At 56.3% G+C, this 120032-nt stretch overlaps 10 protein-coding genes and 1 non-coding gene across 19 annotated transcripts in view; 6 read left to right on the top strand and 5 right to left on the bottom strand.

Moving 5' to 3' along the window:
• The first annotated feature begins 10705 nt into the window (after positions 1-10705).
• On the top strand, positions 10706-33465 carry TYK2 (tyrosine kinase 2). Of its 5 annotated transcripts, XM_039251046.1 has the most exons (26): positions 10706-10782; positions 11630-11806; positions 12067-12279; positions 17136-17259; positions 17400-17547; positions 17898-18061; positions 19696-20062; positions 20504-20704; positions 20787-20944; positions 22777-22885; positions 22978-23167; positions 23263-23366; positions 23465-23647; positions 23729-23816; positions 24746-24873; positions 25713-25848; positions 25932-26086; positions 26825-26975; positions 27381-27478; positions 27756-27948; positions 28292-28410; positions 28774-28946; positions 29166-29283; positions 30485-30595; positions 30681-32459; positions 32821-33465. In XM_039251046.1, the coding sequence occupies exons 3-25, from the start codon at positions 12087-12089 to the stop codon at positions 30813-30815; spliced, it is 3546 nt and encodes a 1181-aa protein (XP_039106977.1). In that variant the 5' UTR covers positions 10706-10782; positions 11630-11806; positions 12067-12086; the 3' UTR covers positions 30816-32459; positions 32821-33465. The 5 variants fall into 5 exon arrangements, with proteins under 5 accessions (XP_039106977.1, XP_039106976.1, XP_039106975.1 ...); XM_039251045.1 differs by lacking the exons at positions 10706-10782; positions 11630-11806 and having other exon boundaries at positions 12048-12279; positions 30681-31553; positions 32362-32459; XM_039251044.1 differs by lacking the exons at positions 10706-10782; positions 11630-11806 and having other exon boundaries at positions 12048-12279; positions 30681-31751; positions 32362-32459.
• LOC120244489 lies at positions 15519-15625 on the bottom strand. The gene has a single exon (XR_005531553.1). It is a non-coding gene; the product is annotated as a U6 spliceosomal RNA (small nuclear RNA).
• ICAM3 (intercellular adhesion molecule 3) lies at positions 32702-43857 on the top strand. 2 transcript variants are annotated; one of them, XM_039251047.1, is made up of 8 exons: positions 32702-32974; positions 36643-36734; positions 37315-37581; positions 41577-41882; positions 42209-42496; positions 42831-43085; positions 43200-43448; positions 43533-43857. In XM_039251047.1, exons 1-8 carry the CDS (start codon positions 32964-32966, stop codon positions 43769-43771), a joined length of 1707 nt encoding a protein of 568 aa, XP_039106978.1. In that variant the 5' UTR covers positions 32702-32963; the 3' UTR covers positions 43772-43857. The 2 variants fall into 2 exon arrangements, with proteins under 2 accessions (XP_039106978.1, XP_039106979.1); XM_039251048.1 differs by lacking the exon at positions 32702-32974 and adding an exon at positions 36369-36410.
• A 237-nt stretch (positions 43858-44094) lies between these two features.
• Positions 44095-58460, top strand: RAVER1 (ribonucleoprotein, PTB binding 1). 2 transcript variants are annotated; one of them, XM_039250971.1, is made up of 14 exons: positions 44103-44344; positions 45694-45760; positions 47904-48373; positions 52257-52448; positions 52572-52701; positions 53061-53155; positions 54052-54139; positions 54438-54649; positions 54745-54838; positions 54914-55050; positions 55804-55878; positions 56369-56509; positions 56906-56989; positions 57087-58460. In XM_039250971.1, exons 1-14 carry the CDS (start codon positions 44126-44128, stop codon positions 57231-57233), a joined length of 2151 nt encoding a protein of 716 aa, XP_039106902.1. In that variant the 5' UTR covers positions 44103-44125; the 3' UTR covers positions 57234-58460. The 2 variants fall into 2 exon arrangements, with proteins under 2 accessions (XP_039106901.1, XP_039106902.1); XM_039250970.1 differs by having other exon boundaries at positions 44095-44344; positions 54745-55050.
• Positions 58461-58595: 135 nt separating this feature from the next.
• Positions 58596-63512, top strand: FDX2 (ferredoxin 2). The gene is made up of 5 exons (XM_039250972.1): positions 58596-58847; positions 58933-58987; positions 59111-59277; positions 62767-62854; positions 63088-63512. Exons 1-5 carry the CDS (start codon positions 58703-58705, stop codon positions 63242-63244), a joined length of 612 nt encoding a protein of 203 aa, XP_039106903.1. The 5' UTR covers positions 58596-58702; the 3' UTR covers positions 63245-63512.
• A 540-nt stretch (positions 63513-64052) lies between these two features.
• ZGLP1 (zinc finger GATA like protein 1) lies at positions 64053-67698 on the top strand. The gene is made up of 7 exons (XM_039250958.1): positions 64053-64189; positions 64382-64795; positions 65649-65734; positions 66105-66198; positions 66335-66460; positions 66606-66684; positions 67603-67698. Exons 1-7 carry the CDS (start codon positions 64053-64055, stop codon positions 67696-67698), a joined length of 1032 nt encoding a protein of 343 aa, XP_039106889.1.
• A 2054-nt stretch (positions 67699-69752) lies between these two features.
• Positions 69753-76770, bottom strand: ICAM5 (intercellular adhesion molecule 5). The gene is made up of 11 exons (XM_039250926.1): positions 76496-76770; positions 75289-75558; positions 74775-75095; positions 73998-74285; positions 73350-73604; positions 72971-73219; positions 72256-72498; positions 71889-72167; positions 71567-71806; positions 70903-71169; positions 69753-70185 (listed from the first exon to the last, which is right to left on the bottom strand). Exons 1-11 carry the CDS (start codon positions 76575-76577, stop codon positions 69908-69910), a joined length of 2772 nt encoding a protein of 923 aa, XP_039106857.1. The 5' UTR covers positions 76578-76770; the 3' UTR covers positions 69753-69907.
• A 1256-nt stretch (positions 76771-78026) lies between these two features.
• On the bottom strand, positions 78027-79236 carry ICAM4 (intercellular adhesion molecule 4 (Landsteiner-Wiener blood group)). The gene is made up of 3 exons (XM_039251021.1): positions 78806-79236; positions 78382-78687; positions 78027-78239 (listed from the first exon to the last, which is right to left on the bottom strand). Exons 1-3 carry the CDS (start codon positions 79197-79199, stop codon positions 78103-78105), a joined length of 837 nt encoding a protein of 278 aa, XP_039106952.1. The 5' UTR covers positions 79200-79236; the 3' UTR covers positions 78027-78102.
• A 352-nt stretch (positions 79237-79588) lies between these two features.
• ICAM1 (intercellular adhesion molecule 1) lies at positions 79589-88928 on the bottom strand. The gene is made up of 7 exons (XM_039251035.1): positions 88807-88928; positions 86910-87167; positions 82327-82632; positions 81687-81974; positions 81352-81606; positions 80927-81175; positions 79589-80841 (listed from the first exon to the last, which is right to left on the bottom strand). Exons 1-7 carry the CDS (start codon positions 88871-88873, stop codon positions 80669-80671), a joined length of 1596 nt encoding a protein of 531 aa, XP_039106966.1. The 5' UTR covers positions 88874-88928; the 3' UTR covers positions 79589-80668.
• A 9621-nt stretch (positions 88929-98549) lies between these two features.
• Positions 98550-106062, bottom strand: MRPL4 (mitochondrial ribosomal protein L4). 3 transcript variants are annotated; one of them, XM_039251039.1, is made up of 10 exons: positions 105747-106062; positions 105595-105661; positions 105358-105508; positions 102716-102767; positions 101633-101750; positions 100667-100773; positions 100474-100583; positions 100319-100395; positions 99550-99624; positions 98550-99296 (listed from the first exon to the last, which is right to left on the bottom strand). In XM_039251039.1, the coding sequence occupies exons 1-10, from the start codon at positions 105801-105803 to the stop codon at positions 99202-99204; spliced, it is 909 nt and encodes a 302-aa protein (XP_039106970.1). In that variant the 5' UTR covers positions 105804-106062; the 3' UTR covers positions 98550-99201. The 3 variants fall into 3 exon arrangements, with proteins under 3 accessions (XP_039106970.1, XP_039106969.1, XP_039106971.1); XM_039251038.1 differs by having other exon boundaries at positions 98550-99292; positions 99552-99624; positions 105747-105892; XM_039251040.1 differs by lacking the exon at positions 99550-99624 and having other exon boundaries at positions 98550-99292; positions 105747-106058.
• A 13072-nt stretch (positions 106063-119134) lies between these two features.
• S1PR2 (sphingosine-1-phosphate receptor 2) overlaps positions 119135-120032 on the top strand; it is a 7310-nt gene continuing 6412 nt past the window's right edge. The window contains exon 1 of the mRNA XM_039251028.1: positions 119135-119254. The gene's annotated coding sequence lies outside the window, so the exon portion shown is untranslated. The remainder of the gene's footprint in view (positions 119255-120032) is intronic.

The raw sequence follows: 120032 nt of genomic DNA, 5'->3' as shown, positions 1-120032 counted from the left end.
AAGCAGAAGCCAAAAGCAGCTGACAGGCCTGTGGCTCTTGAGCATTTTTAGTTTCTCCATCAGTGTTACCTTGGACAACTCCCTTAGCCTCAGTGCACCCTCTGCACAGCGAGTGACGCTAGTGCCTTTCTCCTGGGGCAGTGCTAAAATGACATCGTGCGCAAGCACGGAGCCTGGCACTAAGAGACTCAAAATGCGGGCCTTGGGCTGTGTGCCTGCCCCTTTACCCAAACACCCTTCCCTGCGGCCCTTGCGGGGACTCCTTCATAAAGTAAGGAAACAGTTGGGCCACAGAAAAGGGCCTAAAGAATAGTATGATGAACAAAGACATCAGTTGATAAAACCAACCAGTGAACCCCTCTGCCTGCCCCTTTCCACGACACCCCCACCCCTAGCAACTGCTTGTCACTCAGACCAGAGCTCAGAGTCTCCCCCCGGGAGCCCTCCATGACCCACCTGAGTTGCCCCTCCTGTCCAGCCAGGCGGCTCGCCTCACCTGCCTTGTGCCAAGCTTTGCCAATCTTGTGTCGTCCTCTCCCTTGCGCTGTGAGCACCACCAGGGCACAAAACAGTCTCACATGGTCCCCTGGTGCTCACAGTGCCCTGGAAGGTCATGGGACATGGTGGGCCATCAGTAAACCTCTACCAAAGCAAAGAGCTTCTAGATGCTGTTGTGTGCGCGCTGGTTGCCACCAGGGGGCAATAGTGAGCTGCAAACCCCAGTGGCATCGCCTTAAGCTTTTCACCGGTGGGAAGGGCAGGCGGGCATCTAGAGGGCTTGGGCTGGAGGAAGGCATTCTAAGGGCCTTGGGAAATCTCGCCTCTCCAGGGTCCACCCAGGATTGGCAACTTCATTACTTTCTGTGAAAACTTTGCAAGGTAGAATCCATATTACTGGTTTTTCCTTTAGCCTCAGGCTCCGATACAACTCAGCACTGTTACTGATTCTTTGCTTAAGATTTCAATATTTTGTTCGTGGGTGTTTTATTTTTCACATTCATTGTGCTTTTTAAAAATATTGCATTAAAGTATTTATCTTGGTTACTGAGCTTTTTGGCGCTCTCTTTTGCTTCATGCCTCACCTGCCTACCCCTAGGGTTGGCTCTCATAGTCATAGGACACAGGGTTTAAAACATCAAGTGAGGGGTGCCTGGGTGGTTCAGTAGGTTGTGTCTGACTTCCATGCAGGTCATGATCTCACAGTTTGTGGGTTCGAGCCCCGCGTCGGGCTCTGTGCCGACAACTCAGAGCCTGGAGCCTGCTTCACATTCTGTGTCTCCCTCTCTCTCTGCCCCTCCCCATTCATGCTCTGTCTCTCTCTCAAAAATAAATAAACATTAAAATATTAAAAATAAAACATCAAGTCATACTAAAAAATATCCATCCAGGTGGTTCCCTTCCCCCAGTCACTGGAACCCATAGGGACCCACCCATCCATGGTTTCTTGTGCCTACTTACAGTTTCTTTTCAGAAACATTATCATCCCCTCTCCTCTTTTGTACCCAAAACATAGCATATTCAACAGTCTGAAATGCATCTTGTGTTTTTTTTTCACTGAACAAGAAGACCTGTAAACTTCCCCTTATCAGCAGCACTTCCTCATTCCTTCTATCCCGTGTAGAAAGCTCCAATATACGCCTATCACAGCGTTGATTTCACTTGCCTTTCTGATTAACATCTGGGGTTTTCCCAATTTCTATTTCTGCAATCAAGAAATACCCTTGCGCACCACTTCCCATGACTATGGATCTCCTACCAGTAGGAAAAATTCCCTGAAGCAGGATTGCGAGGCCTTGGGGGGAAATGGAATTCAACTCAAAAGGGTTGTTTTTTTAAAATTCTTTTAAAAAAATTCTGAGAGAGAGAGAGACGCAGCGTGAGCAGGGGAGGGTCAGAGAGAGAAGACACAGAATGTGAAGCAGGCTCCAGGCCCTTGAGCTAGATGTCAGCACAAAGCCTGATGTGGGGCTCAAACCTACGAACCATGAGATCATGACTCGAGCCGAAGTCAGACACTTAGCCGACTGAGCCACCCAGGCAACCCTCAACTCAAAAGGGTTTAACTGAGCAACTGCAATCAAGGGGTTGATGTCAGGGATGTGAGCAGGGCAGGGTGACTGGAGGAGTGGCAGATGGATATCGAATGTATTTTCTTTTTTTTCTTTTCTTTTTTTCTTTTTTTAATTTTTATTTATTTCTAGGAGAGAGAGAGACAGCGTGAGCAGGGGAGGGTCAGAGAGAGAGGGAGATACAGACTCTGAAATATGCTCCAGGCTCTGAGCTGGCTGTCAGCACAGAGCCCGACGCGGGGCTCGAACCCACGAACCGCGAGATCATCACCTAAGCGAAAGTCGGACGCTTAACCGACTAAGGCACCCAGGTGCCCCTTTCTTTTTTTTTTCTAAATTTCTTTTTAATGTTTATTTATTTTGGAGACAGGGAGAGACAGAGTGCGAGTGGTGGAGGGGCAGAGAGAGAAGGAGACATGGAATCTGAATTAGGCTCCAGGCTCTGAACTGTCACCGCAGAGCCTGACATGGGACTCGAACTCACGAACTGTGAGAGCATGACCTGAGCTGAAGTCGGATGCTCAACCAACTGAGTCACCCAGGCGCCCCTGGAATGTATTTTCTACAGCTGCTATAAAAACCACAAACTTAGCGCTTTCAACACAAATTTATGATCTTGGAGTTCTGCAGCCCAGAAGCCTGGCACGAGTCTCACTGGGTTAAAATGAAGGCCCTGGCAGAGCTGCAATCCTTCTGGAGGCCCGGGGTAGGATCCGTTTCCTTCCTTGCCTTGTCCGGCTTCTAGAGGCTGCCCACAGTCCTTAGCTTGTGGCCCTTCTGCCATCTTCAAAGATGGCGAAAATAAGTCAGACCCTCACATCACGTCACTCCGACTTCTTTTTCTTTTTTTAAACTTATTTATTTGGGGGGTGGGGTGGAGGGGCAGAGAGAGGGAAAGAGAGAGAGAATCCCAAGCAGGTTCCACACGGTCAGCGTGGAGCCCAACGCGGGGTTCAAACTCACGAACTGTGAGATCATGACCAAGAGTCAGGTGCTTAACTGACTGAGCCACCCAGGCACCCCTCCCCTTTCCACTTTTAAGGATCCTTGTGATGACCTTGAGCCCAACAGGATAACCTCCTTACCTTAAGGTCAACTGATTAGCATCCTCAATTTCCACCTGCAGACCCTTGTCCCTTCTCCCTAACGAAGCATGTTCACAGATTCTAAGGATTAGTTCACACACTACACGGGCGTCTTTGGAGGTCTCTCATTCTGCCCGCCACAGGGGGGCACTGCATCCTAGGGTCAAGGGTATGTGCAGGAAATAGAATTAGCAGAACTCACTGAGACCTGAGCCATGAAGAAGGCGGTCACAGAGACACAGCCACTGCTCAAACTGTGACCAGGCAGGGAAGGACTAAGGGAACAGATATCCCTCCTTGGTCTCCTACTTCTGGTCTCCAGCCAGGCTCCCCCACTGGCAGAACCCACCAGAAGCCAGGGACGTGGAAGCTGGGTGAAACAGTTCTCTTGTGGTACAGAGCCCAACGTGGGGCTTGAACCCATGAACCACGAGATCATGACCCCAGACAAAGTTGGACGCTGAACCAACTGAGCCAGCCAGGCGCCTCTCATTCCTTTTTAAAGTTAAATAATATTCCGGGGCGCCTGGGTGGCTTAGTCGGTTCAGCGTCCGACTTTCGCTTAGGTCATGATCTCGTGGTTCGTGGGTTTGAGCCCCGCGTCGGGCTCTGTGCTGACTGCCAGCTCAGAGCCTGGAGCCTGTTTCAGTCTGTGACTCCCTGTCTCTCTGACCCTCTCCTGCTCACGCTGTCTCTCTCTCTCTCCTAGAAATAAATAAAACATTAAAAAAAAATTAAAAAAAATAAAGTTGAATAATATTCCATTGTAGGATACACCATGTTTGTTTACCATTCATCCATCAATGGACACTTGAATTGCTTCCACCTCTTGGTTACTGTGAATATTGTTGCTGTGAACATGGGTGGGCAGATCTCTGTCCAAAACCTGCTTTCTACTGCATGTATACCCGGATGTGGATTTGCCGGACTATACGGCAATTCTACACTTAACTTGTCGAGGAACCATTAAACCATAAACATGTTTTGAATTCAGTAATTCAATGTCAGGGCCCCAGAAGCAGAGTGGGAACTTGTCCTCAAAATCCCTTTGTGCCTTTTCAATTTGGAACCACGTGAATGAATTACTTAGAATAAGTAACCCTTTAGAGGTGCCTGGGTGGCTCAGTCGGTTAAACGTCCAACTTACGCTCCAGTCATGATCTTGTGGTTCATGAGTTCGAGCTCCGTATGGGGCTCTGTGCTGACAGCTCAGAGCCTGGAGCCTGCTTTAGATTCTGTGTCTCCCTCTGTCTCTGCGCCTCCTCACATTCTCTCTCTCTCTCTCTCTCAAAAATAAACATTTAAAAAAATCCTAAAAATCTGAAAAGACAAATTCACCCATATTTTATTATAGGACTTACACTGTTTTATATCATGTTTATGGAGAATTTCTAATAGCATGAGAGAACGCTAATGTAAGCCTTAACTACATAAGAAACAAAACTGTACATACTGTCAGTGTGATGTCAAATTTATAAAAATTAAATTTTATATATTAAAAATATGTATATGGATGGAGCAAGCAAGTTACAGAGCCCAGCAGATGGATAGGATTTTCATAAAGTTCAAGAACAGGCTTTCTCCCTAGGCCTTCCTGCCTGGGCTGTTCCCCCTGCCTGGCACACCCTTCCCCCTGGCAGCTGCTCATGGCTTCACCCAGAGCCCTCAGGTCAGAAAGGTGGCCTCAAACCCCCATCCCCACCCAATCTCAAATGGCATTTCATCTCCCTGCTTTGCTTTGTCCCATATATGTCGCCATCGGCCACACTGTATATTTACTAATTCATCCTTTTCATCTGCTAATCCCCTGTAGGGCAGGGCATTCTATCTGTTCTCTCTCTGCGGTGTTCCCAGAGATCTAGAGCAAGGCTGAGTCCGCCACAGAGGCTTGAGAGATATGTCCTGACTTAGGGCGCCTGGGTGGCCCAGTCAGTTAAGCATCCGACTCTTTTTTTTTTTTTTTAAATGTTTTATTTATTTCTAGGACAGAGAGAGAGAGAGAGACAGCATGAGCAGGGGAGGGTCAGAGAGACAGGGAGTCACAGACTGAAACAGGCTCCAGGCTCTGAGCTGGCTGTCAGCACAGAGCCCGACGCGGGGCTCGAACCCACGAACCGCGAGATCATGACCTAAGCGAAAGTCGGACGCTTAACCGACTAAGCCACCCAGGCGCCCCCATAAGCATCCGATTCTTGATATCGACTCAGGTCATGATCTCACGGCTCATGAGTTCGAGCCCCACGTCGGGCTCCATGCTGACAGTGCGGACCCTGCTTAGAATTCTCTCTCTGCCCTCTCTCTCTCTGCCCCTCCCCTGCTCACACCCTCTCTCTCTGTCAAAATAAATTACTAAACTTCAGAGTAAAATAAAACAAAACTGTTTAAATGGCAAACAGCCTTCTTCATTGCTGCTGTTCCCTCCCAGGCTAAAAGTGGGAAATGAGAAGCAGAGATTCTCCACGTATTGATACTGTTTCTTTTTTCCTGAGTGGGCATTTTCCTTTATTAATTATTATGATAAAATATACGTAGTGTCAAATTTTCCATTTTAACCACGTTTAAGTGCACGGTTCAAGGGCATTAAGTACATCCACGCTGCTGTGTGTCCGTCACCACCACCCGTGTCCAGAATTCCTTTTTCTTCCCAGCGTGAAACCCTGTGCCCTTCCCGCTGCACTTACCCCTTGGTTCCTACCATCTACTTTCTTTCTCTATGAATCTGATTCCTCTAGGGATCTCTTATAAATTGGAATCAGTTGTCTTTTGTGTTTGGCTTCCTGCACTTAAAATGTTTTCACACTGACGTTGTAGGATGAAGTGTGCGTCAACGCTTCATTCCTCGTTATGACAATAACATCCCATTGTATAGCTAGACTACATTTTGTGTATCCCTTCATCTGTTGATGGATATCTGGCTTGTTTCTACCTTTTGCCTAGCTGATGTTTTTAATTTCTACCCCTGTACAAGTGCCTAAAATAGTTCCTAATAAACAGTTTTGGGGGCAGCTGGTTGGCCCCATCGGTTAAGCACCTGACTCCTGATTTCGGCGCAGGTCATGGTCTCACAACTTTTCAGTTTGAGCCCCAAGTCGGGCTCTGGGCTGACAGCGGGGAACCTGCTTGGGATTCCCTCTTTCCCTCTCTCTCTGCCCCTACTCTGCTTGCGCTCTCTCTGTTTCTCTCTTTCAAAAATAAATAAACATTTTTAAAAGTTTCTGCAAAATAGATCTACATTCAGTGGAAAGGAAAGGTCACCAAGAAATACCATTCGTTAAATGAAAAAGATGATAGCATTCACTCCGCACCTGGTTCTAAGCTCTTACGTGTAGTAACTCATTTGATATTCCTGACATATCTCTGAGTTTGAGACTCCAATCAGTCCCATTTGGCAGAGGAGGAAACAGAGGCATGGAGAAGTTGTGTCTGCCCAGGATCACACAGTGACCGAGCTGGGATTTGAACTCAGACCTCCTGGTTCCAGCCTTCATGTGAGTAACTGCTCTGTTTCTTCCCAAGACAAGAATAGAATGTTTTTAAGGCTGCTGGTGGGAGGGGCGCCTGGGTGGCTCAGTCGGTTGGGCGTCCGACTTCGGCTCAGGTCGTGGTCTTGCCGTTCATGGGTTCGAGCCCTCTGTCGGGCTCTGTGCTGACAGCTCAGGGCCTGGAGCCTGTTTCAGATTCTGTGTCTCCTTCTCTCTGACTCTGCCCTGCTCATGCCGTCTCTCAGTCAGAAATAAATAAAACTTAAAAAAAAAAAGGCTGCTGGTGGGAATTTTCTAGACTCCCGTACTCACACGGGTGCCTAACAAGATACGACAATTCCCTGGAAGGATTCCCAGAAAACAGACCAACCTAATGGCTGTTTTGGGGAAAGGACTGACCGTTCCACAAACCCTCCAATTCAAAAGAACACAAAGAGATTTTGATTTCATTCAGCTCTTGGCTTTTCCCTGGTCTGCTGGGAGCTAAGGGAGGCCCCTCCCTGCAGACTCAGGGGAAACCCCCGATGCTAACTTCCTGCCGAAAATACGCTGGAGACCGGTGGCCAATTGTCTCGGGTTGTTTAGGAGTGTCCCAGTTTTCACCTCGAAAGTCCCCAGTCTGGGAATCTCCCTCAGTCCTGGGTAAACCCTGGTGTTTGGTGGGGTGGCCTGGCACCACCCAGCTGGTCCTGTACACTGCCTGTGATGGAGGAGTTTGAGAACGAGGCCTGGGGAGCAGTAAATGTGCCTCCCCAGCAGCTTCTGTGGCCTCTTTTTTATTTTTTTAAATGTTTTTTATTTCTTTCTTTTTTTAAATATTTTTATTTATTGCTAGGAGAGAGAGACAGTGTGAGCAGGGGAGGGTCAGAGAGAGAGGGAGATACAGACTCTGAAATAGGCTCCAGGCTCTGAGCTGGCAGTCAGCACAGAGCCCGACGCGGGGCTCGAACCCACGAACCGCGAGATCATGACCTAAGCGAAAGTTGGACGCTTAACCGACTAAGCCACCCCGGCGCCCCTTATTTATTTCTGAGAGAGAGAGAGACAGCATAAGCAGGGGGGTGTCAGAGAGAGGGAGGCACAGGATCTGAAACAGGCTCCAGGCTCTGAGCTTGCTGTCAGCACAGAGCCCGATGCGGGGCTCGAACCCACGAACCATGAGATCATGACCTGAGCCGAAGTCAGATGCTTAACCAACTGAGCCACCCAGGCGCCCCTATTTTTTTTTTTAACGTTAATTCATTTACTTTGAGAGAGAGGCGGAGGAGGGGCCCGAGGTGGGGGTGGGGAAAGAATCTCAAGCAGGCTCTGCAACTATCAGCACAGAGCCCAACGCGGGGCTTGATCCCGAGAACCGTGAGATCATGACCTGAGCCAAAATTAACAGTCTGACACTTAACCAACCGAGCCACCCAGGGGCCCTTAAAAATAAAATCTTTAAAAAGTAAAATAAAATAAGTAAAAGGAGCTGAGAGGGCTCCGTAAACTCTAAGCTCTCAGCCCTGGGCCTGGCATCCAGCTTGGGACAATGTGAGCTGGTATTATAATTTTTCTCATTCCTGGGGTTATTACCATCATTGTGATCATGAGTCACAGCAGTCAGTTGCCACTTCTTGTCCCTCGGGGACGCCGGACACCCAGTCCCAGCTTGCTCTGTGCTCTGCGGTCCAGCCTCCATGCCCAGTGAAGGCTGTCCCACCTCACTCAGCTGGCTGTTAAAGCTTCTGGCACCTTTGGCTTCCTGTCGCTGCAGTCCCCGTGGCAAAGAGGAAGCTGAGGCCGGAAGGCCATGGTCAGGTCTTCCACAGCAAGCAGGATGGCAGGTCAGGCCCCAAATGGCTCCGTAGGCCAGTCACCCCACCAGTTTCTTAGGCATCTACTGGGGGCCAGGCGTAATTCCAGGTGCTGAGGATACAGCAGAGAACCACATGGATCCCCTCCCCTGCAGAGGTGACATTCTAGAGCGGAAGACAGGCGTGAAGATCAGTGCTCAAAGAAACTTCCAGTGAAATGTCCGGTTATCATGAAGACTGCAAAGAGGGGCGCCTGGGTGGGTCACGTGGCTAAGCGTCCAAAACTTCAGCGCAGGTCATGATCTCACAGTTTGTGAATTCAAGCTCCACATCAGGCTCTGAGCGTTGACAGTGTGGAGCCTGCTTGGGATTCTCTTTCTCTGCCCCTCCCCGGCTCTCACATACTCTCTTTCTCCTTCAAAATAAATAAATAAACATTTAAAAGTAAATAAAATAGTGCCCTGTTAAAAAAAAAAATAGGACTGCAAAGAGGGGCGCCTGGGTGGCTCAGTAGGGTAAGGATCTGACTTGACCTCAGCTCAGGTCAGGATCTCACAGATCGTGGGTTCAAGCCTCACGTAAGGGCTCTGGGCAGACAGTGTGGAGCCAGCTTAAGATTTTCTGTCTCCCCCTCTCTCTGCTCCTCCCCTGCTTGCACATGCGCATGCATGTACTCTGTCTCAAAAATAAATAAAATCTTGGAAGAAAAAAGACTGCAAAGAAAAGTACAGCGAGCAAAGGGACAGAAAGATGGGTTTGCTGATTAGAATGAGGAGCTTCTCCGGAGGTGTGAGTGTTTATTTCTTGGCCTAGGTAGTTCGTTTATTACTGTCGTTCTTTCAAACTGGACGTACAGGTGAAGTCCACGGAAGTTTTCTTTGATGCATGCTAAAGGAAAACTTTCTCTACTTATAACTCTTCTGATACCCAAAATGTGGATTTTCCACACCAAACAATTCTCCAATTTTCTGTGGACACCAACTGGGAGGAGCTTGATCAGATATCAAAGATGGGGGATTCTTGGCTCAGACTGGACTGAGCAGGCCAAAGATAGGCTCTGATTAGTTTGGTCAGGGAGAGGATCTTTGTCACCTCTTTGTGCCTCAGTTTCTTTCTTTGAGAAATGGGGATAAGAGGAGCCCCCCAGTGGACTGCTACCAGGATCAGATGAGATAATGCACGAAAACAGTGCACAGCTTCTGAGTTAAGGACAGCGACTTGCTGTGTGTGGATTAGAACTCAGATTAGGTGGGGGTCGGGGGAGGGCCCTGGGTGGCTCAGTGGGTTAAGACTCTTGATTTTGGCTCAGGTCATGATCCCAGGGTCATGGGATCCGCTCTAGGCTCCATGCTGAGTGTGGAGCCTGCTTAAGATTCCCTCTCTCTCCCTTGGTGTTCCTGGGTGGCTCAGTAGGTTAAGTGTAAGACTCTTGATTTGGGCTCAGGTCATGATCTCACAGTTCATGGGTTCTAACCTCAGTCCCGCTCCACGCTGGTAGTATGGAGTCTGCTTGGGATTTTCTCCTGGCCCCCACCTCTGCCACTCCCCTGCTCATGCTCTCTCTCTCAAAATAAGTAATTTAAAAAATATATATTTTCTCTCCCTCTCTCCCTCTGCTCCTCTCCCTGTCTTATGCACAAGCTCTCTCAAAATAAATAAATAAAATAAATAAAACAACCCAAAAAACCCCTCTGATCAGGTGGGACGTCCAGGCTGGTAGTTTGACAGCCTCAGAGGTGCAGGTGATCAGGAAAAGGATTTGAGCAGGTGGGCCAAAAACGCCTCCGAGGGGGGGCAGGAGGCGGGGGGGGGCGGGGTCCTCATCAGCCAGGTGGAGCTGGCCTGGGAGGGACAAGGGAAGAGAGGCAGCATGGAATGGAGTCACATAACAGGGCGATGGAAGAATGAATGGCGATGGCTGGGCTGCAGCCTCGATCGCCAACATGAGGACGTGGGGTTTACACCGGGTCCCAAAGCCTACCTTTGGCCTACTGCCCACGTGCAAAATTGATTTGGCGTCGCTGGCAGGGAACGCTCTCCAGCCACCCCAGCGAGCAGCCGCTTCCGCATCTCCGCCCACTTCCCCCAACAGCCAGTCGCTGACGCTGAGGCGCATCCAGGGGACGCCCCAGCCAATCGCGGTTGACGAGAGAAAAAGTGAAGCTGGGGACCAATAGGAACGCCGCTATTGCAACGAAAGGACCAATGGTTACCTGCGACGGGTCACAGCGGCGACCAATGAGTATGCCCATTTCAGGTGGCCAATAGGAGGCGGCGTCTCGGCGGCGATTTGGCGGTGGCTGCTCTTGGCTGCGGGGCGGGGTCCCGGGTTCGAGCCTGAGTCGGGGGAAGGGTGAGCCTGGCGTCTCCGGGAGGTCTTCTAGAGGGAAGCGGCAGGCGGGAGGCGAGGCTGGAGGCTGAGGGGGGGGCATGGGGGGGGAGTGGCTGCGCTTGGCGGAGGGGTGGGGTGGGGGGAGTGGATAGCAACACCCGCTGCCTTGTGACTGGTCAATGCCTGGTGGGTGCACGTCGCGGTTCCTGCCGCTGCCAGCAAAGTTTCGAGATTTGGGTGTTTGGGGTGGGGGTGGGGGGTGAGGGGTGCGGACGTCCTGAGTGCAGACCTCACTCCTACCCCATCTGCAGAGCTGGCTCTGAGCCCGGTGGGAATGAGGAAGGAGGAAATGGACCTCTAAACTCTTTCCCCCGCAATACTTTCTCAAATGCTAACACATAATAATCGCGAACATTTATTAAGTACCTACCGCCTGCCAGGCCCTGTGCCGAGCGCTCTCCCTGCCGCGTCTCACTGAATCCTTCCAACAGTCCTTTGAAGGAGAGGCTGTTACATGCCCATTTTCCAGATGAGGAGACAGGCTCAGAGAGGGGCTGATTCCCGAGGAATGTGACCTTGTGCTCTGACGACATTCTCTTCTCCCGATTCCTGTTTATCTTAAAACTGGAGGACTTGGGGGCCTGGGCCGGGCTCTAGAAAAGTCCACAGCTGAATTGAGGGCAGAAAACGAAACACAAGCCCTCCTAGGCTCAGGGGAGCCAGCAGGACCTTGGGTCACTCAGCGGGGGAGATGTGGGGGGCAGGAATCCTGGCCTGCAAGAGAAAGATGGTCCGCACGATGGAACCAATAGTAATGACTTAATTCTCATTTTTGTCATATTTGTTATTTTTTCATGTCGGCATTAAGGGCTGTGCTGTGATGTTACAACCGTCTTTTCATGGCAATGCTCCCAGCATCTCCATTTTCCGCTGGGGAAACTGAGGCGCAGTGTGGCTAAGTGACTTGTCTGAGTTGACACCGAGGGATCCAAGATTTGCCCCTGGCCTGTTTGACCACACTTGCCTGCCTGGTGCTTTGGGGAAGGTGGGTTCAAAACAGGTTTTTATATTGGTGAACGGGCCGATAAAGGGGTTCACTGTTGTTCACGACAGATCTCATAGGTGGGGGCGTATTCCCTAACTCCGCCAAACATATGTAGAAATAGGCTCAGGGAGGGGAATTGGGTGCTTAAGTTCATTGAGAGGGGGTTCCAGAATCTTCCCCTCAGGCCTCAGCCTGGATGGGTGGAAGGTTGGGGGGACGTCAGGCCAAGGTCTGGGGGCTGATGGCCTGTCTCTTCCCAGCCGAGCCAGCCATCAAGAGCATGCCTCTGTGCCGTTGGGGTGTCACCACCAGGAACGGCAGGCCTGATGGGGATGCTCAGCCCATGGCCACCCGGGAAGGCCTGAAGGTCCTTCTGCACTGGGCTGGCCCTGACGGCGGGGACCCCTGGGTCACCTTCAGCGAGGCCACACTGACCGCAGAGGAGGTCTGCATCCACATCGCACGCAGAGTCGGTGAGTCTGGGGCGCTGGCCGTGTGGCGGGAGTGGAGGTGCTGACAGCCGCGGGTGGGTCTATCCATCCGTCGGCCTGTCCGTCCGTCCGTCCATCCTTCTGCCCATTCACTCAGCAGACATCAACTGAGCACCTGTAGTGTGCCAGCCCCAAATCACTGCTTTTGTAGAGCTGATATTCCAAAAGGAACAGCAGCAAGGAACACAATAAAGAAGAAAACTGCGTAGGACAGCACAGATAGATGATGGAGAAAAGTTAAAAATTCGGGAGAGGGCTCCTGGCCGGCTCAGTTGGTAGAGCGTATGACTCTTGACCTCAGGGTTGTGAGTTCAAGCCCCAGGTTGGGTGTAGAGATAACTTAAAAAAAAAATCAGGAGATAAGGGAGGGAGCCACAGAGCTATCTGGGGGGGGATGGTACACGGCAGAGGATATCATGTGCAAAGGCCCTGAGGTAGGAATTTGCCAGAGACAGCAAGGAGGCCAATGTGGCTGTAGCAGAGTGAGTGGAGGAGGGGGCAGGACTAAGCGAGGGCAGGGTGGGGGGTGAGGGGGCAGGTTGGGCAGGGCTTTGTGGGCCTCAGGGAGGACTTGGGACTTTATTCCAAGTGAGGTGGGAGCTATGGAGGACGGTGAACAAAGGAGGGACATAGCTGGACTCAGGCATCATGGGTGCTCCCTGGCTGCTGTGTGGGGAGTAGCCCGGTGGGGGAGGTTGGGAGGGGGGAGACCAGTGTGGCAGTGACCTCCAGCTAGGGGACATCGGGGAGAGGTCAGCCAGGGCCAGATCTTACAGTGCCTTAAATGCCAAGGAAAGGGTTCAGAGTTTACACTCTTCTCCTGAGAGCAGTAAGCAACTATGGAATGGCTGAGAGCCTACAGTAGAGGGACCAAAAATGTAATTAAAAAACCCTTTTTTTAATGTCTTATTTATTTCTGAGAGAGAGAGACAGAGCATGAGCAGGGGAGGGTCAGAGAGAGAGGGAGACACAGAATCTGAAGCAGGCTCCAGGCTCTGAGCTGTCAGCACAGAGCCCAACGCGGGGCTTGAACCCACGAACCGTGAGATCATGACCTGAGCCGAAGTTGGACACTTAAACGACTGAGCTACCCAGGCACCCCCCAAAAATGTAATTTAAAAAAAGTTTTATTTATTTTGAGAGAGAGAGAGCACGCATGAGCAGGGAAGAGGGCCCAAGAGAGAGAAAGAGAGAGAGAATCCCAAGCAGGCTCCATGCTGAGCATGGAGCCCAGTGTGGGGCTTGATCCCACAACTCTGGGATCATGACCTGAACTGAATTAAGAGTCAGACGCTTAACTGAGTCACCCAGGCGCCCCCAAAAGTGTAATTCTTTCTTCCAGAGGAGAAGGTCTCTCCGATGGGACTTTGCTTACATGGAAAGAATTTCTAGGAAGTTCTCTCAAACCGCCTTACCCACAGTCTGATGGGGACCTAATGGTGGATTCCCACCACACGTTGCACTTTCCTGTTGGTGGCTGATTCTTCAAGAGTTCAGACAGGTGTGCTGGGTGATGTGACACATGCCCAGCGGAAGGAACAGTGTTTGTAAAGGGCCCAACAGCTTGATCTTTTGAGGAAGCAAAAGATCTTATGAGTGACTAGGTTGTGAGTTCCAAGAATTTGGAAAGGGAAGTGGGAGTTGAAAGCGGAGCCTGATTTGTCAGGGTCCGGGTCATGGTTATTCTGTGCCAAGGGGGTTGGGCTTTCTCATGGGGCAATGGGGAACCATGGAAGGTTCAAGCCAGAAAGTGAAACAGATTGGTTCTTTAGGAAGATGTCTCCAGATGGGGCGTCCTCCGTCTGCGGGAGGCCGTCAGGGTCCCTCTGTAGGGGAATGCGTACCTTGCAGTCAGGTTGAATGCCGAAATGTTCCACTGTCGGGGAAAAAGGAATTCAACCAAAGTTACACATGTCATGTGGGAAGTTGATTTATTTTATTTTATTAAAAAAATTTTAATGTTTTATTCTGAGAGAGAGAGAGAGAGACAGCATGAGCAGGGGAGGGTCAGAGAGAGAGGGGGATTCAGAATCTGAAGACAGGCTCCAGGCTCTGAGCTGTCAGCACAGAACCTGACGTGAGGCTCGAACCCATGAACTGTGAGATCATGACCTGAGCTGAAGTCGGATGCTTAACCGACTGAGCCACCCAGGCGCCCCATTTAAAATTTTTTTGATGTTTATTTATGTTTGAGAGAGAAAGAGACAGACAGACAGAATGTGAGCAGGGGAGGGGCAGCAAGAGAAGGAGACACAGAATCCGAAACAGGCTCCAGGCTCTGAGCTGTCAGCACAGAGCTTGATGTGGGGCTTGAACCCATGACCTTGAGATCTGACCTGAGCCAAAGTTGGATGCTTAACCAACTGAGCCACCCAGAGCCCCGTTTTTTAATTTTAACTTTTATGTTTTAATCTCTGCATCCAACTTGGGGCTCAAACTCATGACCCTGAGATCAAGAGTCTCATGCTCTACTGACTGAGCCAGCTGGGTGCCCCTCACGTGTGAGGTTTTAAAACCTTCTGTAACATGAAAAATCAGGGGCACCTGGGGGCTTAGTCGATGAAGCATCTGACTTTGGTTCAGGTCATGATCCCACTGTTCTGAGTTCAAACCTGTGTTGGGTTTGCTGCTGTCAGCATAGAGCCCACTTTGGATCCTCTGTCCCCCTCTCTCTGTGCCCCTCTCCCCTACCCCTCTCTCTCAGAAATAAACATTAAACAAAGAAACGAGGGGCTCCTGGGTTGCTCACTTGGTTAAGCATCCAGAGTTGACTCAGGTCATGATCTCATGGTTCGTGGGTTCAAGCCCCTCATCAGGCTCTGTGCTGACAGCTTGGAGCCTGAAGTCTGCTTCGGATTCTGTGTCTCTGTCTCTCTCTACCCTTCCCCTGCCTGTGCTCTGTCCCTTTCCTTCTGAAAAAGTGAATAAACATTGAAAACTTCTTATTTATTTATTTATTTATTAATGTTTATTTACTTTTGAGAGAGAGAAAGAGACAGAGCGAGAACAGGGGAGGGTCAGAGAGAGAGGGAGACACAGAATCTGAAGCAGGCTCCAGGCTCTGAGCTGTCAGCACAGAGCCCGACGCGGGGCTTGAACTCTTGAACCCTGAGATCATGACCTGAGTTGAAGTTCAGTGCTCAACCAACTGAACCTCCCAGGTGCCCCCCAAAAACTAAAAAAATAAATAAATAAACACAAATTTAAAAACATTTTTTTTTTTTTTTATGGAACGCTTCACGAATTTGCGTGTCATCCTTGCGCAGGGGCCATGCTAATCTTCTCTGTATCGTTCCAATTTTAGTATATGTGCTGCCCAAGCGAGCACTAAAAACATTTTTTAAAAAAAAGGAAAAGAAAATTGTAGGGGCACCTGGTTGGTTCAGTTGGTTAAGCCTCCAACTCTTGGTGTCGGCTCAGGTCAGGATCTCAAAGTTTGTGGGTTCAAGCCCTGCACTGACAGCACAGAGCCTTCATGGGATTCTCTCTCCCCCTCTCTCAGCCCTTCCCTGGCTGCTCGCTTGCTGTCTCTCTCTCTCTCAAAAAATCAATAAACATTAAAAAATTTAAAAGAAAGCAAATTGTAGAAGGACACTGATAGTGTGAAACCAGATTTAGAGCTTATAACACCTGAGAGTAGGTCATAGAGGATATGGAAACGATGAACTCTATTTCAGGAGGATGGTTACCTCTTTATGGGAGGAGAAAGGAAGTGGATGTAGGCAGGGCCTTCAATGGTAGTAGACGAGTTTTAGGTCTTTATCTTTTTTTTTTTAATTAAAAAATTTTTAAATTTTTAATGTTTTATTTTATTTTTGAGAAAGAGAGAGCAAGCGGGGGGGGGGGGCAGAGAGAGAGAGAGAGAGAGAGGGAGACATGGAGTCCTAAGCAGACTCCAGGCTCCGAGCTGTCAGCACAGAGCCCGACACGGGGCTCGAACTCACGAACCCTGAGATCATGACCTGAGCTGAAGTCGGACGCTTAACCAACTGAGCCCCCCAGGCTCCCCTGGATCTTTATCTTGTGTCCGTACTTTGGTGATGATAAATGATTCCGGGTGGACTGTCTTCGGTGAAATTCGTAAGTGGTGTGTAGAACAGGATGCCTTGGGCGGCCGGTGTAGGGAATAATTGCGGGGTTGGAGGCTGCGTAGGGCTGGGTTTTGGATCTGAAGGACCCCGGAGAGGGGGAGGATGCGGAAAGAGCAGGCCTGGTGACCCATCCGATGTGGGTTGCTGGCGGGGCGGGTTGGAGTCAAGGACAAGGACCAAGTCCTAGTTTAAAGAGCTGGGCAGACAAGAGGCAGGTCTGGGGACCTGAGATGAGATCTCTTTGGAACAAGGCTCGTCTAAGAGGGCTCTGGCGTCCAGCAGGCGGGTGGCTGTCCCTCGGGGCTGCAGTTCCGAGCGCGACTAGGCAGAGTGCCAGCAGCTTGGAGAGCTGGGTTGGCCAGTCTAGGATAGGTTCTTGCTCCAGGAATAGGCCTCCCAAATTCTCCTGGGTCAAGGCCAGTGAAGGTTTACCTAACATCTAATGCAGGTCAGATGGTTTGCTTCCATCTTGCGGCTTCTGCTCAAGGGTTTTCGACACCCCGAGGCAGGGAAGAGGGCGGGACAGTTTATTTCCAGGCCTGGGAACCTGCGTATCCCTTCCGGCAACATCCTGTTGTTCAGAAACCAGGAGGGGGGAATATAGTCCGTGAAGCCACAGCACGGTCAACATGTTGCATTGCCCTCGACGTGCAGGGGGAGGCCCGGGGAGGGGAGGGCCCAGGAGGGGGCCCACCGGGCAGAGGGCGGCAGATGCGGGCTCCTGACCTCGTTTCTCCCCTGTCCCAGGCATCACTCCCTCCTGCCTCAATCTCTTCGCCCTCTTTGATGCCCAGGCCCAGGTGTGGCTGCCCCCAAACCACATCTTGGAGGTCTCCAGAGACATGAACCTGACACTGTACTTCCGCATGAGGTGGGTCAAGGCCCCTTGGGAGTCTTGCCCCCTTCGGTTCTGCTCCCTCGTTCCCCCACACCCCATCTTCCCAGAGCCGGTCTGAGCCCGTGCTGAGGCCCCAGCTGCTCCCCAACACCGCCCCCGTTCCCCTCCTGCAGGTTTTATTTCCGGAACTGGCACAGCATGAACCCACAGGAGCCAGCCGTGTACCGCTGCGGGCCCCCCGGGGCCAAGCCTTCCTCCGAACGGGCAGAGCAGGGGGTGCAACTCCTGGACCCAGCCTCCTTTGAGTACCTCTTTGAGCAGGTGTGCGCCAGGCTGTGGGGACATGGGACTGTTTGGGAGGGACTTGGGGGTAGCTGAGGAGCCCCACTTCCCTCCCCAGTTCACTAAAGCTAATCGGTTTCAGCTCATGCCATCTGGAACCCTTCAGCTGCCTGAACCAAAGGGTTCTGAGATGTATTGCGTGGGAAGGAGTGCTGGGATCAATTAGCCATGTCTGTCACGGGCCGAGGGTGGGCAGAGGAGGCATGCGTGCTGCATATTTGGCCTTTCCAGAAAAGGGGGATTCCCTCCCATCCCCCGAGCGGACAGAAGCCAGGCAGTGAGCAGGTTTTCATGCCCCCCTTTCTGTTTGACCTCCCCCCCACCCCCAGGGCAAGCATGAGTTTGTGAATGACGTGGCACCCCTGTGGGAGCTGACCAGCGAGGAAGAGATCCACCATTTTAAGAACGAGAGCCTGGGCATGGCCTTCCTGCACCTTTGCCACCTCGCCCTTTGCCATGGCATCCCCCTGGAGAAGGTGGCCAGGAAGATCAGGTGTCTGCGAATGGGGCGGGGACAGGTATCTGGGAGCCACGGTAGACCTTGCGTACTGCCATTCGGCAGACACTCATCCAATACTTATCCAGTGCTGGGGGCCGAGGCTGCAGCAGTGACCAAGTCGGGCGGAAATCCCTGTCCCCTCGGAGCTCACGCCTGGTCAAGCAGCCAGGCCCTAAACAAAATAACAAAAGCAAAAGGTCCCGTGTTTCAGGTGATGATAAACGCACAGGGGAAACAGTAAGCGGGGAGGGAGGAAGGAGAGTGTCAGAGAATGAGGGGCGTGCGATTTCAGGCTGGGCTCTCCGGGAAGCCCTCACTGAGAACGTAGCATTCACATTCCATGGTTTGAAGAAAGGGAAGGGGGCAGCGGGGTGGGTATCTGGGAGGAGGGACCCTCAACAGAGAGCAGCCAGTGCCAAGACTCTGAGACCTGGAGGTGTTGTAGGATGTGTGGTTGGAGAATTCCTTAGAGTTCAAGGGAAGGAAGGACATGAGAAAGAGCATGGGGAGCTGGGAGCGAGCTGTCTGCACCTCCATTCCTGTGAAGGCCTGGGTAATCCGGGTACACTGCCTGGAGGAGGCGATGGGAGAAATGGATCTTTCACGACCAGCAGTTCTTCTTAAAGCACATATCTTTCTGTCCCTGTCGTGTTACCACTCTGGAAGACCTGGGCTGGGACAGTGAAGTCCAGGGTGCTTGGAAGCCCAGAGGAGGTACCCCCTCTAGCCTGGATGTCAGAGAATGTCCTTCCCGGGGGAGCTGACATTTCTGCTAAGACCTGAACGTTGAGTCAGCTTTATCCAGCTGTGGACTGTGTTGGCCAAGCATTCTAAGCAGAGGGAAAAGCCTATGCAAAGGCCCAGAGGCAGTAGGCAGCAGAGGGTTTTTTCCTGATCTGTACTTGGAATACAGGGGCCCGAGAGCAGGAGCCCACCAGGCTGTAGTCAGGGGACCCTTCTCCCGAGGGCTCCACGGAGCCCTGGGAAGCTTGCAAGTGGGGGCAAGAGGCAGCTACCACCTCAAGCTTTCGGATCCCTCTGGTCTAGGGGTGGCAGAGAGGGCTTGGGACACAGAGACTGGGGCTCAGACATCCGTTACCTGAGTGAGCGAGTGAGCGGTACTGGTGGTCGGATGCCAGGCAGGCGGTGGGGGGAGGGGGGAGGGGTTTGTGAGGAGCAGAGGGGCCTCCCAGGGCTGTGCCTTTCCTCGATGATGCTGATAGCGGTGATAAAAACTGACCGTGACTTTGACCGACACACCTGACGTTCACATACATAGGTCGCATCAGGTGTCAGTCAGCAGCCCTACTTGCCTCAGGCCGGGGAGTGGGCCCTGTTTGACCCCAGCTCATATATGAGAAGGCCGAACCCTTTAGGAGGTTGTCCAAGAGCTGGGGCGTTAGCCCCGGTGTCTGCTCCCGAATTCCGGCCCCTCCGGCCCCTCCGGCCCTCCTGTGCCGGCCCTGTCACCTGTGTTGTCTTTCTACTTGCACGACGGCCTGCCTGGTTTCCAGCCGAGGCAGCTGAGGTTCAGAGAGGTTAGGCTGCTCGCCCGGCGTCCCGCAGCAGGGCCCGCAGCCTGGGCTCCTGACCGGCCCCTCCTGGTTGTCCCCGCCCCACCCCCCCAGCTTCAAGGACTGCATCCCGCGCTCCTTCCGGCTGCAGATCCGGCGGCACAACGCGTTAACACGGCTGCGCCTGCGGAGACTGTTCCGCAGGTTTGTGCGGGCCTTCCAGCCGGGCCACGTCTCCCAGCAGGTCATCATGGTCAAGTACCTGGCCACACTCGAGCAGCTGGCACCCCGCTTCGGCACGGAGCGCGTGCCTGTGTGCCACCTGGAGGAGCAGGCCCAGGCCGCGGGGGGGCCCTGCTATGTCCGGGACAGTGGCCAGTCCCTCCTGGAGCCAGGGCCTGACTTGGCCACCGGACCCCCCACACATGAGGTGCTGGTGACAGGCACTGGCGGCATCCGGTGGCGGCCAGTACAGGCAGAGGTGAGCAGAGTACCTCTTCCATCGGGGCGTGGGGGAGGGGGAGGCAGGGCAGGCTGGGGCTGGACTTCCTGCTTAGCCTTGGCCTCTGAAGGTGGCTGCTGTGAGCCCTCCCCCCATGTGGCTCTGGAGGGTATCTGTCTGTGCCTGGGGGTTGTTTTTTGGGGGGAGCAGCTCTGTCTCTGTCTACCCCCTGGGGACCTACTTTCTGGGCCCTGTACCTTTGAGGGACCCTCGTCTGGTACGTGCGGGTGAGAGGGCTCGGCTCCCCCTCTCTACCTCCCTGAGGTTCTGGCTTCTGGCGGGTGTATCTCTCGGGGGAGGGTCTCCATCCCATCTGTGACATGGGGACTTGGGGCGGGCCGGGGGGGGCGGGAGCGAGGAGCCTCTCCCCGGGAGAAATGTGCGGGGCATTGAGCAGGTGTGGCCCTGCTGCGTTTCCAGGGTCTCCGCAGCGACGACGGTAGCAGCAGGAACCCCCGCACTGGCCCATCAGGGAAGAAAACCAAGGCCCAGGAGGGGGGCAGCCCCCCGGTGGGCAGGCCTCAGGAAGCGCCCTGGGCCTACTTCTGTGACTTCCAGGACATCACCCACGTGGTGCTGAAAGAGCACCTAGTCAGCATCCACTGTCAGGACAAGTGCCTGGTGGGGCCCGGGGCCTGGCGGGGGCGGGGGCGGGGGGCGCCTCCGTTCGGCGATGGCTGCCTGACATCCCCCCGGCCTGTAGGAGCTCACCCTGCCTTCCCGGGCTGCGGCCCGGTCCTTGGTGTCGCTGGTGGACGGCTACTTCCGCCTAACGGCCGACTCAAGCCACTACCTGTGCCATGAGGTGGCGCCTCCGCGGCTGGTGATGAGCATCCGGGATGGCATCCACGGGCCCCTGCTGTGAGTGCGGGGAAGGTGGCTGGGTGGCATGGTGACGTGGTGGCCACCAGCGGGGCCGTGAGCTCCAGGGATGGTGCAGCTGCAGTGAGGTGTGTGCATGTGTTTGTGTGTGTTGAGGTCTTTGCATGCATTTGCGTTTGTGTGTGTGTGTGCTCCCCCCCGTGTGAATATACACGTGCAAGCAAGCCTTCCTGTCCTAGCACGTGCCTACACGTGAGTGCAGCAGTGGGTGTGGGCGTGTGTAACCACACACACGTGCACATGCATCTGTGTTTCTGGTGTACGTGTGTGCACACGTGTTTGTGCACCATGCACGTGTGTGCTTGGGTGGGTGTGTATGGCTTCACCTATGCGGGTGCATGTGTGGAGTGCACACATGTGTGTGTGCCTGAATGCACGCGTGCACGCCTGGGGTCAGGGGGAGAGAGGGCACCTGCAGTGTGGGCATGCGCCATGACAGTACCTGGGTTTGGGACTGTCACCACGCATATGTGACAGCTCTTGGTGTGCGGCTGTGTTTTATGCGTATAAATTGTCATTGCCTGTTTCCGCGCGTGACGGGATGGTGATTTTTGTGGAGCCGTAGGCTGGACGAGCGCCGTTCACGTGTGTGCCTGAGTGTTTACTCCTCGCAGGTACGTGTTGTCCTGGTGATTGTAGGCCACTGTCTGCGGGTCTGTTTGGACGTATGGGGCCACGAACATCAAGTGTCAGTACTTAAGTGGTCCTCAGATGCTCGTGTGGCCCTCCCGCATGCTCGTGGGTCGGGGTGTGTGACTCTTCCTTCCTCTGGTCATTATACCTGTGCCCAGCTGGTCCTGTCCTATCTCCGGCGCTGGGACAGGCCATCGAGGTGTCTAAGAGGTCTGACAGCTTGGAGCCTGGTCTCTGCCCTGGAGGAGGGTGACGTGGCCATTCCACCTCTTGAGGGCTGTGGCTGTGCCATGTCATGGCCGGTGTGTGCAGCCACCTGTCCTGGGCTCTGGGGGCCACGTCAGCGTGTGTCCTGGTCTGTTTGGGCGGCTATGACAGTAGCATTGGCTGGGTGACGTACAGACAACGCACATTTACTTCTCATAGTTCAAGGCGCAGGCAGGTCCAGTGTTGGGTTAAGAGCCCCACCTCCTGGGTTGTAGACACCCTTTTGGCTTGGTCCTCACGTGGGAGAAGGGGCCGGAAGCCTTCTGAGGTCCTTTATAAGGACACTGATCTTGTTGGTGGGCTTTCCACCCTCGTGACCTAATCACCCCGAAGCCCCCACCTCCTCACACCATCACCTTGGGGGTTAGATTTCACCCAGGAATTCTCGGGAGACATGTTCAGTCTATAGTAGCATGTGAGCCCTGCATGCGCGGGTGTCTGGGCCTGTGTGGCTGTATACCATGTAGTGCCTGTCTCTGCTCATGACGGTTGTCACCTCTGGGTCTGGGATGTGGGTGCCCCTATGCCACCACATCATAGCGGGTAACTGGCTGTGCCTGTGATTGTTGTGCTATGAATGTGTGACAGACTGTCTGCTGCGTGTCAAGGTGGCTGGCCGGGCGTGTGCCCATCCAGTATCTGATAGCAGTTTACTGTGTATGTGTGTGTTACCATGTTGGTGACACTGTCCGGCCATTGTCACACACGACTGTATGCCCGTCCTGGTGCCTCTTTCATCCTGTGAGTGTTCGTGTGCATGACCATGTTTAATCGGCATGCGTGTCTGCACATACGTGCCTGAGTCAGACATTTGTCCCAGCTGGGAGCGCTCCCCCGGGAGGGGGGAAATCCGTGTGTCCTTGTTGCCGGGCATGGCCCAGCCATACCTCGGGGTCCCCTGTCCTCTGCAGGGAGCCCTTCGTGTTGGCCAAGCTGCGGGCCGAGGATGGCCTCTACCTCATCCACTGGAGCACCGGGCACCTTGACCGCCTCATCCTCACGGTGGCTCAGCGCGACCAGGTGGGCCTGGGGCGGGGGTCCTGGGCCGGGGCTGGGCGCGCTCCCTGCCTGGACCCCCGCTCACCGCCCCCACCCCTGCCCCCCACCCCCAGGCACCTGGTGCTCAGCACCTGCACCTGCGGAAATTCCCCATTGAGCTGCGGGCCGGGAGCTTCGTGCTGGAGGGCTGGGACCGCGCCTTCCCCAGCGTGCGGGAGCTACGCGCCGCCCTGCAGGGCTGCTCGCTGCGGGCCGGGGACGACTGTTTCTCCCTGCGCCGCTGCTGCCTGCCGCGGCCCGGAGGTATGGCACGGGGCACGTGGGGGGACAACGGGGTGGGGGTGGGGGCGTCTCCCCTCCCCCGTGCCAGCCCGTGGTGATGCCACTTGAACCCCCAGAGCTCTCCAACCTCATCATCACGCGCGGGTCTCGGGCCAGCTCCAGCCCACTCAACCTCAGCCAGCTCAGCTTCCACCGCGTCTGCCGGGATGACATCAGCCAGGTGGGTGTGGCCGGGGCTCCCCGGGGCATGGGGGGGGGCCACGGGGAGGACGGCCTCGGGCTCTTGTCATGGAGGCGCTCTGTGCCCTGTCCCCCCAGCTGTCCCACTTGGGCCAAGGCACAAGGACCAATGTGTATGAGGGCATCTTACGAGTGGGGGGAAGAGGCCCCAAGGAGGGCACGGCCGATGGCGGGGACCCCCCCACACCCACTGGGGACTGTGGGCAGGAGCTGCGAGTGGTACTCAAGGTGCTGGACCCCAGTCACCACGACATCGCCCTGGTGAGTGAGCACCGCCAGGGGCCCGGTGGCAGGATGAGGGGGTCAGGGTCTGTGGCCACCTGACCTGTCCCCTGCCCGCAGGCCTTCTACGAGACAGCCAGCCTCATGAGCCAGGTCTCCCACGTGCACCTGGCCTTTGTGCATGGCGTCTGCGTGCATGGCTCTGAGAGTGAGTGGGCCCAACCGCTGCCCCCCACTTTGCAGTCCCCACTTATACCCACTCCCTGGGTGGTACCCTGACCTTGACCTGTGTCCTCACCCCAGACTCCATGCTGCACCTTGACTCGTATCTTGGTCCCTGACTACACACCCCAGTCTGTGGCTACTCGACCTTCAACCTGTACCTCACCCCCTGACTGTATCCCAGCATTCACTTTGCATCCTTACCCCTGACTATACCTTGACTCTTCCCGCCACCCCGATGCCTGGCTATACCCCTAACCCTCGACCTACACCCTGCCTCCCGGCTGTATCCCTAGCCCCCCTGCCTATCACCTCTACTGCCCAGCATCTCTCTACCCTCTGACCCCACCGGCACGTGACCCCATGCGGACACCAGCACCATTGGGCTCCACGCTCCTCCCAGATCTCAGTTCTTGCTTCTCCCCCACCTCTACCCGCACTCTGCGTGAACCTCAAAACTCCTTGCCCAGGGTGAGCCCAGCCGGTAGCCCCCACATCCTCAACCCCACGCCTCCGTCTCTCTTGCTTTCCCTCCAACTCTGGTCTGCACCCCGTGAGTGCCCCAGCCCGGTGGGACCCTGTCATCAGGATGACCTGATACCTCAACCTTAATCTTCACCCTTCCCCTTGTCCGAGCCCGCCCCAGGTCCCCAGCACTGTCCTCACATTGTCACTTCACATGTCGGCTCTCCCTGGCCCCACCCTGGGCTCAGATGCCAGCATTCACCTCTGCCTCACCCTGCACCCACTCCCCTCCCCTCCCCCCGCACTCTCCTCGCCCCAGCGTCTCTCCCAAGTTGCCCCCCCCACCTCTGCTCCGATGCCTCCCCTACCCACAGCCCCAGCCCCCATGCCCCACCGCCAGTGTCCTGGAGGGTGGAGACGGGTGGGCAGCCCCTTGCCCGGCCTTTGCAGACATCATGGTGACAGAGTACGTGGAGCACGGGCCCGTGGACGTGTGGCTGCGGCGGGAGAGGGGCCACGTGCCTGTGGCCTGGAAGGTGGCCGTGGCCCAGCAGCTGGCCAGCGCCCTCAGCTACCTGGTGTGTGCCTGCGGGTGGGGCCTGGGTCAATGGGGAGCGCCCGGGTGGCCTCAGCATTGGGTGTGGAGGTCGCAACCCGTTACTTAATCCACACCCTGGCCCTGGGGGATCTTTCCATGAACCTCTCCTGTTCACACACTGCTGTGGCTCCCATGTCCCCCAAGAGAAGAATGCCTAACCCCTCTCTGTAGTGTCTGAGGGCCCGTGGGGCTCGGCCTCAGCGGCCTCTGTCACTCTTGCCATTCATCCCCGCTCCTCCTGGCTCGGTCACCCCGGTTTCCAGAGCACTTCTGTGAGCCAGGCTGTGTCCTAGGCCCCGAGGACACAGTGGAGAACAAAACAAGAGTTTCTGTCGTTAGGGAGCTGCGATCTTAGTTGGGAGTGACAAACAAATAATAATGAACTGCATTACGTGGAAGAAGCAAAGGTTTAAATAGACGGGTGGGGGAAGGGCTAACTAAGGTGCCCCGGAGGTGAGGGAGGGGGCCGAGAGGGCATCTGGGCAGGTGAATTCCGGGAAGAAGAACAGCCAGTCTAGAGGCCCTGGGGAAGGAGCTCACCGGGCCTGGTTAGGGCAGTTGGACCTGACCGGGAGTTTGGCCCCCAGTCCCGGGAGAGCTGGAAGGAGGTACCTACTAGATGCCAAGTGCAGCCGGGTCCCGATGACCGTGTATTTGGGTCCCCAGGATGTCCTTGATTGTTTCGTGAGGTTTGTGGTATATTTGACCACAGTTATTTCTTTTACGTGGGCTGTCCCTGTGGAGACCACATGGATGGGACTGGGGGAGGCATCTACAGTCCCCCCCCCCAGTGGCCACGCCCTTTCCACCCCACCACAGGAAGACAAGAGCCTGGTCCATGGTAACGTGTGTGGCCGGAACGTCCTGCTGGCCCGGCTGGGACTGGCGGAGGGCACCAGCCCCTTCATCAAGCTGAGCGACCCCGGTGTGGGCCTGGGTGCCCTTTCCAGGGAGGGTGAGGACCCGGGCAGGGCTGGGTTCAGGGACAGGCTTCCCCCCACTCTTTCTACCCTTGGTGACATCTGACCCTGGCCCCAGAGCGGGTAGAGCGGATCCCCTGGACAGCCCCCGAGTGCCTCTCTGGCGGGGCCAACACCCTAACCACCGCAGCCGACAAATGGGGTTTTGGTGCCACCCTCCTGGAGATCTGCTTCGACGGGGAGGCCCCGCTACAGGGCCGCGGCCCCTCCGAGGTATGTCTAGGGCTTGTCTGGGTCCATCCTGTAAAGGGGGTTGGGACTTCCAAGGAGTCCACAGTCCACAGGGCACATTCAGGGTCCAGAGCTGCCTCCCCTCTGGCTGTGTGGCCTCCTATCTCCGGGGCTCCATCTGGTTATCTATCACTTGGGGTTAACCAGTCCCTATGTCATAAAGTCGTTGTGACATACAGCAAATAAGTGACATGCTTTCGGTTTTAAGCAGAGCAGCCAAGGCCGCGATGGGAGCTGCACAAGCCGTGGGGGTGAGGGAACACCAGAGGGCCCCCTTGAGCCAGTTGAGGGGTCAGGCAAGGCTTCCCAGAGGAGGTTTAGCCTAAGTGCAGAAATATTGCAGTGACCAGGCTCGGAAGTGCAGCCCAGGCAGAGGTCACAGCATGTTCAAAGGCCCTGATGCTCTGGTGCGGTCAGATTGCTGCAGGAGCTTCCTGCAGACTGAGGAGGGGCTAGGTGCAGAGGTGGGTGGAAGCCAGGGCAGGAAGGACCAAGTGTGAGGTGTTCAAGCAAGATCAGGTGGACTTGGGATCAAGTCCTGGCCCTGCAGTGGTGATCAAGCCCACTTCTGTTTGTGGAGCCTCAGATGCCGCATCTGTAAAATAGGCATGACAAGAACAAGGACCTAGCCTGCTCTGAGAGCTTGACTGTCTTGGAGAAGGGGACCAGCGGTGGGGGGAGAGGGGTGGGCGCTGACTCCTGTGGGTCCCTTCCTGGCAGAAAGAGTGCTTCTACCAGAAGCAGCACCAGCTTCCTCAACCCTCATGCCCGGAGCTGGCCACACTCACCAGCCAGTGCCTGACCTATGAACCAGCCCAGCGGCCCTCCTTCCGCACCATCCTGCGTGACCTCACTCAGCTGCAGCCCCAGAGTGAGCCCCACCCTCTTGCTGGGACCCCTGCTTATGCCTACATGGTGTGCTTGAGGTTTCTGCACAGGGACTCCGCATGTGTGCCCATTTCGAATTCACTTAAGTCCGTGCAGATGCCTGTGCTCCCCTTAAGGTTGTATTTAGGGAGAGCCACAACTTCTTTGGACAGATTAGGCCCTTGCAACAACGCCTTTGCTTTTGCTTTGTCTCTTGATCTAAGAACTCCGAGGTGTCAGTTTCGGTGCAGCCAGTTCTGTATTTTGGACAAGAAATGGAATTTTCCAGCTGTTGCCAAAACGTTTCCTTATATTTGAGATCAGATGCTGGGGGAGCAGGGGCCCGCTTTCTGTGCCCCCAAGTGTGGAAGAGGCAGGGGTCCAGTGACACCCACTGTGACTCTTCCAGATCTTGCTGACGTCTTGGCCGTGAACCCCGACTTGCCTGCGTCTGACCCCACCATTTTCCACAAGCGCTATTTGAAAAAGATCCGGGATCTGGGCGAGGTGAGGGGCCTGGGGCAGGGCCCGGACTGTCAGAAGCCCACCGGGTAGAGTAAAAAGAGTTTGGGCCTGAAGTTAATTCGGGAGATCCGGGTAGGGCCTGGCTTCTGAGACCCTCGGCCTCAAGGGAGGCCCTGAGGATTTGAAAAGGAGGCCTAGCCCGCAAGGAGACCCCCTAACACAGAGTAGGTGGGGCCCAGGATTTTCCAAACAGACCCGACTGGAGGTGGGGCCTGGGAAGCCAGAGTAGGGCCGACCCTCCTGCGTGCTCTGGGGCCAGGGTCATTTCGGCAAGGTCAGTCTGTATTGCTACGACCCGACTAACGATGGCACCGGCGAGATGGTGGCTGTGAAGGCGCTCAAGGCGGGCGGGGGCCCCCAGCTCCGCACCGGCTGGAGGCGGGAGATCGACATCCTGCGCACGCTCTACCACAAGCACATCGTCAAATACAAGGGCTGCTGTGAGGACCAAGGTGGGCGGGGCTCGGTGGGCGGGGCCACAGGACCTGGCCCAATTAGAGCCTCTGGCTAGGGGACGCGCTCGGGCGGGTGCGCGTGGGTGGGTGAGACGCGCTGCCTACTTCCCACCTTGGCCAGCTGCTGGGGCCTGGATGGGTGCGAGGAACCTTCCGTTCCCTCACCTGAGGACCCGGGGTTGAGGTTCGGGGTGAGCTGTCCCACCTGAGGACCGGGCCTGGAGTGGCCGAGTCAGGGCCTCACCTGGGGCGGGGCGGGGGCGCTGCGGGGCTCAGCATGGGCGGCCCCCAGCTCCCGGCTCCAGGCTCCATCGCTCGCCCGGGCCCCCTTCTGCATCAGGAGAGAAGTCGGTGCAGCTTGTCATGGAGTACGTGCCTCTGGGCAGCCTCCGGGACTACCTTCCCCGGCACAACGTCGGACTGGCGCAGCTGCTGCTCTTCGCCCAGCAGATCTGTGAGGTGGGCCAGTGGCCCCTGGTCCTTGAGCCTGCCGCCTCCTTTTTGGCCTGGCCTGAGGGTCCCATACGGTCAGCTCACCAGGCCCCAGCCGTGGGCCGGCTCCCCAACGCCCCCAGTTTCCACTCGCCCGGAATCTCTGCGCCCTCTCGGGCACGCCTGGCAACCCAGTCCCTCCCAATTCTCCCACCCCTGCCGCCACCGCTCCTCCCTTTTGCTGGGCTGCACCAGCCATCCTGCCGCTCCCGCACCTGCTCCTCGCCATCCTGACCCGATCGCCCCCTCCCCTTCCGATCCTGGTCGTGACTCCTCAGGCTCTACCCCGCCCCACTGAGCCCCACTGATCCTGGCTCGCCCTTCCCCCAGGGCATGGCCTACCTTCACGCACAGCACTACGTCCACCGAGACCTGGCTGCCCGCAACGTGCTGCTAGACAACGACAGGCTGGTCAAAATCGGAGACTTTGGCCTAGCCAAGGCTGTGCCCGAAGGCCATGAGTACTACCGTGTGCGCGAAGATGGGGACAGCCCCGTATTCTGGTGACCAGACAGGACCAGCTGGAGTGGGGTGGCGGGGTCACCTGGAGCAGACAGGGGGAAGGAGCTGGAAGCTGGGGTCTCAGATGACAGGGCCTGGTCCAGTGAAACTGCCCCCCGCCCCCCCTCAGGGTGGGGCCCTAACTGGGACCAAGAGCTCCCAAGCCCCGGGTAAGGTCTCTAACCTGGTCTGGCCCAAGGCCTGAGTGCCCCTCCCCCCAGGTATGCGCCGGAGTGCCTGAAGGAGTGTAAGTTCTACTATGCATCTGACGTCTGGTCCTTCGGGGTCACCATGTATGAGCTCCTGACCTACTGTGACTCCAGCCAGAGCCCCCCTTCGGTGAGAGCCGGGCCCTCGGCCCCACCCCATTCCAGAGGAGTTAAAAAGGCATACTTTGGATTCCTAGCCCCTCCACTTTAACAAGTGCTTAATCCACCTGGGCCTCACAGTCCCCGTATGTAAAACGAGCCCCTTGCAGTGTAGGGGGCTTGGACTGTGATAGAAAGCCACTCAAATAGAAACAGCATATTCCATTATTTGCAGACTCATGGGAGACAGGGGGCGGAGCTTGACGTAGACCCTCAGATGTCAGCAGGAGTCCCATCTTCCCTGTCTGCGTCCTTCTCTGTGGTCGCATCTCTCGGGCAGGTCCTCACCCTGCTCTGTTGTGGCAAAAGTGGTCCCTTGGCCTCCAGGTACCCATCCTGGCCGCTGATGGGACCAAAGGGCCATCTCTCTCTCCCCGACCCCAACCTCACGTAGTTTAGGACTTTATGATTGGCCCAGCTTGGCTCATATGTCCACCACGGGACCAATCACTGTGTAGCCACGGGCCATCGTTATTGGCCAGGCTGGGTTGGGGGAGGAGCCAAAGCTCCGCTAAAAGTTCATTCCAGAGCAAATCCTAGGGCCATTGTAAGGGGGGTAGGGCATTCTGTTTTTTGGGTTTTTTTCTTTTAATGTTTTATTTCTGAGAAAGAGAGAGGGAGGCACAGACTCTGAGACAGGCTCCAGGCTCTGAGCTGGCTGTCAGCACAGAGCCTGATGTGGGGCTCGAACCCACTAACCGTGATATCATGACCTGAGCTGAAGTTGGACGCTTAACCGACTAAGCCACCCAGGCGCGCCAAGGGTGGGGCATTCTGGACAGGGGCTTTTGCTGGCTCAGTCAAGAAAGGATGCAGCTCTTGATATCCGGACATTGGGTTCGAGCCCCACGTTGGGTTTAGAGATTAAAGTCTTTTTAAAAAAAAGGATTCTGGATAAGTAAAAAGTTTGCAGAGAGGCTTAATAGCAAACAGCTGTTTCAGACTTACTATATGAATGTTAGTTACCTAACTTCTACAGTAACCCCAGTGGTAGACGTTACCGCCACATTTTACAGGTGAGTAAACCAAGGCCCAGGGAGATGAAGTCATAAATGTAAAGTTCTGCTCCAAGAAGCAGCAGAAGCGGGACTAGAAGCCCAGCAGTTGCGAGCCCCTGACCTCTGCCTACGTAGACACGCTTCCTGAATAGACCTTGTCTTGTTTTTGGGTAGAAATTCATCGAGCTCATAGGCCTCACCCAAGGGCAGATGACAGTGCTGAGGCTCACTGAGCTGCTGGAGCGAGGGGAGAGGCTGCCACGGCCAGAGAAATGTCCTTGCGAGGTGAGACCCCCACTCCTCCTGTCCACCTCCCCATCGGCCACTGCAGAAAGAGCGGCCATCGCATTTCCAGTCCTTTCCTCCCCAGATCTATATCCTCATGAAGAACTGCTGGGAAGCAGAGGCCTCATTCCGCCCCACCTTCCAGAACCTCATACCCATTCTCAAGACGGTCCAGGAGAAATACCAGGGCCAGGCCGCCTCGGTGTTCAGTGTGTGCTGAAGCCGGCCGGCAGCCCTCGGGGGGATCGGAGCAGGCACCGGGGAGAGGGCTTCCCGCCCCAAGAGGAGCCCAAGGGGGAGAGATTGGCCTCACCATCTCACCTTCTTCCTGTCTGGAGACCCCACCTCTGTGAATTGACATTCCTTCTGTCTTGGGCCATTTGGGGTGCTGCACCACTGCACTGATGGAGGTGCTCACAGACAGAAACTCATGTCTGACAGCTCTGCAGGCTGCACCATCCAAGGTGAAGACGTCAGCGTAGTCACATTCCGGTGCCTGGCCCACACCTGCTGGCTGTGTCCTCACAGGGTGGGAGAGGGCTCGGGGTCTCTCTGGGGTCCCTTTTACAAAGACACTTATGAAGCCTCGGCTCTCGTAACCTAGCAGCTGCCAAAGGCCCACCTCCTGATACCATCACACCGTGCATTAGGGTCTCAACATAAGCGATCTGCTGGGCGCTGGGCGGCTCAGGTGCTTAAGCATCCGACTCTTGATCTCAGCTCAGGTCTGATCTCAGGGTCGTGAGTTCAAGCCCTGTGTTGGGCTCTGCACCAGGCGTGAAGCCTACTTAAAGAAGTTTGAGGGGACGCACAGCGTCAGACTGTAGCAGCTTCCAGGGTTATGAGCCCAGCACAGGCTCCTGAGGGACCCAGGACAAGCAAGGACCTACGCAGGCCCTCGAATCCGAACTTTTCACCTCCCCCCTCCCTCCTGAGGACCCACCGTTTCCACTAGCAGGTAATAAACCCCCATTTTCTCTGCTGGAGGCTGTGCCCGTTGGGCCCTTCTTCAGCAAGTGTTTGTGCCCCTGGGGACTGCAGCTACGGCAAGATTCTGCAGAAGAGACAGGGCTGAACTCTTTAAGCTTTGTTCACCTCGGAATCACCCACTAGCAGGCCAGTGCCTGGGACACAGAAGGCTCTCAATAACTACTTGGTAAATAGATGAACAAAGAATGGGGGTGGGGGAGGGTGGGGCACGAGGCGGTGGGGGGGACATGCCACAGAGACAAGACTGCCAGACCTACCCTTTCCTCCCTGTGCGACTTCAGGCAAATGGCTTTCCTTCTCTGAGCCTTACTTCTCAGCTATGAGCTGGGGGTGGTCACGCTCACTACCTCAGAGACTAATGTAAATAGCTAATGAGGTCCTTCACGTCAGACTCTCAGCAAAAGCACCTGCAAACAAGTACTTAATAAACATTTGATACGATCGTTAACCTGGCGTCGGCCAAAGCCGCTCTCCTGAACACATGCACTTGAGACGGGACACGTGGCCACCATACCGCGAAAGGCAGCAAAAGACTTTTCTTTCTCATCTGACTTCTCAAGACCTCGTGCGTGGCATCTCCCCTCATCCAGACAACCCCATGCTAATGTACTGATAACCTGCTTTTTATAACAGCTTGCATATTAAATTGGCATCACAATTATAAATTGGGCGGGAGAGTAGGTAGTATTGAAAAGCAGTGCAATGTCCCTATTAGCCACTGCTGTCATCTCCTCGAAGGCAACTAAAGTCATCTGCTTTCCTGTTTTCGCTTCCAGAGACACTTCGTCCAGATACAAGGAAATCTGTACACACACTAGGCCCTCTCATCCTTGGGAAGAATAGGAACATGCAGAGCGCCTGGCTGGCTCAATAGGTAGAGCACGTGACTCTCGATCTTGGGGTTGTGAGTTCAAGCCCCATGATAGGTGTGGAGCCTACTTAATTTTTTTTTTTAATGTTTACTTTTGACAGAGAGACAGAGCATGAGCAGGGGAGGAACAGAGAGAGAGAAGGGAAGAAAGGGGGAGACACAGGATTTGAAGCAGGCTCCAAGCTCTGAGCCCGTTGTGGGGCTCAAACTCACAAGCTGTGGGATCATGACTTGAGCTGGTCAGACACTTAACTGACTGAGCCACCTAGGCACCCCACCCCACTCCCCCACAAAAAAAATTTTTTTAATAGTACTAGGTGCTACTACTATACAGAACCCTTTTTTTCCCCCCCGCCTGCTATAGGTCTTTGAGATGGTTCCATATATGTAGGCTGACAGTGCTTCCTTGTTCTAGTTCATGGCCGTGTGGTGGCCCACCATTGAAACGTTAGCGTCCGTTCTCTTCCGGGGGTCACTGGTCACTTCTAATCCTTTGCCCTGTTCTCGATGCTGTTGCAGTGAGTAACCACATGCTACATCACTTTAGCCTCGTTCAAGGTTATCTGTAGCACAAATTCTCAATGGGAATGGCTGCTCTCAGGATCAAGCCTGGTAACTGGCCACTTGGTAAAAGATGCTGCCCCTAGGATGTATTTTGATATTTGATAGGGCAGTCTCTTTCCAAATTAGCTTGCTTATTCTTGTGTGGCTACTTAAGAAAAAAGTTGTATTGTGGACAGTGTAAAGCACATGCAAAACCCCTAGGGAAGAATAAGGTAACAAACCTGAACTTAAGAGCCGACGTCATCAGTTTCCGGTGCCCACTGCCGAGTGTGTTTGAGCTCCATCCCCATCCTTCCCCGCCACTGGAGAATTTTGAAGCAAACCCCAGACATCATTTTCCCTGTAAACATTCCCATACGTATCTTGAAAAAGATCTAACCACAAACAATAACTGCAATCATTATCACACCTAAAAAGTTTAATAATAAATCTTCAATAGCATTGTGTAGCCTGGGAGTATTTAGATTACAATTGTTTCTTCTTTTTTATTTTTTTAAGTGTTTACTTACTTTTGAGAGACAGAGAGAGAGAGTGAGTGAGTGCCAGATGGGCAGAGAGAGAGAGACGGAGACACAGAATCCGAAGCAGGCTCCAGGCTCTGAGCTGTCAGCACAGAGCCCGACGTGGGGCTCGAACCCATGAACTGTGAGATCATGACCTGAGCCGAAGTCGGATGCTTAACCAACTGAGCCCCCCAGGCGCCCCTTATAATGCTCCATTCAACTTTTAGAGGAACAGCCCAACTATTTTCCACAGTGGCTGCCCCATTTTATATTCCCACCAGCCATGTATGAGGATCCCAGCTCCTTCACATCCTTGTTAACACTTGCCACTTTCTGTGGTTTTAGGATGTAGCCGTCCTAATATGTAAGAAGTGCTATCTGATTCTGGTTTTTGTGTGTGTTTAGGGACCATTTATATCGCCTCTTTGAAGAAATGTCTAGGGGCACCTCGGTGACTCAGTCAGTTGAGCATCTGGCTTTTGATTTCGACTCAGGTCTTGATCCCAGGGTCGTGGGATCGAGCCCTGTGTCAGGCTCCATGCTGGGCTTGCAGCCTCCTTAAGGTTCTCTCTCTCTCCCTCTGCCCCTCTCCCCTACACCTGCTCTCTCTCTCTCTCCAATTTATTATTTTTTTAACGTTTATTTTATTTTTGAGACAGAGAGAGAGAAGGCATAAGCTGGGGAGGGGCAGAGAGAGAGGGAGCCACAGAATCTGAAACAGGCTCCAGGCTCTGAGCTAGCTGTCGGCACAGAGCCCGATGCGGGGCTTGAACCGTCTGAGCCACCCAGGTGCTCCCCAAAATAATTTTTTTTAAGTTTATTTATTTATTTTGAGAGAGAGAGCGTGACGGCACAAGCAGGGGAGGGGCAGATAGAGAAGGAGAGAGAAAGAATCCCAAGCAGGCTCTAGCACTATCAGCGTAGACTCCAGTGTGGGGCTTGAACCCATGAACTTTGAGATCATGACCGGAGCCAAAACCAAGAGTCAGATGCTCAACCAACTGAGCCACCTACGCACCCTCTCTCTAATATAAAAAAAAATTTAAAAATTAAATGTCTACTCAAGTCCTCTGCCCATTTTTTAAATTTTTTAAATGTTTTATTTATTTTTTTTTTTTTGAGAGAGAGACAGACAGCGTGAGCAGGGGAGGGTCAGAGAGAGACACACACACACAATCTGAAGCAGGCACCAGGCTCTGAGCTGGCTGTCAGCACAGAGCCCAACATGGGGCTCGAACCCACGAACTGTGAGATCATGACCTGAACTAAAGTCAGACGCTTAACCGACTTGAGTCACCCAGGCGCCCCTCTGCCCATTTTTAATTGGTTGTTGTTGAGTTATTGACTTGTTATCCCTTATTTGGCCCCCACCCCCCCAGGAATATGACCTCTCACGCTAACCTGCCTTGTAGCCTCCCTATGGCCCGCTTGAAATGTTGCACTGAAATCCCACCTTCTCACCTCAAGGAAAGTGCCTGTCTGGAGATCCCCTGCTAATTTCCTCTATAACTTCCAGGAATTTCTGTAATCTGGATATAATCCTTTATGAGATATACAGGTTTCACACGCCATACAAAAGGAAGGCATTCCCATGAAGCCTTTTGTAAGCCCAAATGGCTTAAAGCGAGGAAGTAATTATCATTAATTTATAGAGAAAAAAATTGTTGGCGTTCCCAGACCCGAAGAAGAACCTCTCTCAGTTTTTTCTGAGACCTTAGGGCACATCCCACTAACCGAGGCACGGGATGGGTCAAGATAAAATACAGATGCGCACAGACACGGGTCAGAGCCCTGGGGGCTGAGGTGCCCCGTGCAATCCCCGCGAGGGAGCGAGGCGGGGTCGCTCTCCCTGCCTCTGTGACGCCCACTGCAAAACCAATGCCGAGTACTGTTTTTGCTTTTCTTCTTTTCTCATAAAAGGGCAAATTCTTTTCAGATTTCTTTGGGTTCAACAAAAACAGGCACTAATGCAGATCTTTCGTAAACGTGAAGTGGCGTAACGGAACTTTAGAAAAGTGGGGGATACCAGGATGATTTACAGCTACTTTTGATTTTCGTTTCAGTCGCTCTCGCGGGACTTTGTGGGAAATGGATGGGGGGGGAGACCCGACTGGAGGGGGATGCTTCAGCTGAGAGGGGAAGGGGCGTGGCCTCAGAGGGGGGAGAGCGGGTGGGTGCTGGGTGCTATCAGGGACCTCGGCCAGTCCGTCTCTGGAGCTCCGATCAGAGGCACAGGGAAGGTCAGAGCTGGAGAGATGCAGCAGATGGACGTACTAGTGACCCCCGGGCCCCCCAGTCCCTTCTCTTGGGGTGGAGAAACCAGCTGCCTGCAGGGGTGGGCAACGGGGGTTGAGGGCAGGGGTAAGGGCCAGTTGCAAGCAGCATCCTTGACAGATGCTGGCTCAGGACTCAGCTGTACCCCAACACCCGGCCTCAGCATGTCACACAGGGAGTGGGGGGTCCGCCGAGATCCTCAAAGGTAAAGGGCCCCACAGTAGCCACTCCGACAGTCAACACAGAGCCATGCACAGGGCCTGATAAACGTAGGCTCTGTTCTTTTTCGTGTCTTCCCTCATCTTAGGGGTCGCTCAGTTATCACCCCCAAATTTCTTATTTGCTCCCTCCCAAGGAATATCGAGATCTCACACTACGCTTTCGGACCCTGCGCAGAGGTCCCCCCCATTGTCACCTTGAAATGCCGCCTTATCACCTCAAGGACATGATCCCCTGTTAGCTTCCTCTCTGGGAACAGGACACCCCCCTTCACCCAAGGGCAGCAGGAAGGAGGTGCCTCATCACCTCCTCCACCGCACCCCAGGCTTCCTTGTGCTGAGAACAAAGCGCGTTAGCACTTCCCGTCAGTGCATCTAGAGGCCAGCGGTGTTAGGTCAGGTCTTGTCCCGTCCAGGACTCCCCAGCATCCTCCACGTCGCCGGGTCCCCCACCCTGGACCCTCTGGGCCACAGAGCATCTCCCCCGCCTTTCCCTTTCCCCGGGTCTGGGCGCAGGGCAGCCCCCGGACTTCTGTAATTTTCACCACTGCGGCTGTGCTTCCGTCGCCTGGGTGCCCCGCCTGCCCCAGCCGGCCTGTCCCTCGTCAAGGCAACTTCCTTCTGCAGGTTGGCCACCATGTCGCCCACAGGGCTGCTGCCTGGGGCCTGCGGGACCACACTCAGCTCCCTGCTCCTGGTCTGCTGTCTGCTGCCCCCAGGTGAGGCGAGTCAGCCTGGGGAGGGCTGGAGTTGGGGGCTCGCTGGAGGTGGGGGGGATGGAAAAAGCGAAGCTCCCCACATCCTGTGGCCCCGGCTGCTACAACACTTCCTTAAACTCCCACCTGGCGGGGGACTCGTCAGCGGCCTCAACAGAAAGTTAGGGCTTCCTTACCTCAGCCTTCAGGGCTGCCCTGCGTGTGATTTGTCCCCTGCCCCAACACACACACACACACACACACACACACACACAGTCCCTTCCTGGAGCCCTGTCTCTCCTTTTCCCTCTGCCAGGATCACTTCCCCTTCATTCAGATGATCATTTCCTACTTTCCCTCCTGAATTGGCCCAATCTGCCCTCTCCTCCAGGGAGCCTTCCCTGATGCCCTTTCTCCTACAGTCTAAATCAGGGTGTCCCCTAGCCTTCCTCGGAGACATCCCCCAGTTCCTGATCAATCATCTGTCTTCCCCACCGGACCAAAGCACCACGACGACGGCGGGGAGGTGGTGGTAAAAGGTGGGGCCTGCGGGTGGGTGGCCCGAGGCACTGGAACTAACAGCAGTGTCCCTCCGTTCCCACAGGCACCCGGGGGCAGGAGTTCTCACTGAGGGTGGAGCCCCACAACCCTGTGCTGCCTGCGGGGGGGTCCTTCTTGGTAAACTGCAGCACAGATTGCCCCCAGCCCAAACTCATCATCCTAGAGACATCCCTAAGCAAGCAGCCAGTGGCCAACGGCCTGGGCTGGGCAGCCTTCCAGGTCAGCAATGTGACTAGTGACAGCCTGGTCCTCTGCTCCGGCTTCTGTGACACGCTCCAGATGATAGGCTCCTCGGTCATCACAGTCTACCGTGAGTGATTGTGCCCGGAGGTGGCGCTGGTCTTGGGCAGTAGTGGGGGTCTATGGCCAGTGGTGTGGGGGAGCAGAGAACCCTGAGTTTGCAGAAAGGAACTAGGGCTCTGACCCAGAGCTTGGACCCGAATGTGTGTGTGTGTGTGAGAGAGAGAGACAGAGACAGAGACAGAGAGATGCATCCCAATCTTATGCCAGGGCAGCAGCCGTGAAACCAATTTACATCCCAACAAGCATTCTTCAATGGTAGCTGGGGTCGTTTATGTATTACTTTTATTTTCATGGGTTAGTAATTCATGCAGGTAGTTCCAAAATTCAAAGTCCAACAGTACACAAAGGTGTGAGTGTTAAACCTCCATTGCCTCGCGCTGGCTGTGAGGGGTCCCTGTTTTGGTTTTTTTTTTTTAATGTTTTATTTATTTCTGAGACAGAGACAGCATGAGCAGGGGAGGGTCAGAGAGAGAAGGAGACACAGAATCTGAAACAGGCTCCAGGCTCTGAACTAGCTGTCAGCACAGAGCCCGACGCGGGGCTCGAACCCACGAACTGTGAGATCATGACCTGAGCCGAAGTCGGATGCTTAACCGACTGAGCCACCCAGGTGCTCTGAGGGGTCCCTGTTTTAAGTATGAACACTAGAGGCTCATTCAGTCTTTAAAAAGCCCCAGGCTGGGGAGGTACAACTTAGGAGCCCCATTTCACAGATGAGGAACTTAAGGCTCAATGGGGTAAGGTCACTTGTCAGGGTCACAGCCGGGGGAAGCTGGTAGTCTTTCCCTCAAGTCCTTGCTCCTGACAGATGAGTCTTGCTTCCCAGACCCCACTGTTACCAGTTTTTCTTTTCTTTTCTTTTTTTTTAATGTTTATTTATTTTGAGATAGAGAGCAAGAACCGGTGGGAAAGGGGCAGAGAAGGGGGGGCAGACACAGATGTGAAGCAGGCTTTGAGCCATCAGCACAGAGCCTGATGCGGGGCTCGAACTCACGAACCGTGAGATCATGCCCCAAGCTGAAGTCGGACGCTTAACTGACTGCACCACCCAGGCGCACTCAGTTCCTTATGGTTCCTGCCCGAATCCCTCTGCATTTAAAAGAACACAACAGACTAGGAAACAGTACGGACGCTCAGGGTACCTACTGTTTTGTGAAGCCTTCCTAGGTAAGTGCAGTGTAGGCATGCGACCATGTGTAGGCTCCTGTGGTGGCCCAGTGTCTGTTTGTGTACCTGTGTGTGTGAGTGTGTGTGTGTGAGTGTATGCACGTGTGTCTATCTCTGTGTGTCTGTTTGAGTGTACCTGCGTGTCTGTGTGTACGAGTGTGAATGTGAATGTACGTGTCTGTGTGTTGGTGTCCACGCCTGCGTATGTGCCTGTGGGAGCGTGTGTTTCTATGTCAGTATGTGTGTCCGTGGGGCTCTCATCGTTTCCCGACCCTGTGTCCCGCTGGGCAGATGAAAAGCAGCCGTTGAGTCTATGTTTACACTGCAGAAATGGGCGTATGTTCCATAGGGGGGCTAGCCCACCCCACCCCAGCCCCGAGTTCCCGAGCACTCCTGGCATTTGCTGGCCTCTCATCATCTCTGACCGGTGGTGCCCGAGGCTCACACCTCTTTGTGCCTCTTTGTGAGGCCTCTTTGTGAAATATCCTAAAACCGTAAATAAAAGTTTCTCCTCCGGTCCAAAAGTAAAGCATTCCTATGAAGCCTTTTGTAAGTCAAAATGATATAAAGTGGGGAAGCAGTTCATTTATATTGAAAAAAATGTGAAGCATTCCCAGACCCCAAAAATAACCTCTCTTAGGCTTTTTTTTTTTTTTAAGTTTATTACTTAGAGAGAGAGAGAGCGTGCATGCTCATGGAGGAGAGGCAGGGAGAGAGACAATCCCAAGCAGGCTCCATGCTGTCAGTGCGGGGCTCGAACTCATGAACCGTGAGATTATGAGATCATGACCTGAGCCCAAATCAAGAGTCCGACGCGTAACTGCCTGAGCCACCCAGGTGCCCCTCCTAGTCTTTCCTGAGACCTTAGGACACATCCTGCTAACGGATGCCCGGCATAAATGGAGGCACAGCACTGATGCTCACAAAGGTCAGAGCCCCAGCGGCTTGCGGCCGAGACGCCAAGCCTGGCGGTGCTGCTCTCCCGGCGCAAGGGGCCTGCTCTCTGTCTAACTGCTCACTGCAGCACCAAGGCCGCGTGCTATTTTCGCTTTTTGCCATTTTTCTTTTTTTCCTTTTAATTTTTTAAATGTTTTTTTATTTATTTCTGAGAGAGAGACAGCGTGAGCAGGGGAGGGTCAGAGAGAAAGAGAGGGAGGGAGACACAGAATCTGAAGACAGGCTCCAGGCTTCGAGCTGGCTGTCAGCACAGAGCCCGACATGGGGCTCAAACTCATGAGCCACGAGATCATGACCTGAGCCGCAGTCGGACGTTTAACCGACTGAGCCACCCAGGCGCCCCTGCCATTTTTCTTAAAAGCGAAAATCCTCTTCAGATTTCCTTCCGTTAGTGAAAACAGGTGCTGCCTAACGCAAGTCTTTCATAAATGTGAAGTCGTGATAAGGAACTTTTGAAAAGCTATACTTCCCTGTAGCAAGACGTGAAATATTTGTCATGGCAGCCAGTGCATGGCCTCTGTGTGAGAGCTGAGATTCGGGCTTGAATCATTGAAGGTATGAGATGTACCAGGGTTTGGTACATGTGCCTCAGTGGGGCACTGTGGTTGTGGCAGGGAGGGGACTCAGCCCGGGGGGGTGTCAAGTCCGTCGTGACTGTGTCAGAGCACCCTGAGAGGCTGCCCGGGTAAGAGCCTGGAGTGCCTCAGACTGATTGAGGTGGGGCCGGGCCAAGCTCTGGGAGAGGCCAAGGCCAGAGTCCAAGCCAGAAGCTGGGAGTGGCAATGGGAGTCCCTAGATGTGACATCAAGGAGGCAAGTGACTAGGCACCTGGGTGGCTCAGTCGGTTAAGCGTCTGACTTCAGCTCGGGTCATGATCTCATGGTTTGGTGCATGAGTTCGAGCCCCGCGTCGGGCTGTCTGCTGTCAGCACAGAGGCTGCTTTGGACCCTCTGTCCCCCCACCCCCACCACTCTCAAAAATAAATAATCTTAAAAAAAAAAAAAAGGAGGCAGGTGAATACATGGGTCTGGAGTTTGGGAGACTCACCTTCTAAACCCAGCTGGGCCCCTTTCTGGCTACGTGTCTTTGGGTTGATCACCTCACCCTCGCCTCTCTGGGCCTCAGGTTCTCCATCTGTAAAGGAGAAGAATAATAGTGAAGAGTTCACTTGGTTGCCCGTGAGTGAATGTGGATGACATTTGGAAAGCCTAAGGGGGGCGCCTGGGGGACTCAGTCAGTTAAGCGTCAGCTCTTGACCTCGGCTCAGGTCTTGATCTCACAGTTTGTGAGTTCCAGACCCACATCGGGCTCTGTGCTGTCAGCACTAAAAGCCTGCCTGGGGATTCTCTCTCTCTCTCTCTCTCTCTCTCTCTCTCTCTCTCTCCCTCTCTCCCTCTCCCTCTCCCTCTCCCCTTCTCTCTCTGTCCCTCCCCCACTCATATGCTCTGTTCTCTATCAAAATAAATAAATAAACTTTAAAAACTTTTTAAATGGGAAAGTCTAAGGAAAACTCTAAATAAACAGGAACTTTTATGAGTACTAAGGTTGTGTGTGGTCATAAGCTAGTCCTCTTCCTTCCTTCCTTTTTTTTTTTTTTTCCTTTCTTTTTCTTAACTGAATTTCTCCAGAACAGAAAATCTTTTATTTCAATGCCTGGCAAGGTGTCCCACGAACAAGAAATAATAATCATGATGCTAAATGACAATAGCAAACACTCTTTCTACAGGCATATACTAAGTAAGCCCTCGGGGTTTATTAACTCAAAATTTTAGTTCTGCACAGGGGTCCCCTCGGCCCCCTCTCTACTCTCTGTGGTGGCGGTTGCAGGGCTGGCTGCTAAGTGCAATTATCCCCCCCCTTCCCTCAAATCTACCCCAGGGTTCCCTGAGCGGGTGGAGCTGGCACCCCTACCCACCTGGCAGCCCGTGGGCGAACACCTCACCCTGCGCTGCCTGGTGGCTGGCGGGGCGCCTCGGGCCAACCTCACGGTGGTGCTGCTCCGCGGGGAGGAGGAGCTGAGCCGGCAGCCGGCCGTCGGGGAGCCCGCGGAGGCCACGGTCACGGTGCTGGCGGGCAGAGACGACCACCTCGCCAATTTCTCGTGCCGCACAGAACTGGACCTGCGGTCCCGAGGGCTGGAACTGTTCCAGAACAGCTCGGCCCCCCGGCAGCTGCGAACCTTTGGTGAGGGAAGGGACTGCAGACGGTGGGTTATGAGCTAAGCCAGAGTAGAGGGGCTCTGGTCGGGAGGGTTCGGAAAATGGAGTGGACTGGACCTCAGCGGCTTCTAGGAAGGCATGCCCTTGCACTGGACCGTGCAGCTCCAGTGGGAAAATTCCCGGCCGCGGTAGCCTAGAAGGCTCTGCGGGTGCGTTCTGGGAAGGGGGTGACCCAGGCCTCAAGGTATTCTGGGACAGGACCATGGTTGGGGGTAGGGAGCTTGTCATGAGAAGAGGGGCGTCCACGGCTCTGGGAGCCGCCCTCCTGCTTACGCCTACCCGTCTCCCCAGCCCTGCCCATGACCTCCCCACACCTCGTTGTCCCCCGGCTCTTGGAAGTGGGAACGACGTTTTCCGCGAGCTGCACCTTGGATGGTCTGTTCCCGGCCTCCGAGGTCCAGGTCCAGCTGGCGCTGGGGAACCAGATGCTGAATCCTGCAGTCGAGAGCGACGGGGATACGATCACGGCCACAGCTACAGCTACAGTGAGCGCGGAGCAGAAGGGCGCCCGGGAGATTGTCTGCAACATGACACTGGGGAGCGACAGCCGGCAGGCCCGGGAGAACTTGACCGTCTACAGTAAGAGGGGGCGGAGCCAAAACGGCTCTACGGGCGAGACAAGGGGGCGCGGCCTCGGTAGCCCGAAAGGCGCTGCATAGATAACCAAGATTAAGCTGGAAAGGTGGGGCCTGCGCGTCCAGAGTGGGAGGGGTTGTAGTGTGGGCGGGGCCTAAGGGACTAAGGCTATAGTCCGAGTGTCCCCAGTTGGATGGAGCGGGGGAGGGTGCTGTGGGGATGGCAGAGTAGCAGAAAGGCATGGCCTGGATACCCCGAAAGGAAACAGGCGTATGGAGGGCGCGGATTGGCCGATGTGGGGTGGTCAGTAAACTCCAGGGCAACGTCCTGCCTTTAGGCTTCTGGGGGCCCATCCTAAACCTGAGTAACTCCAACGCCTCCGAGGGGGCCGAAGTGACTGTGACTTGCGTGGCCGGGGCCCGAGCCCAGGTCACGCTGGACGGAGTTCCCGCTGCGGGCCCTGGCCAGCCGGTCCAGCTCCAGCTAAACGCCACGGAGAGGGATGACCGGCGCAACTTCTTCTGCAATGCCACACTCGAGGTGGATGGGGAGATCTTACACAGGAACAGGAGCGTCCAGCTGCGTGTCCTGTGTGAGTAGGTCACTCAGACCTTTAAGACCTTGCTCCCCTGGTTTGGTGAGCAGATAGCGCTCTTCCTTGCCACGCTGTGCCTCCAGTGTGTCTAATCATTTGATCGTTCCACAGACGGTCCCAAGATTGACCAAGCCAAATGTCCCCAGCACTTGACGTGGGAAGCCAGGACCACCCAAGTCCTGCAGTGCCAGGCCCGGGGCAACCCGGACCCCCAGGTGCACTGTTTTAAGGAAGGCTCCTGGAAGGAAGTGCGCGTCGGGTTCCCATTCACCGTCACGTTAAACTACAGTGGTACCTACTCCTGCCGGGCCGTCAGCTCACGAGGCACACACACTGTAATCGTGGTGATGAACGTTCAGGGTGAGCCAAAACGGGGTTGCGGGTCTAGACAGGCAACCCGGGGCGGGCAGAGTGCGTGTATTTACTCCTTGCTTCTCTGCATAGGTCGGAATCCCCATGCCGCCACCATCGCCATGGTGGTGTTGACGATCCTGGGGCTGGTGACTACCGGCACGGCCTTAGCGTACGTCTTCTGGATTCAGAAGCGGGGTGACAGTTACCATGTTAACAAGGGGAGCACTTGGTTGCCCCTGACGTCTAGGCAGCCCGAGGTGCCTGTGGGGGTGGAGCCCGTGGGGGAGGAGCCTGTGGGGGAGGAGCCTGTGGGGGAGGAGCCATCCTGAACCTCGAACCTGGGGGATGCTGGACCAACGATGGGGGTTTGGCTGTATCCCGGGGTTCCGCACCAATAAAGCCCTCAAAATCCGGAGTCTGCTGCTTGATTCCACTTGCGCTGAGGAGCTCGCACACTGCGCTTCGCGTTCTTTGAGTGACAACTTATTGGCAGAAAGGGGTGGGGCCTGTGGCGCCCAGAAGCGGCTTGAAGTCTAAGAGGCGGGCTGGGCCTTAGCCAATGGGCTGAGGGGGTGGAGAAGGGGGTGGGGCTTCTCCCGGCCAATCGGCGGACGCGCCCTCGTTGCCGCTCTATGCCGCTCCGCCCAGGCTCGCTGGTCCCAGAAGGCGCCGGGTTTCCCAAGATGGCGGCCGACGTGTCCGTTACTCACCGGCCCCCGCTGAGCCCGGAGACTGGGGCCGAGGTTGAAGCTGATGATGCCGCAGAGCGCCGGGCACCCGAAGAAGAACTGCCGCCGCTAGATCCAGAGGAGATCCGGAAACGCCTAGAACATACCGAGCGCCAGTTCCGTAACCGCCGCAAGATACTGATCCGGGGCCTCCCGGGGGACGTGACCAACCAGGTATGGGGGGGGGGAAAGAGCGTGGCGGGAAATACCACCGTGCGCGTGCGCGGGGGGAACCGGACGACACCAACACTGGGCTGCGTTGAGGGGCGTCGGCGGAGAGTCCAAGCGCGGGATCTGTGCGGGATCGGGAGAAACCAAGAGCAGGATTGAGGGGGGGCGGTGATGGAGGGAGAAACCAACTTTGGAGTGAGGGAGGACGTTGCTAGGGGCGACCACGGGCTTGGACGAAACCAAGTTATCTAAGGGGGCAGGGAATGGAAGGGGGCGGGCAACTTTGGGCTTGGGGAATTGTGAATGGGCTGCTATACTAGGGCTGTGGAGGTAGGGATGGCAGGTGGTCCCTCCTCTGGTTGTGTTTTCCCCCACCCCCTCTACCTTGGGGTTGCAGGACCTCGTATCCAGAAGGTTCAGGGTTGGCTAGAGTATGCCTTTCCCTAGCACGCGTTTATCTCCTCTGAGATCCGGAAGTTGTAGTAGCTTGTGGAGTCTTTCTTCCCCCAAAGTCCCTGGATTAATTTGAGAAAAATGGAGTCTCCTGTCCCCAGCACAAAGACCTGTGGGAAAGGGGGGGCACTGTTCTTTGTCCCCCACCCCCCACTAATATGGCCAGAGGTGCCCTTCTTTTGGGGCCTACATGGGGCAGGGCTTCCCAGTGCTCTTTGGACCCAAGGAGATTGCATCTAGTCTGCCCTGCCCTGCCGCGCCACAGTTGGGGGGGGGGTTCTTTCTCCCTGCTGCTGAAAAATCTCTGCTCTCTCACCCACCTGCACATCTGTCACTGACTCTCCGTGCCCATAGGTAGGCACATGGCTGGTGGGGTCCCAGAAGGGAAGGGGTGTGACTTGGCGACAGACCTAGGTCAGGTGCCACTAAGCATGGTCTAGCTTTTTCTAGAGCGGTGCTCCTAGTGCCTGCCATCTCAGCTGAGAGCCCTGTACCTCCTGCAGGGTGCACGGTATGCCTGGCAGTAGCTGGCCCCAGAGCTCGGCCTCGAAGTTGGTTTACAGGAAGGCCAGCCCTGTCGGCAGGAGGGAATTGGGAGGCAGGTGAAGCCATGTAGTGTGGGCTTATTAAGTACACAGGGTCCCCAGTCAGGTACCCGTGGGTGGCATTCCCTCTGCTGCCCCGACCGACTACAGGATTTTGGACACATTCCTTCTCCTCTCTGTGCCTCAGTTCCTTCATCTACCGAATGGGTTAATACCTCATTTGCTGGGGTGTCCTCCTTTGTAAAACGGGTCTGGTAATTGATCTGCCGTCTTAGCTGGTCCACGTGGAGGTGGCACCGGCTTGCGTCCTTCAGCCCCTGGTGACACCATATCCTCTGGCTTCTTTCTCCGCAGGAAGTGCACGACCTGCTCAGCGCCTATGAGCTCAAGTACTGTTTTGTGGACAAATACAAAGGGACAGGTTTGTGGGGCGTGTGGGTTGGGCTAGTGGCAAGAGGCAACAGTCCCTAAAGCTGGGAGGGTCCAGGCCCAGTGTTTCCTCTCCTGAACTTCAGGCCCAACACTGTCCCCTAGGCCAGGGCAGGACAGATTGTTGTCCCGGTCTGTCACTGACAATGCCTTGCAGAGATGTGCTCCAGACTCACCAGCACCTCAGGCACCCATAAGGTTCCAGGCCGTTCCTTCTCTCAATGTTCTTTATATATATATACACACGTATGTACGTATTTTAGTGTTTATTTACTTTTGAGAGAGTGACAGAGAGAGCACGAGCAGGGGAGGGGCAGAAAGAGAGAGAGAAGGAGACACAGAATCCAAAGCAAGCTCCAGGCTCAGAGCTGTCAGCATAGAGCCGAACACAGGGTTCGAACCCATGAATTGATGAGATTATGACCTGAGCCGAAGTCAGACGCCCAACGGACTGAGCCACCCAGGCGCCCCCCCTTCTCCCAGTGTTCTTAGCTGTCCCTTCTGCCATCTTCACAGTGCCCTGAACACCACACCCGTCATAGCGCTGTCACCCTGGACCATTGTCACCTTCTCACTCACCTGCCTCCTGCATCGAGTGGTTGGTTCCCTGAGAACAGGGAAGGGTGTCGTCAGCCTTGGCACCCGCCCCCCCCAGCCCCACCCCTCGCATGGGAAGCTCTCCGTGGATGTCTCTGCCTTAAACCTTCTAGGGCCGTTTTTTGCCATCTGTAAGATGGGTGAGAAGCAGCTGAGGACAGGTCACCCCTTGAGACCCACCTCACAGGCTAGGGTAGTTGTTAAGATCTTGGGCCCTGGAGGCAAATGGACCTGGGTTCAAGTCCCTGAGGCCACAGGCAAGTGATGTGCCCTCCTGAGCCTCAGTTTTCTCCCCAGCAAATTGGGCATGACCTGCTTGAGTTAGCCATGAAGCCACACGCACTAAAATACCTGCGGCACCTAGTAGACGCTTAGTAAAATATTGGCAAGAGCAACGCGTCACTATTTACTGAGTGCCTAGTAAGCATGTGCCAGGCATTGAGGATCCGGAAGTTAAGTGAACACTTTGATTCATAAAGTCTTCCAACAATGTTTGTTGAATGTTCTGTCCTGGGCACTGGGGACATAGCTGTTAACTGAACGGAGACAGTCTAGTATTCGAAGAAGGCTGTCATTCAAACCACTGCCAACATGGAGGCGACATGACCATTGGACCAGAAGCCACAGAGCCCTGTGAGAGCACAGGGCTGGGATCTGAAACAGGAGCAGTCAGGGGAGGCTTTGTGGGGGAAGTGATGTTTGCAGGCCGCTTGAAGGGTGGGGTGGGGTTAACCAGGTGACGAAGCATGGAGGGCAGTGTTCCACGCTCAGGGAAAAGCAGGCGCCGAGGCCCAAGGCGGAGTGTGCCCGGCAGGGTCTAGGAAGTAGTAGCAGGAGATGGGAGAGGAGGTCAGCAGGGCCAGTGGGCCAGGCTGCACAGGAGCCCCCGGCCCCTACAATGAGAGACCCCTAGGCATCACTGTGCCACAGTCTCGTTATCCTTTTGGAAAGTTCCCTGTGGCCGCTGGGTGGAGAGAGCAAACCAGGAATGGCAGCGGGGCGGAGGCTGCGGCGGGTGATGGGGGCCTGGATTTGAGAGGTGTTGGTGGCCTGGAAAGGTGGTGAGGGAGGGGTGCAGGGCAGGGTTCTGGGGTTTGCCTGCCTGGGTTCAAGTCCGGGCTCCTCCACTCGGGCACGAGGCGCTGCTCCGGGCATGTTCTCTTGCTGGTGAGATGGTGGTCGTCAGGAGGACCCCAGGGCTGTTCAGGGGCTCCAGCGACGACATGCTTAACCACTCCCACGTGTCACCTGAGTTAGCAGCCTTTAGGACCCAGCCAGGCGCACAGTAGGCTAGCGCTGCTGTGGGTTGGGAGCAGGGATGAGGGGCAGGAAGCAGGCCCCACAGAGGCAGGAGACACGTGTAGCAGTCATCAAGCCTGGCAGCCATCCCGTTCGGCCGGTGCCTGAGATGTTCTGGTTGCTGGGTATCCTGAGGTCACACGTGGAGGCTTAGAGGGAGGTGGCGGGCAGCCGCCGGGCAAAGGGGCAGGCCCTCGAGGGCCCCCACTGACCCCACGCCCTGCCCCCTCCCGCCGCAGCGTTCGTGACCCTGCTGAACGGGGAGCAGGCCGAGGCTGCCATCAGCGCCTTCCACCAGAGCCACCTGCGGGAGCGCGAGCTGTCGGTGCAGCTGCAGCCCACGGACGCCCTGCTGTGTGTGGCCAACCTGCCCCCCAGCTTCACGCAGCAGCAGTTCGAGGAGCTGGTGCGGCCCTTCGGCAGCCTGGAGCGCTGCTTTCTGGTCTACAGCGAGCGCACCGGCCACTCCAAGGGCTACGGCTTCGCCGAGTACATGAAGAAGGACTCGGCCGCCCGTGCCAAGTCGGACCTGCTGGGCAAGCCGCTGGGCCCGCGCACCCTCTACGTGCACTGGACAGACGCCGGGCAGCTGACACCCGTCCTGCTGCACTCCCGCTGCCTCTGTGTCGACCGCCTGCCCCCCGGCTTCAGCGACGTGGACGCCCTGCGCCGGGCACTGTCGGCGGTCCACACGCCCACCTTCTGCCAGGTGAGCCCTGTGCCCAGTGCGGGGGCCAGAGCCCCTCCCAGGGGCCCTTTGAAGTCACCTGCCTTTCCTAATCTCCCAGGTCCCTTTCAGTAAGGCAGTGGCCGTGCCGCTTTGAATGGGGTTCTTGTTCGAATGGCCACGTGGTATAGTGGGTGACAGCCCAGCTAGGAGCCAGATGGCTGGGGTTCAGATCCCTGCACACCCTTTAGCGACTTGCTTAACCTCGGTGGCCTCGGTCCCCCTGTAACACGCAGGTGAGACCACCTTGGTGAGAGCTCGGGGCGAGGCTCGCTCGCCTCTCGCTCTCGTGATGTTGAGACGTTTGTTGAGTGGCTGCTGGCTCCCAGGCCTGGCATGGAGGAGGCAGCTCCAGAGAAACCCACGGGCCATTTAAGCCTTGAGGTTAGGAAGCCGGGCTTGGTCGGATCCCAGCCCTGCTCTGTGGCCCTGGGCAGGTCACTCACCCTCTCTGAGTCTTGGCTTCCCTCCTCCCTAAGAAAGGATTCGGTGCGCACACATCGGGTTGGCAAAACGGTCCCTGGTTCATTCGAGTCAGGCTTGTCACATGCTTCTGTGTGTGCAGGGCGAGCCCTGGGACAGGCACGGGGTGGGGAGGGCAGGCCTGTAGTTCTCAGCCTGTAGTGTCACCGCAGAACGCCCAGCAGGGACGTTCCTTCACCCACTGAGCAGAGTCCTTGTGATCCCCTCGTCCTCACGCAGCCTGGAGAAGCAGGCGATGTCCCCCAGTGTCAGGGGGTGCAAAGAATTCCAGTGGCATGCCGAGGACGGGACAGCCAGGGCGTGACAGGGCCGGGATTGGAGCGCTGTGGCCTGGCCTGGTGGCGGCTGCTGTATGGCTCTGACCCTGGGTCTGTGGCCCTGGATGGGTCCTGCTTCTCTTGTGTAGAGGGGGTGTTGGGCCCGGGGCCGCCGACATTTCCGGACCCGTCTCCTTGCTCCCTTGGCATTTGGTGGGGCTGCTGCCTTCCGCTGGGGTCTTCCCGTGTGCTGGGCCCCGGGTGGGGCTCAGGACACAGATGACTTAGCTTGACAGCCACATCCTCTGGGAGGAAGGACAGCAGGGCCATGATCACCTACAAGTTCTCCGTCTGAGCCTCGGGCTCCCCCACCCGGAAGTGGGGCTCACAGTGCCTTGTGACTGGGTTGTAGTGACTGGCCGCTTGTTCCTTCTTCCGCTGACGCAGGTGTCCTGGTTGAATGGAGGGCGGGCCCAGGGGCGTGAGCCATGAAGCCTCAGGTGCCCTTTGACCCCTCTGTTCATCTGTAAGATGGGGCATGTTGGGAGAAGGTGCATCTGGGCCTTGGCCAGAGGTGAAGGTGGAGTGCTCAGTGGAGGTGGGCCGACGGCAGGAGCCACCCGGCCTGGGCACTCAGTGAGTGCACACCTGGGGCACCACCCTCCCCTGTCCCTGTGGGGCATCTTCCTGAATCCCCACAACCACCCTTCGAGGTGGCTTCATTTCCTGGCCCCGCCTTACACACGAAGGAAACAAGGCCCAGGGATGGGCCTGTGCACTGATCTGCCTGCCAGTAAGGTGGGCTGGGAGTCAAGGTCAATCAGCTGACCCCAGGGGACCCACACTCTTACAGTGGGCACCCTCACCATCCAAAAGGCTGGACGCTGAGCCCGGAGTCTGCGGTCCGGGGGGGGGGGGGGGGGGGGGGGGGGGGGGGGGGGGCGAGTGTTATTTTCCACATAAGAAAGGAGGGGCGTCGGGGGGGGCTCAGTCGGTTAAGCATCCGACTTTGGCTCAGGTCATGATCTCACTGTTTTTGGTTTTTAGCCCCTTTTTTGGCTCTGTGCTGACAGCTAGCTCAGAGCCTGGAGCCTGTCTTCAGATTCTGTATCTCCCTCTCTCTCTGACCCTCCCCTGCTCACGCTGTCTCTCTCTCTATCTCTGTCTCTCTGTCTCTCGGAAATAAAAAAAAAAATTTTTAAAGTTAAAAAAAAAAGGAAAGAAAAGAAAAGAAAAGGAATCCCGTAGCTCAGGCCAGTGTATGTCATATCTGAATGCCACAGACGCTAATAGAGCAGGTATCTAGGTAAGAAGTCTTTCCTGCTTTATTTATTTTTGTGAACGGGCGGCCCAGTCTTGTTTTGAAATTCAGCACGTCCAGAAAGGTCATGGGTGAAGGCTCCCTCTGGCCCCACAGCGCCTTTGCCTGCAGCCCCTGCTCAAACCAGTTTGTTGTGTCTCCTTCCAGGGCGATTTTATCACGCATTTCAAACAGATGTGCATGTGCCCTTGCATTCCCCTTGTCCCTGACCCAGATACTGCCATGGCTGCTTTGGTTTGTTCTTACGCTCTTTCTTGGGCATATTTTCGTGTTTAGGCACGAGAACTTTCTCATTCCTGTAGTGGCTGCGATAATATTCCATTTTGTGGATTCTGCTGTCTTCTGTGGATGGACACGGTCGAGCCCAATGTGGGGTTTGCACTCACGAACAGTGAGATCATGACCTAAGCCATAACCAGGAGTAGGATGCTTAACCAACTGAGCCACTCAGGCGCCCCAATGTTTACTTATTTTAAAAAGAGAGAGTGCAAGCAGGGAAGAGGCAGGGAGATAGGGAGAGAGAGAATCCCAAGCAGGCCCCATGCCCTCAGCACAGAGCCTGACACAGGACTTGATCCCATGAACCGCGACATCATGATCTGAGTTGAAATCAAAAGTTGGACGCTTAACCGATTGAGCCCCCCAGGCGCCCCGAGCAGCATTGGTTCTTGAGACAGCCGTGGCCACACTGGGGCGGGTAGTCTCCTTGAGGGCATCAGCCTGGCCTCGTCTGATCCCGGTTCCAGCAATGTGGCCTGAGCAAAAGGACTGCCCTTCTCCGAGCCTCAGTTTCCTCACCTGCTACGTGGGCGTGCTGACGAGGCCTGCCTCCGCGGTGTGGGGAAACAGCTCCTGCGGCACCCAGCCCGTGGGCGTGCAGGGGCCAGTAGGGAGTCCTCCCTCCCGGTAGCCGCCTGCTCTGGGGCAGCATCCGCCCACGATCCCGGCGCCCACAGTGCCCTGAAAACCAAGAGCTTTGCTCCCTGAGTGGGTGGCAGGCTCTGACCTGACCCGACAGGGGGCCGTCTGTGGCCTTTATCTGTCGTGCTGCAGTTACCTGTGTGTCTGATTTATGAGAGCCCCAGACCCCACTGGGGAAGCAGACATGTGACACACGGCTCATGCTGCCTCCTCCCTTTCTCTGAAAAAAGTCAATCCTGGGACACATCTGGCCTCAGGGTCTGGAGAAGGGGCTGTGGGCCCGAAGGACCAAAGCGCAGCTGTCAAGGGAGGGGGAGGGGCTTCCATCCCGACTGGCCTTGCCAGCCTTGAACCCAACTTGGAGGCTACGTGCCTCACCCCCAGGCCATGTGCCCTTCCTGGTCCCTCCGGCCTGAGGCTCATGGTCGACCAGCGCTTCACAGCCACCCGCCTCTCCTACCAGCACCTCCTCTCCTCAGCTCTGTAGCCTGAGCGAGCCGCCCTGCCCCCCTGAGGGTTCCTGCACCTGGCAACCCCAGTCAGGGCCCCAGAGTGGTGCTGACCCGACCCGTGCAGGGTCAGGTCAAGTCCCAGCTTTGCCCTCTCAACAGCAGTGTGACCTTGGGTCTGTTGACCGCTCTGATCCTCAGTTGTCTTCTCTGAAATATGGGTAGGATGCAGCCTCCTAGGGTCGTCGAGAAGATTCCAAGAGCTAATGCAAGAACAGGGTCCTGAAGAATGTAGGGCCAGGAACCCACACCCCTCTGGGAGGTTTGCTGTCAGGATCTGAGCCCGGTCTCCGTTGTCACTTCATGTGGACGGGGCGGCCACTGTGGCTTGGGCGCTCACGTCTGCCTCCCCCTGTGCCCCACGCCCCTGCCAGCTGGCGTACGGCCAGGACGGGCAGCTGAAGGGCTTCGCCGTGCTGGAGTACGAGACGGCAGAGATGGCCGAAGAGGCGCAGCAGCGGGCCGACGGCCTGGCGCTGGGGGGCAGCCACCTGCGCGTCTCCTTCTGTGCCCCGGGGCCCCCCGGCCGCAGCATGCTGGCGGCGCTTATCGCGGCCCAGGCCACGGTGAGTGTGCGCCGGAGAGGGGTGCCTCCGGAGGGTCCAGTGGGGGGGTGACGGGAGGGGGGGCGAGCCCGCCTCCCTGTGCCCACATGGGCCCCCAAGCCACTCTTCTGTTTCACTCTGCAGGCCTTCAACCGGGGCAAAGGGCTCCTGCCTGAGCCCAACATCCTTCAGCTGCTCAACAACCTGGGGCCCTCCGCCTCCCTCCAGCTGCTGCTGAACCCCCTGCTCCACGGCAGCGCAGGGGGCAAGCAGGGTAAGGTGGGGCCGGGCAGAGTGGCGGCTGGGGTCCCTATCGCACCCAGCACCCTGGCCTCCCCAGACTGTTTTCCCATCTAGGCTGTAAGGGACTGGGACCCACGAGTGGGTACTGGGCTGAGTGGCGGTCACCGGAGGGAGCTTGTGCCCTGAGCCCCTCCCCGGGGGAGCAGAGCCTCCCACAGTGAGGCAGGGTGGTGGGAGGGAGCCCTCCCTCCCCGCAGCAGACTCCCTCTCCTGGACCCGTTTTTGGGGCACGTCCATTGCTTTCCGGGAGCTTCAGACCTGGGCTTGTGCTTCCCCGGGGCAAGCGCCCCCGCCCGTGGCCCGCTTCTCATGCCGCTGGGTCTCCCCCAGGCCTGCTGGGCGCGCCTCCGGCCATGCCGCTGCTCAACGGGCCCGCCCTGTCCACAGCCCTGCTGCAGCTCGCCCTGCAGACCCAGAGTCAGAAGGTAAGTGCGTGCCCAGCCCGGGGCCCTGGGCCTCCCCGGCCCTGCCCTCCCCGGCGCCTTGTTCCCCCTGTTGGCTTGTGTCAGTGCAGTGATAGGACACCGGGGCGTGTCCGTGGGGCTCAGTACACGGCCTGGTCTGTCGCAGGCACTCAGGACTCAGGAAGGGACTCGGTCTAGGAAAGAAAGTCCAGGCTCCGAGGGGAAGAGTGCAGTCTCGCTCCCACCGCCTCAGTGCACGCACACGGGGACGCGTACAGACAGAGCACACATAGATAGGTTCAGGCACACCGCGTCCCCACTCTCGGTGCACAGGCGCAGAGACCCGGACGCAGGAGGCATGCGCACACGCGTGCAAGCAGACACACCACACACAGACACACGTGCCACTGACCTGTCCGGTTTGGTTCGTTGGGGCCAAGTCAGTGACACCGGTGTGTTTGACAGTAACTAATGGGATTAGGGAGTTAGGGGCTTACGCCCCCTGCGGCTAAGAGCGACTGAGTCCACGTGTGGCTGCTGCACACTGTTGGACGCTGTACTTCCGTGGTAATCAGCAGGGGGCTGCGTGTGGGTGTGGGCAGTGTGCCTAGGACTGTCCTCCTGCGCAGGGGATGACAGGCCCTGACACACTGAGCACATGGTACACGTCCCCTGGGTCTCCCCAAGGTCTCAGATGGGCCCTGGTAGGCAGGAGGCCCTCTGTCTCCATGGGACAGCTGGGTGGGTGACAGCTGAGAGGTCGCAGATGCTGGCAGATGCCGTGCGTGTCTGCCCGTGATTAGCCGTGGCCTGCGCTCTGGGTGTGCTGGGTGTTGTGACGGTTGAGACCCTGGGCGCCTGCTCTCTGCTACCCAGGCCACCCTGGCCATCCCCAGCTGATTGTGCTCTGTCCGCAGAAGCCTGGGATCCTGGGAGACTCTCCCCTGGGCGCCCTGCAGCCTGGGGCCCAGCCGGCCAACCCCCTCCTCGGGGAGCTGTCTGCAGGTAACACGGACCCCCGCCCCTCCTCATCTTTCTGGGCCCCTTCCCGCTTTCCCTTCCGGAGCCCCTTTCCTCACTGGGCCTGGGCAGATGACCTCCTGTCTCCGGGTCTCAGTGCTCCCGTCCATCAGTTGGGCCCCCACCTCCCAGGGTGGCTGTGAGCATCCTGGGAGTTGACGTACTTAGAGGGCTCTGTTCACTGCCCAGCACGTACCTGCTGGTCCTGGTCCAAGCAGAGGCTCGGGGCCCCGAGAAGACGAGTCTAGTATGGTTGGACGCCCACACTGCCTTCTCTCTGCAGGGGGGGCCCTGCCCCCGGAGCTGCCACCCCGGCGAGGGAAGCCACCGCCTCTGCTGCCGCCATTGCTTGGCCCCTCTGGGGGTGACCGGGAAGCCATGGGCCTGGGTCCCCCAGCATCCCAGCTGACTCCACCACCTGCCCCAGTGGGACTCCGAGGCACAGGCCTTAGAAGCCTCCAGAAAGACAGTGGGCCTCTGCCGCCGCCCCCTGGGGTAAGGCTCTGCCCCACGTCCGGTACCCTTCTAGGCTCCTGCCCTGTGGGGGGCCGCCCCCAGGGGCCCTCACGAACCCAGCCCTTCTGCCACAGGTCTCGCTGCTGGGGGAACCCCCAAAGGACTTCCGGATCCCCCTGAATCCCTACCTGAACCTACACAGCCTACTCCCAGCCAGCAACCTGGCGGGTAAGGAGGCTCGGGGCTGGGGAGGCACAGGGAGAAGCCGCCGCCCAGCTGAGGGCCACCTGCCTAACCCCCCAGCCCCCGGAGGTGGTGGCGGAGGTAGTGGCAGCAGCAAAGCCTTCCAGCTCAAGTCCCGCCTGCTCAGCCCTCTCGCCAGCTCCCGCCTGCCCCCCGAACCAGGGCTGCCCGACAGCTATGGTTTCGACTACCCCTCGGTGAGTACTTCGCTGCCATGTGCTCAGCCCTCCCGAGGGCCGCTGCCGTGGCCCCTTGTCCCCTTGAGAGCAAGTCATTCTCCGAACCAGTATTTCTCTGATACTGGCTGCCCGGCAAGCACGAGGGAGACAGCGGGGAATGTGCCAGACGCGGTCCCTGCCCTGAGTCTCCTGTCTGTCTCTGCGCATCAGACCTGGTTCCCGTCTGTCTTTCTCTCCCCAGAGGCTTTAGGCTATGCTTCCCCTTCTTGGAGACCAGGCTCAGTGTCCTGTTGATCTCAGTCCTGCTGTCCCTTCCTTGATTCCTGTGTCTGTTGCTGGAGAGCTGCTCCTTCTGTGATCGCAGCCTCCTCTAGGTCTCTAGGTCAGACGTGGCAGCCTGGCCACCGGCAGGCCCCCCGGGGTTAAAAACTTTAACAACTGAAATACACGTCACTGGCAACACACAGAGGAGTTCACACAACCCGGATGCCTCGCTGGCCTTGAAGAACTCCAAACACCTGGGCCCGTGGGAGCCACATGCCTTCACAGCAGCCATCTCTGGGCCTGGGGTGTCCCCACTCCCGCCAATGGGGTGCACTCTCTGTCTCACTCCAGCTGCCCCACTCTGCAGTTGGAAGTTGCCCCCACACAGTAGAGCGTGCCCCCTCCTTGGACGGGGCCGACTTCCCCGGTAACAGCTGTGCCGTGGGGCTCAGCCGGGGGTGAGGCTGGTGGACTCCAATCCAGCGTGCTTCTCCCACTCTCATGCAGGACGTGGGACCTCGGCGGCTCTTCTCCCACCCCCGGGAGCCAGCTCTGGGGCCTCATGGACCCAGCCGACACAAAGTAAGAGCTGCCCGTCCAGCTCATCTCCTGGGTGTATCAGTTAGCCTGTGCTGCCTGACAAGCAGCCCCACCGCTTTGTGGCTTAGAACAGCGAACATTTTATTTCTCACCATTCTTCCTGGCGGCAGGTGGGTGGGTCTCTGTAGTTACGTGACATGTGACCGTCACATGACAGCACAGCTGGGGCTCAGCAGTCTGCAGGTGTTTTAATCACATACCTTGCAGCAGAGGCCTCAGCTGGGATGATTTATCTGCTGCTCATGGAGCCCGTCCTCCAGCAGGCCACCCCTGTGTGCTGTCCTGCATGTGGTGGCGGTTCTGGGGTTCCCCAAGGAAGGAAGGGCAGGCCCCTCTGCCTTTACAGTCATGCTGCCGTCCTATTGGCCAAAGCTAGTCACATAACAAAGCCCAGTGTCATTTGGGAGGGTCTGCAAAAAGGGGTTGGATTCTTCAATAATCCGTCTCACTCAGCCTGGCCCCCTCTCTACAGATGTCCCCCCCGCCTAGTGGCTTTGGTGAACGGAGCGGCGGGGGCGGCGGGGGGCCCCTCTCCCACTTCTATTCGGGCTCGCCCACTTCCTACTTCACCAGTGGCCTGCAGGCTGGCCTCAAGCAGAGCCACCTTAACAAGGTGAGGAGCCTCCCCAGCTGAGGACAGGTCCCCAGGGACAGGCAGGATGCAGGAGGCCTGTGACCTTTGGTGCCTAGGCCAAGACTGGGGTGGTGACAGTCAGGGCTCAGCTTTGTGAGGGCCGGTCTGAAACAAGCTGTCCTCCCCACACCTGTGGGGCTTGCGCCTGGTGTCGCCCGGCCTTCCTGGCCCCTCTCACTCCCTCTCCCGGAGCCCACGGTGTGGCCGACAGTAACCCCAGTAGATAGATGAGCAAATAGGCTCGGAGAGAAGCAGTCATCCTCTCCCGGTCTCCCAGCTAACGAGTGGCAGAGGCGGGATCTGAGCCTGAAAGCCCCTGCCTTTGCCCTGGGGGCTGCTTCCTCTCCCACTGCATCTGTCTCCCGTGTCTCCTAGGCGGTCGGCTCCTCTCCACTGGGCTCTGGGGAAGGGCTCCTGGGCCTCGGCCCTGGGCCCAATGGCCACAGCCACCTGTTGAAGGTACGGGGCTGGGGAGGGGCAGCGGGGGCATGCCGGGCTGGGGAGCAGTGGCCGCCAGACGGCCCCTGACCTGCCATCCCCTCCCCTCTGTCTCCAGACTCCGCTGGGTGGCCAGAAGCGCAGCTTTGCCCACCTGCTGCCCTCACCCGAGCCCAGCCCGGAAGGCAGCTACGTTGGCCAGCACTCCCAGGGCCTCGGCGGCCACTACGCAGACTCCTACCTGAAGCGCAAGAGGATTTTCTAAGGGGCCAGTGCCAGAGATGCTCAAGGGCCTGCACCAAATCGCTTTTGGGTTTTCTGGTGTTCTGTTTGTGTCTCTCCCCCCCCCCCCCCGTAATAGAAAACTCTCTGAAAGACTTTGGTGACCAACCAGCCGGAACCCAAGGAGTGTGGGGGAGTCTGGGGGGCCCTGTGCACCTCTGGCCTGCTCCCAGCATGGAAACTACAGCCTTAAGAGAGAGGGGCCCTGGCCAGCTCTCTCCCCCCTCCCCTGCATCCGCCTGTGTCTGTCTCTCTGGGAGTCCTCTCCTGCCTCGTCACTCCTGCATCTTGGCCTCTCGAGTGCCTTGGAGGTTCCCCTGACCTCCCGTGAGGGTCAGAGACTGTCCCCCTTTTTTAACTTTGACAATTGACTTTTGTTTCCTTTTCTAATTTGTATTATTTTTTAAACAATCCAGGACGACCCCCAGCTCTGATTCCTTCAAGGTCCAGCATGTCTGGGCCTTCATTCCACACTTCCGGTTTGAGATGGCTCAGCCCTTTTCCTGTCATGCCTGCTGCAGGCATGGCTGTGTCCTGTCCCTGCCTGCCTCCTCTGGCCTGCATTCCAGCTCGGGGCCCCCAGCCTCCTGCCGCACTTCCCTCGCCTTCTGATGCCTTAAAGCCGGGTCCCAGGCCCTGCGGTCAGAGCCTCTTAGATGCCGAGCTCCGGAAGCTTGACTCAGGACCAAATGGCTCTGGCCTGGGGATTGGGCCCCTCTACCGAGTCCCCACTCTGGGGACAGTAAAAGGCCAAAGCCTTGGTTTTGGCAGACCAACCCCATCATCCCTCCTGCCCAGGCCTAGGGACAGAGACAGGTTTTCTCTGCCAGCTTAAGCCAGTCCTGCTGTCAAGTCTGTGGGAGTCGGGTATTGTGCATCTCACTGAGCCTCTGCTGTCTCCGCCCCCATGTTGAAGATGAATTCCACCTCTCCATCCCCAGGCTAGATCACCTGGAGCTGGCCTCCCGCGGGCCCAGTGTGAGTCCAGCAAGTTCAGGCAGATGAGCTCTGCCCCTTGCCCACCAGCAGGACCTGTGGGCCTGAGGAGGTCCTGGGCCCTCCCTCTGGCGGCTGGGCCACCAGCTTCTCTCCCCTGACTCTGGGGGGGGCCGGGGTCCACATCCACTCCAGGGGGGTGTCGTCTCTCCAATCCTCTCACAGACTTTTCCTTTGCTGAATTAAAGTTTGTAAGTAAATGGTTTTAAAGAAAGCAGAGCTGGCTGGTTCTTGGGACAAACGGTGGGCCGGGGGTGCGAGGTCAAGGGTGGCCCCGCAGGTCTTTAGTGTGGGTGAGCCAGCCTGGCGCCCCCCTGCTCTGGCGGATCCTTCCTGGAGGCCCTCCTTTCACAAAGCCCCGCACAATCGGCCGGGCTTGTATTCGGGCAATTACGGGCGCATCGGTCGCGTGGCTGCCACTGGGCATGCCCAGCCCCGGGTCACGTGACATCTGTCATGGCCGCCTCCGTGGCCCGGGGAGGCGTGAGTGCCAGGCTTCTGCTGCGGGCGGCCAGGCGAGCCTGGTGGAGCCGGCCTGCAGGCTCCTGGGGGTCTGGGGAGGCGGCGGCGCCAGCGACCGCCAGAAGATTCCGAGCGACAGGTACGTGGGGCGCCTCGGGGGCTGGCGTCAATCCGTCGGACGCCCGCAAGGCGCCGCGGGGCCGCTCACGAACCGTGTTTTTCAGGCTCGCGCCCGGCGGGGGAGGAGGAAGCCGGCGGCCCCGAGCGGCCCGGGGACGTGTAAGTGTAGGGGGGCAGGCCCCCCATTCTTTATCTCGTGAGATTCCTCCGGTCCCCACCTTGCCCTGCGGCCTCACCTTTGTCCTATTCCCCCGGCTGTCAGCCCCCGCCCCCCCATCCTAGATTCCACCTGGCCACTGCGTCCATCGTCAAGTTTGGCATCTGCACCTCGTCTGTCCCCAGGGTGAACGTGGTGTTCGTAGACCGGTCAGGCCAACGGATTCCGGTGAGCGGCAGAGTGGGGGACAATGTTCTCCACTTGGCCCAGCGCCATGGAGTGGACCTGGAAGGTGGGAGCCCGGCACAGGGAACTGGGGAGGTCCTTGTCTCTTGTTTAAAAAGACCCGCAAATCAGATACGGTTCTCCATTACCTAACGCTCCCATGGCTTCCCATCAAACATGGTTAAAATCCAGACTCCTTCCCAACGTCTCAAACTCTGACCAGCTTTAAACCTCTTCACTCGCTCAGCAGTTATTTGTTGAGCACCCATTAGAGGTTCTTTTTTTTTTTTTTTAATGTTTTATTTCTGAGCGAGGTAGAGAGACAGCGTGAGCAGGGGAGGGTCAGAGAGAGAGGGAGACACAGAATCCAAAACAGGCTCCAGGCTCTGAGCTGTCAGCACAGAGCCTGACGCGGGGCTCAAACCCATGAACCGTGAGATCATGGCCTGAGCCGAAGTTGACGCTTAACCGACTGAGCCACCCAAGCGCCCCTCATTAGAGGTTCTTTAAACCGCTCCCCTCTGGGAGCTTGCATTCTCTTCCTCCTTCTCTCTAGTCTAGACTCACTGGCTTTCTTGCTATTCCTCAAACAAAAAGCCCAGTTTGTTCCTGCCTCAGGGCTTTTGCACTCATGGCTCCAGACATCTGAAATCCTTTCCCACCAGATCTTCTGGCTCCATCTCATCCTTCAGGTCTCAGTGTAAATGTCACCTTTCTGACAATCTCATCGCCTCAGCCCAGCTAAAGTCCCCATCCCCAGTCACTCTGTCATCTCCATGTGCTTTATGGCCTCGTTGCTTTCTTTCCATTTCTTCGCCTGTCCTCAGAATGAGACCAGAAACCCTCTTTGCCACTTATCGGTTGCCTGTCATGCTATTTAGATGGAACAGGTATTAAATCAATGTCTGTTGAATGAAAGAAAGAGCAGACATTACCTTAAGCGTGTTAAATACCTATTGACTGATCAGATCTTCATGGCAACGTTATGTGATACGGTAGATGATCTCATTTTATAGGTGAAAAAACTGAGGGTTAAGTTGACAGGGTCTAAGGTCAAGTAAGTGGCAAAACTAGATGTCAAGCCAGCTTATTTTTTAATTTATGTTTATTTATTTTTGAGAGAGAGACAGAGAGCAAGCAGGGGAGGAGCAGAGAGAGAGAGAGAGACAGAATCTGAAGCAGGCTCTGGGCTCCGAGCTGTCAGCACAGAGCCCGACACGGGGCTCGAATCCACGAACTGTGAGATCATGACCTGAGGCGAAGTCAGACGCCCAACTGCCAGAGCCACCCCGGCGCCCCAAAAGCCAGCTTATTTTAGCCCCTAATCTGTGCTGCTCTTCTGTGCACATTGAATACCTACTGTGCGCCAGGCAGCAGTGTATAAAACAGACAAGGTCCCTGTTGTTTCACGCCAGTTCCAGCCTAACGGGGACAATGATCTCACGAGTAAACATGTAATTATATCACGAGCAGCTGGAGAGGTCGGTCTCAAGCAAAAATGTACCGGGTTATTGGTTGGGTGAACAGAATACAGAGCCTGAAATATTGAGTCATTACAGGGGGCAGAGATACTGCGGGGCTGGGCCTGGCAGGCCTACCTCAAGTTCTATTCTGGAATCCAATCACCAGGAGTTCAGGACAGAGATTGGAACGTTGAGTTTGAGAGGCAAGTGGCCTCTGGTCAAATTTTGCCTGTTACCAGCTGTGGGACCCTGAGCAAGGGTCCTTAACGTCTCTCCATCTCTGTTTCCTCCCCTGTAAAATGGGATACTCGACTTACTGTCTCACTGGGTTGCTCTGGAGACTTCCACAGATCCCGTAAGTAGTGCCTAACACCTGGCACACAATTAGTGCACAGTGACAGGTCGGGACCTTTACATTAGGTCATCTCTATCTCACGAGGTGGGGATGCTAACGAGGTGGGAAACAGGGCCGAGGAAGAGCTCCCTGGGGCCTTTTCCCCCAGGAGATGGGGAGGTGGGCTAAGTCACCAGGGCCCCCAGCGAGGTTCTTTGGGTCAGCTTCATCTTCATTGTCCAACGTGTCAGGAAGAGAGAATTCCGTCCCGTTCACTTAGAACACGTGTCTCTTGAGCATCCACAGCACGCCAGCCTCAGTGCCAAGTGCAAAGAGAGGAGGCCAGGATGGCGGAGCATAGGTGAACCCAGGGATCAGATGGTAGTTTTGGATTGCGGTAAATTCCATAAAGAAATTAGAGTCGCCAAGGCGAGGGGGGAGGATAATAAATAGGAGGTGGGGGGACTGGAAGACAGTGGAGTTGAATCCCTGAAGCCAAGAAGGATCTAATCACGGAAAGAGCAGAGAGAAGAGCACTTCAGGGCAAGGGCACAGCAAGTGCAGAGGTCCTGTGGTGGGGACGAGCTTGACATGTTGGAGTTGACCAGGGGGCCCAGTGTGGCTGATGTGGAATGAGTGAGGGATCGGGACGATCTCAAGGACTGGTTTTATTCTGGCTCTGAGAACCCTTTGGAGGGGCGCCTGGGTGGCTCAGTCAGTTAAGTGTTTGACTCTTGGTTTCAGCTCAGGTCACGATCTCACGGTTCGTGGGTTTGAGCCCCGCATCGGGGTCTGTGCTGACAGTGCAGGGCCTGCTTGGGATTCTCTCCCTCTCCCCTGCTCGCTCGCTCTCTCTCTCTCCAAATAAACTATAATTTTTTAGGGGCACCTGGGTGGCTCAGTCGGTTGAGCATCTGACTTCAGCTCAGGTCATGATCTCATGGTTTGTGGGTTCGAGCCCCGCGTGGGGCTCTGTGCTGACAGCCAGCTCAGAGCCTGGAGCCTGCTTCGGATTCTGTGTCTCCCTCCCTCTCTGACCTTCCCCTGCTCACACTGTCTGTCTGTGTATCTCTCTCAAAAAAATAAAACATTTTTAAAAAATAAACTATAATTTTTTTAATGTTTATATCAGAGAGATAAATAAATGAACTTAAATAAATAAATAAACTTAGAAAACCCCAGAAAGTTTTAGGCCAGGAGGGATGTTTTCCCCACGCACAGTTCCCAGTGATCAATCCAAAAGTTGGGAATGTGTCCAGGGAAAAGCAGGAAACCCCAGCTTCTACATCCTGCAGCCCTTATGTTCTGGTCCCTTCTCCTGCCACACTAGGTGTTGAGTGAGCTGGTCCCATCCTTAGGAGCAACGGGGAGATGGGAACCCATTTGCCCAGCATGGGAACCGGGTCCCAGCAGGGGCTTACAGGCTACAGGGACCCTGCCCGACCTTTCACCTCTCGGCTACACGGAAATCAAGTCCGTGTTCCTCCAGGGTGCCATGCACGCGGCGCGGGCCCCAGCCTCCTGGGGGGAGGGGAGTCCTAGGGAGACGGGACACCCAGCCATCCCTTGGCAGGCTTATCCACAGTTAGGGAACAGCTAACCGAGCAAATGACAGGGTGGAGCGTCCACGCCGTGCGTGCTCAGAGGACGGAGTGAGGAGGTCGCCCGGTGAAACACAGGGCCTCTTCTTCGTGTCTCGGACTGAAGGCACCTACCTGACCGTGTCCCTCACCGTCACTTCCCCACTTGTTGCCCCCAGGGGCCTGCGAGGCTTCCCTGGCCTGTTCTACCTGCCACGTATACGTGAGCGAGGACCACCTGGACCTGCTGCCTCCTCCTGACGAGAGGTGAGCGGGGCGGCCCCCCCCCAGGCCTGAGCCGTGGGGCCGCGGAGTCTGTGTGCCTGCTGTGCGGGGCCATCCTTCTCCCGCCGCCTACCGCTTTCCTCCCCCTCGCACCCCGCCCTTGCGGCCATTTCCCCTGGGTTTGGGCAGCCTGCTCCGCCCTGCCCTTCGGGGCGTCCTTGCTAGGCATCCTGCCCCCCCAGCCCCCACCCCCGCTGACCCTGTTCTTGCCCCAGGGAGGACGACATGCTGGACATGGCCCCCCTTCTTCAGGAGAACTCCCGGCTGGGCTGCCAAATCGTGCTGACTCCCGAGCTGGAAGGGGCCGAGTTCAGGCTGCCGAAGATCACCAGGAACTTCTACGTGGACGGCCATGTCCCCAAGCCCCACTGACGCGGGCAGCCGGGGCCATCCCGGACACCCGTGGCCCTCGGGGCCAGGACTGGAAGAGTAGCCGAGCTGCCAGCCCGGCCCAGAGCGTGGACAGGCCCGAGAGAGATGTCGGGAGCGACCAGAAGTCCAAAGCCCCTGCTTCAGAGAGATCCCGTGTCCAGGCTCTGGTTGGGGGGCCACCAGCCCCTGCTGGGGGAGCCGAGGCCAAGCTCACTAGAATCAGTGGGTGGATAGGGTGGAATCTGACAATAAAACTGGCTCACAGAGACCTCCAGCATCTTGAGTGTCCTTGGGTGTGGGGAGGGGGGCCGGAGGGGGGCAGGCCTGGGGTCTATGGCTGCATCTTCTATACCTGGACCCCCAACCCTCCCCTCTCATAGCAGCGATTGGGCAGCGGGGGTGGGGGGGGCCGCTGAGGTAAAGACCTGGAGCCTCCCTGGAGGAGAGGGCGTGGGAGCCCGAGCACACGTGGGTCGGCTTGGCAAGGCCCCGCCCCCGCAGCCGCGGAGGGATTTGGAGGGGTCCGAGCTGGCCCCGGCGGGGTGCGAAGTCCACCTGAGCAGGGTCGCCCGAGTGGCACCGAGGCTGGCCCGAGGCGCTCGCAACCGGGTGCCGATCACCGGCGACCACGGATCGCCGCCGCCGGCTAGAGGCGCCCGACCCCGCTCGCCCCGCCCAGGTGGGGCCCACCGCACCCTCCGCAGAGGCGCCCCCGCCCGGCGCGGCCCGCTCCACTCAGGTGGGGCTCGTCGAGTGGGCCCGGAGGGGGCGGGGCCGGGAGCGATCAGGGAAGCGGGGCTGGGGCGCAATGGAGGCCCGGTCAGCCCCGGACTTCTCTAAGCTCCAAGAGCTGCTGGCGTCGCCGTGTCTGGACCCTAAGCCGTCCCAGGCGCCCCCTCTTCAGCAGACACCAAGGACCCCAGGATGCCCCAGACCCAATGGCAGGTGCGTTAAGGAGCGGCCCCTTCCCCAAAGCCGACCCAGTGGTCAAGGGTCAGGCCCTGCGGTTCCTGGGGTTATCTAGCGGTCACGGTGTTAGTTACTGGTACTCAGAAAGAAGAAGTTCTGGTCCCCAGGGATAGTTGGGGTCATATGGGGGTCAGAGGCCACGCAATCCCCTTAGCCCGTGGCTCTGAGGACTACACAGGTGCTGCCCACACTGTCCCTTGTCCCCAGGTCCTTCTGGCCTGCACGCCAGGACTCCGTGTCTGCCCTGCGTCTTCTCCAAGAAACAGCAGAGGAGCTGGTCCAGCGCCCTGCCCAGGACACCCAAACCCTGGGGGCTTCCCGGGAGCTGAAGCCCTTGGGGTCTCTGGGACCCTCGCCTCTAGCAAGGGAGGCCGAGAACATGCTGACCCCAACCAACCAGCAGTGCTGCAGCTGGGGCCCCCCTGAAGCTCCCCCGGCCCCCTCAGCCCTACCCCAGAGGAGGCCCCGGAAGCAGTCAAAGCCCCACCGGGGCGCTGAGAAAGTGGATCCCCGGTTTGAGGGGGTGACCCTGAAATTTCAAATAAAGCCGGATTCCAGCCTACAGATCCTAGCCAGCTACAGGTAGGGGCTGGCCAGAGGAGGGCGCCCTTTTCGCAAGTTCTAGTGATAATGGTGGGGGCAGGGCCCTCCAGGCATCTCCTCACAGGCGCCCACACCAGCCCTACTTTACAAATAGCTCATCTCTGAGCGAGACCTCAGGCTGGTGCCGGTCCCAGCCCTGCTGCTCTGATGCAGCAATGTCCTGGTCTGAGCATAGGTCCTCTTTTTTTCTTTTTTTCCATGTTTATTCATTTTTGAGAGAGAGAAAGAGAGAGAGAGAGAGAGAGTGAGCAGGGAAGGGGCAGAGAGAGAGGGAGACACAGAATCCGAAGCAGGCTCCAGGCTCTGAAATGTCAGCATAGAGCCCGACATGGGGCTCGAACTCGTGAACCGTGAGATGGTGACCTGAACCGAAGTCAGTGAGCATAGGTCCTCTTTATGAGATGGGCCTGACCATCCCGAGGGCCGCCGCTACGGCTATTTTTTTCAGTAATGTTAATGACTGCCGTGTGTCACAAACAACAATAAGAGGTAACAGGCAGCACTTGATGTGTACGGGCTCGTTGAAGCCTTGTGAATCCCATTTTACAGATTTCGAAACTGAGGTGCAGAGGATGAGCTCACTTGTCCAGGGTCACGCAGTGAGGACTTGGGAGAAATGGGGTCTCAAACTGACAGGCCGGCCCCAGGCTCCCTACCTCTTCCTATGATGATGATCATCATCATTATTACTAATGAGGGGCAAGGCCAGGCCTTTGAAACATCAGATGCCTCCTTGGGGGATGCTTGATACCCTGACAGTGACTTGTCCTTGAGGGGCGCTGCCCACGACGAGGTACAGATCCCCCACTGCTAACTCCTATCTGTTCTCCAGCCTGGCCTGCGGTAGCCGCTCCCAGGGTCCCTCCACAGGCCCTGCGGGGGGCCCTGAGGCCAGCTCAGGAGGCAGCGAGGCCCTGGGTGAGTCCTGGAGACTTGAAAGCTATAAATATCTGCGGGGGGGGGGGGGGGAGAGAAGCAATTTCCCATCCTCTGTCTTTCTTCCCGTCCTGCTACCCCATTTAGAACCATCCAGAAGGAGTCATGGTGCACCTCCCTCCACTCGAGCTGAGTCACCCCCACCCCCAGTTTCCTCCTCTGTTTAGCTTTGCCATCTGTCTCCTTTCCTGGCTTTCCCTCTGCCTTAGATCTGGTAATACCCGGGGCTGGCCCGGAGCCGGGTTGTGGGGGGGCCCTCCCAGAGACTCCAGCAACATGCCCCACCTGCACAGGCCTCCTGAGCCCAGACTCTTGGCGCCTCTGCCCCTCACCCTGACCTCTGCCCCCTCAGGGCCCCGGTGCTGTGCCTCCTGTAGGACCCAGAGGACCCCTCTCTGGCGAGATGCTGAAGACGGGACCCCGCTCTGCAATGCGTGTGGTATCAGGTCCTCAGGACGGAGGGGGGAGCGCGGGTGCCTAGCCAGTGTGGGGTGCTGGGACGGAAAACACCGCCGGGGAGAGTGGTTCCCTTGCGGTAGTTTCTGGGCCTGATCTTGGTGTCTTATACCCTCCCCCCCCCAGGTACAAGAAATATGGCACCCGCTGCTCCAGTTGCTGGCTGGTCCCCAGGAAGAATGTCCAGCCCAAGAAGTCATGTGGCAGATGCGGGGTGTCCCTGGGCCCCCACCAAGGCCCAGCTCAGGAAGGGTAAGTCCTTCCGCACCTAGCCGGGCCCATCCGGACTCAGTTTCTCCAGGGAGGAGATGGGCCGAAGCCCTGCTGGGAGGAGTGGGGGAAAACGCTGGCATCTTCGGTGGTCCAGCCTGACTCTTCTCTGCCCCCTCCCATTCAGGGATCCCAGGTGGAAGACCCAGGCCTCAGGCTCCAGAGCCCCAGTCTCGGGGGGCCACTGCCCCCCATCTTGGCCCCTGGTCCAATCAGGCTTGGCTGGGCCTCTTCTCAGAAAATGCCCTCAGCAGTGACGCTCAGGTTGTTAACAGCAATAACAATAAAGAACAAAACTACTCTGAGAAAGAGCACTGTGACTAGGAACCGTCTTGGGCACTCTCCCCCCCTCCCCCACACCCCCGGGGCTTATGGGGGCGGGTGTTTTCTCATTTGGGTTCTGAGGGACTTGCACAGCCATCTACATAGGCACCAGCCCGCCCTGCGGGGAATTAGCCACCTTCACCACAGCGCCCCATACAGGGCGGCGACAGCCACCACATGCACAGACAGACCACACAAGTAGACGGACACGGGACACACATATGGGGCACCTGTCTGGCTCAGCCAATGGAGTGTGCGACTCTTGAACTTGGGGTCGTGGGTTCAAGCCCCCACGCTGGGCGTAGAGATTACTTAAAAAATAAGATCTTAAAAAGAGAGACAGGGGCACCGCCTGGGCGGCTCAGTCGATTGGGCGTCTGACTTCGGCTCAGTTCAGGTCATGACCTCACAGTTTGTGGGTTCCAGCCCCACATCCGGCTTTAGCCCCATAGGAGCCTGCTTCAGATTCTCTGCCTCCCTCTCTCTGCCCCTCCCCCGCTCACTCTCTCTCTTTCTCTCGCAAAAACAAACAAACATAAAAAAGACAAGACAGATACATGTGCGTGGGCTGACACACTCACACTCACACAAGACACACGGACAAACTCCCGTGTGCTGACACTCACGAGACACACAGACCGCACACTGAGGTCACACATCTGCTGACAGGCACAGGTGTCCACAGACGCCAGACACACACGTCAACACACAGGAAGTACACATAGATGATGACACACATGGGCACACAGCGATGCATGCGCCGCAGGCCCTTTACCCCTCCGCCCCACCCCTGCCTGCAGAATGTCACCTTCCTGCGTCTCGAGGCCTACCAGTCCCTGCTGGGTCCCCCGTTCCTCTTTCAGGATCCCTTCCGCCCCACCAAAGTGTGTCCCTAGCCTGAAGCCAAAAGCCACATGGGAGAGGAGGGCCCTGGCCAGACCTCAGCCCTGTCACTGTCACCGGGACACACAGGACACCAGTGCTCACTGGGAGGATGGGTGGGATGCAGCCAGGGTGGGGGTGCCCCCCCCCCCGACAGTGAGCGAGGCCCTGCCTGGTCACATACTCCAGGAAGGTGAAACCCCCTTTGCCTCTCCTGGGTGAGCCTGCGGGGAAGGCCTGGCCTGGATTCCTGGGCCCTGGGCCCCCTGACCGCTGGGCCCCACTGTTCCTCAGCTCCGAACACGCCCCCCAGCCTGGGTCCCGGTAGCTGCTACCTTCTCATTACTGGGGGGGAGGGGCTCAGCCCCACACCACAAATTCAGAGAAGCCTTCCTTGACACCCAGTCTAAAACAGACACCCCATTCCCATGCTACATCGGGCTCTAGTTCAGCTCCCTACTAGTCTCCCTCTTAGAACCTACCAGAATTAAAAAAAAAAAAAAAAAAAAAAAAGAACCTACCAGAATTTCCAAGTTTCTACCACTCTGGAGTTATTTCATTCCCGTTCATCTCTCCACCTGGACCGTGATTTCAGAGGTCCAAGGCCACATCTGTGTCCCTGACCATGACAGGCCACCCCAGTGCCCAGAATGTAGTTCCATGGGGATTCACACTTGAACACACAGAGGTCTCAGACTGTGTGTGAGCTCAGTCTTTTTTCCCCACCTATTCGGCCTTTATGGACCAGCTCCTATGTGCCAGGCCCCAACGGGGACACTATATGGTGAGCGGAACAAAGATCCCTGCTCTAGTGAAGCCAAAATTCGAACGTGACAGGAAACAAATATTCAATTAAATACCCAATAAGTCACGATTGGTGCCACAGAGAAAATAAATTATGTAAGGAGATAGGAGTTGGGGGGGGGTACTTTAGTGATGGTCCTCACTCACAAGGCCTCTCTGGCATCTGTGTAGAGGCCCGTAGGAACTACATGCGGGACTTGGAGATGAAGACAGTCCAGGTAGAGTGGATGGCAAAAGCAAAGGCCCTGCGGCAGGCCTGACCTTGTGAGACCCCAAGGCCGGTGGGAGTGGAGAGAGGCGGTTAAGGGGGCGTGTGTGACAGTAGAGGCTGCACCATGCATGTGCCTTTTTGCCTTCTGTACCCTGGCTAGGCCTCTAGGCACCGCCCCCCCCCCCCCCCCCCCCCCCCCCCCCCCCCCCCCCCCCCCCCCCGGCGCAACCCCCTCCCCCTTTCCTGATCTTACCTTTGCTCAGGAAATGCTTGCCTGGGGCAGCTGATGGACTGGGAGCTGTCCTGGACCGCTTCCCTCTCTCGGGCTCTGTTCCTGCTTTGGAGGGAGGCAGAGACTGCAAGGGTGGGGGGAGGCCCAGCTGTTCTCTCCTTCTGCTGCGGGGAGGGGAGGGAGACGGTGCTGTGCCGTGGGGGCTGCAGCTGATACCCGCGTGCCTCTTCTGAGTTGTGATGGGCAGTCAAAAAGCAGGTTAGGGGTAAACTGAGCCTCCGTGGATGGACATGGGATGGAGGAGGCATGAGGGTGGGGGCAGGGATGCACCCTTTGACAGAAGGGACATCTTGGGGACTGAGGCTCATAACTGCAGCCCTTGTCTGCATTTAATCAACCTGGACAGGAGCTCAATGCCCAGACCCCGGGGGAGGGGCCTCCACCCATCCTGGGAAGGCAGCCTCAGCTCTGCCTGGAACAAGGCCTGGGGAATCACCTAGCTCCCACCCCCATGTGTTTGCCGGGTTAGAGGGCAGCGCGCTGGACGGATGAGATAAGGGGTAGGGAGCTGGCGGAAGGCGTGCAGTCCCCACCCCGGCCCAAGGGTCAGCTGAGAACAGGAAACTGGACACCTCCAGGTCACACCGCATGAAGGCGGCTTGCGCTGCGCCTGACACGTAGTAGGCCCTCAAAAACAAACAAGCAAACAAGCAAAACAAGCAAAAATAGGATATTCCTATTCTGCAGGAATATCCCACGGGGGTTGGCATTGGAACCTCGGGCTGCTTCCACATCGCGGACTGAAGCAGACGGATCCAGAGTCCTTTATAAAAACTTTATTGGGGGGCGGGGTAGAAAAAGGGGGTGACGCCCCTGGAATTCAATAAATAAATACATAAATAAATAGAACAATAAGTAAGCCCCCCTGTGGCTTGGGGGGGGTCGTCCCCCGGCCCGCGGGGAGAGGGAAGCGGGCTCACGCTGACGTCAGCTGGATGGCAAAGACCTCGCCACCCGCCTGCGCCTCCTCGGTGCCCGCAGCCTCGGTTCCACCTTCGGCGGCGCCCGCGCTCCCTCCAGCGCCGCCGCCCGCGCCGTTGAGACACACGGCCTCACCGGAGCTTTCGGCCTCCTGCACGTTATACTCGCCCTTCTTGCAAGCGGTGGACTGCACGTAGAAGGCCAGGCCGGCCCCCGCGGCCAGCAGCGCCGCGCCCCCCGCCGCGCCGCCCACGGCGACCCACAGCCACGGACCTGCGGGGTGGAGATCGTCAAAGAGGGTGGACCGGCCCAAGGCTCCCAAGCCCGGCCTCCTCTCCCCGCCCCCTCCCCCCCCCCCAGGCACGAGATCAGGCCTCCCGGGGCTGGCAGGGAACCCCAGGGAACTCACAGAGAGGGGTGGGGCAGAGGAGAAAGCCCTGAAGGCTACCCCGAGCGCCCAGAACCCGAGGTGTGTCATCTCGGCATAGGAAGCCCCTAGCCCCAGAGTTACCCACAAGTCAGCCAACTCTTCTCACCCCCAAAAGGATGGGGGCGGGGGAGATCGAGTCATTCCTTCACCTCGGAAAACCCAGAGAGGCGGGGGGAGGGGATCTGGGTGGGGGCTCCCCCCACCTGCATCCTCTGCTCTAGGTCCGTCTCCAACCCCCGTTCTCCACAGCAACGGGCGAATTATTAGATCAAATCTCTACCACACATAACCGACCCCAAGTTAATAAGCCCCTTCCCACAGCCATCACAGCCCTTGGGGGTCCCTCCCTTGAGTCCCAGTCGGCTCCCTCTCCCACCACTTCCCACCCCCAACCCGCCATCGAAACCCCACTCGTCAGGGCGCTCCTGATTTCTGCCCTGACTCGCTTCAGTCTCATCTGCGGGGGGAATGAGAGGGACACTAGGACCGGGTCAGGGGCACCGAGGCGCAGGCCACGCCCCCTGCAGATCCTTCGCCCCGCCCCTCCAGCTGCCACTTACCAGCCACGCGCACGGTGATGCGCCGCGCGTGGCGCCCATGCGCGTTGGTGGCTGCGCACTCGTACTCGCCGCCGTGGCTGCCCATGGCGCCCGCCACGCTCAGCGTGCTGTTGTTACTCGACAGGCCGATGTTGGGCGCCCCCGGGGGCGCGCGCCAGCTGATCTGGGCTGGGGGCCAGGCCTCTGCGCGGCAGGTCAACGTGAAGTTCCCACCTGGCCGCACGCCTCCGGGAGGCGAGGCTGCCAACTCGGCCACCACCGGGCGGTCTGCAGGGGACAGGAGGTTGGAGGGGCCGCTCAGAGCCGGTCCAGCCACTGACCTACTGACCTTCCACCCAACCACAATCTGGCAGCGCCCCTCCTCGGATGGGCAGCCAAGGCTCCTGCCTCCCATCAGAGCCACCTCCCCATACGCTAAAATCCTCTGTCCTGCGTCACTGAATGAGAGATGGTGAGCTGCACCGGTGTCCTTCTGACCTTAGAGCTTGAGGGGACCCGGGCTCCTGTTCCCGAGAGTTTTCATTACCCTCAGGTTTGGACGAAGAATCCTTGTTCTCAGGAAGGGGACTGAGGGAGGGGCCTCGAACTGTCCTAGGCAAGCCTACCGCTTCAAGTCACTGCTTTGGGGACTGAGTGCCCTCTATCTGGTGCCGCTCCCACTCACATTCCACGCCCACGGTGACAGTCCGTGCATCCGTGCCATGCGTGTTGGTGGCCAAGCAGCGGTAGGTACCCGCATCTTCTCGGGACACGCGCAGCCGCTGAGGCCTGGGCACGCCCTCCCGGGAGCAGCGCACTTGTGGGGAGGGACGACCCCGGGCGGCGCAGGCCAGCGCTGCAGCCTCGGCTCCTTCCAGCCACGTCTGGTGACCAGGGCAGGTGGACTCATCCATTTGCGGCGGCGCTGCAAAGCAGCCAAGGGGGCGTCAGGGAGGGGCCTGGACCCTGGGGCGCCCCTACTTCCCGCCAGCCTGGGCCCCGCTCACACTCCGTGCTCACGGCGACGGTCTTGACCATGGAGCCGTGCCTGTTGGTAGCATTGCAGATGTAGATACCAGGTGCCAGTTTGCTAGAGATGCTGGGGACACTGGGGCGGGGGTCTGGGGGTGCCAGTGGCAGCAGCATCCCGTCACTGGTGCCCCCCGAGCCGATGCACTCCACGCTTGGCTCTGGCTTTCCATCCACTTCACAAGAAAACAGCTGCCCAGATCCTTCCACCCATGTCCAATTGCTGGGGCAGCTGAGCTCCTCAAAACTGGGGCCATCTGGGGAGCAGAAGGTCACACAGAGACTGGAAGTCAGGCCAAGGTTATCCTCACATACCCCATCCTGCCCTGTGCTGTCCCCACTCACATTCCACCGTGACCGCCACATTTTTGGCTGCAGAGCCTCGAGCATTGGTGGCTTCACAGCGGTAGGTTCCTGCGTGCTCCCGGACCACACGCAGCAGGCCCTCCAGGACCCTGGCCTCCCCAGAGCGCACACAGCTCACGCTCGGCGGCGGGACCCCATGCGCCACACAGCTCAGTGAGACCTCTGTTCCTTCCAGCCACGTAATGTGTTCTGGGCAGCCCACGCTGTCCAGCGCTGGGGCATCTGGAGGAAGATCTGTTGTTTGGTTTGAGGTTTGGGGACTGGCTTAATGGCCCTAGACCCTCTTTCCGTCCAAGGGCGGCCACAAAAGGGTTGGGCAGGCACAGAGACACTGAACCAAAGAGGTTTCGCGCTGGTTGAGCTGCGAGCTGTTTGGAGCCCTTTTTCGATTCCTACAAAGTGCTCACAGGACCGTCCCCAAGTCTTTAGCCTAAAAATTGTTAGAAGGCTTGGAAAATCCCCCTTCCCAAGATTCTGTCCAGATGCCACGCCCCAGACCCTTATGGACACGTCTACTTCTTCCCCTCCCTCTTTCCCCGCCATCTTTCCCCTAATCCCACTCACCAGCGTCTTCCCTTTTCCAAAATCCTGCCCAAAGGCACACTTCAGATCCTGTTCCCACTCTTCCTTGTAGGCTAGTTCCCCCTAGACCCTGAGAAACAGGCAGAGATGTGCTCTGTGCACCCTCACTCACACTCCACCGTCAGGGTCACGTCCTTGACTGCCTCGCCCTGGATGTTGCCCGCAGTGCAGCGGTAAGTGCCGGCGAGAGCGCGAGTCACCGGACCCAGTAAGCCCAGTGCCAGCACTGCCCCGCCGTCAGGCCGTGCGCAGTGCACGGAGGGCGCGGGGTTTCCTCGAGCTTCGCAGCGCAGCGTCCGTTCTGGGCCTTCCGGCCACGTCCAGCTCCTGGGACAGTCCGAATCGTCCAGCCGAGGGGCGTCTGCAGCCAGGTGATCGGGATACAGAGAAGCTAGACACGGACCTTGAGGAAAGGCCGCCCTTCCACGATAGGACCGGGGACTGGGCAGGTCCTTGGAAATCACGAGGTTAGAGGTTAAAGGCCAACTCACATAGGACGCGGAGTTCGGCGCTCTCGTTCTTGCTTAGGGTCTCCCCGTCCACCTCGAGAGTGGCATCGCAGAGGAAGCTGCGCCTGTCGTCGTCCTCGGTGGCATTTAGCTGAAGCTGGGCGGGCTGCCCTGGGACCACGGCTGGAATTCCGTCCAGTGTGACCAGGACTCTGGCCCCAGCTGTGCAAGTTACTGTCACCACCTTCCCCTCTGGGACGGTGGGCTCGCTCAGGGTCAGGACCGGCGCAGGGAAGCCTGGGGACAGGGCATTGGCTGTGAGTCCACTGACCACGCCCCTCCTGCAGTCTAGGCTGACCCTTATCCACCCGAACCCTCTGGGTTCTGCGGCCTGTGGGTACCTCGCTCCGCCCCTCGGGATGCTCAGGCTCCGCCCCTATAGCCCCGCCCGCTTGAGGTTGTCGCTCCACATCTTTCGGGGATCCTCGCTGGTTTTGCGGCTTTCCCCTTCCGGTGTCTCAGATTCCGCCTCTCCAGCTGCTAAGTCTCTGTCCTCCATCTTTCCCACGCCTTAAGGACTTTCGGACCACGACCCTTCCTACACTAAGGCCCCGCCCACTCTTTGCCCCGCCTTCCCGATCCTCTGGCTCCACCCCTGAGCCGCTCCTGGTCCGCTTCACTCCCTCTTACTGTAAACAGTCACGTTCTCCCGGGTCTCGCGGCTCTCGCCCCCCAGGGTCACGTTGCAGACCAGCTGACTGGCGCCCTCCTGTTCCGCACTAGCTGTGGCTGTGGCAGTGGCCATGAGCGCGTCCCCCTCGAAGGTGATATCGGGACTCAGCCTCTGATCCCCCAGAGCCAGGTAGACCCAAGCCTCCGGGGCTGGAAATAGCTCGTCCAAGGAGCAGCTCACGGGGCTTTCTGAGCCCACTTCCAAGAGTCGGGGGGCAGCGAGGCGCGGGGGATCCGGAGACAGGGCTGGGAGTCAAAGAACAGTTTGAATTTATGTAGCCAACACTCAGTATGTACTAAGCGCGTTGCATGCACCATCTTTTTTTTTTTTAACAGATTAAACTTTTTTTAATGTTTGTTTATTTTTGAGAGCGACACACACACACACACACAGACACTGTGAGCAGGGGAGGGGCGGGGCAGAGACAGCTGGACACACAGAATTGGAAGCAGGCTCCAGGCTCTGAGCTAGTCAGCACAGAGCCCGACGCGGGGTTTGAACCCACGAACCATCAGATCATGACCTGAGCTGAAGTCCGGCGCTCAACCAACTGAGCCACCCAGGAGCCCCCGCACCATCTTAATCGTATTATCCTCAAGGCACATAGAGGAAAACAACGTACAGCTGGTGCATGTTGGAATAAGGATTAGAATTCAGATTTCCCTGCCTCCAAACTTAACATTCGCCCGACCCCTTTTCGTCCCCTTCTCGCGACACTCACTCCACTCACTCACCGAAGGTTCGGAGCTGTCTGGGGGCGGAGCTGTTTTCAAAGAGCCCCAGGCCGTGCGGCCGCAGGTCCAGCTCCGCGCGGCAAGAGTAATTGGCCCCGTGGTCCTCCCTTCGCGCCAGCACGGTAGCGATAAGAACAGCGCCGCGCGCTCGGGGTGGCTCCCCAGCGAAGCTGCGCCGGATGAGCTCCTGGGCTCCCCGCAACAGGGTCAATGTGAGGCTCCCACGAGGCCCAGCGCCCGGGACCCTACAGCTCAGGGTAAAGTTCTCGCCCACGGGCTGCCAGGCAGGCAGTGGCCCCAGCTCTACACGATCCGGCCGCTCTGCAAGGGGTAACCACAGCTTTTGGAAACGCGGGGGCTTAGAGGGACGTGGCGTGGAACCCAGGGGCCCAGAGAGAGGGAGCGCGTGGGGATCCGAAGGGTGGAGCCCGAAAGGGAGGACTCTGTGACCCAGGGGGCGGGGCTTGGAAGGGAGGGAGAGTAGTAAGAGTAAGCGTGGCCGCTGAGAACTCACGGAAAGTGCGAATGAGCCCACGCGCCTGCAGTGTGCGCCGCGCGCAGCGGAAGAAGCAGACAGGCTGGGTCTCCGGCTCACGGATGTCCACCAGCTGCCGCGCCAGCCAACGCAAGCCCCTCTGGGTCCCATTCCGGCGCAGCGAGGTCTCCAGGCCACCGCGCTCAGGTCGTGGGCAGTTAGTGCTGCAATTCAGCCACAAAGATCCCCCGCGCTCCACGAGCGCCACGCGGGGCTGCAGGTCCGCCCAAAAGGGCTCCTGCGCGAGCGCTGCCCAGGGAAACGTGGGCTCAGCCTGGGGAGCCACTTTCCTGGGATCTTAGTGCCCCTGTTTGAATTAGGGATCCTCAGGGAATTAGCAGGGGGCGAGAAAGAACTCAGGAGTCCTGCATCCTGTCCCGGCCTCAGGTTTGGAGGCGCGCTCCCAGGGTTCAAACCTCGAGGGCATCTCTGGGACATGGCAGCGGAGACACCCCCGTCTCCAAGGTGCCCATGGAGTGATGGGAAAGCATGGGGGGAGGGGGGAGGGGATGAAAGATGGGATCTTTGACGCACACAGCAACGGTGGGAGGAGGGGGCCTCGTGGGGAGGGAGGAAGGAAAACGAACTGGTTCTCAGGATTCTTGCCGGAGAGGGGGGAGACAGGTTGAGGCGAGGGCAAAGGAGAGGTGAGACTGAGTCAAGCATAAGTGAGGACCCCAAACCCGGGAGAAGAACACAGAAGGCTGGCGTCTGGGAAGGAACCGCGGTAACAGCTGAGGGACTCGGTTGCCAGGGCTCCGGATGGAGCGGGAATAGCTCCTCTGAGTCACGGCAGTTGGAGAGATCGGGTCTTTTCCGGACCACGAGTGAGGAAGATGTCAGCCCGTGGGCCAGGGTGCATAACAGAGCGTGGGGAGGTACCCCGGAAGGGGACAAGGGAGACACGGGGTAGCCAGGGCATGAGGTTGGATTCGGGAGAGCACCCAGGATCTCGAAGAAGAGGGTAGGGTAGAGATCAGGGCGAGCGAGGAGTCTGGAAGCTGGGTCTCCAGTGTATGTCGGTGGCAAGAGGGATAGAGGGGGGAAAGGCCAGGGCTCGAGGTGGGGCAGAAGCGTGGGAGTGGGGCGAGAGGAGGGCGGAGCCAGGAAGGGCTTGGTGGCCGCTTATCTGGCCCGGGAACTCCGCCCCCACCCTGTCCACCCTGAGCCAGGACCCGGCTCTTACCTGAGAGGCCGAGGAACCCGAGGCCCAGGGCAGCCCAGAGGCCGAGCAACGGCCGGCACAGCCCTGGCGAGGGCCCTGGCATCGCCGCCGCGGGGGGAAGCGCAGGAGGTGAGGAGAGCGCGAGCGCTGAGCTGGGCGAGAGGACGGCGCGGCGGGTGGGTTGTGGAGGAGGCAGAGTTGCGTTCGGGGATTGGTTTAACGTTGGTAACTTGGTTTCCAAGGAGGGGGCGGCGGCAGAGGCGGCTGGGGGGCGGGAGGGCGAGCGTGCTCCCGGCCTTGGCGAAGGCGTGCTGGCAGGAGCAAGCGACCCCCGGGGTCTACGTGGAAGCCCGCCCCATCGCCCGGAGCCTTCTGGGGGCGGCCGTGCGCTCCCGCGTCATCCTCCGTGGCGAAGCGGAGGTCGGGGGATGCTGGGTTGCCCTTCTCAACCCCCCCCCCCCCAGCTGGGATGCCGGGATAATGAGCTGGACTCAGAGCTCCGCCCCCATGGTCCGCCCCCCCACCCCCGCGCCCCTTGGGCAGGGGCTTGAGGGTTTGAGGGCTAGGAGATATCTGGGAAGAGCAGGATGCGGGGAAGGCACAGTTCTAGGGAAGGGTGGAAGGGTGTGGGGAGGCCTCCCTCAAGAATCCTCCTTTTGACCCGGAGAGCTGTGGATTACAGCCACGCCCCTAGTCTCCCTCCGGCTCCGCCTCCGCACGCGACAGAGGGGGTGGGGACGAAAGTGGCAGCGAGTCGGGAACACGTGTGCATGCGCGCAGCGTTCGCGGGCGTCTAAATTAGGGTCGGCTCTGCTCTGGGTCTGTATTTACCCGGCGTGCAGCGGGCACGTGTCTACGCGGCGTGTATGAGCTCAAGCCTCGCAAGAGCGCCCCTGAATCCGCTTTCTGCGCGGTGGGCGGGGCCCTGGGCCGCAGGAGCCCTGCCAGATACCCAGTGCGGGCTCGGATTCTGTCCACGCGAGACCAAGAGACCAGCTATAACACTGCGACCCCTCATCTGGGCCCCAAGCTTTGACACCCCCGCATGTGCCCACCAGGCCTGGTGACTTATCAAGACGTTGCCAGGACGCGAGTCTATGACACCCCACGTGGGCCATCTGATTGCTCTTTCCCCGCAGTCACCACATGGGTACTTTTTCTTCGTATCTCTGTCCCTCAGTGTGTCATGTGCCCCTCTTATTTGTGCTCGCCCCCCCCCCGCCCCGGGCACTAATGGTGAACTGTGGGGGCCAGTTCTCTCTCCACCCCTGTTCAGGAAAGTGCTAGTTGGGGGGGGGGGGGGAGGAATAGGAAAGGAAACTTAACATCCAATCAGAGCTGCAGCGTGGCAGCAGCGGAGCCAATCAGGAAAAACCATACTGTGAGCCACCCCCACCCACAGCCCAAAGCCCTCCAGTGCTCAAACTGTGCCTATCTGCACCCCTCTGATAATGCCTGCAGAAGAGGTATTTTACCACACTTGGCCGGGGATGCAGAGGGACTGGGGCGCCCAGGTCCCCAGGTGGTTGAGAATGAGGGCTGGGACAGAGGCTGACTGAGGAAGGCTTTATTGAGCCAGTCAGGGTCCCCCAAATTACTTCTGATTCCTTCTTCCTCTGGCTCAGCCGTCATGGACCCCCCCCCTCTACGGCCCGGGACTGCATCAATAGCCATTTCCGCAAGCAGGCGGCCCCCACGACGAGAAGGATCCCCACAACGGCTGCGATGGAGGTGGAGGCCAAGACCTTGGGCGCGGGGCTCCAAGCTGGGGACAGGAGGTAGGTGAGAATTAGGAACATGAAGATACGACGACCCGTCCGGAGCTCCCGCTTGGCTCTCTCACCCTGCTGGGATCGTCACCCTCCCCCACCCCTCCTCAAGTCTCCAGGATTACCGAGGGGCCTCACCGAGGACTGTGAGCGTCATGGGTGCCGAGCTGCTACGGACCACCAAGCCATCAAGACTGAGGCGTGCGTGGCAGGTCACGGGCTGGAAGAAGTCGCGGGGCCTAGCGGGTAACGTGTAAGTCAGCGTCACATTGGCCAGATCCAGGCCGGTGAAACGCTCCAGGTTCTCAGAGTAGATGATCCGGCCGCCGCGCCTCAGAGTCACCACCAGGAAGCCCACGGGGAATACGTGTGTCACGTGGCAGCGCAGAGTGTACTCACTGCCCACTAAGACTGGAGGATCCAGGATCACGCTTTGCGGCTGTTCTAAAGCAAGAGGGGGCCGCTGAGCAAGGTGCGCGTGCGCCCCCTAACGCGACTGTCAAATACCCACCCCCCGTCCCCCTCCCCTCACCCCAGGAGAGCCTGAGCCCCAGTCCCTCACTGTAGGCGGTGATCTTGGCCGTGGCCCCCCGCGTTTCTCCTGCGCAGGTGACGAAGCAGCGCACCTCGGAGCTCCAGGCCCTCACATCCACCAGCTCGTACGATACCCAGCCGGGCCCACTAAGCGTTCGGCCCCGCCGCAGCCGGGTGCTGAGGCTGGAATTCTCCGGCAGGGGGCAGCTACTGCTGCAGTTAAGCCACACGGAACTCCCCGGCGGCACGGCCTTGAACTCCGGGCTTACGCGCACCCAGAAAGGCACGGAGGTCTCCGAGGGCGTCGGGGAGCTGCCTCCGGGGCCTTGAGTCCGCGCAGCCCGGCGCCAACGCGCGCTCCCGCCTCCCCCGTAGGTCGCCGCCAGCAAAGCCAGCAGCGAGACGGGGAGCAGAGACCCCATAGGAAAGGACCCAGACTGAAGGGGCCCACGCCAGGGAGCCTAGGCTGGCCGTGGAGATAAGGAGGCCTGCAGCCCCGCCTCCTCAACCCCACCCGGAGAGTCAGGGGCCCCTAGAGGGCCCTGGAGCCTGCGTAAAGACCCTCAGCCCCTCCCCGGGCTCAAGGATGGGATTCCAAACCACTGGAAACCAAGGGCCAAGAGTTTCTGAAGAAGAATCTTTAATTTTCGCTAGCATTTTAAGAGGTTCTCAAGAGCCCCAGATTTGGATTAGAGCCTCAGGGGTGGGACTTGAACCGGCAGCCTTTTCTGGGGGGAGGAAGTGGGAGGACCAGACTAGAAAAGGCTCCAGCTGGACGTGACCTCTTCCCTTAACTCACACCAGGCAGGCGCACGAGAAAAAGCTTTATTAGCACAAAAAAGAGGCTTCCGGAACTGGGAGGGGATCCTCCCAGGCCTCTCCACCCGACTGCCAGCAGGGTCCTCGTCCCCACAGGAATTTGGAGTTGCGGAGTGCTCTGTTCTTGCATGGTCCCACTGGGATGGAACCAGGTAGACAAAGCAGGGACACACAGGGGTTGGGCAGTTTCATGGGACTCCATGGTTTAGCTGCCAGTGAGTGGGCGTGCCACGTGCCACTGTGAGCACTCGCGGACACGCTCATGGGCAGAGGGGTGGTTAACAGGTCAGTGTCAGAGATGGGGGGGTGCGGTAAGGGCTCAGTGGGTTATCCCTGGGCAGGTTACCAATGAAACCTTATCACTGCTGCCAGTCCCCTTCTGGGGGAAAGCAGCTTAGACAATGGAGTAGGAAATTCCAGCCCCAGCTGATCTTTTTGCCACACACTCCGTTGCAGTGCGCAGCCAGTACAACTGTACCTGGCGGCCCTGAATGAGATTAGACTGAGGGCTCCCTGAGGACAGGAACCTACGTTCCTTTTCTTTACCATTTTAGCCCACATAAAAGGCACTCAATAAATAGCCTGCAGGAGAACAAATTAATAAATACATCATCATCCAAAGTTGGGGACAGTCCATGGACAGCAGCGTTGGGGCTGGTATCTGTCAGAGGAAGGACGGGGACATGTGTCTCCATGCTGTGGGTGTTTGTGCAGGCCACTTCTCTCTAGGACTGGGGGGTGGGTTTCCCTGTTTCCCAGCTGGGTGCCCCGTGTTAAGTGTCCCACCACACACCCTCTGGCCAGGACAGGCTTCCGCACCCTTCACAGTCACGACCCAAAATCTCGTCCCCTCCTCGTGGCTCAGTCCTGTGGCGACAGGTCAGGTGTGAGGCTTGGGGATCCAAAGTGTGCATGTGCCTCGATCCCAAATGCTGTCTCTATCCTGAGGCCTCGGTTCTGTCCCCGGGAGTCCTGGGAAGGTGGGTGGAGCTGAATGGCTTGTGACTGCCACTGTTCAATGTGGCATCATCGTGGGGGGAGGGCCGAGGAGGAGCCCCCTTCCCGGACAGGTTCAGGGGGGCGTGGCCGGTGTGTTCAGCTTCATGGCAGCTGCCTCCTGGGCCTTCTGTAACTTGTATTTCTGGATCTTTCGCTGACGGTTATAGAGGTAAGCGGCTAGGCTCGTGATTCCTACGGTGAAAGCAATGGTCACCAGAATGGTGGTGAGGATGTGATTCCGGTGGTCTGTGGGGAGGACACAGTGGGTGATGAGGGTTCGGCCAGGCTCACTGACTCCGCCCTGCCCAGCCCTAAACAGCGGCACACTCACAGATCACGTTCACGACCACTTCACGGATGACCTCACCGCGGGGGCTCCTGGCCTCACACACGTAAGTGCCCGAAACCTCCCGCTTGACAGGCCTCAGGTCCCCAGTGGGCAGCGGAGCACCATCCCCCTTCCGGTGACATTTCAGCTCAGGAACTGGATTGCCCCAAGGCTGGCACTTCAGGGTCTGCTGGGATCCTTCCTGCCACGTCCAGTTTCCCAGACAATCCCTCTTGTCTAGTCGGGGGCCATCTGGAGAAACAGAGCAAGATGAAGGCTGAGGTCAGGGACCGGGACACCCCTCACCGCCCGGGACAGGAGGACTCCAGGATCCAGGATCTGGGGAGAGGGCCGGGGGGGGACCCTCAGAGGGCAGGAGCTCCTGGGGTCTTGGGGATTAGGAGTCACTGTCTGGCAGCTCCACTCACACAGGACACTGAGCTTCCGGGTCCGGTTCTTGTACACCACCTGTCTGTCTACCTCCAGGGTGGCAGCGCAGGAGAAGAGGCGCCCGTTGTCCTCGGCACTGGCGTTTAATTGGAGTTGGGCCCTGGGTCCCGGAGACGGTGCTGGAGCCCCACTCAGCATCACCGTGACCCCGGGATGGGCTTCACACTCCACGGTCACCATGGTCCCTTCGGAGACCTCTGGCTCACTCAGGGTGAGGTTGGGAGCCGGGAAGCCTGGGGGCGGGGCACAGGGTGAGCACAACCCCCCAGCGTTGGCCCCACCCCTTGGGAGCCCCGCCCCCTTCTCTACTTACTGTAGAAGGTCACATCCTCCCGCCAGGACCGGCTCTGGTTCCCCAGCGTCACCACGCATGACACGTGCTGGGTGCCCTCCTCTTCCATGTTTGCCTTGTCATTGGTCGTGGCCAACAGGGAGTCCTTGTCGTGCGTGACTTTGAGGTGCAGATTCCGGCCCGCCAGCTCCAGGCGGACTTGGGCCTCTGAAGCTGGGAACAGCCCGTCCATGGTGCAGTCGACAGGCCACTCTGCCCCCACTTCCACAACCCTGGGGGTGGCAAGGTTTGGGTGCTTCGCTGGCAGGACTGGCGAGAGAGGGTGAGTGTGAACACAGAGGGGACGGGTCACCTGAAGCCCTTTCCTGGGGGCATTTTCATCCCCCCATCTGGAACATCCTCTTCCCAGGAGCCTCTGTGGCCTGGGGTCACCCCTGCCCGGCACACATACAGGGTTACCACCTTCTCAGATCCTGCAGCTGGGGCACCCCACCCCAGTGCACCCCACCCTGGTAGCCAAGAACATGCTCTTTCCAGAAGCCTTTGTAATCTAGGTGACCACCTCAGCACCCCCACGGCCAGAGGGCCCTCTTCCCCACACCCCAAACAGGAACACCCCTCCCCCCAGCCCATCCTCTCTGGAGGCTCCCCAGTGCCTCACCAAAGGTTCGCAGCTGCTGAGGGGCCGAGCTGTTCTGGAACAGTTCCAGCCCTCGGGACCGCAGGTCCAGTTCCGTGCGGCACGAGAAACTGGCGAGGTGGTCGTCTCTGCCCGCCAGCACCGTGACCGTGGCCTCCGCGGGCTCCCCGACGGCCGGCTGCCGGCTCAGCTCCTCCTCCCCGCGGAGCAGCACCACCGTGAGGTTGGCCCGAGGCGCCCCGCCAGCCACCAGGCAGCGCAGGGTGAGGTGTTCGCCCACGGGCTGCCAGGTGGGTAGGGGTGCCAGCTCCACGCGCTCCGGCAACCCTGGGGGGGGGGCGGGGGGAGGTGTCGTGTGAGCCAGAGACGCTGCCCGCCGGCAGGGGGCGCTGGGGCGCCGGCCACACCGGGCCCAGGAGACTCCCCCTCTCCTGCCCTTCACACAACACACCCCAAACCACCTAAGCACGACAGGAATGTTAAGAGCTTCAGGATAAACCGGTGGGAAGTCCCCAGGTGGTTGGGAAGGGGGCAAAAAACCCCAGTCTTTATTCACTGCAGCGTCTAAGAGTGCAAAGTGGAAAAAACCCTCATGCTCTATCATCTGGAGTCCCCGGCGTGAATTTGAACTGCCCAGTCCAGTAGAGATGGTTTTGAAAAGACCCCATGCTCCCCCTTCTCTTCTTCTTCTTGGCCTTATTTTTCTCTGACACCCAAGGATGCCACACATCTAGTCAGTTAACTTGTTTCGCCTCTATTTCCCCGCCACGCCACGTAACTTCAGCTCTGTTCCCTGATCTGTTGCTGGCACACAGTAGGCTCTCTGTATTGATAGAAACACTACAGTTGAGTCACCCGCGCTGACTTAAGGCCTTTCAGGAGCCCCCTTTTAAGGGAAAGAAGTTCCCAAAGGTGCTGTGTGGTCCCCTGAAATGTTAAAAATGCAAGAACCGCCCACAGCCACTCAAAACGAAACTCCTGAGTACCCCCCTGAAAACACATGTGGGCTTGGGGTTTGCAGGCCAGGGTCCCCGTCCCACATAAGGTGACAGTTTCAAGCCAGGACTGAAAGTGAGAATTGACAGCCGTGTCCCAGTGAGCTGTGACTTAGCACTGAGACCGCCGGGTTTGATTCCTAGCTTTGGGGCTTCTGTGACACGGGCTGTAGCGGGGGGCGACTTGGCCCCGGAAACAGCTCCAGCTCTCACGGTTGGAGAAATCGAGCCTCAGTGTCCCGAGCTACAAAATGGGCTATTGGAGGTAAGACTTTCATTAATGCATTTAAGAGGTAGAAAGAATGACTATAAGTGGACGTGAGGTTTCCTTTGAGGTGTGATGGAAATGTTCTAAAATTAGGCGGCGGTGCTACTACTCTATAAATACCTTCAAACTTGTTGAATTGTACACTTGAAGGGGGTGACTTATGTATGGAAATGATATCTCACTAAAGCTTTTAAAAAGATAGAAGGGCAAGAAAACCCCTGTCCACTGCTTACCCCTAAGCACCTGCTGCAAACACCAGTGTGCAGAGCTAGTGCAAGCCTCAAACCTCAGCCCCCGAATGGAGCTCGTCCCTCTGAGCACAACTCCTTGCCCTGAAGCCCAGACTGGGGGAGGAGCTCTTGCCCCCACCTCTCCCTGAGCCCCAGCCTTCAGTACTGGTTAGTTTACTCTTCTAAGTACCCCCCCTGCCTCCACCCAGCCACTGCCCACACATGTGGCCTGGACAAGGTCCACGGCCACTTGCTCGCTGGCTTCCCAAAAGGCCAGCCTTCTGCTAATGATTTTTTTAAGTTTATTTTGAGAGAGAGAGAGACACGTGGGAGGGGCAGAGAGAGAGAGAATCCCAAGCAGGCTCCGAACCGTCAGCGCAGAGCCCGATTCGGGGCTCGGACCCGCGAACCGGGAGATCATGACCTGAGCCGAAACCAAGAGTTGGATACTTAATGGGCTGAGCCACCCAGGCGCCCCAGCCTCCTGCTCTCTAGATCCCTGGTTTGCTCTCACACCCTCCATGGCTCCCTACCACCCTGAGAAGGTCCCCACCAATCTGTTGGTATTCAGCCCCTCCTAACACCCACCCCCTCCATTCAGCCTGTTCTCCCACTCAAACCTAGGCTGTGTCCTCTGCCCTGAATGCCCGTCTAAGCAAACTCCTACTCACCCTTCAAGGCCCAATTAGGGGTCACTACAGGAGGTAATACTTTTCTCCTTTCTAGAGAAAGTTCAGCCACCCCGGGATCTTCCCTCATCTTTACACCAGGGCTGGGACAGGACCAAGCTAGATAGAGTCCCTCCTAGGTGACCCCCTGCCTGGGTGCGGGACGTCAGCTCCCTTTCAGAGAGCTGGAAATTAAGGCAAAGCCTGGTACTCAAAGTCAGAGCACTGGGCTTTCCACTATCATCCCCAGATGCAGAAGTCCCCCAGGGACGTTTGCCGGGGTTTTACAGGCCTCTGGGAACATTTGGGGGCTCTCCTTGGGAGCCAGGATCTGCGCAGACATGCTCCAGATCAGAAGCAAAGCTGCCATTTTTCCCAAAGGCCCTGCCCAGGCGCCATGATGGTGGCATGTCCTTCATGCCTCAGTGCATCATTGCATCCACATGAGGAGCTCTCGCGGCAAAGTCGGTCAACAAGCCGTGTCCCTCGTGGTCACCCAGTCCTCAAGGGCCCTGCTGGGGCTGGAACCCAAAGCTGTCTAACCCCGAGACTGGTCGGCTGGCTCCCTTTCTGTCGTTTCTTGTTTGTTTGTTCCGTTTTGTTTTCATCTGAATTCTATTTATTCATTGCCTACAGTAATCGTAGTTCTCGTGGTTCCGAGTGCCCAGAGGAAAAGAAGGCACATGGATGGGGCGCCTGCGGGGCTCAGTCGGTTAAGCGGCCAACTTCGACTCAGGTCACGATCTCGCGGTTCATGAGTTCGAGCGCCGTGTCAGGCTCCGTGCTGACAGCTCAGAGCCTGGAGCCTCCTTCGGATTCTGCGTTTCCTCTTTCTGCCCCTCCCCTGCTCACGCTCTGTCTCTCAAAAATAAGTAAACATTAAAAAAAAAAAAAAGAAGGCACATGGAAAAAACCGGCCAGTGCCCTTTCCTGGAGCACCCCTCCCCCAGCGCCTCTCTCTCTCATTTCTTGGATTTCCTCTCACGGCTCCTTTATGCATCAACAAGGGCGTCCTTCACCCCACCCTGCTGCTCCTCAACACCAAGGATGGCATGCCACTCGTTCTGGGCACGCCTTCCTTCTCTTGAACTTGACGGGACACCTGGGAGCTCATTCCTCTTTCGGGACACGGGAGCTTCCTCCTTCTCTTTGTGCGGTTGCATACTACTCCTTCCAGTGATCAGACTACAGTTTATACCCCCAGCGCCCTATGCCCGAGTGGCTTGGATGCTTTTGCCCTTGCAGATAAAGCCGCAGTGAATGACCCCATCTGGCAGCCGCTCCGCTCCCTCGGGGGCGGGGACACATGTAAGCCCAAGTGTGAGGAATGGGATTTCTTTGCCAAAACAAATGTGTGGGCCATTTAGAGAACTGACACCCACTTCCCCGCTCAGGGTTCTGCTTCTCTATGTTCCCACGTTCTCAGCACTGGCCCAGGACTGCTTCCTTCCCCACCGTCCGGCCAGCATGGTTGTTAGCCACTCTTCGGACTGCTGCCACTATGTGAAAAATGCCATGTCCCAGCTACTTTTAAATGGTATCTTCTTTAAAAAAAAATTATTTAGTGTTTATTTATTTTTGAGTGAGAGAGAGACAGAGCACGAGCAGGGGAGGGGCAGAGAGAGAGGGAAACACAGAATCCGAGGCAGGCTCCAGGCTCTGAGCTACGAGGACCTAGCCCGACGTGGGGCTTGAACCCATGAACTGAGAGATCATGCCGAGCCGAAGTCAGACGCGATTAACTGACTGAATCACCCAGGCACCCCTAAATTGCATTTTCTGTTTTGTTAATGCTGATTTATTTTGAGAGAGAGAGAGCGTGCATGCAAGCAGGGGAGAGGCAGAGAAAGAGGGAGAGAGGCCCAAGCAGGCTCCGCCCTGTCAGCGCAGGGCCCAAAGCAGGGCTTGAACCCATGAACTGTGAGATCCTGACCTGACCCAAAATCAGGGGTTGGACATTCAACCGACCAAGCCAGCAGGTGCCCCTAAACTGCATCTTCTTTTAAAAAGTCGTATCTAGGGGCGCCCGGGTGGCGTAGTTGGTTAAGCGTCTGACTTTCGCTCGGGTCATGATCTCGCGGTTCGTGGGTTCGAGCCCCGCGTCGGGCTCTGTGCTGACTGCCAGCTCAGAGCCTGGAGCCTGTTTCAGTCTGTGACTCCCTCTCTCTCTGACCCTCCCCTGCTCACGCTGTCTCTCTCTCTCTCCCAGAAATAAATAAAACATTTAAAAAAAAAAAAAAAAAAAGTCGTATCTAGAGGCGCCTGGGTGGCTCAGTTAGTTAAGCGTCCGATTTCTGAAGATGTGCCCACCGGTCCTTTGGCGAGCCAGTTCTGTCCCCACCGCTAAGCAACAAAGGCTGCCCCAGCCTGAGGGGACCCCCACGCGTCCACTTCTGCCCCACCCCCAGCCTGCCTCATCCAGCCCCTGGGCCCAGCCACTCACAGTACACGGTGAGGTGCATCTGATCCATCGTCTGTGTTTGACATTGTGAGAAGCATATTGGAGAGCTATCTTCTTGCACATCGCTCAGTTCAAAGGTCTTCCAGTTGTCCCCATGAGCCACTTCCGTCTTAGTCAGCTGAGTTTCCAGGCCCAAGAAAGAGGGATGGTCACAAGAACTGCTACAGTTCACCCGCACAGTGCCTCCTCGGGGTATGATGGCGTTGGGGGGGTGCACTGAGGTTTGGGCACCTCCGAGTCCTAGAACAAAAGATGGGGGACAGGACAAATTGAGCTCAGCAGCAACTACCGCGTATCCGGCCTGGGCTGAGTGCTGGGCACATAGCCTGCGCGAGGCAAAACTCTGCCTTCAGTGTGGGAGACAGAAAAAATTCGCAGGCAAACAAGATAATTAGGAACTGATGTTAATAAGAGCTTCGGCAAAAGCAAAACAGAGTGAAAGAACAGACAGTGACTTGGTGACAGGGTAATGCATGAGGAGAGATTTGAATGATGAGAAGGGACTGGCCATTCAGAGAAGAGAGAAATTAATCCTAGGCAAAAGGCACAAGTGCAAAGGTCCTGAGGCAGTGTGGCCGGAGAGAGTGAGTGAGGGGGAAGAGCTGGGAGAAATGAGGTCAGGAAGATCGATCATGTGGGCAGTGCAGGCGGTGCCAAGGACAAGTTCTTCATTCTGAGGGCAATGGGGAACCACGGAGGGCTTTAGCAGAGGAGGGACATAAAGTCAGTGTGCTGATCTGACCCAAGATGTGAGGTAGAGGAGGCTAGCCCTCCGGGAATGGAAAGGTTCCAGTTATTCCCTCCAATAAGTGGTCTCCCCTCCCAAGGCCTCAATTTCCCCTTCTGTAAGGCGGGTAAATATAGTCATCCCAGCCCCTGCTTAATGCAGCGGGCTCCAAGCACAAGGCAGGCAGTGCCTGGCTGCAAGGAAGAAAGGGGGTTGTGGTGATTAGCTCCCTCAGACTTCCTGGTGCCTCCAAAGCTGGAAGAAAACACATCTTTCTGCCCTCCCCCCGGCTATGCCTCTTCCAAAGATTCCTGTCCCCAGCTTTGGGTCTCCTCTGTCTGGGGGTGGAGGTGTGGGAAAGCAGCAGCTCCGTGAATTCTCCGAGAGTGATTCGGGGATAGTTCCCACTTCACAGAGTGAAATGGTGAGGCTGGGAGACGTGAAGTTACTCAGCTGAAAAGCAGTAGAATTCATACTGGCATCTGGACCGGAACCCTTTGCAGAGATGGCAACCACAGATGTCCCTTTCCCACTCTCCGCTTCCCAACGCTGACTGCCATTTGCTCCCCCCCAATCTCCCCTCCCTGCAGACTGGGGTTGGTGGAGGGGTGCTGGGGCGCGCCTCTGGTCTCAGGGCAAGTCAGCCCTGGAATTCCCCTGAGCAGAGGCAGTCCTGGACTTCCCCAGGGTGAGGGGCGGGGGGGGGGGGTTGGGTCGGGGGGTGGGGGAGATATGCAGGAGGGATGAGGAACATAATGTAGTGTGTTGGGAGGGGGGGGTCCCCAGCCTACTCAGCTTGGCACGGGACTCGTCGCCACACAATCTGACCGAGTCCTGGAGCCAGGCGTGGCATTCGGCCAGGACACAACCATTTCGAGGGGGCCGCTATTACGTTCTCCACTGTACAGCTGAGAAACTGAGGCCTGGGAGCCTCCACCTATAACTTGAGGCATCGCATGGAAGTGATACAGGGTCTGGATTCGAACCCACGGCTGCTGACTTTCAACCCGTGGCTCTAGCCCCAAACTTCCCATAAACAGCTACCTAAGGACGACTGGGGCTTGTCCCCAGCCGGTCCTCCCAGTGCGTCCAGGGCGCAGCCGGGATCCCGGGAGTGGGCCCGACGGCAGCCCCCGCTCCCCCCCGACTCACCTGGGAGCAGAGCTCCGATGAGGGCCAGGAGCGCTGGCAGCGCGGGACGGACGGCGGCGAGAGCCATAGCGCGCCGATGCCGGGCGGACAAAGACCTGCGGCGGCACAGACTGGCGCATGGCCCCGGCTGGCGGGCCTTTTATATTGGCCGGGTCCGGGGGGCAGAGGGGCGGTGCTACTTTCCCGGAAATCTTACGCCTTCCCCTCCGGAACGAGGGCTCCGGCATTTCCGGATTGAAAAAGTGCCGAGCCTTAGTCGCGTTGTCCCCCCTCGTCGGCCGCCCGAGCGCTGGAATTTCCGAACTGAGGCAATGAGGGGCGCAGCGGCCGGGCGGGCTCGGGGAGGGGGGGGTGTGTGTGGGGAGGGGGCTGCTCGTGGTGCTAGAGGTCCCGACCCGGGGCCGGGCTCACCGCGGTTCTGCGGTTGCGCTGCTCGCAGCGCTCTACTGAGTTCCGCCAACTACCCTGGACGGTAGGGACTGTTATTGTGTCCATTCCACAGAGGGGTAAACCAAGCCCCCGAGCTGCGAGGGGATTCGAACCCTCCTGACTCCCCAGCGCAGGCAGGCCTCTTTAACCTAGTGGCCGCTCCGTCTTTAGGGTGAGGACCCAGGAATCGCTTCGAGGCATTCTCCGTCAAGGGTGCCATTCCCGCAAGGGGCAAGTCCCCGCCCAGCTGACACATTTCCCAAGAAGCGGCAGGAGCAAGCCTGGGCACATGCGAGGGTCCGCGAAAGCTGGGGGTGAGGGCTCGAGGCGTCATCACGACCGGGGGCCCTGCATCCCCCCCCTCCGACGCCGCTGCCACCCCCACGGCCTCGCTTCCCCTTTCGGCCTCCGTCGCGGGGGCGTCTTTACAGCTTCCAGAAAAAGGAAGGAAGCCTCGTGGTCCTGACGCGCGGAGGCCCCCGCTGCCGTCCCCAGGCTCCTCGGGGAAACTGAGGCAGCACATCTTGAATGGAGAGAGGGCGCTCGGACCCTTGCCTTCCGCAAGGAAACAGCTCCTACGCCCCGAAGTAGGGCGGGGGGAGGAGGAGATCAAACTCCAAGCGCTACACCTGGTTCTTGAAACTTGAGCTCGGCACGAGCGGTCAATTTGTGCGGATATTTGCTGGGGCTAATTCCATTCGGGCGGGGCACGGGGCGAGGCGTCGCGTCTACAGACCGCCGCCACGCCCCCCCGCCAAGGCCACGGCCTACGCGTGTGACCCCAAGACTTGGCATCTATCTGCCACGTCGAGGCTGGGGACCCTGGGTGCGCCTGCAGTGCCTACCCGCGCCGCCTAAGACTTTCTGTTGTGGGACGCGCGCCGCGTCGCCATGGAGACCTCGGAAGGGCCAGGGAGGTCGCGCAGCAGAAGAGGAAGGGAGGGGGCCCGGGGGACGTTCGAGTCCTTCCTTCGGAGGATGGGGCTTCGAGCCACTCGTCAGCTAGAAATGCATCGCTCCTCCTGCCCCGATCATTCCTAAGGAATTTCCACGGGGATCTTTGTGGCGGGTGTGGTGGGTGCTGAAACCCCTCCCCGAAATGCCTGCGCAACGCTGCAGGGTGGGAGGGGGACGCGCCACGCCTCGAAGGGACTGGGAAAATCCTGTGCGGGAGGGAGGGGGGGGTTCTTTTCCGGCGGATTTTTCTCGGGCTCTCTGCTCTGGGCCCCTAGACCTCCGTCCGCAGTGCGCGGGCGACGAGCTCCCCCGCGCGGCCCAAGGCTTCCTCGCAGCCATAAAAGCGCTGTTCTTTTCGGATCTCTCCCGACAGGCCCCGCGGTGCCTAGTGAGTGCCTGCTGTGCTAGGAATCCTTCCCGGTGGCTGGCGACACAGCAGTGATAAGAAAAGACAAACATTTCGCCATTGTGCAGAGATGGATTCAGTGGCAGGGGACAGATAAGAAACAAAAGATGTATGGGGTGTTAGTTCGTGATTAGTGCCGAGGGAAAGTAAAACAGGAAGGGATAGGAAATGTGAGGGCTGATGAACTTAGAGTGCTCTGGGGAAGACCGAGAAGGTGACATTTGAGCAAAGACACTGGGAAGTGAGGAGGCTCCTGTGACCAGGAGGGAATGCATCAGTGAGTACTGAATGTGCAAAGGCCCTGGGGTAGGGACAGCCAGGAGGCCGGGGTGGCCCGAGTGCAGTAAGGCAGGGAGGAGGAAAGGAGGGCAGGGAGGAGAAGGTGCGTGCTTGTCAGTCTGCAGAGGACTTGGCTTTTCTTCCCAGTGAGGTAGGAGCCATGGGGGTTCTGAGCAGAGGAGGGACGGCCCCTGCGCAGGTGTTCACAGGCACCTCCTGAGACCCCTGGAGCTCTATTCCCGGGCCAGGGAGGACAGGATGGAAGCCAGGAGGCCAGAGAGGAAGCAACTACTCTAGTCAAGGTGAGCAAGGATGGGGGCTGCTCTGGGCAGGGGCATCGGAGAAGTGGTTTGACGTCTGTTTTGGTGGCAAGGTCAACTGCGCTTGCTGGGACGGACGTGAGGACAGAGCCGAGTCAAGGACGACTCCTTGGTTCAGGCCTGATCCGCTGGGAGGATGGAGAGCCGTTTCCTGAGATGAGGATGGGGCGGTAATGGGGGCCAGGTTGGCCAGAGGAGCGTCCACCTCCTGTCTTGCGTTCCCTCTGTGTTTCCGCCAGGAAAGGAGAGCAGAGGCTCTCAGCCCTTCCCCAAAGCTGCCAGGAAGGGCAAGGCTTCCTCCCGGGTGCCAGGCAGTCTTGGGCAGAATGGAGCCACGACAGACTAGAGGCGGCGGATTCGTGCCCCACTTTGTGCCCCGCGCCTGCTCTCCCTTGGCTCGCAGTTCTCGCATGGCCACCCCGCCCCTCCCGGCAGCCTCGGTGAGCCTCTGTCCCTGAGCATTCTGGGCGTGCTGTTCCTCTAAGGCCAGAATTCCCTTCCCACCATTTTTACAGAAGGTTCTCAGAGCATTTCATCCACAAGGTTGTGATAAGACCAGGACAGATTGGGATTTGAATCCAGGCCCTGATAGCTCAGCAGCTGCTCTACTGGACGCTCTCCCCAAAAGCAGCCCCGGGAACCAGACTTGGTGTTCAGGTGGTTTATACCCGGGAGGGGGAGTCTGGGGGGAGTCGGGGAAGGCAGCCAGAAAAGCGGTGTGTTCGTGCGGGGTTCCCCTCTGGGGGGCGCTGTGGTTCAGTCGCACCCAGGAGCCCCTTGGAGGCGGGCCGACTTTTTGTGCCAGTCCCTTGCCTCGCAGGGTGGAGGCTGCGCCTGGGATGTCAGCTCCCCAGTACTTCGTTACTTCATGTATATATTTGTTTATTTATTTAAACAGGTTTTTTTTTTTAATTTTTAAAAAATGTTTTATTTATTTCTGAGAGAGAGAGAGAGAGACAGCGTGAGCAGGGGAGGGTCGGAGAGAGAGGGAGACACAGAATCTGAAGCAGGCTCCAGGCTCTGAGCTGTCAGCACAGAGCCCGACGCGGGGCTTGAACCCACGAACTGTGAGATCATGACCCGAGCCGTGAGATCATGACCTGAGCCGAAGTCGGACGCTTAAGACCGAGCCACCCAGGCGCCCCTATTGAAACAGTTTTTAGTCACCGCGCTGTCCATCTCCGCCCCAGGACCTATTTACCTTATAACTGGAAGTTTGTGTCCTTCAACACCCTTCTCCCAGTTCCCCACCCCTGCCTCTGGCAACCACCGATCTGTTCTCTATATAAATTCAAGTGTTTCTTTTGTTTTCCTTTAAAGTTTATTTATTTTGAGAGACAGAGAAAGGGAGAGAGAGAGCTCACCAGCAGGAGGGAGGCAGAGACAGGGAGAAAGAGAATTCCAGGCAGAATTCTTCACACTGAGAACAGAGCCAGGCGCCTGATCACACAAACCATGAGATCCTGACCAGAGAGGAAATGGGATGTTTAACTCAACTGAGGCCTCCTCAAGTGTTTGTTGTTGTTGTTGTTATTTAAGATTCCACATATGTGACACCATGCAGTATTTGTCATTTTCTGATTGATCTCACTTAGCGTAATGACCTCAAGGTCCATCTGTGCTGTAGCAAATGGCAAGATTTCCTTCTTTTTTTTTAAATTTTTTTTTATTTTTATTTTTATTTTTTTTTATATTTTTATTTATTTCTAGGAGAGAGAGAGAGAGAGAGACAGTGTGAGCAGGGAAGGGCCAGAGAGAGAGGGAGACACAGACTCTGAAATAGGCTCCAGGCTCTGAGCTGGCAGTCAGCACAGAGCCCGACGCGGGGCTCGAACCCACGAACCGCGAGATCATGACCCAAGCGAAAGTCGGACGCTTAACCGACTAAGCCACCCGGGCGCCCCAAGATTTCCTTTTTTATGGACGAATAGTATTCGTGTGTGTGTGTGTGTGTGTGTGTGTGTGTGTGTGTGTGTATCCGTTCATACATTGATGGACACTTAGGTTGTTTCTGTGTCTTGGGCATTGTAAATAATGCTGCGGTAACGTGGAGGTGTAGCTATCTTTTCAAGATACTGATTTTGTTTCCTTCAGATAAATATCCAGAAGTAAAATTGCTGGATCATATGGTAGTGCTATTTTTAATTTTGGGGAGAACCCACAATACTAGTTTTCAAAGTGGCTGTGCCAGTTCACATTCATATGCTGTGTGTGTGTGTATATATACATACACATACGTACATATACATGTATGCGTATATACATATGCTGTATAAATATATACTATATATATAAATTTGAGAGTTTCACAATACAAAACTTACTTTTTGCCTTTTAAAAATTTTCCTGTGTATTTACAATCTTGTACAATCATCACCACTCTTTGATTCTGGAATATTTCCATCACTGTCCCCCAAAAACCTGGTACCTCCCAATCCCCTCTCCTCTCAGTCCCCAGCAATCACGGATCTTTTTTTCTTGGCTTATTTATTTTTGAGACAGAGCCTGAGTAGGCGAGGGGCAGAGAGAGAGGGAGACACAGAGTCGGAAGGAGGCTCCAGTCTCTGAGCTGCCAGCACAGAACCCGACCCGAGGCTCGAACCCACAGACCGCAAGATCATGACCCGAGCAGAAGTCGGACACTTTACCGACTGAGCCACCCAGGTGCCCCCCGGCAACCACTAATCTATTGTCTCTATGGGCTTGCACATTCTGGACATTTCCTATAAATGGAATCGCATGCTAAATGGCCTTTTGTGTCTGGAGGCTTTCCCTTCGCCTAATGTTCGTGATGTTTAGCATAAGGTTTCATCCGTGTTATAGCATGTATCAATATATTTTCCTTTTTTTAAAATTTAAATTAAAAATTTTTTATTAAGATGGAGCCCAATGCGGGGCTCAAACTCATGACCGTGAGATCAAGATCTGAGCTGAGATCAGAGGTCGGACACCTGACCCACTGAGCCATCCAGGCGCCCCTGTACTTCTTCCTTTTTATGGGTGAATAATATTCTACTATAATGATATGTCACATTTAGTTTGTTCCTTCATCTGTTGAGGGCCACTTGGGTTGTTTCCACTTCTTGGCTATTGTGAATAATGCCACCCTGAACATTGGCATACAAGTGTCCGTTACAGTCCCTGTTTTCAATTATTTTGGGTTGACTTCATCTCTCTCTCTTTTTTTAATGTTTATTTATTTATTCTAAGACCCAGAGAGACAGCGAGCGTGAGTGGGGGAGGGGAAGAAAGCGAGGGAGAGAAAGAATCCCAAGCAGGCTTTGCACTGTCAGTGCAGAGCCCGACTCAGGGCTGGAACTCACAAACTGAGATCATAACCTGAGCTGAAATCTAGAGTCAAACTCTTTTTTTTTTTTTTAATGTCTTTATTTTATTTTGAGAGAGAGACAGAGAGTGAGCAGGGGAGAGAGAGAGGAGACATAGAATCTGAAGCAGGCTCCAGGCTCTGAGCTGTGAGCACAGAGCCCAAGGTAGGTCTCGAACCCACAGACTGTGAGATCATGACCTGAGCCGAAGTTGGACGCTTTACCGACTGGACCACCCAGGCGCCCCAAACTCTTAACCAACTGAGACTCCCAGGCGCCTCTGTACTAAATTTCTTTTTAGAGCTGGCTAATATTGCATTGTATGGAGATACGACATTTTGTTTATCCATTCATCAGCTGATGGACATTTGGGTTGTTTTTCCCTTTTGGCTATGGTGAATCATACTGCTGTGCACGTTCATGTACAAGTGTTGGTGTGAAGATTTTTTCAGTCCTTTGGGGAATATACTTAGATGTGCAACTGCGGGTGGGGGAGCGCCTGGGGGGCTCAGTCAGATAAGCATCTAACTTCAGCTTAGGTCGTGATCTCCAGGTTTGTGAGTTTAAAGCCCCATGTCAGGCTCTGTGCTGACAGCTTGGAACTTGGAGCCTTCAGATTCTGTGTCTCCCTCTCTCTCTGCCCCTCCCCTCTTATGCTCTGTTTCTCTCTCTCTCTCTCTCTCTCTCTCTCAAAACTAACCATGAAAAAAAATTTAAAAAAATTTTTTTAACATTTATTTATTTTTGAGACAGAGAGAGACAGAGCATGAGCCAGGGAGGGGCAGAGAGAGAGAAGGAGACACAGAATCCGAAACAGGCTCCAGGCTCTGAGCTGTCAGCACAGAGCCCCATGCGGGGCTCGAACCCACGGACCGTGAGATCATGACCGGAGCCGAAGTGGGATGTTCAACCGATTGAGCCACCCAGGCGCCCCGAAAAAAAAAAAAAATTTTATGAGTTCTACTTTCTACACATCCTCATCAATACCAATTTCCTGTTTTATGATTACTGTTATTATTACCATCCTAATGGGGTAGGGGGAAGTGATATGTCATTGTGGGTCCCCAGTCCTTCTGATCAGCCCAGCAGACAAGCCCAGCACTGGCAGCGGGGGCGGGGGGAAAGGAGGCGGGGGTGCAATCACGGGACAGCAGGTGTTAAGGGTTGTGGTCAGGTTGCTGAGAGCCCGTGTCATAAGCTGTGACCTTGAGCAAACCCCTTCCCCCGGTTGCACGTCGACAGCCTCAGCTGTAGGATGGGATGGTAGCCCCTACCTCAAAAGGTGGGCGTGGGACCCCAATAATAGCATGTGTGCAGCGTCCGGCGAGCAGCACTGAGCAAGAACGGGTAGTAGCAGCCGCTATGTCTGTTTCATTAGGACTCAGCTCTGAGAATCTCCCCTCCAACTTCCCAGGCAGAAACACACGCTTCCTCTGCGTTCCCACAGATCGGGCTGATCCTGACACCGCATTGCGTCCTCCTCGCAGCCCTGGTGCATGAAGCAGAAATGCGTGTTGTTTACATCTCAGTCAGAACACAACTTCGCTTCCTCTTTCACCCCTTTGTTCTGCGGTGGTGGAATCTTTAATAAGGGAACCCACCCCCTGGCCGAGAGTTCTGCCCAGGACTCCGGCCCGGATCCGTGGCATATTCAGATCTCTGAACTTGACTTGATGTTCGATTGGAGCCCCGGGCCAGGCCTCGCCAGGCTGGAGGCCTCAGTGGAGAAACAGGGTCTGGTGTGTCTGCTGTTGACTCTTCTGTCTGCCTCGGCCCTTCTCACGAGCCTTTGGGTCCCTCCTGCCCAGGTGTGGGAAGAAGGGAACGGGACGGGGCGGCTGGCGGCTTTGGCCTCTTTGGGTGACCCAGTGGTGCGTTAACTTGAATCCACTCCTGGTGGATTTGGTGGGTATGTGTTTGGGGGAGGGGGTGCTCTGAGGCTTTCTTTCCTAGACACCCCTTCGTGTGAGTGGGGACACCTTGGGTCTGGTTGTAGCTCTTCCCCCAACCCCCCCCATTGGGCCTCCATCCTGACCCCCAATAAGCAGACACCCTGAATCCACCATCCAAGCTGCCTGCCGTTCACCTCTAAGTTTCCTAGGAGTCCGATCCCAGCCCCATTGGCTCGATTTTGCTTTCACTTTCTTTCTTTTTAAAAAAATTTTTTTAAATGTTTTATTTACTTCTGAGAGAGAGAGAGAGACAGCGTGAGCAGGGGAGGGTCAGAGAGAGAGGGAGATACAGAATCTGAAACAGGCTCCAGGCTCTGAGCTAGTGGTCAGCACAGAGCCTGACGCGGGGCTCGAACCCACAAACTGTGAGATCATGGCCTGAGCCGGTCAGACGCTCAACCCACTGAGCTACCCAGGCACCCCTTCACTTTCTTTCGTGTGTGTGTGTGTGTGTGTGTGTTTATTTTTGAGAGAGAGCACTCACGAATGTACAAGAGTGGGGGAGAGGCAGAGAGAGAGGAAAACGGGCTCTACGCTGATAGCAGAGAGCCCGAGCAGGGCTTGAACTCACAAACACGTGGATCATGACCTGAGCTGAAGTTGGATGCTTCACCAAGTGAGCCACCCAGGCGCCCCCATCTCTCTCTCTCTAATTAAAAAAAATTTTTTTAATTTTTTTTTTTTTTTTTTTTTTGAGAGAGAGACAGAGACAAAGACAGAGACAGAGCACAAACAGGGAAGAGACCGAGAGAGGGAGACACAACCGAAGCAGGCTCCAGGCTCCGAGTGGTCAGCGCAGAGCTGACAGCGCTCCTGTTAGGTCGTGTTTCTTTTTTTTTTTTTAAAGTTCTTTTTTTTATATTTTTATTTATTTCTAGGAGAGAGAGAGAGACAGTGGGAGCAGGGGAGGGTCAGAGAGAGAGGGAGTCACAGACCGAAACAGGCTTCAGGCTCTGAGCTGGCAGTCAGCACAGAGCCCGACGCAGGGCTCAAACCCACAAACTGCGAGATCATGTGTCAGGTCGTGTTTCTCATGCCCTTTTTCACCCTTGGTCTGCCTGCTGCCATCCAGCGTGCCGCACAGTTTCTGACCCTTCTCTTCACGGTCTGCGTGGGCAGAGGTTGGCCTTGCCGTTGCCTGACTGCCGTGAGGAAGACAACTCCGCAGCCTTACTTCTAGCCTCAACCATCTAGAATAGTCTGGGTGCCGGTAAAGAGCTGGGTCTCGTTCTAAGCCTCGAGGGTCTGCATGGCCGGCCAGAGACGCAGGGAGAGGGAGGTGAACAGTTTGGCTTTGGCCCGAGCAATGTTTTCCCACCCGCCCTCTGCACCCCTTCTTACTACTGGCTCCAAATGGCTTTTTTACTTAGTCAAATCTGGTGCTTTAATGGATCAAAGTTTGTATCCACAGAGGATTTTCAAAGACTGCGTTATGAGCTCTGAAGGCACTCCCCAGAGAGGCATTCCAGAGATGTTTTTGGCCAGGGGCAGCCCAGCCCATGGGTGGTCACTGCAGCCAGGCAGGGCCTGCGCCCGCAGGTGGCAGTTCTGCCTGACTTTGGGATTGCCCGCATTGCAGTCTGCGTTAGGACTGTTAGAAAAAGATGAACAGGGGGAGCAAACATCAGCAGACTCAAGAATTAGGATATCAGTTTGGGGGGCGCCTGGGTGGCTCAGTCGGTTAACTGTCCAACTCAGGTCATGATCTCACGGTGCATGGGTTCGAGCCCCACATCAGGCTCGGAGCCTGAAGCCTGCTTCGGTGTCTCCCTCTGTCTCTGTCCCTTGCCCACTTGCGCTGTCTCTCTCAAAAGTAAGTAAACATTCAAGAAAAGGTGTAGGGGGGTGGTGCCTGGGTGACTCAGTCAGTTAAGTGTCTGACTCTTGGTTTCGGCTCAGGTCATGATCTCATGGTTTGTGGGTTCGAGCCCCACACTGGGCTCTACAGACAGTGTGGAGCCTGCTTCAGATTCTCTCTCTCTGCCCCTCCCCTGCTCATGTTCTCTCTCTCTCAAAATAAATAAAATAAAAAAAAAAATTTTAATATAAAAAAGAAAAAGAATTTGGATACAAGTTTGGTGTTTTCTAAAAAACGTGTTTATTTGCTCATTTATTAACCACATGGATTCAGACTCTGCTTAGGGGAAATCGTGACGACAGCTCAGGTTTGCACTTCCCATTTTTAGACTCAAACCCAAGGCTTGGCATGAAGGACCATGACCAAGGGCACCACAGAGCCCATCAGGGACGTGAATTCGTGGTGACAGTGCTCGGGAATGGGGGACAGCAGTGCTGTTGGCTCCTCGCGTCTGAGTCGTCCTTGGGAAGCTGATTGAAGGTCACTGCCGTCAACAGCCCCGAGGCTGCCCCGGAGGAGAGGTACCCAGCAGCCCGGCCGTTGCACTCAGGAAAGAGCCTGATTTACCAGGTGGAATTATTTACAAAATAATCCGTTTCTCTTCTCGGATTAAAAAATAAAATTTACCTTAAAAATGAAGGAGAAAATTGGGGGCCAGAGTTCAGTCGGGCTCTCTGCCAAGTCACCTCTTCCTGGTAGTGACGGCCGCTCGCCACATGCCCGCCGGCGGCTTGGCCGACTCAGAGCAGCCGCTGGGCGCCGAGCTGTCCAGGAGGGGGGCGGCCCCGCCCTCGAGGGGCACAGGGCTGTGGCTCAGGGGAAGTCTCGGTAGGGCAGGCGGAAGGGGTAGAGGGGCGTGTAGCGCGAGTCATGCCAGAGCAGCTTCTCCTCCAGGAAGGCGACCGTCCGCAGGGTCAGGACCAGGGTCTGGTGTTTGAGCATGCTGTGCACGTTCAGGCCTAGGGGTGAGGGGAGAGGGGTGGTCGAGGCTGGGCTGGCCTACCGCACCCGGGGCCCCTTTTCCTCCCTGTGTTCCCTACTATGGGGGCACCAGCGTCTGGTGTGGGGTCATGACTCTTGCAGTCTAGCGGCTTACTGCTGGCAAGACCCCAGGCAAGGGGGTGTCCCCGGCTCAACTTCTGATCAAGAGCCTCCTGCGTGCCTGGCTCCGCCCTGCGCTTGGGCTGTGCTGCTCACCTCACGCAGGGAGGCACCTACCATGACCGGGGCACTGACCCTGACATTAGGCAGAGCAGATGAATAAACAACGCACTGCGGGAGGCCTGGCCGCCTGCAAGTGGGGAGGGAAAGGGGTGGAGGCGAGCTCAGGGAGGGGATGGGTCAAGTCATGCAGGAGGATGGGAAGAACTTGGGCTTTGACCGGGAGGGAGGCGGACCCCGAGGGCTGTGGGCAGAGGCGGGCGCCCTCTGGTGGCCGCAGGGGAGAACAGAGTGTAGAACGAACCAGGGAAGACATGACCCCGCAGGGCCAGGAGGGAGATGGCGGTGCTGGGTGGGAAGGAGTGGTTGAATTCTGGATTTGTGAGCCGACAGGGGGAGGCAACAGACTGGAGCTGAGGGTGACGGCATGCTCTGGGGCCTGAGCCTCGTGTGCCAGGGTGCCTGTGAGGAACCCCCACCCCCCCAGCACCTGTCAGAATGTAGCCAGATGATGCGCAATCAGGACACAGAGAGAGCCCTCTGGGGGCTGAGTCACTGTGGTGCCGGGTGGGACACGCCCAGGCCGGATGGATCCCACCTCTCAGCCTCTCTGAGTAAGGAGCCCCTCCGTGCCCGGCACCGAGGCCTGAGCTGGGACTGACACAACCTCAGAGCCTTTCTGTAAGGATCGCATTTTCCCGATGCTGGGGGAGGGTGGCCACTGCCCAAGGCCGCCCAGCTACTGAGTGAGTGGCAGGTATAGAACTTGAACTCGCCCATGGACTCTTGGGGCCCCAGGGGGAGAACCAGGGCCCTCGGCTCACCGACGGCCGGGATCAGGTTGAAGGTCTTGAGCCCGGAAGCGGCCGCCACAGCGTTTTGAGGCATGTCCTCGTGTGCTCTGAAACGGAGGCCAGGAGGTGAGCACTGCAGAGGACGGCACCCCCACCCCCACCCCTGCTCTGCCCCGCACCCTCACACGTCCACAAGGAGCACAGAGTCCCCCCAGTGGCGGTAGCGGGCCAGCTCCGTCAGGTACTGGGGGTCCGAGGTCGGCAGCTCCAGGGAGTCTACAATGTGCAGGTCATCCTATTAGGAAGAAAGGATGGTCGGAGCCCCACCACGGCTCAGGCCCCACGGCCCACACCCTAGGACCCCCGCGGCCCCTGTACCTGGGCCAGCTTGACGGTCAGTGCCACCTTGAGGCCCTGCACCCGCACTTTCATGGGCAGCATGTAGTAGTAGCTTGTGGGGCCCCGGGGGCCGTGGGCAATGCCTCCTGCAGAGACAGCGGGGCGCGGACAGGTCAGGGCCCCCGCTGGGCTTGGGGCCAGAAATCTGTCACAGTGGCTGGCGTAGGGAGGCTGCCAGCAGGCAAACAGAACCGACAAAGAGGACGGGGCCTCGGGTAGAGATGGAGACGGGATGCTGTACTGAGCATCACCCGGGACAGGTGACTTTCCCTCACTGGGCCTTGATTTCCTCGACTGTCAAACCCTGAGTGAGGGTCCTCTGCTGGGCCCTGGGAGCGCAGCAGGGAACAAGATGGACAGGATCCCTGGCCTCCTGTCATTCCTATTCAGACACGGGTGCATCGGCAGAGGGAATCAGGGCTGTCTTTCTGGGGCAAGAAAGGAGTTTTTGGGGATGGGAGGCCCAAAGGAAGTCAGGGAGGACTTTCTGGGGGAGGAACAGCCCAAACACATCATGAGGAGAAGAGATGGCCATGGGAGGTGGGAGAGGATGTGGAGGGACAAGGCAGGGGGGAGGGGAGGGGGCCTGCGGGCACCCGTGCCTGGAATGCCAAGGTAGGGAGCTCAGACTTCCCCAAAAGGCTGCAGGAACTGGGAGGTTTAGAAAGAGAGCGCCCCGGGTGTCGTGTGCGGTACAGGCCACGAGAAGTGAAACGGGAGTCAGGCCCAAAAGGGGCTGTGGCCACAGTCTGACGAGAGAGGCTGAGGCCGCAGCGGGCGGGGGCTGGGAAGTGGACTCTCAGGTCTCTGACCCGCACACGGGCAGTGAGGTCCGTGGGCCTGAGTCCTGCTGCCCTGCCCAGGGAGAAGGGACGGGACTGACAAGGTGTCACCCCAGATGTGTGTGCAGAAACACAAGGACCCCCCCTACCCCGCCTCGCTCACCTCCTCGCCAGATCGGGGAGCGGATGCTGCCGTGCCTAGAACGCCCAGTGCCCTTCTGTGGCCAGGGCTTCCGGCCCCCACCCTTCACCTCGGCCCTGGTCTTGGTCTTGGCGTAGCTCTACGGGCACAAAGGGAGGAGAGGGTCAGGCTCCCGAGGCAGACGTCGTCACGGCTTAAAGACAGCAGGCCCGGGAAGACAGCAGCGAGCTGGGCAGACTGGCCTTGGCACTGGGGAGCCCGGCAGGGACACAGAGATTAGGGGCCCGCCGGGACAAGCACACAGCACTGTGGGAGGGAAGGAAGGGCAAGGAAATCAAGAGTTCCCTCGTCCACTCCAGAACGTGAGCCTCTCTGCTGCCTGGCACACAGCAGGTGCTCAGTATTTTCTGAATGATTTTAATGTGGTGGCAACTGAAAGGAAGGTGTGGCGCGGGGGAAGGTGTGTGCCGAGGCTAGAGGAAATCAGGGAGAGGTAGGGGGTGGGGAGACGATGAGGGACTTCCAACGCCAGGCTGAAGACTTCATTTCTAGGACCAGGGTGGACCAGGGAGGAGGACTCACTAGGTCTCGGAGGTAAGTGGACGGGAAACAGAGAGACCCTGATTGATAGCGGCTTCTTCAATGCACTTGACAAAATCTCCAAACTCCTCCCCATTGCTCTGCCGGCCTCTGTGACTGCACTCGCCTCCCTTTTGCTCCTGCCGCAGGACCTTTGCATCTGCTGTTCCCACTACCTCTACCCTAGGGCCACTGCCCCCCTTTACCTAGTTAGCACCTACTACACACCTGAGGTTCAACGTCCCTTTCTCTGGGCCAACTTCACTAATTACGTATTTACTAGTCGATTCGAGTTCACCTCTCCCGACTAGACTACGAGCTTCGTGAGGATAGAGATCTTGCCTATCTTGTTCCCGAGCACGGTGCCTAACGCACTGTGGGTGTTCAGAAAACACCTGGCAAGTAGCCCATCGGTGAATGGTTCAGAAGAGAAGGGAGAAGGCCTGGGTCTAGCAGTCCAGGAACTTCCCTCTGCCTCTCTCCCCGCCCTCCCCCCGCCCGTCCCCCCCCCCGCCGGGCACTCACAATTCTCTTGAAGTTCTTTTGCCAGATGGCAACCTGATGCAAGATATCCATCCTACGGAGAATGAAGAGGACGTGAAAGGTCCACCTCCCACTGAAGTCCTCCCCACCTCACCAGATGCAAACAGGAGCTCCTCCCTTCCGGTTCCAGGGCCCTGTGCCATCCGCCCCCGCCCCCCTCTGGCCACCTCCGGGCCCGTGCCATCTCCATTCTGTGAGATGGGGTCCAGCCTCCGTGCCTTCGTGCTCACTGTTCCCTCCGCCGGAAACGCTCTTCCCCTGGCTGGTCCCTTCCTCAGCCCAAACAGCATCTCTGAGAGAAGCCTCCGTGCTAGGAAGAAAGCTACCTCTTCCTGCTTCTCACAGTACCTTACTCTCTAGTCCTGAGATTCCATTCAGCAGACACTGGCCACGGGTGTGGCTACCGAATGCCCGAACCGTGGCCAGTGCCACATGTTGAAATGACAACGTCTTAGATACAGCAGGTTAAATACAATAAATGATTGTTTCTTCCTATTTTTTTCCCCTAATGCGTCTGCTAGCAAAATGTAAATTCTACGTGTGACTCACATTACGTGGCTACATCGGACGTGACTGCTGGGATTGGCAAACCGAGGCTAGGCGGCCACATCTGGCCCGCTGCCCGTTCCTGTCAATATGTTTTACTGGAACACGACTCCGCTTTTGCTTACAAACTGTCCTGGCTGCTCTTGCGCTACATCAGAGATGAGTGGTTGCCATGGCGACGTTATAGCCGGCAAAGCTCAAAATATTTACTGGCTGGCCCTTCACAGGAGAAGTCTGCTGACCCTGCTCTAGACTGTAAGCAACACTGGCAACCTCAATGCCCATTCCCGGCTGTATTCCCAACAGCTAGCATGGGATCTGGCACGTAGCAGATGCTGCCTAAGTATTTATAGAATAAACAAAATATGTTGTTTTTAATTTCTTTTAAGTTTATTTCTTTGAGAGAGAGAGAGAGACAGCGCATGCGTGCGCCGAGGAGTGGGGAGAGACAGAGAGAGAGAATCCCAAGCAGGCTCTGCCCTGTTAGTGCAGAGCCCAACGCGGGGCTCAACTCACTGACCGTGGGATCTTTTTTTTTTTTTAATTTTTTTTATAGTTTATTTTTTGAGACAGAGAGAGACAGCATGAGTGGGGGAGGGGCAGAGAGAGAGGAAGACACAGAATCTGAAACAGGCTCCAGGCTCTGAGCTGTCAGCACAGAGCCTGATGCAGGGCTCGAACCCATGAACCATGAGATCTGACCTGAGCTGAAGTCGGACGCTTAACCAACTGAGCCACCCAGGCGCCCCTGACTGTGGGATCTTGACCTGAGCAGAGATCAAGAGTCAGATGCTTAACCCACTGAGCCACCCAAGCGCCCCACGTTGTTTTAAATTTAATTTTGTCGCCCTCAACTAGATTGGGACTCTGTATATGGTTTTGGTTTTTTTTTTACATTTTTAAAAAATGTTTATTTATTGTGAAGGAGAGACAGAGCACGAGTGGGGGAGGGGCAGAGAGAGAGGAAGACACACAATCTGAAGCAGGCTCCAGGCTCTGAGCCGGTCAGCACGGAGCCCGACGCGGGGCTCAAACTCACGAGCTGTGAGATCATGACCTGGGCCCAAGTCGGACGCTTCAACGACTAAGCCACCCAGGTGCCCCTCTGTATATGTTGTTTTAATTTCTCTTGTCACCCTCTACTAGATTGGGACTCTGGAAAAGCAGGGGGGCAAACCATACCAATATCAGTAATAGTAACAAATTAACAGCACTTATGGGGCAGATATGATGCACTTCAGAAGCATCATAAACTTTGGCCAGCCAGAACCCAGCCCAAGAAGCTGGTCCACGTAAGGTTGAGATCCTGGCTCTAAATCTTTTTTTTTTTTTTTTTAAGTTTTTAAATGTTTGTTTATTTTTGACAGAAAGACAGAGAGGAGCAGGGGAAGGGAAGGGAAGAGAGAGAGGGAGACAGAATCCGAACCAAGCTCCAGGGTCTGAGCTGTCAGCACAGAGTCGAACATGGGGCTCGAAGTCACGTACTGCAAGATCATGACCTGAGCCAAAGTCGGATGCTCAACCGACTGAGCCACCCAGGTGCCCCTCCTGGCTCTAAATCTTACAAGCTATGTGACACTGAGCAAATTTCTTAACCTGTCTGTGCCCTCAGCTTTCTTATCTACAAAGCAAGAATAACTGACCCTAGGGTTGCTAGGAGGGTCTACTTAACCAAACTGCAAACAGGCTACGCCAGGCACACAGTAAGGGCTTAACCGTCGTCGGTGCTCATTTTTACAAAACTCAATTAACAGCAACGATAATCTATACCTATAGAACTTTTTATGCGCCAGAATTAACCCACCTCGTCATCACAGCAAACTCTTGAGGTTTGACAGAATGGGGACACGGAAACACAAGAGAGGAAGGCAGGAACCTGAACCCAGTCACTCACGCGTCTTAACCCCTCCGGGATGTTACCTCTCAGATCTCAACCTCACACAACTCTGTAGCGGGGAAAATCATCATCCCCTTTTGGCAGGCGGGAGAAACAGAGCCTCGAGCCCAGATCATCCTGATTCCCAAAGCCCCGCGTCGCATCCCTCTGGCACTCAGTCCACCGTTTCACTCCCACTCACCTGGGCGCCGTGGAGAAAACTTCGGGGTGCAGTTCGGCCAGACCCACACGCTCCTGCTGGTAGTCTCGCAGGGACTCCACCCAGGCCTGCACCGGACGCCGGGACGCGGGGACCGGGAGCTCGCACCTGCGCAGCACGGGCGCCTGGGGACCTGAAGCCATTGGGAGGTCAAGGGTCAAGGCCGAGCGTCGGGGCTCCCGGTCGCCGCCCCTCCTAGGGCGACCCTGGCAACCTCACCCGCGCTAACTACTGCCTCTGGCTTCGTCGCCGGCTGCACCGCCTCTTCCGCCAGCGCGTTCAGGCCCTGTGAACGGTGGGCGAGCGTGAGCGACGGCGCCCGGAAGCGCCAACCTTTGTCCTCCCACCCCGCCCCCAGTACCCGGCCTCACCCGGCAGCCGGTGGGCCGAAGCCAGGCCCGCGCCCCGGCCCGTACTAGCTGCAGCATTGTCCCGCAGCTCCCCACGCGGAGAGGTCGCGGCTCCTTCTGGGTGTGCCGGACGCTTGGAGATGACGTCACGCCGGCGACACCGCCCACCCCGCTCGGCTCGGCGCTGGAAAGCTGAGTGCGCCAGAGCGAAGACGGCGGGGCCTGGCCCAGCGTGGGCCTCCACCTCCGCCCCAAGACGAACCCCCAGGCCCCGATTTTCACGCCTGGCCTAAAGGACCCTGTGCGACACCTGAAAATGCGACTTACAGCAAGCAGCCGCGCCTCCTGCACACGCCCAGCCCTTTTTCGGGGTCCCGCCCCCTAAGAGCAGGAATTCAGCCAATGAGACCTCCGTGCTGGAAGGTACCCTCTTCGTTCAGCCAATAAGCGTTAAGCCTGGAAAAGTGGCCCGCCTATGTCTGGGCGGTTCTGGGGCGGGCTCTAAGAGAACACGACCAATAACTGTTACGTTTTTGATGTCGGGCATGCCTTCCATGCTCCTCCGCGTCCCGCGTAGCTTCCTATAATCTCTGAGGTTTTGCGGTTTCCTATAACGAGCTTTTGTGTGTTGAAGTGCAGGACCTTATCTCTCACGGAAAGCACTTAGGACTGAGCCTGGGGGACCGTGCCTCTTCTCTCAGATGCCCCAAACCAGGGGTACGTTCCCCCTCAAACCAAAGGTTAGGTCTGTCTTCTCCACCTCCTAGGCCAGGGTGCTGTCCGCTGTCAGACCGCTCTCCGAAAACAGAGCGAAGTGGGGAGTCCGCAGATCCTGGATCGCCTCCCTCATTGCTCATCCTTACGGAAATTCAAATGTTCATTTTTAGGTTCTTGACCGCTTTCTCCGCGCGACCTCCAGAGGGCGTCACGAACCCCTCACTTCGCTGCCCCGCCAAGTCTGAAACTCCGGGTTGCCAGGGTGGCCTGGATTAGGATCTCAGTGGCCTAGAACGTGGTCTGGGAGCCAACCTCAGTTGCCTCATCTGGAAAATGGAGAGGTCGTGAGACTTCAATGAAATGTTGAAGGTCAAGCCCGCCATGCCTTGCACAAAGTGAACACTTAATGATGATATTATTATTGTTGTTGTTGTTATTGAAGGTAAGTTTTATCATTAAAACAAGGCAAGAGCCAAAGCAGGAGTGAGGTGGAACCCGGAGGACTTGAATGCTATGCTAAAGATGTGGGTGCTTTTTTTTTTATCTTATCTGTATCAGATATTTTTGTGTGATATTAATAAAAACTTACTTTGTATTTCACTGTTTACTCTATTCCTGCTGGAATAATTGTGGGTGTGAATTTAAAACTTCACAACTGTGGCACCTGGGTGGCTCAGTGGGTTAAGCGTCGGACTTTGGCTCAGGTTATGATCTTGAGGTTTGTGGGTTCGAGCCCCGCGTTGGGCTCTGTGCTGACAGCTAGCTCAGAGCCTGGAGCCTGTTTCAGATTCTGTGTCTCCCTCTCTCTCTGACCCTCCCCTGCTCACGCTGTCTCTCTCTCAGAAATAAATAAAACATTAAAAAAAAAAACCAAACACCTCACCTACTTTCTAATTTAAAAAGGTCCTTAAATCCTTTATGTTGTAGAATTCTATTCATTCATTTTATGTTTGCATAGGTAATTCACACACCGGGTAAAGAAAATGTGAACAATTACAACAAAAGTATAACTAGAATGAAATGTCTCCTCCATTCTCTGACTTCTGCCCCTCCCGGTTCCTCTCCCAAAAGCCGCTACTACAACCGTGTGTCTCCTGCCAGAACCAGTTTATGATTTCACAGGCAGATTTACAAGTCTGTCCTGCGCCAGGAAGTTTGGGTTTCATGTAACAAATGATGGAACAGTACTTAGTTGCTTAATGATTTATTAGCCACTTACTGTGTACTGCGTGGGTAAATCCAGCAGACATTAAGATACAGTGCAGTACAGAAGACTGAGGAATCAGAATAGAGGAAGAGAGGTCTACAGGGTCTGTGGAAACCCAGGGGAAGAACTCTTCACCCCGGGGGCCAGGGGTGAAGAGGTGACTTCCCTAAAGCTGTAACCTGAGGGTTAAGGTTTGAGGGTCCATCAGGAGTTTGTCCAGAGGAGAAAAGGTGTTCCAGACTGAAGAAACAGGATTGCAGAGGCCGGAAGTGGGGAGAGAGTGGCTTCGAGGTAGCCGTCTGGACCTTCCTGATGGCAACTCATTCGAGTTGAACCCACCGCAGGGCCTTTGCACTATTGTTCCTTCAGCCCGGAACCTACTTTTCCTAGGTCTTCGCATGGCTCTGTCTCTCACTTCCTTCAATTCTTTGCTCACATGTTACCTCCTCCATGAAGCCTATCCTGACCACCTTATTCAAAACTGCAACCCCCACTCCCGGCCCTTATCCTGTCTTAGTTTTTTTCCACCAGTATTTATCTTCTAACATCCTCTGTAATTTCCTGGGTTTTTATGCTTTTTGCCTGTCTCCCGGATTAGAATATAAACCCCTAGGACAGAAATTTTGCTCTGTCTCCTTCCCTGCTGTAGCCCCAACACCCGAGATAGTGCCTGTAACGCAGCGGAGGCTCAATACATGTTTCTTGAGTGAATTCCTTTGCTCCTCAAACTGTTGCAGGGGTCTTACTGGAAACAGAGAAAGCCCTCCCTTTGTCTCCTGGGTTTCAAGATCTCCATTCCCCCGGATGCTGCAGGCACATAAGGTGCGCGCTCACACACACGCACACACACACACATATATTTACCCAATGACACTGTAGTCACATAGACACAAATTCAAACCTAGGGGGTGTCACTAATTGGCCAGGTATCCCTGGGCAACCAGTTAGCTCTTGCAAGAGTTTGGTCTCCTCATCGTTATAAGCGGGGGCATACACAAACCCTTCTCTACGGAGCCGTGTGAACAGAGTTCTCTTTCCTTCCGTCCCCGCTCCCCTACAGTCTTTCTCCCTCCACACAGACACCTGAATCAGATCACGTCCCCTCTTTGCTCAGAACCCTCTCTCCATGCCTCTCATTTTGCTATAAGCAAAAGCCCAAGTCCCGTGGGCGGCACCTTGCAGGATGTGCTCTCCCTTCCTTCAACCTTCGCCCTTTATCACTCTGCAGTTCAGGCCACACTGGTCTTCTCACCAGAACCTGTCAGCCTGGTGCCAGCCTCAGGTCCTTTGCACTGGTGCTTCCCTCTCCCTGGACCTCTCTTCCTTAAATATCTGCCTGACTCCCTCACCTCCTTTGCATCTTTACTCAAATGTCACTTCCCAGGTGACACTGGGTCTAAAGTCACTGTTCCCTTCCTACCCCACATTCCTCACGTGCCTTCCCACTATCACGGTTTCCAGTAAGTCTACCACATTCTAACAGGTGATATCATGGTCTTTATCATGTTCTTCTTTGTCTTGATTCTTGCCTGCCTCCCCCCACCCCCACCCCGCTAGGACATTGGCTCCTGGAGGACCAGGCCTTTCTTTCTTTCACGGCTGGGCCTCATTGCTAAGAAGCGTGGCAGGCACCCTTATGTTCCCGGTATGTGGTAAGGGAACCAATGTGATGTAGAGAAAGAAGTTCGCACAGGAACCCTCCACCCGCATATTGACTGTGAGCCTTAATGAAAGAGAGGCAATGACCTTGAGACCCGCGTATGGCAAGGCTCAAAGTTTGACCATTTTGGCCCAAGCCTGGGTGGAGGTCAAAGGTTGATGTTTCTAGCCCACCCCTGTGGGTCAAAAGCTCAATTGCAGGTGACCTCTGTCCCCGGTGGCCTGTGGCAAATGTCAGCCTTGCAGCCCCAAGCGGATGTCTGCCGGCCTGGCCACAGGCATGATAGCAACTTAGGGAGCATACACGGGAGGCTGGAGGACCCCAGGCAACCTCTGGCCTTTCCTGGTCCCCTGGGACTGTGCAGAGCATTTCACAAAGGCCAGAGAGAGGTCAAGGATGGAATTTTGGGGGCCACGGTCAGAGAGGAGACGCAGGGCATGGATACAGGCTTGATGAGGGGGCCTGGCCTCCTGGGGAGAGTTGCTCCCTCATCACTGCCAAAACATCTGTTGCGTGTTTGTGTGCAGCTCAGTTTGTGGGTAATCACCAAGCATGAGGAGGAGGTGAGTCTCCCCAGGCAGCAGCACGCCCGCCAGCCCCTGGGGACAGGACGGATTTGCATATAGACATTTCCATTACCTTCAGTTCCCTTCTGTCCAGCCCAGATGGGGAGTGGAGAAGTGGAGCAGAAAAAAAAGGGCTTGAACCCCTGGGCAGGGCACCTGGGCTCTCCAGGCCTCAGTTTCCTCCTCTGTGAAATGGGACTATAATTACTTTTCTTCACATGGTTTGTGGGAGCCGTGGCCTGTGTGCTGTCAGATCATCCGTTCCCTGCTTTGCTGCGCCCCACGGCTCGGGGCTGCCCCTTACATAGTCATGCCCTAGTCCACTGGCTTCTGCTCAGATTTAGCCCAATGGCAGGCACTGAGGGCAGGTCGGAGAGGGCCAGGATTGGGGGGCAGGGTAGTTCTCCCCATCGGCTTCTGGCAGCATCTCCCACTGGATATGGCCTCCCTCTCTGTGAATTTCTAAATAGTCTAACCCTTTCCCCAACTTTGGTGTTTCATCTATATAACCAAGCCCTGTGCTAAATCCCCTCTGTCTGAGATATTTCTAGTTTCCTGTGTAGACCCCGACTGATGTAAAGCAGCCATGAGGCATTTGTGTTTTGTTTGTTTGTTTTAAGATTCAATTTATGTGTACAGTTCTTCAAGCTCCCACAAACATACATAGTCATGTAACCACCATCACAATCAACATACAGAATTGTTTCCACTGTGTCCCCTCTTTTTTTTTTGAACTTTATTAATTTATTTTGAGAGACAGAAAGAGCAAGCAGGGGAGAGGCAGAGAGGGAGAGGGAGAGAGAGAATCCCAAGCAGGCTCAGTGCTGACAGCACAGAGCCCGATGTGGGGCTTGAACTCACCAATCGTGAGATCATGACCTGAGCCGAAACCAAGAGTCGGGCACTTAACGAACTGAACCACTCAGGTGGCCCCCCCTTTTTTTAATGTTTATTTATTTATTTCGAGAAAGAGAGCAGGCCAGGGGCAGAAAGAGAGAGGGAGAGGGAGAATCCCAAGCTGGCTTCACATCTAGTGCAGAGCCCAACGAGGGGCTCGATCTCATGAACTGTGAGATCATGACCTGAGCAGAAACCAAGAGTCGGACGCTTAACTGACTGAGCCACCCAGGGACCCCTCCACTGTGCCCTTTTGTGCCATCCCCAGCTCCTGCCAGCCACGGGTCTGTTCACCACTCGTATAGTTTGGCCTTTTCTAGAATGTCATAGAAATGGAATCATACAGGGGCACCTGGGTGGCTCAGTCGGTTAAGCCTCTGACTTTGGCTCAGGTCATGACCTCACAGTTTGTGGGTTCGAGCCCCACGTCGGGCTCTCTGCTGTCAGCTAGCTCAGAGCCTGGAGCCTGTTTCAGATTCTGTGTCTCCCTCTCTCTCTGATCCTCCCCTGTTCACACTGTCTCTCTCTCTCTCAGAAATAATTAAAAATATTTAAAAAAAAAAAAAAGAAAGAAAGAAATGGAATCATACAGTACGTGGCCTTTTGGGTCTGGCTACTCTTCCCTCCAGATAACACACTGGAGATTCATCTGTGTTGTTATATGTCACTAATTCCTCACCTTGGGAGCCAGTGGTGACAAAGATTATATCCTTTTTTTTTTTAATGTTTTATTTATTTCTGAGAGAGAGAGAGAGAGAGAGCAGGGGAGGGTCAGAGAGAGAGGGAGACACAGAATCTGAAATAGGCTGCAGTCTCTGAACTGGCTGTCAGCACAGAGCCCGATGCGGGGCTCGAACCCATGAACCATGAAATCATGACCTGAGCCGAGGTCGGACGTCCAACCGACTGAGCCCCCCCAGGGGCCCCGACAAAGATTATATCCTTGCGTGGTCTCTCGTGTAAGTGCTGCTCTATGTCTATCCGTTCTCTGGTTGAGGGAGCAGCTGTGAGATTTGGATGAGCTGATATTCACAATGCACTTAGGACAGTAACCGGCATGTTATATATGACTCAGTTCTTATTACTATTCTGGGGGTGGGCCTGCTGAGAAGCTGGCCTCTGACGCTCCCCTCTCCCCTAACTGCCTGCCTCCCCCCTCCAAAGAGAGGGCCCACCCTTCCTAGGTTGGAAGGACTAAGACTCTCCCACCCATCCCCGAAGCTGAGAGTGGGCCGTGAGCCTATGGGTGCGCGAGACGGCTGGAGCTCCACCGCCTGCCAAGATCAGCATCTGGAAGGCTTCTCTGCAGTCGGGGCCCCTTCCCCCAGCGCTGTGGTGACGATGAGAAACTTTGGACCTGTCTCAGACACTTCTCTTCATGCAATTCCTCCTGCCAAAAGCCAAGAGCTGGGGGTTAGGGAGGACGGTGGAGGCCCAGGGAGGCTGGGGATTAAGGAGAAGAATGTTCCACATCTCACCAGCGATGGGATGTGGTCCAGAGTGGTAAGCAAGTGGTAAGCACTGACCTTCTATTTCCACCCACCGGCTCCGGGACGGGGGTCACTGGCTCGGGGCTAGGGCGGGGGCACAGGATGAGAAAGAGGGTGAGGAGTTCTAGTTCAAATCCCACCGCTGCTGCGTGCTTTGGTTTCCTTTAAAATGAGGTGATGAGGAAAAGTCCAAACTATGAAGGCAGTAAATAGATGAGCTTGCCAGGAGTCCACGGGGAGGGAGGGAGGGAGGAATAGGCAGAGCACAGAGGATTTTTAGGGCAGCGAAACTACCCTGTGCGATGCCGTAATGGTGGCTACATTCTGGACCCAAGAGCGCACCCCGATGTAAACCATGGACTCTGGATGACGAGAGGTCCATCCCATGTAATAAATGGGCCGCCCTGGTGGGAATTGGCAAGTGGGAAGGCTGTACGTGTGTGGGGGCAGAAGATAGATGGGAAGTCTCTGTACTTTCCCCTCGGTTTTGCTCTGAACTTCAAACTATTCTAAAAAACAAGGTCTATTATAAACAGCCGGGTGATATTTACAATAACACCACCTTGCTGGAGTCGTGAGGATTCGAAGAACCGCGCCCAGCACTGTCTGTCTGTGTTTCGGGGAGCGCCAGCCACCATCCTGGAGGCTGATCCAAGCCTCCTCCTCCTCCTTCCCCCTGTCTGGGAGCCCCCCAAACAAAAGGGGCCCTCATTTCATTCCTCTTCCACTGTTCTCTCATTCAGGGGCCCCCTAGGCAGGGCTCAGCTTTCCCCTTGACCTCTCGGACCATCAGGAAGTCTAGGCCTGCAGTATTTCCCAGTTCTTTTTCGAGCCCATTCCTTCAGCTGACCGCCAAGACCTTGAGTTGACCCAGAAGTGGGAGGTGGGGGGAGGCGAGGGGGAGGAGGAAGTTGTCTGCTGGTGTATCCGCGCTGTCCCTGGGGACATCACCTTTGTCTAGGAGCCTCGATCCCCCTACAGACAGCCGGATATGTCTGTGGCCTTGATATTCCCGCCCACCCCAGGTCCCTGGGGGAGGGGGGGTGCCAAACTGCTGAGCCAGCCACGGCAAGTGCGTGGGGGGGGCACTTCCTCCCCAGCCTTCAGGTCCCCACAGAGGGCTGAGATTTCCGCTCCGATAGCGCCCTGGTGAGAAGAGGACCTAGTTTTCTTTGCGCTTTGTGCCCCGTGGGTTGAACACCTGGATTCTAGAGGTTGTCTAAACAACACACAACACACATCACTCCGTAGAGATTTTAGTGAGGCTTTGCTGAGGTCCGATTGGACCCGAAGGTCTGGCCTGGCAGTGACTGGATGCTGAACTTGAGCTCAGTAAAAGGAGCACAGTCATCCTCTGACTTATCTTATCTCCCCATCGAAGCCCTGCCACCTGTGTTAGAACCGTCTGGTTTCTTTGTCTCCTCCTGTCAGTTTTAGAAACCAGCAATGAGGTATAGCCAGAGCTAGCACTGAGCACTCTACGAATATACATGCTGCGTACACGTATGGAGCATGAATACACCAATTCTGTTTTCTTTAAGCTTTTATTAAATGTTTATTTATTCTTGAGAAAGAGACAGACAGCAAGCAGGGGAGGGGCAGAGAGAGAGGGAGACACAGAATCTGAAGCAGGCTCGGCTCCTGGCTCTGAGCTGTCAGCACAGAGCCCGGCGCGGGGCTCGAATCCACAGACCGTGAGATCATGACCTGAGCCGAAGTTGGACACTTAACCGACTGAGCCACCCAGGCGCCCCTTCTTTTTTTCTTCTTTTAAGCAAGCTGCATGCCCAGTGTGGGCTTGAACTCAGGACCCTGAGATCAAGAGCCTCATGCTCTACCACCTGAGCCAGCCAGGTGCCCCAATGTATTGCCTCTTAATGTTCATTTCTTTATTAATAAGTTAAATATGTTTGCTCTTTTTAAAAATGTGTTTATTATTAATATAAATTTATGTAATAGCAAGATGTTGAATAATAACACCGATATGTTTATCAGTCATGTTATTGCTTACATTATTGGTAATATTTATCATTATTTTATTTATTTATTTTTTTAATGTTTTTTAAAATTTATTTCTGAGAGAGATAGAGAGAGACAGCATGAGCAGGGGAGGGTCACAGAGAGAGGGAGATACAGAATCTGAAGCAGGCTCCAGGCTCTGAGCTAGCTGTCAGCACAGAGCCCGTCGCGGGGCTCGAATCCACATACTGTGAGATCATGACCTGAGCCGAAGTCGGACGCTTAACTGACTGAGCCACCCAGGCGCCCCTATTATTATTTTATTACAAGAACAATTTTATAACTAGAAGTCTGGTGACTTGTTACCTATTTGATTTTTTCGTGTCCCTCCCAATTTTTTTATGTTTGTTTATTCATTTTGAGAGGGGGGGGCACAGGCAGGGAAGAGGCAGAAAGAAGGAGAGAGAGAGAGAGAGAGAGAGAGAGAGAAAATCCCAAGCAGGCTCCACGTTGTCAGCATGGAACTCAACTTGGGGCTCAATCCCACAAAACGTGAGATAATGACCTGAGCGGAAATCAAGAGGGGGACGCTCAACTGACTGAGCCACCCAGGTGCCCCTCGGTCTTTTAAATTGGTACTAAGATCTAAAAATTTCAAACAGGCCTCCAGGGTACACCATAAAAATCTGCTCCCCCCATCTGTTCCCCTGCCCCCAGTTCCCTTCCCTGAGGGTAACCGCTGTGACCAACGTCTTGTGCCTTCTCCGGGAGGTGGCTGGTGGGCCCACAGGCAAATGTGTGTGTATTTATACAGCCCGTATGAATACACCTGGACAGGCAGGCATACAATGCAAACTGATTTACATTGTGCTTTTTTTCAAGTTAACCCGTTGAAGACAGTTTCACATAGAGACTCCCCCATTTTTACTTCTTAATAGGCAGAAATGGATCAATTTTAATTTCCTTTTTTATTGCTTTGCTTTTCAACACCTTTTATGAAGTATAATATACATACGGAACAGGGTACCAAATCTCTTCCTTCTACTGGTTGCATTTTCTGGGTATCAAGCAGCCTTAATTATTTTTTTTCATGTTTGTTTGTTTTGAAGTGGGGGAGGGGCAGAGATAGAGGGAAAGAGAGAATCCCAAGCATGGGGCTCCATGTTACGACTGTGAATCATGACCTGAGCAGAAATCAAGAGTCAGACGCTTAACTGACTGAGCCACCTAGGCGCCTGCCCCCCCCGCTTTAATTTTAATTTCAGATTCCTTGAGTTATCATTGACATATAAAACTGTGAGATATTTAAAATCTTTTTAATGCTTATTCTCTTTGTGGGGGGGGGAGGGAGGGGCAGAGAGAAGAGACACAGAATCTGAAACAGGCTCCAGGCTCTGAGCTGTCAGCACAGATCCCGATGAAGGGCTTGAACCCACGAACCGTGAGATCATGACCTGAGCCAAAGTTGGACGCTTAACCGACTGAGCCACCCAGGCGCCCCAACTGTGACATATTTAAAGTGTACATTATGTTGATTTGTTACATGTATACCTTGCCAAAGGGTTCATTCACAGCTAGTGGGGGGATCTTATAATTAGTCAGTTCGAGTCCTGCGTCGGGCTCTCTGATGGCAGCTCAGGGCCTGGAGCCTGCTTCAGATTCTGTGTCTCACTCTCTCTCTCTGCCCCTCCCCCTCTAGCGCGCAGGTCTCTCTCTCAAAAATAAATAAACCTTAAAATTTAAAAAAAAATTTTTTTAAAAAGGATTCACAGCTAGTTAAATAACACCTTGATCATCTCACATATTTATTCTGTGTGTGCGCGAGAACATTGAAGTTCTACTCTCTTAGCAAATTTCAATTGCACATTACAGTGTTAGCAGGTAGAGTGCTCACGGTTTACATTAGATCCTCCAAGTTTTTGCACTCTTTTTCCAGCCTCTCCCTTTTACCCCCTCACCCCAGCCCCTGGCAACCACCACCTTCCTACTTTCTGTTTCTCAGAGCTCGACCTTCCTTGGTTTTGTTTAGATTCCATATATAAGTGATACCCAGCAGTTTTTATCTTCCTCGCCTTGGCTTATTTCACTTTGTGTAATTTCTCCAGGTTCATCCATGCCGTCAAAAATGGCAGGAGTTTTGGGGTGCCTGGGTGGCTTAGTCGGTTAAGCATCCAACTTTCGCTCAGGTCATGATCTCACGGTTCCTGGGTTCGAGCCCTGCGTCGGGCTCTGTGCTGACAGCCAGCTCAGAGCCTGGAGCCTGTTTCAGAGTCTGTGTCTCCCTCTCTCTCTGACCCTCCCCTGCTCACACTGTCTCTCTCTCTCTCCTAGAAATAAATAAAAATATATTTAAAAAAAAAGGAAAAAAAATGGCAGGAGTTTCTTTTTTCTCATGGCTGAATAAAATTCCCATATACATATAGATGCATATCACATTTGCTTTTCTTTAAGTTTACTTTTTCATTTTGAGAGAGAGGGGGAATCCCAAGCAGGCTCTGCATTGTCAGCACAGAGCCTGACTACAGGGCTCAAACTCATAAACTATGAGATCATGACCTGAGCCAAAATCGAGAGTCTGTCACTTGGGGCGCCAGGATGGCTCAGTCAGTTGTGTCTGACTTTAGCTCAGGCCATGATCTCACAGCTCGTGGGCTGGAGTCCCTCTTTGGGCTCTGTGCTGATGGCTCAGAGCCTGGAGCCTGCTTCAGATTCTGTGTCTTCCTCACTCTCTGCCCCTCCCCTGATCATTCTCTCACTCTCTCTCTCTCTCTCAGAAATAAACATTAAATTTTTAAAAAATGTTTTGTTTATTTCTGAGAGAGAGAGAGAGACAGCGTGAGCAGGGGAGGGTCAGAGAGAGAGGGAGAGACAGAATCCAAAGCAGGCTCCAGGCTCTGAGCTAGCTGTCAGCACAGAGCCCGACGTGGGGCTCGAACCCACGAACCATGAGATCATGACCTGAGCTGAAGTCAGACACTTAACCGACTGAGCCACTCAGGAGTCCCATTAAATTTTTTTTAATTAGAAAAAAATTCTGTCACTTAACTGACTGAGCCACCCAGGAATCCTCATACCACATTTTCTTTATGTATTCCTCCACTGATGAACACTTAGGTTGCTTACACATCTTGGCTATTGTAAATAATGCTGCAATGAACACGGGAGTGCAGATATCCTTTTTTGTCATTTTGCATTTCAACATTCCTTATGGAGGTATGATGTACATAAAGTGCACTGAACCTCTCTCTCCTTTTTTTTTTTAATGTTTATTTATTTTGAGGGAGAGAGAGAGACAGAGTGTGAGTAGGGGAGGGGCAGAGAGAGAGAGATGAGAGACAGAATCCAAAGCAGGCTCCAAGCTCTGAGCTGTGAGCACAGAGCCTGACACGGGGCTTGAACTCACAAACAGCGAGATCATGACCTGAGCTGAAGTCAGACACTTGACCAGCTGAGCCACCCAGGCGGCCCCCTCTCTCTCCTTTAATTACACTATGAATCCAGCAGTCATTTTTTTTAATTTAGTTATTTATTTTGAGAGAGAGAGAGCCTGTGTGCAAGCAGAGGAAGAGCAGAGAGAGAGGGAGACATCCTGAGTAGGCTCAGCATTGTCAGTGCGCTGCTGGAGGTGGGACTTGACGTCACCAACACTGAGATCATGATCTGAGCCAAAATCAAGAGCTGGGCCCCTGGAGCAGTCAATTATTATTGGCACTGGACACATGTGCATGTTAAAAAAAACATCAAAAGGCATGAGAGGGTTCATAGAGTGAAAGCAGCCTCCCTCCCTGTGCCCTGTCCTTATTTTTCACTTCCTCTCCCAGGAAATTCACCAGTTTCTTCTGCCTGCAATATTCTGGATATTCTGAGCATGGTTCATAGAACGTCAGCTCCAGGGAGTTTTGTCTGGTTTGTTCCTGATACATCTCCAGCCTTTTAGAATAAGGGCTGGCACATAGCAAATGCTTAATGTTATCTGGCAAATAAACACAGAAGGTTATATATACATTTTCACAAATAGGACCCTCCTCAAAGGCTGTCTGTCACACCTGAACATAAGTTCCCTGAAGGCGAGGACTTTTTTTTTTTCCCTCCTGTTTTTGTTCGCTGCTGTGCCCAGCAGGTGCCCCAAAAATATCTGGTGAAGCAATGCGGGGCTCTCCTATCATGTTGTCTAGTGCTGATTTCTCTCACACACGTGTCTGCGCATCAGTAAATGAAGGTGCCCTTCACCTCGGCAGTCAGGCACACAGAGGTGCCCAGGAAAAGCTGAATAAAGAAAAGAAAGGGAAACCAAAGAACTGGATGGAAGACGGGGCCCCAATTCGGAAGGCAGGATGAAACTGCGCCTGCCTGTCTGGTTGACCACAGCAAGAGCAGAGGCAGGTTAGGCTGTGGGGTACTCCGGAGTTTTCCAGGGGTCGTACCCAGAGCAAAAACGAACCCTGTCTTTGGGGCAGGGCGTGGCACATAGTAGGAACTCGATTATTTGTTGTTGGAAGCCAGAGTTCCAAAGACACAAAGGTGCTTCAGTGGCTCCTTGGTGAGTAGATAAAGGGGATCTCATGGTCTCCTCCAATTCCGAGGTCCCATTGAAGGGCCCAAGACTATATTTGCAATCAAAGACAGTTGTTTCAGGTTGAAGCCACCTGGCCAGGAGAGACGTGACATCACGGAGTCGTGTGACGTCATACGCCGGCAAGTTCTCACGAGTGGGGGCTGGGAGGGGCAGGGCGAGAGGTGGGGGGGCGGACAAAGGGACCCCGCGCGCCTCCCCCGCCGTCCCCAGCGCGCGCCCCGGCCGACCGGCCACATCTGGAATTCATTGCTGCCGCGCCGGAAAGGGGAGGAGAGGAGGGCGGGGCGAGTGGGGGGGGCCGAGGCGGTGTCTCTCCCGCCCCCCTCCGTCCCAGGTCCCCAGCCCCGGGACGCAGCCCCAGCCCGGCGGGCAGCCCCAGCCCCTGCCGAGGCCGTCCCGGGGACGCTGACGCCAAAGCCCCTCCGGCCAGAGCAGGGACCCGGGCCTGCCCAGCCAGGTGAGTGTGCGGGGCGAGGGGAAGGCAGAAAAGACGGGCCCGGGTCCCCGAAGTCGCAGGATCGGAGCCGGGGGGCCAGGCCAGGGGTTGGGGCGCTCCCGGGCGCGCACGCGCCGCCCGTGCTCCTGCTGCACGGAGGGAGTGGTCACTGGGAACCTTCTCCACGACTCCGGGCGGCCCGTGCAGCCTCGGCCGCGAACCCCCAGACTGAGCTCCCCGCCTTCCTCAGGGACAGGAAGTTGGCGCCGAACGCAAGGCGGAATAGGAGCGCTTTCGGCCGGAGACTGGGAGGCAGATCCGAGGGGGTTTGGGGAGTGTGGATGGGGGGAGGGCCCTCCGCCTGGCCGACTCGGGCTGGGCGAGAGCGAAAGGTGCCGTGCGCCGGGGAGCCTGCAAGCCGAGGGGCGGGGTTCCCCCGGGGACAGTCTGCCCCACCGCCTGCAGGTGGGCCCCCGTGCCTCAGTTTCCCCGGGTAGTTCGTCTTCTCCAGTCACCCCCGCGGGAGGCGTGGCTTTGTTCTGGAAAGAATGGGAACGTGACTGCGTGGCTCCGGCGCCTCATCTTTCTCCTGGGGCCCAGGGATGGGGCGGCGGTGCGAACACCGCGTGGTCCCCGGCCCAGCAGATTGTCGGAACCTCGCCCCCTCCTCCGGCACCAGTTGACTCACCCGGGGATTTCCACACCCTCCCCCGACTCTGTCCTAGTCAGAGGCTCCAGGCGCCACGCGCTGAGCCCACGGTCCCCCCGCGTGGCGCGACGGCGGCTCTGTATTGGCCGT

Source organism: Hyaena hyaena, unplaced genomic scaffold, assembly GCF_003009895.1.
Source record: "Hyaena hyaena isolate Hyena2069 unplaced genomic scaffold, ASM300989v1 scaffold_392, whole genome shotgun sequence".
In the NCBI taxonomy this organism is placed as follows: domain Eukaryota; kingdom Metazoa; phylum Chordata; class Mammalia; order Carnivora; family Hyaenidae; genus Hyaena; species Hyaena hyaena.
This window is presented reverse-complemented; position numbering and strand designations above follow the sequence as displayed.

Coding starts and splice junctions, on each gene's coding strand:
- TYK2 (XM_039251045.1), top strand. CDS start 12,048: ATGGCCTGTCTCTTCCCAGCCGAGCCAGCCATCAAGAGCATGCCTCTG. Junction 23,367..23,464: donor GCCGGGATGACATCAGCCAG/GTGGGTGTGGCC, acceptor CTGTCCCCCCAG/CTGTCCCACTTGGGCCAAGG. Junction 27,479..27,755: donor AGATCCGGGATCTGGGCGAG/GTGAGGGGCCTG, acceptor CTCTGGGGCCAG/GGTCATTTCGGCAAGGTCAG.
- ICAM3 (XM_039251047.1), top strand. Junction 42,497..42,830: donor GGAGAACTTGACCGTCTACA/GTAAGAGGGGGC, acceptor TCCTGCCTTTAG/GCTTCTGGGGGCCCATCCTA. Junction 43,086..43,199: donor CGTCCAGCTGCGTGTCCTGT/GTGAGTAGGTCA, acceptor ATCGTTCCACAG/ACGGTCCCAAGATTGACCAA.
- RAVER1 (XM_039250970.1), top strand. CDS start 44,126: ATGGCGGCCGACGTGTCCGTTACTCACCGGCCCCCGCTGAGCCCGGAG. Junction 54,140..54,437: donor CCTCGGGGAGCTGTCTGCAG/GTAACACGGACC, acceptor TTCTCTCTGCAG/GGGGGGCCCTGCCCCCGGAG. Junction 55,051..55,803: donor ATGGTTTCGACTACCCCTCG/GTGAGTACTTCG, acceptor ACTCTCATGCAG/GACGTGGGACCTCGGCGGCT.
- FDX2 (XM_039250972.1), top strand. CDS start 58,703: ATGGCCGCCTCCGTGGCCCGGGGAGGCGTGAGTGCCAGGCTTCTGCTG. Junction 58,848..58,932: donor CAGAAGATTCCGAGCGACAG/GTACGTGGGGCG, acceptor CGTGTTTTTCAG/GCTCGCGCCCGGCGGGGGAG. Junction 58,988..59,110: donor CCCGAGCGGCCCGGGGACGT/GTAAGTGTAGGG, acceptor CCCCCATCCTAG/ATTCCACCTGGCCACTGCGT.
- ZGLP1 (XM_039250958.1), top strand. CDS start 64,053: ATGGAGGCCCGGTCAGCCCCGGACTTCTCTAAGCTCCAAGAGCTGCTG. Junction 64,190..64,381: donor TGCCCCAGACCCAATGGCAG/GTGCGTTAAGGA, acceptor CGTGGCTCTGAG/GACTACACAGGTGCTGCCCA. Junction 65,735..66,104: donor AGGAGGCAGCGAGGCCCTGG/GTGAGTCCTGGA, acceptor CTGCCCCCTCAG/GGCCCCGGTGCTGTGCCTCC.
- ICAM5 (XM_039250926.1), bottom strand. CDS start 76,577: ATGCCAGGGCCCTCGCCAGGGCTGTGCCGGCCGTTGCTCGGCCTCTGG. Junction 72,499..72,970: donor CGTGACCCTGACGGTGGAGT/GTGAGTGAGGGT, acceptor ATCTTCCTCCAG/ATGCCCCAGCGCTGGACAGC. Junction 71,807..71,888: donor CGTCGCCGTGAGCACGGAGT/GTGAGCGGGGCC, acceptor GCTGCTTTGCAG/CGCCGCCGCAAATGGATGAG.
- ICAM4 (XM_039251021.1), bottom strand. CDS start 79,199: ATGGGGTCTCTGCTCCCCGTCTCGCTGCTGGCTTTGCTGGCGGCGACC. Junction 78,688..78,805: donor GGCCAAGATCACCGCCTACA/GTGAGGGACTGG, acceptor CTCTTGCTTTAG/AACAGCCGCAAAGCGTGATC. Junction 78,240..78,381: donor CATGACGCTCACAGTCCTCG/GTGAGGCCCCTC, acceptor TCCTGTCCCCAG/CTTGGAGCCCCGCGCCCAAG.
- ICAM1 (XM_039251035.1), bottom strand. CDS start 88,873: ATGGCTCTCGCCGCCGTCCGTCCCGCGCTGCCAGCGCTCCTGGCCCTC. Junction 81,975..82,326: donor TCAGCAGCTGCGAACCTTTG/GTGAGGCACTGG, acceptor CTCTCTCGCCAG/TCCTGCCAGCGAAGCACCCA. Junction 80,842..80,926: donor AGTGGTCGTGAACGTGATCT/GTGAGTGTGCCG, acceptor TCCTCCCCACAG/ACCACCGGAATCACATCCTC.
- MRPL4 (XM_039251039.1), bottom strand. CDS start 105,803: ATGCTGCAGCTAGTACGGGCCGGGGCGCGGGCCTGGCTTCGGCCCACC. Junction 101,751..102,715: donor AAAAGAACTTCAAGAGAATT/GTGAGTGCCCGG, acceptor TTGTGCCCGTAG/AGCTACGCCAAGACCAAGAC. Junction 99,297..99,549: donor GTCAGTGCCCCGGTCATGGT/AGGTGCCTCCCT, acceptor CTCCCCTCACCC/CTAGGCCTGAACGTGCACAG.